The 144,179-nt window shown below is 41.8% G+C and overlaps 1 protein-coding gene and 4 pseudogenes across 1 annotated transcript; all 5 read left to right on the top strand.

Annotated features, from left to right (window-relative positions):
- Positions 1–24,336: 24,336 nt before the first annotated feature.
- LOC147447540 (uncharacterized) lies at positions 24,337–29,612 on the top strand (annotated as a pseudogene).
- A 31,313-nt stretch (positions 29,613–60,925) lies between these two features.
- On the top strand, positions 60,926–61,404 carry LOC147447539 (uncharacterized; annotated as a pseudogene).
- Positions 61,405–62,032: 628 nt separating this feature from the next.
- LOC147447538 (uncharacterized) lies at positions 62,033–108,625 on the top strand (annotated as a pseudogene).
- Positions 108,626–110,810: 2,185 nt separating this feature from the next.
- On the top strand, positions 110,811–114,293 carry LOC147447537 (pentatricopeptide repeat-containing protein At3g09040, mitochondrial-like). Its single transcript, XM_086523285.1, has one exon. It carries the CDS (start codon positions 111,370–111,372, stop codon positions 113,740–113,742), a length of 2,373 nt encoding a protein of 790 aa, XP_086379411.1. The 5' UTR covers positions 110,811–111,369; the 3' UTR covers positions 113,743–114,293.
- Positions 114,294–125,196: 10,903 nt separating this feature from the next.
- LOC147447536 (uncharacterized) lies at positions 125,197–125,776 on the top strand (annotated as a pseudogene).
- Positions 125,777–144,179: the final 18,403 nt, after the last annotated feature.

Genomic DNA, 144,179 nt, shown 5'->3' with positions numbered 1-144,179 from the left:
AGATATCCTATCGGATCATAACCCTCCTAGGTATTACATTCCTCAAAGCCTTTGTCGGTGTAATGGATACCTAATTTTGAGCATCTCTCCCCTCTATTAAGAATCTTTAATAATTCTAAATATCTGAAACTGAGAAAAGTTTGTGAGTTCTTCTAATAGAGGATTTTTGAGAGGTTTGGATTCATCAATGATCTCCCCTCTATTAAGAATCTTTTATAACTCTAAATATCTATCATCAAGAAACTCAAAAAAAATTGTAAATTCTTCTAGTAGAGGATTTTTGAGAGGTATGGATTCATCAATGATTGCAACACATGCATCCTTTTTTCTATTGTACTTTGTTATCTATATTATTTTATCTTATATTATTATTGTTATAAAAGGGGAAGGATTTGTGAACCCTCCCCTCGACACTTGGCATTCTTGGATGCATCCGGCAAGAGAAGAAGAAAAAGAATGATGAGAATTTTTACGTCGTAGAAAACTATCCAACGAGGGAGCTAATCAAGTGAGACGTGGCCTTAAGATTTATTTTGCACGAGTAGGAGCTACCATCGTTTTAATTCAAAAGGAAGGTGAATCAAATGAGATGCTTAAGAGAGTGGAAGAGAAGGGCGACGGTGCGCCAAACTGGACTCTCTCTCTCTCTCTCTCTCTCTCTCTCTCTCTCTCTCTCTCTCTCTCTCTCTCTCTCTCTCTCTCTCTCTCTCTCTCTCTCTCTCTCTCTCTCTCTCTCTCTCTCTCATTCATGCATGGCGACAGTACACCCAACGAGATGGAAAGGGAAGTCCTTTCTCGTATGCAAAAGGGAGAGGAGGACCCTCTCTCTCTCTCTCTCTCTCTCTCTCTCTCTCTCTCTCTCTCTCTCTCTCTCTCTCTCTCTCTCTCTCTCTCTCTCTCTCTCTCTCTCTCTCTCTCTCTGTGTGTGTGTGTGTGTGTGTGTGTGTGTGTGTGTGTGTGCGCGCGCGTGTGTGTGAGCGCGCGCACGCGTGCATGTTTGCACGTGGTGCACCACGTAGGGAGAGGAGGCTCTCTATGGTCTCTTTTGCTATCTGTAAACTTCTCCATAGCCATCGTGTAGGAGATGTACGGGGAGAAGATGGAGAGGGCCAGCAAGGTGGAGATTAGGAGAGCGTAGAAGGAAGATGGGGGAGCGTTGTGCAGGTTAGGGGGCACATAATGGTGTGGGAGAAGGAATCTTATGATAATTTGATTTGTTTTAAAGTTGAACCAGTAGGAGTAGTAATTACTGACGAGTAGTGCTTCATAGGGGGGGGAGAGAAACAAAGGGGGAGAGAGAGAGCTCCTGTGAGCTCTGCGACTTCCACCATAGAGGTTTTCTGCAAATCTCACATTGTCATCCTATGTGTTTGTAATGTCGAGTTGAGGGGGAGTGGCAAGACCTCTTTGGAGGTTGTACAAGTATACAGGCTGCGAATCAAGAGGATCCATGGCTAGGATGAAGAAAGTCAAGAGGTGCTCATGCAGCACGTAGCCATAGCAGTGAGGAAGCTTCTCAATTGTTGTGAGTCTAGATCTTCCGCCAAGCTGTGTCCTTACCTTTATGCTTTGGAGGCCTTGCGAGTCTAGTGGGCTGCTATTGCTGTTGTTGCTGGCGTGCAGTAGTGCAAGGAGTTTGCTTGTTGCTACCGGTGCACAATATTTCAATCGGGTTGATGTTGGTGCCAAGACATGCAATATGAATGCAAGTGGGCTACTCGCTGATACTGCTTGTGCGCAGTACCAGACCTTCAGCGTCTACAGTAGACCCAACGAGAGGTCCAACATATAACTCCTTTGCATTGTGCAAGTTTCTCGAATAGCAAATGGCGCTTATCTAGCTGGTGAAGAGTACATCCACAAGGAACTTTAAATCAATTCCTACATAGGGAAAACCTATGTAGGTTGTAAAATGTATCTATTCTACTAGTTATACCAAGTTGGATTTCCTATATATCTAGGAAAAGAAATGTCTACATAACACGATGATTCTATATAGGAAAACAAGTGGATTATCTAGGTAACATGCTGTTCAATATAAGAGAATGCTTGTACCTTCTATTTCTTATATAGGAAAACCATAGTTAACAAGCACACTTCTATTAGACAATATTCTCTATATAGGAAATGTAAACACGTATTTAACTACAATGTAGTTGATGTCAAAACTTTTATTATCTATAAAAAAAATTCACAGGAGTTGTTTAGCAATGGAAAAAACGCACCATCTATACTACTTGTTTATAGAGCTTAAGAAATTCTTGAGTTGTGAGCGTTCCCACGTGTCACGAATGTGTGTGCAATCCTAGAGAGAGAGAGAGAGACAGAGAGAGAGAGAGAAGACAGAACGGGATGTGGATTTCTAACGCGAGGGATTTGCTTAGCGTTTTAGACGATGCTTTTGTGAGAGGTTGAGGGATCCTTGGGCTTTGTTCTCCCACCAGGGCTCAGGTCGTGTATTCTACTCAGACTCAGAATCGGACCTTCTCCTGCTGGCACTCACTTCAGTTGTCTTATCTCAGGTCCTCGTTTGACCTCTTTGCGCCATGGCTCTACCAACGGTGTTTTTTCTGAATCCTAAGGAAGCATCCATGCCACTTGTAAGGGCTGACAAAGGCACGCTCTTTGAAGTTGAACTAACCAATTGCCTAACTGAGGCATTAACCTCCGAACCTCAAGTTAAAGAAAATCATACAGTTTGCATCCCTACCATAAAAGCCATGTCTCAGGTCTCAGCTTTTAAGAGTCGTGCTATAGTGGTGTATTTCACAGGCAAACTTCGGGTCCTAAATGAGATAGCAGGTTATCTGGACCAGGGCTTTAAGAAAGCTGTAGTCGACAAGGTTTTCTACAATGGGTCAAGACAGTATGAAGTTTTGTTTTTTTCTGTAGAGGATCAGAAAGCCTTTCATAATTATCTTATGTGGGCAAGTGTTCATGTTCTTCCCTGGCAGCCAGTCAAGCAAATTAAGGAGGAATTGTTGTCTAAATGCCCAGTATGGATTCATTTTGTGGACATACTTGCTTTTTTGTGGCCTTGTATCAAGGATATGGCTACCTCCCTAGGCAAAGTTCTATTTTCCCCTTCTATCAACTGTCCCAATACAAACAGAGCTTGTGTTATGTGTGGAACACAAATAAGAAGATGCCTAACAATGTGAAAGTTAGTTATGGATACCCCTCGATAATTCTCCTCATCAAAGTTGCATCCTTCAATGTTAAGGGTGTCAGCCACCCCTCTAGGCTGCTTGTATTTCAAAATTGGTTGCTGACCTCTGATTTGGATATCTGTCTAGTTCAAGGGCATAACTTGCATGATAAAGTTGGGGATGTATTCACTTTAAAGGATACAATCTGTTTTTTGGTGGGAAAAAAGGAGAGTACTCAGGTACTTTGACATATATCAGAAAGTCCCTTAAGCCTCAATGGATCCTTGACCATAAATCAGGGAGATGCTCTGTCTTCCAAGTGGAATCCCAATGGGGACCAATGCAAATTAAATAAGTAATGTTTATGCTACTAATGATGTTGCATCTAGAATAGAGTTGTGGAGATGGCTTGCTCATCTAAATTGGTCACAAGGTATGCTTGGAAGAGACTTTAACAAGGTCTAAAGATGGCAACAAATAAGGCTCTTCAAAGTATCAAACCCTTCGACAGGTTTCATGACTACAAGAGTAGCTATTAAATCTATGTTTCCAGGTATGGATCCATGCTACGGCCTATTGACTCATGAAATTGACCAGTAGACCTATAAGGAGTGATGAAATTTTCACTCAATGCAATAATTTGGTTCTATAATGTATCTTCACATGCCTCTCATGATTTAAAGTCTTTCCTTTCGACTAAATCATTCCCCACATCATTAGTATCATGCTCTATGCCTGACATGCATACACACGAGGAGGATTAATGTACTCAAGTGTATGTCAACTATGATAAAAGGGGAGGAATATTTGGAAGAGAGAGAGAGGACACTATCTATGGCGGCCCGCCGGGGCTGGAGTGTGACAGAGATACCAAAGGCACCTACCAGGCCGGATGATGCAGCGCGACAGAGTAGGAGAGAGAGAATATGGGCGGGGCTGGGAAGTAGAGAGAGAGAGAGAGAGAGAGAGAGAGAGAGAGAGAGAGAGAGAGAGAGAGAGAGAGAGAGAGAGAGAGAGAGGGATCATCTTTTGGTGATAATGGAGGGGTGTGGCCAAACTGGCGGCGCCCCACTGGTGGTTAACCTTGCGGGGGGGTATGGTGAATGGTAAAGGGCTCTTTTTGTTTGTTTTGTTTTCCTTTTGGTAACAAACCTTTCCTTCCTTAGGGTGTGGTTCTCACGGCACGGTTTCGAAAGCCGGCTATTATTAGCCCTCCCATCTGGCTAGAGGCATTCATGCTTCTAGCCCTTCCTCTGTATCTTTAGCTGTGGAGTTAGAGGGTTCTCCTTCTTCTGGAATGTCTAGCATGAAATCTAGATCAAACCTAAGAAAATACTTTTTCAGTCTCCATCCATTGACCCTAGTCTTGTGAATTCTCCCATCTGTTTCCATTAACTTATAGCTGCCATTGTCATAGCGTTTCTTGATGACGAATGGTCCTTCCCATCTGGGTTGAAATTTCTTGTCCTTCCTGGTGTCGAATCTATTGTCGTATCTCAGCACTAACATACCTTTTTCCAGTCCCTTTTCTTTTCGCCCTTGATTGAAAGTGAGACGGCGTCGTTCTGCCTGTGTTGCATAGTGATTGATTGCTTCTTCCCTATCTAGTTGGAGTCTCTCCAGATCTAGGATATGGTTTCTGAGATTTACAATTGGACGTTGTATCTGGCTAGCCAAAACTCGTAAGCTGGCTATCTATACCTCAATGGATAGAATTGCCTCCTGCCCATAAAATAGATGGAAAGGGGTGAAACCTAGTGTCGGAACGTCGTTCGGTAGGCCCAAAGAGCTGACATGAGATGTTTATCCTAGTCCCCTGTGCGATTGTTCACCTACTTTGTGATGATTTTACAAGTCATTCCATTTACCTTCTCTACCAGACCATTGCATTGTGGATAGTATGGTGTGGAATGTCGACGCGTGATGCCTAAATTCTGCATCAGTTCTCCTACCAGATTGCCTCTGAAACCTGGTCCTCTATCTGATATTATCTCAAGAGGAGTGCGGAAACATCAATAGATATGCTAAAAAATGAACTTTGTTACCTCTTGGGCTGTAATGCGGGTGGTGGCTGTTGCTTTCTGTCCATCGAGTCATGTAGTCTACACCCACTATGATGTACAATTTACCTGATTGGGCCCTTGGTAAAGCACCGATTGCATCTATTCCCCATTTCTCAAATGGACCGTATGAGATGATAGGAGTTTGTGGCTCATAGGTTAATGTGCGATCACTGGCCACTTGAGAAGCCTTACATGTTTTACACTAATGGTGTACATCCCTATTCAAACTAGGCCAAGAGTATCCTGCCTATAGAATCTTGCTACTGGTGATATCTAGAGCAAAATGACCGCCACAAACGCCATCATGGCAACTTGAAATTACCTCTTTGATCTCACTGGAGGTTGGCACCCGCCTGAGAATCCGATCTTTGCCCTTACAGTACAAGTGGTCGTTTACAAGGCAGTATCTGGTAGCCTTCCTTACCAGTCATTGCTTTTGGCCTTTGGTGTATCCTTCCGGACATTCTCCGGTATCTAGAAAGCTGACGATACCTGGCATAGCATCACTACCTTGAAAGAGGGGTAGCTTCAGTTTGATGGCTCCTACGGGAACGTCTTGTATTCTTTCTTTGGCTAGAGCATCTGCGTCCTTATTTTCTGGTCTGGGGACATGAAATAGTCTCACTGCTTCAAACCTCCTTAGAAGATCCTTAACTTGGTGTAGTTGACCTAGTAAAACCTGATTCTTACAAACCCAAGTGCCATTTACCTGCCTTATCAAAAGCAAAGCATCGCCAAACACATTTAGGCGTTGAATTCGTTGTGAATACATTTCTCCAACCCAAGAACTAGGGCTGCATATTCTGCTTCATTGTTGGAGTGGGAGTGTAATAACTGCCCGATGGAGAATACTCTTTCTTGTTGCTCGTTGAAAATGACTATGCCAACTGCAGACTGGTCCACCGCTCATTTGTATGCTCCGTCAAAGAAAAGAGAGTGAGCTCTTTCTAGCCTAGGACTCTCTACCATTGGTGTTTCTTCCTTTGCTTCCGTGTTGACCTTCAACTTCTTCTCATAGTGGCGATGAGTGAAAATTCCTGCTAAACTATCCCTGGTGGATTTTTCTACTAGCATAGTGTAGTCAAAATCTTGTAATGTAATTAACCACTTAGAGATCCTAGATGAGACATCCATGTGTCGCATTACAAATGGGAGAACCTCTTCCATTGTCAGGATTACAAAGGGTCTAGGCAGGAGATAGGAGCAGAACTTTGTGCTAGCAAACATTAGTGCCAGAACCATGTGTTCTACTTCGGTAAATCCCTTTTCTGACGGGGTCATGACATGACTAGCGAAGTAAATAGGACGCATGAAAGAAGTTTGGGGTCCTTTTGCATTAGCACGGCTCCGAGTGTATCACTTCCTATACTAGGGTTCACAGAAAATGGCTCGTCCCACTTAGGAGGTAAAATGGTGGGAAGCTTAGCTAGGATTTGCTTTACCTCAGTAAATTGCTGCTCATTCTCTTCACTCCATGAGAAGACATCCCTCTCGGTGAGTTGTTGTAGGGGAAGGACCACTTGAGATAGCAAGTGAATGAACCTGCTTAAGTATCTTACCTTCTGAAGGAAAGAAACCAGCTACTTAACGGTGGTGGGTGATGACAAAGATACCAGGGCCTCGATCTTGCTAGGGTCAGCCTCAATCCCTTTTGTTGAAATTACATGGACAAGGAGAGTGACTTTGATTTCACCAATGGGACACTTATCCACGTTGAGTTGGCCACCCAAGGTTTGCAGCCTGGTTAAGCCATCATAGACTTTTCTTAAATGAAGGACTCGTGAACTATAGATGCAAAAATCATCTATGAAAACCCGTATTGATGTTCCAAAGTAGGGTTGGAAAACAAAGGTCACATAGCGCTGAAATGTGGTCGGGGCATTAGTGAGGCCAAAAGGCATTACCCTGTAAGCAAAGCATCCCCAAGGTGTTATGAAGTTCTGATCTTATTCCGCAATGCTAATCTGGAAGTATCCTAAGTAGCCATTGCACATTGTGTATCGTTCATGACCCTCCACTTCATTGAGAATTTCATCTTGGAATGGGAGGGGAAAGTGATCCCTCTTTGTGGCTGCATTGAGAGATTTATAGTCGACACAGACTCTCCACTTACCTTTTTTTTTTGGTGTGACTACCACTGGGGAGACCCATTCTGAGTCTTCGACAGGGTAGATGAAACCTGCTTGTAGCAAACTTCTCACTTCTTTAAGTAGTGTGCACCTCTTGTTGGATTACTCCAAGTCTTTTGCGCTTCTGCACTACCGGTTTACTGCCTTCCTTGAGTTTTATGTGGTGTTGCACTACTGTAATTCCTGTGATCTTATCATAGCCATCAATGAACAAACTAGTGAAGTTTCCTAGCATGGAGACATATTCCTTCCTTTCTTCATCAATTAACTCATTTGAGAGCATTTTTTTGTAATTTACCTGCATCCTCCAAGGACTGCATACCTGATGATTCCTCTTGGTTTGTCGGGTGTGTTTCAAATTGTGTCAATCTTTTTGGGTCTTTAAGAATGACCCCCATCACTTCGATGCTACTGTCACTTCCATTGGTGGTGGTCGTCTCTTCTCCTGAGGTAGACGATTAGTTGTTGGTGGACTTATCTTCTGAAGCCTCCAAGATCATGTTCCGTTGCTTCCCAGTCCTCATGTCGTAGAATATGGACTTCCCTTTAGCATCCTTCATATGAATCATTCCGGTGCTCTAGTCTTGTTTATCCTCCATAGCCATAAGCCAAGGCCTCCCAAGAATGATGGGGTAGCCCTCCCCTTTGTGTGGCATGACAAAGATGTCTATCTCCACTTCTGTATTGAATGCTCTTACTTTGACCACATTCACAATGCCTACGCATTTTACTCTTACATTGTTTGCCATTTTGGCTCGGCAGGGTGCCAGCCTAATTACCTCTAGACCTAGATGGTGCATCATCTTTTCACTCATGACGCATATTTGTGCACCACCATCTATGTAGACGTTTGAGATTCATTGCCCCTTGATGTGGGCATCCATGGTTGGTAGGATGTCGTCAAGATCCCTTCCAGAGATAGCCCCAGCTATCTTGGCTCTTGATTTCTTGGTACTCACCATTTTTGTCCATTGCCTCCTCATTCTTGGTGAAAGGTCGAGTAATTGGGGCCAAGTTATCTTCGTGCCCTGCGTTAACACATCCTCAACTAAGTCATAGGGTTTTGCATACTCACCTAGTGATAAGTCCACGATGTCTATCTTCCGTCGCGGTTTAGCTGTTTGCTTGCTAGAATCGGCCTTCATTTTCATCTTCTCTTCGCTTTGAGAGGCCTCTGCGTGTCTGGCACACTTCACTCCCATAGCATCCACTTCTTCTACCTTTGTTTTTCCTTTGTGCTTCTCTTGAACTGATTCTTATAACTTTGCCTTCCCTTTAGCCTCCAAGATAATAACACTCACCACTTGGTTCATAGCTAGTGGTGGGGGTAGTGGTGGAATGCGAGGTTCGGGTGGTGGTTGTTATTGTACAGGTGGTTGAAGGATCTGGACCGGTGGGATCAGCCCTGGTTGCCTAGGTGGTGATGGTCTTGCCCTTCACAGAGAGATTTCATTCTGTCTCCCCCCTCTATTGAAATTGTGCCTCCTTGGATGTGGGCAGTAGGACATACCATGGCCATCTTCCCCGCAGTTGTAGAAGTGGTACTCTTGGTTCTGCCTTCGTTGTCCTATTGCTTGTTCTAGATTCCTGATAGGTCCATGCCCTTGCTGCATTAGATGCACGGATAAACTCTCTAGTTGGGTGGTGATGCGACTTAGCAAGTCTTGCTGCTCTTCTCATGCCTCTTGCGGTTGGGCTCTATGACTCGCTGTTGCAGTCAATGGGGTTGGTCAGCCTGCGCTTGTTTCCTCTAACTTGTTTACTCTTGCTTGCATGTGCAGCTTCTTGTCTTTCAGGCGGGCTACTTCGACTACCAACTCATATGTTGCAGGAAACCTTCCCTTCACCTTCTCTCTAAGCGGCGACCATAGACCAGCAATGAAACGGTCCTTCTTTAGAAAATTAGGCACTCCTTCACCTTCGTCCAGTGAGGTACCCCATCTCTCCCATAAGTCCACAAATTTGGACTCGTAGGTGGCATACTCTAGTAGACCTCCTTGCTTCAATTCCGTCAGTAGCTGCCATAGCTTCTCCGAGGTTGTGCCTTCACAAAACCTCTTTACAAAAGCAGCCCTTAGCACATCCCATGCATTCTTGGCAGCCTGGGGCAATGCATTATACCAGGACTTGGCCTCTACTTTCATCAGTAGAGGAAAAATTTGAAGTCGTGAAGCGTCGTCATCTTTGTTGGAGATGACTGTCGAAATCATCCAAAAAGTCCATGGTGAGATCTTCTCCCTTCTTTCCACTGAACCTGGGGAAAGTGGAGAGGTTAAAACAAGATAAAGATAGAAACATTAAAGGAATGATGGTAATCCAATATGGGGAGAATGATAGGGTTTGGGGAATTAAGGATTTCTCCTAGTACGGCCACACCAAATAGGTACACGATCTTCTATTGGTAGAAGAGTTTTCTATCTACATAGATATTCACATGCATATGCTGCAAGAATCTGAATGGGAATGTTGTCAGCCCGTTTTCCATCATGCACAGAGGGTGGAGTACTTATTTATACTCTTACCGTGCCAGTGTTGATGAGTCGGCACATCCACAGGAGGTCGTCACCTTTCATGGGCTCTACCTTTTCTTCGTCGCTCAACACGTACGCGATGATGGCGATGCATCTGACCACTCCCAACCTCTTGGCTAGTAGTAACTGCAAATAATTTCCGTAGTCGGCGTTTTGCATGAATTCTACTCCATTCAGCTGCATCTCGTCTCCAACCGACTCGGTTTCACCCGTGGTGGAGAGCTTCTTCAGGATAAATTGCACAGGGAGAGGAGGAAGATCCTCTACCCGTCTCCCAAAACAGCGAGAGCAGTAGCCGAACCACTCTTCCCTAGGACATGGGAATCTTCTTACCACTTCTTCAGGATTGTCGAAGTGGACTGGTAGCACTCGCATGTGTCGTGCAAATTGGTAGGCGACCTTCCGTCGCTTAGCTTCGGATGACTTTCTCTTTGGCAAGCTGGGAACAACCCAGATCTCTGAGCTTGATGCACTTGCTTGGCCAGATGTTTCTCCCTTCAGGGTCATATGTTTTCAAATTGGCTTATCTTTTCCTTACCTTTGGCTCGAGCAGCCCCCTTAGGCCACCTTGGAGTAAAGGTTATAACTTTGAATGTAGTTTCTTCAGGGAAGAGAGGCCTCACCATTTTCTTTCCTCCTTTGATGTGGATGACTTCTTCACGATGAATGTCGATGTAGACGAATTCAGTCCCTTCGATGCCTTCGTTTCTGGCACTCATTGACAGTGTGTCTTTGTTGACAACAGTGATGGCACTTCACCGACCTCCTACCTGGTGCTCTCAATTTGTGGTTAGAACGAGCAACAAGAGATAGGGAATTTACCTCTTGAATATTGACTACACTACAGCCTGGTAGTAGTACTTCAATGAAGGCGGATAGTGCCTTCATCTCCTCTTATTCCATCCTCCAGTTAGAGAATTCCTCCAGCCATTTGTCCATGATTGATGGTGTGCATCACTTTCAGCATTGTAAACTGAAGGTATTAGAATCCCTCTTCAGTGGGGGAACCAAATGACGGGAGCTAAGCGAACCCCGAACCCCGACGGCCTCTAAAACGCCGGGGGCGAGTGGCACGCCTCGAGCCTGCCACAATAAAGCAAACAGGGGGCACCACCTAGCTTTGAGAGGCTAGGATGCAGACCATGATGATATGAACACCACAAACTTACACACACACACACACACACAGATTGACAAATGATAAAAACCCTCGAGGGTGTGAGGGAGAATTATTCTGCAGTATTTACAATGACCTTCCTTCCATCGAGGCGGCACACTCTGGTGATAGAGAGGTAGGGATAGAGAATGGTGAAAACTACTTGGTGCATTCTCTAAGACGACTCAATGATTGTGAAGCTTGCTATCAAGAGCGTGTATATGTGTGTGTATCGACCATTGGAGTCGAGAGGTGCACGTGGCTCCCTTCACAAGGTGCAATTCCTAAGCCAAACCAACACACAATCCCCCTTCCCCATGATGCCAATAGTGTCACTTCTTCCCACTAAAATCTATCAAGTGTTGACCTCTCGTGAATTGCCCCCCCCCCCGATAGTGACCTCTCAATGCCCTTTTATAGGTGTTGGCTGCTTGGATTATGGTAATCCTGGTGTGATTAGGGTAAGCTAATCGGGGACACAAAGCAAGCGGTGGGCCCAGTGTGGTTGACTCTTGCTTTGTCTTGAGAATTATTTAAAATGAGAATCTCTAGGTGGGCCTTTGTGACCATCCCCGAGAGAGAGGGAATTTACAAATTGGGAATTTTACAAGGCTTGGGTGAGAACTGAAGAAATGATGGACATAACCTACAAATTACTGAAAATGGCATCGTGGTTGCGTGATGCCAGCAAATGGTGTGCTGCCGGTGCATTGGTTTAGCGCGTACGTCTTTTCGGAGTCGGCCGGGGCATCCCTTCGGCACATTTCTCTTTTTTGTTGTTGGCGGCGCATGCTTTGGGCTCCTTCTTTTTTATCGATAACGATGGCGGTTTCTCCTTTTTTTTATTTTTTTAAAGTGCGTGCGTATATGTATGGGTGTGTGTGTATGTATGTATGGGTGCGTGTATACGTGGATATAGGTGTGTGTATATGTAAGTGAATGTGTGTGTAGGAGCGTGCGTGCGAACGGGGGGGTGTGGTGTGTATATATATATATTTTTTTTTTCTTTTTTTTGTCTAATTTTTGGTTTTTGGCAGTGCAGTGGGCGACGCAGAGACGGGGGGGTGAGGATGGTGAATGGGGGGGCGTGTGTGTGTGCGTGCAGTGTGTGTGTGTGTGTGTGTGTGTGTGTGTGTGTGTGTGTGTGTGTGTGTGTGTGTGTGTGTGTGTGTGTGTGTGTGTGTGTGTGTGTGTGTGTGTGTGTGTGGATAGCGCGCAGCCGGCGGAGAGCGCAAGCGGCGGCAGTGTGGAGCCGGGCAGTAAGCGGGCGAGATAGAGCGCCAGACGGAGAGCATGAGGATGGGGGAGATGGTGAGGGACGGGAGAGGGGATGGGGTTGGGGGGGGGGGGGAGTGTATAGCAAAAAGCACGCGCGGCAAGGAGGGGATGAGCGCTGTCATGCAGTGGCACGTACATAGTGTGAAATAAAAACATTCACCTCACTTTTGACACTTCTTGATGCATAGACAGAAAAACAATCATGTACATACCGTGATATATGCTAAAACAGCTACTGCGGTCGCTATCATGTACATACCTATTCGGGGAGTCGTGGCCCTGGATGTGGCTCATTTGCGTGCTTTTCACTAGATAAGATGCCTAATTTGGTTTGACAATGTACATAGTCCAAGTGTTTCATGGTGGCACACTCATCTCGCCTACAAAGACTGATGCGGGCAAAAACTGCCAAAAATAGCAACTAACAGGCGCCGTTGCAAAATTGCATGGAAAGTGACCCAAAATGGTATATTAATAAAAAATGATTCTTATCTATGCTTTTTATGCTTATGCGAGTGATCCCACAAATTTAGGGATTTTCCTGACTCCGTTTGGGATTTTTCGCATAAAAAATGACATTTTTTGGGTCAAAAATGAGCTGAAAATGGCCTAGTTTTGGTCCAAAGTGGCAAAATGGCCCAAAAATTGACACATCAGCTCATAATTCCGTGGGGGAAGAGAGAGAGAGGGCTTTTTACAGAAAAAAATATGCAATTTATCACTATTGTGTAATGTCTTCCATGGTTGCTCAATCTATGTGTAGGGCAGTCCCGCCTCTTCGAAATCTTGTATCTGAGCTAGTAAGGGAGTGAATTAGGGTTTCCCCTTATCAAAATGGTTTGTGGGCTTCACTTTAAAAGCTCTTAAATCTTTGCAAACTCAGCAAATGGTCGCCATGAAGGTGGAAGCTTGTGTATTCGTTTCAACTGTTTGATGCTACGACTATGTAATTGGGGGCGAGGCTACATGATACCACCAAAAAGGTTTGGGTTTTGATTGAGAATTGTTCTTGTATGAGCATCAAGGTTTCATGGCTGAAACATAAGTGTTTTTCAATGGTCTTTCCAAGTGAAATTGAATGTGATTTGATGATCCTCTCATCGTACTCTCGACTACGAAAACAAGCAATTTTAAAGCACGATAGGAAAGAGGGTTTGTGACTTTGCTGTCACGAACACTCTTAGATTCTCAGACACCCTTAGAAAGAGGGTTGGTGATTTTCCACAAACGCTTTATCGCAAAGGGTTTGTGACTCTCATCACGAACTCTCACAGCTAGAGGTTCTGCACCTTCCCAGCTAGACCGCACACTTTCCGACATTTCTGGTGAACCCGACGCGAAGTTGCTAGGGTGGGAGTTTGTGAATTGATCTACACACTTTGTTTAGAGCTTCTCAGAGAGTTTGACGACCATATGCTCAACTATCACAAACTGAACAAGCTTCCTTGGATAGGGAGAAGGTAGAACTTTTCCTACAAGCAGCGGGCAAAGAAATTAAAGAAAAGTTATAACTTCTCTTGGAAGACAAAGATACAGAGCAAGGTTTGAAGACAAGGTGGAATGATGTACAAGATGCAGTCTCCCTATTAGCAAAAAGACAACGCAAAAGAGACAAAATGGTGGTGAACAATGGTTCTCTAGTCCCTTCTATTATTGAGAAGCAGCCAAAACCTTCTATTGTAGCTTCTAAGGATGATGGGTCTATGCTTGAAGAACTTGTGAAGGGCATACATGAGCTGAAATTAAATCTAGCAAGGCTTGAAGAAAAGGGGAAAACATCTAGACAGTCATCAAGTCAAAGACCTCAGAACAGAGAGGGATTTGTAAATAGGTGCATCTGGTGTGATATCCCAGACCATTCAAGAAGGGACTGTGAAAGCTTCAAAGATGCCTTGGGTAAAGATCTTGTCTTCTTCAAAGAAGGGAAGATACATCTTAGTGAAACAGGGAAGCCCTTGGCGACCAACGTTAGCAAAGCAGGGATGAAAAATCTAGTTGAGGACATGGAAACTACTCATGCTATCTCAATGGTTAAAGCAGCAGCATTTGGCTTAAAGGCTGGTCAAGTCATGCTCAAAGGGTCAAAATCTATTGAAGACGTGAGTGAGGATGGTGAAGATGTCTGGCCATCTGTGATGGAGTTAGCTATGAAGGGAAAGTTGACTAAAGAAGTTTTACATGAATCAGGAGATTGTATCCGTCTTGAGAGTGGGTGGAATGAACCTGTAGATGCCTTGTCAGTGCATGCCTACATTGCAAAGTGTCAAGGAAACAAGGCACTTGTTGAAGAAAAACGCGGGAGAGAAAATGGGGATGAAGGCCCCTCCAAGAGGGCTACTAGAGGTGGAGGGAGAAAGGATCCGAGTCCCTCTCAAAAGACCATGGCAAGGGAGCCTCCATCACAAGAAGTACTAGTGAGGGATGATGCACCAAAGGAGAAGCAAGATAAAGAAAAGATCAAGGGAAAAAGCCCATCATACAACCTACAATCAGATATTGAAGCTACCACAGATTTAAAGAAAGTTTTAGAGGAAAGGATCTTAAATAGCAAGGTGGAGTTTACATTGGGAGAAGTCCTTGGCATTGCAAAAAGAGAGTTCCACGAGGAAATCATTGATATCATAAGAAGGAAGCGACAAGCTTTAACGGAGTCTATCCAATCAGAGGTTGAAGAGAGTGCTTCGAAGACACATGTGATACAAGTACATCAAATAGATGAACGGAAAGTGGCCAATTGATACTGACCATGGGTGGATGATTAGGGCTGCAAACAACTCATCCGGGGATCTCTATGGTGCTTGTCCAAATGTTAATGTAACCATAGGAGATGTGAAAGGTGAGCAAATTTTTTTGTTCAAGAGATGTCAAGCTATCCTCTAATCCTTGGACAACCATACATCACCGCAATGCTAATGGAGACAAAAGTTTTGGATGATAGATCTGCCTATGCCAGGGTCAAAATCAAAGATGGAAAATGAGCTTTTCAATTCTTGATAGTTTGCGTTGACCATGAGCGAAATCGTGACAGCTTAAGGGACCATTCTCTACCAAAACCAACCAAGGAGTTTCGAGATCAAAGGGAGATGAGGGGTTTTGGCCGAGTACCATTCTAAAGCGAGAGTGCAGTGGTACAGAAAGAAAAAGGTTCTCGCCTGATCCGAAGGGAGACAAAGCTTTTTCTACAGGTGCCCTAGTAGCAAAGGATGGATCAGTATCTTTCACAATGCTTGGAGATTTAAAGAAAGGACAAAAACAATATGTAAATAGTGTATAGAGAAAATACAAAAACCATAATTTGTTAGATGAAGACGAGTACATTTCAGGTGTTTTTGAGGAAATTTCTTTTGTAGATGCTTTGGGTGATCTCAATGCTATAGCAAGTTCTAGTTTTCAACAAGGAAATGACCTGGTAAAGTAGCTTCTATGGACATGTATAGAATCATTGAGTCTTTCAAAGATGAAAAGTTCTTCAGTGCAAAAAGATCTAGAAGTGCGAGTGGAGACAAAATACAAAACTATAGCAAAGAAGGTGAAACCAGTGGCATTGCCTTTGCCTATAGATTTCAAGGAAACGATGAATCAGGCTTCTTTGCAACCTAGTCTCCGAGATCCAAAAAGAATTGGACACAAGTTTATGCAAGAGTCATTGAAGATGTTAAAAGCTGGAGGCAATGACTCCTTGACAGATATTGAAAGAAAATTCTTTGAACAGACACTCTCCAAACATGGAAAAGCTTTTGCATTTGAGCCGCATGAGATAGGGTGTGTGGATCCATCTATAGTCGAACCAATGGTAATATTCACTACATCTCATGTGCCTTGGAATCTACGACCAATTCCAATTCCAAAAGCACTCTTGCCAAAGCTTATAGATTTACTCAATGAAAAGTTAAAGATGGGGATTTTGGAACCTTCATGTGCCCCCTACTCAAGGAGATGGTTCACAGTACCAAGGAAAATGGATCTCTACGCCTTATTCAAGACATGCATCCTGTCAACAAAGTCACAATCAAGAATATGGGTATAGTGCCAATTGTAGATGAGTTTGCGGTAGAATTTTTAGGAAGCGCAATATATTCTATGGGGGATTTGTACTCAGGGTATGATCAATTCCAACTAGCAATGGAAAGCAGGGACTTGACTACCATGAGAACACCCTTGGGTTTGGTAAGGATGTTCACCTTACCAGAGGGAGAAACCAACTCGGTTGCGCACATGATGAATGGTATGAACAAAGTCCTTCGTGACTTCATACCTCAACTTACAATGCGTTTTCTTGATGACGTTCCAATCAAAGAATGCGACTTAGCTAAAAAAGATGAGGCTCTGGATTCGAGGGGGTGCCGTAAATATGTAGCAAACCACATCAATGATTGTGATAGAATTTTAACAAGGGTGGAAGAAGTGAACCTTACATTATCTGGGCAAAATTCAGTGTTTGGGGTTGAAGAAATATTGATAGTGGGACATCTTTGTAATCCTCATGGCCGCCGACCTTGTCCAACTAAAGTGGATGAATACAGAGGATGAAGGAAGTATGCATAAATATCACGGAGGTGAGAAGGTTTCTAGGTGCATGTGTCTTCTATCTCATATGGATTCCACATTATGCACATGTTATTGATCCTCTTTATCAATTGCTAAGGAAGAATCAAAGGTTTCAATGGAATGATGTACATGTAAAAGCTATGAGGAAGTTGAAGCAATTGTTGCTGTCTTCACCAACTTTGAGGAAGATTGATTATGAGTGTGGAAGACCGGTGATTGTGAGTGGACACTAGTCCAACGGGGATTGGATGGGCAGTAGGACAAGACGATGAAGAGAAACATAGGTATGTGGTGAGGTTTGGGGCCAAGGTTCTAAGATCTCGCCAAAGAGCATATCCACAAGTAAAAAGGGAGTTATGGGGGGTGGTTACAGCATTAAAGTGTAACAAAGAGTACTTCATTGGAGCATCGGTAGTTGTGGAGACGGATTGCTTACCACTTCTAGGGATGATTGCAAGCTGCTCTACTCCTGATACTGCTATGCTTAGGTGGGTTGCTTATATAAAGTCCTTGAACCCAGAATTGGATCACAATGCAAGAAAAGATAATGCAATGGCAGATATGCTTTCAAGGGCAAGGTATGAAGATGAGGATGATATGATTGATGACGAAGAAGATGTGGGTACAAAATTCTACACAATTTCTCATGCAAAGTGTGATGATATATGCATTGTATCTTCACTTGAATCCTTTTCAGAGGAGTTCTATGAGAATGAATGGTTGGTCATAGGTCGCTACCTGAGTACTTTACAAAAGCAAGATGATTGGAGTGAGTCAAAATTCAAAAGGATCAGAAAGAAAGCATATGGATTCTTCTTGAGGGATGGTTACTTATGGAAACATCCTAAAAGAAGAGATAGGACTGCATTACGAGTAGTATGTGATAAGCCTGCTCAGCTCAAAGTTATCAAAGAGCTTTATGAAAGCCTATATGCTGGACATCGAGGTGTATGGGCTACTTTTTTCAAAGTGAAAGAGAGATATTGGTGGAAAGGCATGTATAAGGATGTAGAGAATTTTGTGGAGTCTTATGTCACGTGCCAAATGTATTCCAATGTACGTCACCATGATGGATTGCATCCTACATACCCATTAGCCATGCACTATAAATGGGTTGTTGATCTAGTTACGATGCCTTTAGGGCTTTGGCAAATGAGATACTTGGTACTTTCACGAGAAGACTTGACGAACCAAGTGGAAGGGCGTGCATTGAGGACAAAAACTACAGAAGCTCTTTGTAAATTTTTGCTTGAAGATGTAATTTGTCGCTATGGCTGTGTGGGAAAAATAGTTGCTGATAGAGGTGAGTTAGACGCAGATGAAGCAAGGGATTTGTTTACAAGAATTGGTATCAAGCTAGCCCTGACTTGTACTTATAATCCAGAGGGAAATGGGAAAAGTGAAAGAGGACATCCTCCTATTGTCAAAGCTTTGGCTAAGGCATGCAAAGGTAGAATGCGTGAGTGGCCAAGGTTGCTATCATATGCTTTGTGGGCTGATCGTACAACTCATACCTCAGTGACTGGTTACATGCCTACCGAATTGATGTATGGTCAGAAGCCAGTCATGCCAATTGAGGATGTAGTTCCTACTTGGAACATGTTACCTTGCGAAGATGGTGTAAGTAGGGAAAATCTACTTGCTTTGCGCATAAGGAAATTGGAAAGAAGACAGGAAGACATAGACATTGCTAAATCTCGATTGAAGGATGCAAGACTAAAGAATAAAGATAGGTTTGATAAAAGACATAGGCTTCGACCAAAGCCTATTGAAGAGGGTGACTGGGTCCTAATGTACGACAGTAGCCTTGACAACCAACACACCACATAAAGAAAACTTGAAAAAAGGTGGTTTGGTCCCTATGTTGCCAACATGTGTATGGAAATGCTACACATACTTTGAGGGAGCTCGATGGAACAAAGCTTAAAATTCCCATAGCGGGCAAAAGAATCAAGATGTTCAAGAGGAGACATGATAATGATCCTTTTGATTCACAAAATGACAATGAAGAACCTAATGACATTGCTACAGATGAGGATGAAGAATCAATGGATGATTTTCCAAAATTTTCAGAAGATGAAAATGATAACGAAATACTTGTGGATCTTAATGAAGATTAAACTTATACAGGAAAAATGTAGGCACATGCCGGAGGAGGTGCAGGTTCAGAGGGGGTGGATGTCATGCTATGGCAAGTACATAGTGTGAAATAAAAACATTCACCTCACTTTTGACACTTCTTGATGCATAGAAAGAAAAACAATAATGTACATACCGGGATATATGCTAAAGCAGCTACAGCGGTCTCTATCATGTACATACCTATTCGGGGAGTCGTGGCCTTGGATGTGGCTCATTTGCGTGCTTTTTCAATTGATAAGATTCCTAATTTGGTTTGACAATGTACATAGTCCAATTGTTTCATGGTGGCACACTCATCTCGCCTACAAAGACTGATGCGGGCAAAAACTGCCAAAAATAGCAACTAACAAGCGCCGTTGCGGAATTGCATGGAAAGTGACCCAAAATGGTATATTGATAAAAAATGATGCTTATATATGCTTTTTATGCTTATGCGAGTGATCCCACAAATTTAGGGATTTTCCTAACTCCGTTTGGGAATTTATGCATAAAAAATGACATTTTTTGGATAAAAAATGAGCTGAAAATGGCCTAGTTTTGGTCCAAAGTGGCAAAATGGCCCAAAAATTGACACAACAGCTCATACTGCCGTGGGGAAAGAGAGAAAAAGGGTCTTTTTACATTAAAAAATCTGTAATTTATCACTACTGTGTAATGGCTTCCATGGTTGCTCAATCTATGTGTAGGGCAGTCCCGCCTCTTTGAAATCTTGTATCTGAGCTAGTGAGGGAGTGAATTAGGGTTTCCCCTTATCAAAATGGTGTGTGGGCTTCACTTTAGAAGCTCCTAAACCTATGAAAACGCAACAAGTGGTCGCCGTGAAGGTGGAAGCTTGTGTATTCGTTTCAACTGTTTGATTCTACGACTATGTAATTGGGGGCCGGCGAGGCTACATGATACCACCAAAGAGGTTTGGGTTTTGATTGAGAATTGTGCTTGTATGAGCATCAAGGTTTCATGGCTGAAACATTAGTGGTTTTCAATGGTCTTTTTAAGTGAAATTGAATGTGATTTGATGATCCTCTCATCATACTCTCGACCACAAAAACAAGCAATTTCCAAGCACGATAGGAAAGAGGATTTGTGACTTTACTGTCATGAACGCTCTTAGATTCTCTGTCACCCTTAGAAAGAGGGTTGGTGATTTTCCACAAACGCTTTCTCGAAAAGGGTTTGTGACTCTCACCACGAACTCACAGCCAGAGGTTTTGCACCTTCCTAGCTAGACCGCACACTTTCCGCCGACAGCGCGAGGCCCGAGAGGGGGGGGGTAGTCGACAGCAGGCGCGACAAGGCAGGGTGGGTGTGCTTAGTCAATGAGAGAGAGAGAGAGAGAGAGAGAGAGAGAGAGAGAGAGAGAGAGAGAGAGAGAGAGAGAGAGAGAGAGAGAAGGAGTAAGTGGCTTAGGGGTGGCTCCCACCAAGCGAAGAGAGGGAGAGAGGGGGAGATAGGGGTAGTGAGGGGGATAGGGGTAGAGAGGATATGGTGGGGGGGTTTAGATGATAGAGGAGAAGAGGGTGAGAGAGATAGAGGGAGGGAGAGATGGTGCTTGCCCTAAGGCCCTCCGTGGCTACTTCCGAGAGAGAGAGAGAGAGAGAGAGAGAGAGAGAGAGAGAGAGAGAGAGAGAGAGAGAGAGAGAGAGCTAGGTGTAGATGAGGGGGGGGTGTTTTAGGCCAGTGATCTGCCAGGGTGGGGGGGGGATGAAGAAAACAAGGGGAGGGTGCTTAAGGCTGAAGGGAGTGTGGAGGAGGGGGGTGGGGGTGCGACCCGCCTGGGCTGGTGTGTGGACAAGCAGAGAGAGAGAGAGAGAGAGAGAGAGAGAGAGAGAGAGAGAGAGGGGAGGAATATTTGGAAGAGAGAGAGAGGACACTATCTATGGCGGCCCGCCAGGGCTGGAGTGTGACAGAGATACCAAAGGCACCTACCAGGACGGATGATGCGGTGACAGAGTAGGAGAGAGAGAATATGGGCGGGGCTGGGCAGTGAGAGAGAGAGATCGTCTTGTGGTGATAATAGAGGGGTGTGGCCAAACTGGCGACGCCCCACTGGTGTGGTTGTGAATGGCAAAGGGCTCTTTTTGTTTGTTTTTTTTTTCCTTTTGGTAACAAACCTTTCCTTTCTTAGGGTGTGGTTCTCACGGGCACGGTTTCGAAAGCTAGCTATCAATGTTAAAGATACCTCCAAGAGTTTTTTTCTGAAACTAAAAGCAAAACACAGCAAGGATGCCATCTCTCTCTCTCTCTCTCTCTCTCTCTCTATGTCACACACACACACACACATTGAGAGAGTGACGATGATGATTATTCTCGATTTTAATTTACTTCCCTATACATTTAATTCTATTTTTGTACCTATACATTGTGTCAGATCCACCAAGATCGCAATTGTTCTCTCTCATATGTCATTTTGGAATTTTGCAGACGTTCAATATAACATTTCATCTCTCTCTCTCTCTCTCTCTCTCTCTCTCTCTCTCTCTCTCACACACACACACACACAGGCGAGCATGCGCAAACGCAAGTGAGCTCGCATACGCACAAAAACCCATGCATAATAGATGAGTTAGTGTTATTGTACCTCTGACTTGGGACACACACGCACGCACAGGCAAGCATGCACAAACACACGTGAGCTCGCCATGCGCAAATGCGCGTGAGCTCGCACGAGCACAAACACCCATGCATAATAGGATGAGTTAGTGTTAGTGTACCTCTGACTTGGAAAATAATACAATTTGTCGGAGATTTGTGAAAATTTTGTAGCACCTCACCTTGGAACGATTTCAATGGTTAGGAGTGACTCTCAGCATTTGCTAGGCGGGACTAAATGAACCCTGGCTGTGGAGTGATTATAGTTCATACCTAGGAGCCTTGCATTTGGCGCACAAACTGAGGGTTTTGGTGAAATCGAGCTTCTATATTCAAAATCGGCAATGGCTGCAGCTCTCCAAGCCCAGCTCGAGCATCTTGACGCTGCATCTATATGTGCTATCTTCTTCAGCTGTGCTTGTCTGTATCTTTTCACTTGCCTGCAGCCATATTGTGCCTCCTCCACTGCCTGCAGCAAGATGCCCATCGGGAGTGAAGCTTGCGCTGGAGGCGGTGATCACAACAGCCGGCCTAGCTGCTAGCTGTTATTGTCGAAGGTGCGAAGCCAGCTGCTGCAGCTACTGCGCGCGGTCTTGATTGAAGTCGCTCAGAAGGTGAAGCTCAGCCGGCGCGCCCATAAACCTGTACAAAGCGCATGCCGCTTGATCTGACCTACAAGCAGAACAGCAGTACACTGCTCGATCGTAGAATTAATTAGGTGCTCTGTCTGCAGTGCAGAGAATTGGCTGGCGCAGCACCTTCGCGTGCGGGATTAATTAGCGTTGATCATGAGCTACTGATAATTGTTTCAATCGATCAGTTGTGCAGTATAATATATGCAAACTCCACACCGAAATTATTAAAGTACAGCAGTGCGCGAGTACAGCTTTCGCCCTTCTGCCAAGAATTGAATTCAGATGGTCTAGAAGCTCCAGCACATCAGATCGTTCTGAGCGAGCTTAGCAAGTATATCCACACAGATTTGGTAATTTGCCCAATTAACATTTCTTTTATATCTTAGTACTGCTTTCATTTGGTTTTATTGCAATGTGTTAATTTTTATGCTACTATGTGAAGGCTGGCATCCAATATGTTCTCATTGCAGTTCAATTTTTTGCACACAGGGAATCGACCTACTGCAGCGTACATGCGTTTTTCAAATTGAGAGAAACGACGACGATTCTAGTGGTTCAACCGTGATCAGCGGGTTGTTTCATAGGCCAAGACAAGATTCTCTGCGTCGTTTTTTTTTGTCAAGTAGCTACATTTTAACTATCTACTTTGATCCACGGCTATCTCCTTTGCACTCACGCACATAGTTTGCACATCGATCGCACATAGTTTGCACAACTATCTCACTTTAACAAAAAGTATATAAACGCAAACGTTTTATTAAAAAAACGACTAACCAAAAAATCATATCGATGTGCAAAATCATTTTAATTTATCATATCATGCTCTCTTATATATACAGTAAAGCAATTCTACTTTTGTATTGTAAGCATATTTGGTGCTAGGTTGTTGTGAATCACGAAGTATGTGTACGCATGTATAAAACTACAAATGCAAAACAAATATGTTCATTTTTTAAAATTTGAACGATTCTTTCTTTCCTTGAGAACAACGTCTAGCCCTGGCATAGATATCACGCATATTGACACACAGTTTATTAATAAAATAGTTTTGAATGCACGGTGCTCATTCTTGCAAACATGCATATGTAGGTTATGGCTCGACAGGAAGTAGTAGAAGAACTAGTTGTTGAGTTAGCCTGTCATCTTGAAGGAATGATTGTTTGGCCAGAGAAACACTTTTATGTCTTTGGGAGAGAAAGGCCAATGATACACATTTCAAGAATAGTTATAGATGACACTAGGTGGTGGCCCGAGAATATGGCTTTAGTGCTTTTGAAAGAAACCTTAAATCCACTTGATTATTACAAACTAGTTTTCCATGATGAAAATTGTTTATCTCCAAGGATTTTAAGTGATTGGCTTGCTGTGATTAAAATCCTTATTTCGAGCAAGAAATTGCGTCTTGCGTGAATGTATCCATCAGCTATGTTAAAAGATCCAACAAGCGTGTTCACATCAATCTTTTATTGCATGTGACTACAATTTTCTCCAAGGATTTTAAGTGAATGGCTTGCTGTGATTAAAAGCCTTATTCCGAGCAAGAAATTGCGTCTTGCGTGAATGTATCCATCACCTATGTTAAAAGATCCAACAAGCGTGTGTGTTCACATCAATCTTTTATTGTATGTGACTACAATTTTCTCCAAGGATTTTAAGTGAATGGCTTGCTGTGATTAAAAGCCTTATTCCGAGCAAGAAATTGCGTCTTGCGTGAATGTATCCATCACCTATGTTAAAAGATCCAACAAGCGTGTTCACATCAATCTTTTATTGTATGTGATTCTCCAATTATTGAAGTTGCACAATGCTGCAAAGTTGTATCTGATTTGTATCTACGACTTATAGTACTTGGTACTACAACCTTTGACACTAGCGTCATGTACATGCAGTCCATTGCTCTAATTTTCTTGCAAAGTATTACTCTGGCAGACATACAGTCCTTTTGCCACCTTTGAGTAGGTCATTTGCATATTGACACACACATGTTATTAATAAAGTAGTTTTTGAATGCACGGTACTAGAACCTTTGCCACTAGCATCATGTGCAAAAGTGTTTTTTTGGGTCACTATAGTCCGTGTAACCATGGCTCATGACACTTAGGTGATACATGCATACATGGCTTCCACCTCCAAGACTTTCAAGTGTGCATGCACGTATAAATGTGCATTTACACTGAAAGGATATCAAATGCTGAGCAGAAGCACCTTTTTTCAACATAGAAAACAGGAGGCACTCCATAAAGTTCACCTAGATGTCCATTACAACATAAATTTTGGAGCCCTTCAGGGTCAATCACCTAATGTGAATGAGCTTGATAGTACACCACCTCTCCAGAGCACATCTGACAATGACACCACACGAAGAATGTGGTGTACATGTTCTGCATTTTGCCAGGGTGGAAAATATGTTGAAAAAATGACATTTTTTAGGCATGAAAAACTAAGGTGTTCCAGGCAGTCTAGCAGGTGAGCTTGGGTTTGTAAATCGAGATGATGTGGAGGTAAGACACTTTGATGACAATATACCAGACTTGGAACCATCATATGCTTCTTTGAATGTGGAAGAGGGCTTTGAAGAGGGCATAGAGGTGAGATCGGCAAGTACAACTGGAGCAGGTGAAGACTGCCAACAACCTTCTTGTCCAGATCATGCACCACTTGGAATTGCAATTTTATCAAAGATCATTCAATTCCAGATAGTATGGGATGAATATCAGGTTCTCATTAGGGGTCAAGACAAAATGCTTCATCTACTATCTGGTGACATGGGTGGGACAAAAATAGGCAAGCATGACTCCACTAGGGAGGATCCAAGCCTAAGAAAAATCTTGGTTCGACTTGAACATGATTGGGATGGTTTTTTGTTTGATAACTATAGGGTGCCTGCTTGCTAGGAGCAATTGCAATCGCTATTTCAAGGGCTTGGTATGGTACAACCTCTTTGATATAGAGTCTGCATGGGTGAAGAAGGGAATCTCCATGAGCCAGAGCTCCTACGCCCAAGCAAGGAGGACAACTATGAAGGATGTAGTGTGGAAATTTGTGCATGCATCACTAATAGTAGAAAAAGGAAAGTGAAGCGTGATTTCTTGGCATGTTGTGAAAGGTGCCCAAGTTGTCAAAAGCCTCGCAAGGAGACACTAGCCTTTGATTATCTCCCAATTGGAAGACAGATTGAGCTTATGTTGAAGAGTAAGTCTTTGTGTCATGGCATGCTCTCCATGTGGAGAAACCAAGACAAGTGGTTGGGAAAGCCACCTGAACTACAACCAGATTTTATCCATGATTTTCAGGATGGTGTAAAATGTCGTATAGTCCAACACTTTTGGGACCCACATCAAACATTTGAGCTTCTCGTTATCTATACAACCCCGGGGTGTAAAAAGGTGTACACAATGTTTCCTCCTTCATCCCGTCCACCGCAGGAGATTCAACATGGGTGGAATGAGCAGACTCAAGAATATATTTTCGTGTGTAGAGATTGTCACAAATGTGTAGTCTCTGATAAGAGATTGATTGAGGTATGGTTTTAGAAATATTGGCATGCTATTTTTATTTACTTTTTTGTTTATTTTTTGAGTATTTTCATATGGCATAATCGTTTTCCAGTGAGATCCCCATAACCTGGCACTTCTATTGCATTGGTATGGGTTCCAATCCTCTCGCACCACACAAAAAGACAGTGGGGTTGTAGAGATAAAAATTTTGAACATGGGCAAGTCTTCCAATGTTAGTGTACTCCCAGTACTGTTCCTCCCATTTAGCTCCAAGAAAGTAGCCCGAAACAATAGTGGTCTATTTGGTGCTTTTCTACGTCCTCTTATGGAGGAATTGCAAGACTTGTTCATGTCAAGAATAAAAGTACACTACAACTATGATGTCAACAAAATATTTGGCATGGGAATTGAACGGCAATAGACATGCATATTACGCGGGATGCTTATGATGGTCAGTGGAGACCATCCTGCCCAGTGCAAAATAGGATTCTTCAAGGACGGTGGCAAGGAGGGTTGTCAAAGAGACAATCCCAAAGCAACGCTTGATGCTAGTAATCCAATGTATAGAGGGCGATATGTTTATGATGATAATAGACAACAAGCGAGATATCCACCAACAAAATGCTCCATTTTGGAAATTTCCAATGCAGTAACTCAGGCCAGAAGAGCAACCTCTCAAACTCAAAGAGAGACTAATCTTGCACATGCAGGACTATCTGGAGAGTCAGTGTTATGGAAGTTCTTTGACTTATATGGCTTTGACTTGTCATGTGACTTCGTGTATGATACAATGCATGTTCTTCCATTGAATTTGTTTAGTAAATATACATCAAATGTCATGCAAGGATTTCAAAATGAATCGAAAAAGAAGGTGAATGAATGTTGCAAGCTTGCACCACCATCAATTTGCAATGGCAGGTGCCACAAACTCCTAACAAGTACTTTGAAGGTTTTAAGGCAGAGGAAAATCAAAAATTTGTTCAGTGGTGTCTACCATATGTATTGAGTGTCATCCACTAGGTATCAAGACCCATGTATGAGCTTGGTCTTCTCCTAATAGACATTGCCCACGCATTTTACAATTTTAGTCGTAAGAAGGGTTGGACAAAGGAGAGTATCAAGATAATGCAATCATACTTCTCATCTTGGCGAGTAAGGAGCGAGGAATTCTTTGGTCCAAACTCTTCACCATTGGAGCATGTTGCTGGGAATGGGGAATTGCTTGATGACATTATCAGGCATGGATCTCATGATGTAATTGGTGTTACATTTTGAAAGGATGGTCTCCATATAAATGGGAATAAAGACAAATAAAAATAATAATGAGATAACTTATGTCCACTTTTACAAGCGTGTTTTGTTTACATGGGTTACTTGCATGCTTCAAGAGGAGAAGGATGGATTCATGCCACACGAGAGGAATTTTCATTCTTACACCAAAGGTTGATACTCCCAGATGATTTCACTCTACTGCATCCTATGAGTCCACAATGCTTTATCTTCCATGAAGAAGGGCTCTTGGAACTCTCATCTCTAACAGAGCCAGGGAGCTATGGCATAAGATTTTGGCAGATTATGAACCGGCTTACTGCCACAACATGATTAGAGAAAAAGGTATCGGTATAACCAAGAAGAAACGCACAAAGAGATACCTTTCAAATGAGGAGAAAAGGTACTTTTAGCAACTATGGGTGATGACAGTTAGTGAAGGTGAAAATACTCTTGTCACAACCTACCAAAAGATACTTTACCAGGGTGAGGCTTTTAAAGTTGGTGATCATGTGACTGTAAAGCAAGACAATGGTGATACTGATGCTCTTCCTGTAGGGCATTGGAAGGCCAAAATAAAAACATTGTTCTCTATCGAGCACAATGGTCAATATCATTTGTATTTTGGGGCAGAGTATTATAGACAATGCATATCCTCACACAATGGCGTTGACGAACTAATAGTTCATCATGCAATTGGAATGAGCATTGTACAACAACAAACTATGCCGTGCACTTGGGATTGTGTAAGACCAATCTCATCTTTGATGCAAAAGTTCATACCTCTTCCGTTGGCAGGTAGCAGGCTTGTAGCATATGAGGTGAAGTATTTGATTCAAAGAAAGTGGCTTACAACTCTCGGAGAGGTCGGACATGCACTCCCTTGGTTAGAGGTTGATGATATCATTCTAGCAACCAAAAGTGATGGTGAAGATGATCTTGTACACGCAGTTGTTAGAGAGATTGACCACCGGGGCACAAAATGCAAATTAGCTTGGCTAGTACACGATAGTTTTGATAATTGTACATGGAGGATACAAAGCCAGCAGTACGAAGAGAGAGATTGGAACTCATGTAAAGTAGTGATACATGACTTTATTGTAGTTAGTAGGAGGTGCATGTCTTCAAGAAGTGGTGCACAATTAAATTTTCCATAGTTTGGAGATGCACAAGTGCTTAGCCTTTGATGTATCTAACATTAAAATACCTTAATTGATTGGAAAATATATTTTGTTGTGGTTTTTAAGTTTTGTTTACACTTTATATAATTTAAGGTATAACTTGTGACATTATAGCTATTATATGGCTATTATATGGCTTCTCCATCTGAAACAATGTCTCTCAAAGAGACGATAGCAATGCTAGAGAAAAGGGCAAAAGAGCTAGAATCAAGTGGTGGAGAGTCCTCTAAGGCTGATCATAAGAATAGTATGGCAGTTGGAAGATTGTCTCGAAAAGATAGCAAGGCTATACAAGTTGCAAAGGAAGACACATTTGAAAAACCAGTTCCGACATATGAGCAACTCTTTCGCTTCCCACTCAAGAAAAGTGATAGAGATCCAACACTCTTGTATGGAAAAGAGTTCCTTGCAAAGTATTACGCTGACAGTGTACATGCAATCCATTGCTTCAATCTAAGAACTGTTAGAGGTTGGATGCAAGCATTTGATTCCAAGCTACGGCACAATCTAGAGGGGAAGGATGAACTTGTGAGCTTCATTCAAGAGCACCATGATGAAATTGAGGAGATGAAGTTCTTTGGTGCAGAATACCATTGGAAAGTGGAGGATATCTACACATTTTTCTTGCTTCACAAGCAAGCAAAGCGAAACAATGAAAAGAAAAAATCAACACTAGTCAATACCACAAATTTAATATCTGTAAGCCACATTATCATTATTTTTTCATAGTTTTTAGCTATCATAATAAGATTGATTATGTGAATTTGTGCATTGTAGGGAACCGACTTAGTGAATGCAAAGGCGAAAGACAAAGAAAAACAGCTTGTGGGCCCGTTTCTACATCTTTTATTATTTTTGTTTATTTTTAATTAAAGTTATTTAGAAATTTTATACAATTGTACATTGAGGAAAATCATTTACAACCTATCAATGAGGATGTGTATCATCCTCATATTGACTTTGAGAAAGACTAGAACTATTCAGAGGCAATTTTCACTAGCGTGCATGATGAAGCCCTTTTAGACGTATGTTTTCTCAACTTATACTATGTCAAATTATTTTTTACACTTTCTTTAATCTAGTTATTTACTATTAGGATGTAGAAGAAGAGGATGAGGCTTTAGCTTCAAATGGTTCTTTCTTGGCTCGTATTGAAGATGTCACAAAGGTATGCCATATGTTATTGTCCTTTACAATAATTAAACTAGCTATGTATTTAATGTGTTTTATTCTGACAACATGCAAAGGTTGATCTCATTAAAGAACAAATGGATTTTGAGAGCTCTCATGAGGAAAATCAAGTAGATGTCCAGAAGCTGATACACTCAAGATGTGAACCACCCTTTAACCAGCAAAATAAACTCTCAGTGTCTCTAGACTCTCTTGTGATGCACACATGCAACATTCATGAAGGGCTTTCGATGAAAAAGGGCATGCCAGCTTAGCAAGGCCTACCACGTCCCTACAGGCAAAGAAACAGATAGCCACCATTGCTACCGCAATGGAACCCCCCTACTTCATCACGTTCACCAAATTTTCCCTGTGTTCACATGGCTGGAGCTAGCCTGAATCACTTGCAAGTCTGCAAAAGCTGCTACACACTAATGTGGAGCTCGTTGGTTCCTACCTGCTCTGCACCTTGAACATCAGCAATACGCCAGCTGCAATGAATGATGGTTGAAGATCCTCATGTGTGGAAAGTGACCAACAACAGGGTGCATTCATTTTGCCATCAGACGCACTGATTGTCTCATGTACGCTGTGTGTGTCTGTAGAAACCCGTTGTGTTGCATGCTCCAATGGGAGGCCTAGATTTTGATTGCATCAAAGTTGGTGATTCCTATTGAATGCGTTTTTTACTCATTAAACACTCCCTGTATCACAAGGAAAGTTTTAAAAAAATCATTTTCTTCCATACATACAAAAGTTCTTTCCTTTAATTCCCAAGAGGAAATTTTAGAAAATTATGTATTTTTTTTGGGGGTTTTGCACCATTTTTCTCTATTTCAGAGTGAGATTTCATCTCTCTCTCTCCCCCCCCCCCCCGCTCTCAACCAACATTTTTGAAATTGAAAACGGGACGATATTAAGGTGGGACACATTTTTCCCAAACACTGATCGGAAGTCTCATATATGAGAGAGTAAAAGAAGATCTTTGTGCTCCATAACAATCTTGAGAGAGAAAGAGACGGAGAGAGAGAGAGAGAGAGAGAGAGAGGGGGGGGGGGGGGGGGGGAGAAGGGGGGGAAGGGGGTGTGCGTGCAAAATGCAACGTATGTATGTTGCGAGAGAGTTGGGAGGCGAGAATGAGCAAGGATTGAGGGTTTAAACAAGTGAAGAAGGAAGGTGCCTAATTCTGTACAGAGAATGTATACTTGAGTTGGAGAAGAAGGAGTCTATAGTGGGGTGGAGATTGGCAGGGGAAGTGATAAAGAGAACGATTGATGAGTAGAACGAAGGAAATGGAAAACTTTAAGTTAACATGAGAGAGAGCGAGAGAGAGAGAGAGAGAGAGAGAGAGAGAGAGAGAGAGAGAGAGAGAGAAAGAGAGAGAGAGAGAGGTGGCTGCCATTATTGTCTTTATTTTCCCTCCCCCCATGTCAAGAAAATTATCTTCTTATGAGGGTGACCTAGGCTTGCATCCAATAAAACACAGAGCGAGCTCACGTTTAAAAACTAGGAGGAGGAGAAATTGAGGCATTGTTCTACAGGTCCATAATCAATAGAGAAGAAGGCGAATAAAGTGGAAAAGAGAACCTTAGATGCATTGTATTGAGTCGATGCGGGGCTCTATCAATGTTGAGATCAAATCTTGAAAAAAAACAAGGTTTAATATAATCCCACCTAGAAATTTTGAGATTTATCTCTAAGTTTTAAATTTGAAGGTGAGAAAACGTACATCATGGAGAGAAATTTAGTGTACAAACCATCAACTTTTATCTATATCTATAGGATATATAAAAAGGGGAAGGGATTCTCTCCACCACCCCCATCCCCACCTACCACGTGTTGAAAGCTACTTGCTCCTGCAGCTAGTGAGCTTTGTAGCCCGACGACATTGGGACACACACGTCACGCGAGAGAGAGAGAGAGAGAGAGAGAGAGAGAGAGAGAGAGAGAGAGAGAGAGAGAGAGAGAGAGAGAGAGAGAGAGAGAGAGAGAGAGGGAGGGAGAGAGAGGTGCATGCCAGTGGCACGTTGGTTCCCTTCCCCCCATGTGGTGAAAACAATCTATTGGCAGGAGTGACCTGGGACTTGGAGACATGAAAACACAAAGCAAAATTGGCTTTATAAACTAGGAGGAGAATGAGGAGTCAAGGCATCATTACGTAGGTTAATCATCAATAGAGCAATGGGTGAATAAGGAAGGGGGAAAGAGAAGTTCATATGCGTTGCTCCACATTGATGCGGAGCTTTTTGTATGGTGAAAGTCCACATAGCATCATCAGACACATGCAGTCAAAGCCCATAGTGAAAGTTAGCTAGCCTAGGCACATGGGCTTTATGACAACCATGTCTTTCATGGCGGCTTCTTTGGCTTGCCTAAAGGAATCACATGTAGATAGTGTTGGCATGTCCAAGCTAAGAAAATCGACATAGCACCTTCGGACATGATGCCACCATTGTGCTTGGAATTGTCTTGGTCAACATGTATGCCAAAAGTGCTTCACTTCATAAATCACAAAAAGTGCTTCACTTCATAAATCACAAAAAGTGCTTCACTTCATAAAGCACAAAAAGTGCTTGAGAAGCTTCCTATCTGAGATGTCGTTTCTAGGAATGCATTGATTGCAAGATATGCCTAATCAAGGACTTATATGTTGCTAATAAGTTTCATCAAGGACTTATTTGCTCATAAGTTACGTCAGCTTATTACTTTTATGGAACGTGTGATTACTCGTTTAGCATACTCGAGATGAAGGATGCAATTGAGGAAAACATCAGTGTTCTTATGAAGATATCACCAATTTTGTTTTCAAGGACAAAAACGCTTCTCCAAGGGGGCAATAATGTAATGCCAAGGGCAAACTCAAGGGAGGTCAAGGACGGGGCCAAGGGCAGTCAGCTACCAATGGAGACGGGATCCTAGGGGCAAGGCCTATAACTGGAGGTTAGCCAGAGACTCAAGGCATGGTAGTTCCCTCAGTCTCACAGGTTCATGGTAGAAGCACTCCCAAGAGACCTCTTAGCAAACGATGAAGGTTCTATACCCTGAGACGTTTGTGAGGCAAGAGCTGGACACGGTGATGGAGCCTCAGGGGTTCACTGTTGAGGAAACTCATATACAACACGTGTTCACAAGGTATTAAAAGAATCCCTCTCTTAACATATCTAAATGAATAAAATGACCCCTTCTTTTAGGATTTTTTTTCGAAATTGAATATAAAAACCACTTATTTTAATGTTTCTCTCTTAAATTGCCTAAAACTATTGCATTTTAAAACCCCTCCTTTTAAACTCATGTTATACATTAACAAGATCACATAGTGCACCCCCCGAGAATGGAGCATGGGGGCTAGTGGGTGAAATGGAAGGAATGGGGACAATACGAGGGGAATGGGGAGAGATGGAGGAGAGCCATGCGCAAAAAGAGAGAGAGAGAGATTTGATGCAAGTTTATGATTTTAGCTTGTGTATGCTAGTGTCCATTCCCGCATATCGCTTGCTTCAAAGTGAATACCTCTGAAGGGTTGCTTGTAGCAAGCATGGAGGCTTGAAGATGAGAGAGAGAGAGAGAGAGAGAGAGAGAGAGAGAGAGAGAGAGAGAGAGATAGAGAGAATATCCATGCCTCCACGTCTTCTGCATGCTTCCCCTCTCTCTTGAGATTCAATACTAGTGTAAGAGATGATGAATTGGCACATGCACTTCTCCACACAACCTTCCTATATATCGACCCTTGGCCAATTATATATTAAGCTCTTAATTGTATGTGAGTCCTAGCCCTTGGCCTGACATGAGGCGAGCAAGGGGGAGGTGGTCGATAGCTATAGAGAAAATCTAGAAAGGAGATTCTTCTAAGAGTCAATCTCGCAATTGCAGTAAGAGCAAAGTCACCCCCTAGACAATGGGTGGAACTGATTCTACTTAATAAGCACATCCAAAAAGCTTTCTTGGAATGTAGAATCCCTCTTAGACTTGCGTTAATACCTTCAAACCTAAAGGTATTAAGCTATGTTTTGGGACACCATCCTTTCTCTTTTTTTATAGAAGACCTTTAGAGAATTCAAAGAAGTTAGTTATTATCCTTCTTATTCTCCTCTCACTAATCTTCAACTAGGTTGCATGATTTGTTATTCGACATTCGTTTTATTCGTAAATAATGGCCGATTAATACATTCTAAAGATTTATTCATGCATATTATTCGCTACCACGTCAGCTTTTCTCAAAAAAAAAATTATTGCTTACATATCGATCAATAGACTATCGATCAATATTTAATCGATCGATATGTTAAATCGATCTATATGGTAGTAGTATGTAAAGGCCAAATTTGCGTGTTTTAGCTACAATTCCCTTCACCAAAGCGTCAGGTTAGCTCCGACATAGAAAGGTTGAGTTGTCAACTTTAAAAATCTTTGATTTTTTAAGAAAATTTTATTTTTAATGTTTTATACATTAAAAATAAAATAATTATATAGATTTGAATCATTTTTAATTCTTAACAATAGAAGTTATTTTTTAACTCTATTGCTAAGTTCAAATAAATTAATTTAAACAATAGAGACTATACTTTAACTCTACTTGTTTAAGAATAGATAAATAAATAATTGTACGCATTAGAGGCTACTTTTCTAGCTATAGTGAAAATGTACAATTCTGAACATCAGAATATATACTCTTAGTTCTATTTGTCTTAGAATAGATACTAAAAGTGATATTTGATGGTTAAAATCTATCATAGCTAAAATATGTGCACAAATAATAGTGTTAGTTCATACATTTTGGAGCATATACACATACATGTAAGGTCTTTTGGTTGTGATGAACAAATGTCCTTACCTCCATATAGACATAGAATAGGTCCACTTAGTGCCTCTTGGTTGTTATGAGATGATTCTCTTACTTCCAAGTGAGGTTTAAGGTATGAAGTAGAATTCACTTGTTTGCATAGAATAGGTCCACTTAGTGCCTCTTGGTTGTTATGAGATGATTCTCTTACTTCCTAGTGAGGTGTAAGGTATGAAGTAGGATTCACTTGGTTGTTACCGAGCTCATGCTCTTATCCCTAAGTGAATATGGTGGATTACCTATAGAATTCCCTAGGATGTTATTGAGCTCCTACCTCCAAGAGACATAGATAGTGCAATGTGAGATGAGTCTATCGCTCATTTAGGTTGTCTTGAGCAAATGCTCTTTACCACCTAGTAGCCAAGAAGGATATATCCATTGGTGATCTTCCCTAAAATATTATCTTAACACTATTCATTCATCATTTTAATTTAGCAAATCATATCTATAACTTTTTATCTTTCGTAGTGCGCTATTAAGGTGAAAAATTATAATCATAGTGTATCTATTGATTGTAGGATATATTTTGTTGAAGTCAGAAAGCATGGTGCGAGAAAAAGAGTGGTTGTATGTGGAGGAAAAAGAGAGAGGCAAGACAGTTTCATTTTTGGAATGAAAACATTGTGGGCATAACGTTCCATGAAATGCAACTCGCATCAAAAAACATTTATTCGGCACTAATCCCAATGTGAAAGAATGTGGAGCACCACCTAAGGACATATGGGTCCATTTTGCAGGGTATGTAAAGAAATGCAAACAGGCGGGACTTCTTCCTAAGAGACAGCAGGGTATGACAGGTGCGTCATCTATCATACATAGAAGAAGTGAGTGTAGATCAAGAAGATTGTGGACCTTCAATGTGATAGATGGAGAAATGTAAACATCTTTTCATGATAATGTATCTCATTTTTTCTCACTGTAGCTCCCTATTGAGCTACATATCTCACTTTTTTTATTTAGTAGCAACAAAGTCAAGTATTGAAGAGAATTTGCATAAACATAAGGATTGAGGAAATTGCTTGGCAATCAAATAAAAAGACATTGCTTGACTCTCAACAAAGTCATCAATTAGCAACTCCAAAACAAATTCATTGCCATAAACGTAGAGAGAATACAATGCATCTCAAAAAAGGACGGGATAAATTTCCATTAAAATTTTCAACTACAGTCTACAATGTCTTTAAGAAAGTGTGATATCCACCGCTTCTTCAAGATCTGCGTTCAATGCTGCCTCAAGTATATATCCACCGTTTCTTGAATATCTACCTCGTGACTTGGTCCTGCCTCCTCAGGCAAGGGAGAGAGAGGACCGTACCGCGCTTCATATCTCACAAGTTTTTTCTTTAAAACACCTACTTCTTCTTCTTTGGCTGCTAACTTCTCTTGTAGAGAGAAAATGATCTCTCCTTGGCTGGCTAGTGTAGCCCCTTGAGACACAATAGTAACAATTTGTTAATGCTCACCTGGCAGGAGCACAACTGGCCTCTTTCGTGCAGGATTTTTTGATATACATTCGAGAGCCACCCACCAATATCTCTTGCTCCAGGCTTCCCTTGACTGATGGATGAAAACGACTCTCCTTGGTCTTTAGATCCAACACAATCTGTCCTCCATTCTCTCGATCCGGCAAGGTAAACACCCCTGTCTCCCAATCTTGCTTGGCTCCTATTGCCAACAACCATGGCCTCCCCAATATAATTGAATAAGCGTTTTCTCCTGCTTTCATGACAAAAACATTGATTAAGCATTCAACTCCCATAACCTTTACCTTCACATCCTGTGCCACTCCTAAACACCGAGCTTTGGCATGGTTGGCCATCCTCATTTGCACATTGGACCTGACAACAGCTTTAATGCCAATATCCCTCATGGCAGATTTAGTAATCACGCAGACTTGGGCACCACCATCAATGTAGCGGGCTCGAACATGCTTCTTCTTCTCAAGTAAAACAGCCACCACTAGAAGCACATCGGTCGGACTCCCCACCCTTAAGGCTAGATTCTATATCGCATGCACATTTCCTCCCACTTGAGGAAGCCTCGTACTGACACTGGTTGACCACTGCCTTCTTAACTTAGGGTTTAATGCAAGCAGATGCCCAAAAGTGATGTTAGCCTTTTTATTTTGAACATCTCTTACCAGATCATATCCGGATTACCGCGTCCCAACTGAAAATCCTTTTGAGTAATATTTGTCATCGCCTTCTTCTGCTTGGCTCTTGCTACTCTCTACCTTCATTCACCTTTTGTTTCCCCTTCTTTGCTCTAGTTTGATGTTCTGTCTCGGTCTCTCTTTCACCTAGTGCTCTTTTATTGGCCATAATGTCAACCTCTTTCCTATCAACACCAATAATGTTAACCCTTTGTACTTCATCATTACCTGATGGAGCCGCATGTGCTTGGTTTTCAACTGCTTGCTGCTCCCTTTGGCCATTGAACGGTGCCTGACCCTTGCCTTGACCAAACAGAGGATACATGCCGCCCCTTTCCCTTGGTGGGTGAGGGAAATCTGGAGCATAGTGACCTTCCTCTACACAATTGTAACACCTACTAGGCAATTGCCTAGCCTTGGCTCTTTCTGTCCTTGCTTGATCTCTGTCCATAACACTTAAACGCAACTCTTGCATTTTCTCAGACAAATCTTGAATTGTACGTACACATTGTTGAGGAACGGTTGCTACCCCTCAATTGGGCTGATTCTCCATTTGAACTTCTCCTCTCGGACTGAAAGTTGGATTGGGAACCATCGCTTCATACCCCAATGCACCTTGATCAATCTTCTTCTTTATTTTCCGGCTCTTAGACCGTGCAATAGCAACAGCCCCATTGTAATTCTCCGGGCCCTCGAAATCCACCTTTTCACAATTTTTTGGATGCAAACAAGCCATAAACTTTTTCAATTTAAAGTACTCACCACCATTGACCAACTACATGGCCACTGCAAAGTCCCTCCAGTACTCTTCGAAGCGGGCGAGGAAGACACCAAATTCCTTGTTTACGTCCTGCTTCAAATTTTTCAACCTTGCATCAAAATCAACAGGAGATACCTCTTTTGGAAAATCTTGTAGAAAACGGGCCCGCAACACCGGCCATATAAGTCTTGGCTCTCCCTCCAAAGCATAGAACCATGTCTTTGCTTTTCCCCGCATCAGCAACGGAATCGTTTGCATTTTGCTATCTTGATTTGGCATATGCAGTGATAGCATATACAACTCGAAATCGGCCATCCACTCTTCCAGATCTTCTTCTCCAATGCAAACTATTCCATAACTATGTGATGCCATCTATCCTTGATGGAAACAACCGTCTTTGATCAACACCGACGAGCAATCAACTGCTCCTCAGTGGGGGCACCAGAAGATGGACAAAGGGAATAGGGAACACACCCAGTACACCAAGTGTTTGCCTCTCTATAGCTCAGGGATTCCACAACACCCCTAACCTCTCAAATAACACCTTCAAATTGGCTAATTTTCACTAAGGATCCCACTTTACCATACTGAACCACCACCTCGCACCTTGCAAGAAACACTCTTCAACATAAACACACCCACACTGCTCAACTCACCCTTTCTGACTCACGAAACACCCCAATTCTACCCTCTTAGCGACACCCTTCAAGTTGCAGGCAAACCCTCTGCAAACATCGGCAATTACACAAAGAGCAAGAGAAAAGGAGGGGGGATGGGGAGAAGCAACACAAGATGTAGGGGCTAATACTTGGTATTATTGCATAGGGGGGTAGTACAGTAGAGTATACAACTCCAATGGCAAGCTTTGCACTACACAGGCTTGAAAACCTTCAATCACTCCCTCTGGCAAAAAAGCCCTTTAAAAATCACTCATTTGTCCTTTATAAGGCTTGGCTAAGGCTAAAAATGAAAAAACATGAGCCATCTAGCTCGTACAACTTAACGGGAGCTTCTTTTAGAAATTTCCATTGCATGGCTACCACTTAGCATTTTCTTGGTGTTTCGCATCTGCATGGTGCTTACTTACTCAATTTGGTTGCTCGGCTCACCTTTGGGCTCTATCCTTCTTTTTTTTTCCTCTCTTACTCTTTCTCGACACATTTGTGGTGGGCTCCCATTTTTTATTTGCACCTTGAAGCTTTCAAGTTCTCCCTTGCTACCTTATGGTTGGATTCCTCCCCTTGACTGGTCTTACACTTGCTACTCTTATTCTCTCTCTCTGATGTGGGACACAACCCTTATTATGCACCGGGGAGGAGGAGGCAATAGCGAGGTCGCTATTGCTCTCTCCCTCTAAATTCAAAAATCGGGGCCTCGTAAGGCCACAGGCACGGCCCCCCAATTGGGCGGCCTACCATGTCATCACCTGGTGGCACAGCAGCACGCGCCATTGGTGCCATCACATTGCCCAAAACCACCACAGGCGCGCCCACGGGCCGCCTCAAACCACCCGAGAAGCGCCCCCTCGGGGGTCTGCCATAGTTCACACCACACGGGAGTTCCTCCCCTCCTTCATGCCCTTTGAATGGCCATGTGCCATCCCATATACCCCAGACCTCAGTAGCCGGCGCCCACATGTGGGTCTTTTCTGCAGGGCCACGTGGCAGCACCATTTCATTCCAGCCTTTTAAGGCTTTTTGAAAAACAATGAAATTCATTTTTAAACCAAAACCTTCTTCCCTCCAGTTTGCAAGGCCTGCCATTTATGGCTCCAATGTCGGGCTGCCAGGCTGCAAAGCCCGGGCATGACTCCACGTTGTCGAGTGCAAACCCATCCAAATTCATTGTTTTTGTAGTTCTCTAACCCCTCGAATCGAGGCCGCAAACAGTTGATCAAATCATCTGCACTCCAATCCAGATAAGTGCATCTTATCTTTCGACTCCAGTATCTCCCCCCTCTGGACTCATTTTGACATGCAGTCACTTCCTGTTAGCGTCATATGCTGCATACTATGTACCAAACACCTGGCAAGCTCATGAAAACACTAGATGCTGCATTTCCCAATGCGGGTAAGTGGGCTAAGAACTGGCCCCCGAAAAAACTTCAATTGACTATATCTTGCTAGCCCCAGCTCCGATTTGTAATCCGAGAAGACAAGTATGCTCCATACCTCGAGCATTACACATATAACCTTTCACACATGCCCGGTCCACTTGTCCATAGCTGCCCTGTCCGGGACGAAAATCTGCAACATCCAGAATCTTCATCTTTCAATAACTTGGGCTCCGTAGCTCAGTTTGATGAGCTGTTTGGACCTTCTCTTTCTGCACTTCAAGCTCTACATTACTGAGCCAAAAAAATTCACTTTGCATCTCCTTTATTTACTTCCCCAATTAGCCCTTCATGGAGACTTCCTTGGCCTATATACCACATCAGGCATACATTCCTACTGCTGCTTGTCAACCCATGATCTTCCGAGCTGCTCCTTCCTTTTGTCAAGCTTCTGCTAGCCTGCACATATCTGTCCATACCACCTTCTAGAGTCAACACACTTTGGCGGTACCAACGCCAAAGACAAGAAAGAAGTTGGCACCTCTAGCCTACTTCAAATGAAAAAACCAAAGCGAAGCTTTGCATGCTCATAGGACATAATGGAAGAAGGAAAGGAGTTAATAGATGCATTTGACTTTGATGAACATCTGGAGAAAATCATCATATCTCGAATGTCAAAGAGCACTCCATAAGCTATGAGGAATAGAGCTCGAAGATACCATGGAAGAGGTAGATAAAGCACTTAAAGTCAGCGAAAAGTTACAATAGAAGATTGAAGATTTACAAGGTAACCAACAAGAGCTTCAAGCTAAGCTAAAAAAGGAGCAATAAAATGTTGCTCATTTCTACCAAGAAGAAGCTCAAGCCTTTAACACTAGAATGGTAACAGGACACTTTTATGTCCTTGGACACTTTTGTGTCCTGTTAAGTGACCATTTTGCTTGAATTATTTGAAGAGTTTGAAAATGAATTTCTAGGTGCTATATATCCACAAAGTTGCCTTATGAGCTGCAAAAAACTTAGCATTTTGTTTTGAGTATCGATCTCACCATTAACCTTACTCTTGCACAACATTTTTGAACCTAAACTGTGTGAAAAAACGGGTCCTGTTTTTTGCTTTTTTTCAATTTTTGGCAACTATACCACTCTAAACTTCATGTTTGTGAGGTTTAGATGGCTAGAGGTTAGGCTTTCATAGTTCTCAACATGTTTTGATGCTTGTAGGGAGAGCTAAGTGTTAAAATTGAAAGTTATTACCAATTTACAAGAATTGCATAATCCTGTTTTTTGGCCAAAATTAGCACTTTTATGATTTTTTTGGTGGCTTTCTTGAAAATCCAAATTCAATTTTGATTGTGTAAGTGTAATTTATAACATAAAGCTAATATTCCTTGAGTTTTGGGGGACCTAATATGCTATATAGCATAGTATATGATGATGGTTGAGTTTTTTGATTACTGAAGAATACGATACATTTTAGAGTAGCAAGTATAACTTTCTCAATATTGCTAGTTTCCTAGGCCAATTGTGTGTATTTTGTACGTAGTGACCATATCTAATCATAGACTACAAACTTGGCTAGATATTGAGTAGTTTCTATGGGTTTCTAGAGGTCATAATGCTAAACCCAGTTTTTTCATATATGTTTGCTGTATTTAGCACTTTATCATTGCCCCCAAGGTTCCAATTGTAAGAGATCCATTATCCTTTTGACATGCTCCATGGATCCTTTTGAATCCAGAGGCCCAAAGGGAACTAAGAAAACATGTATATAGTATCTGTATTGAGCGTGACTATAGAAACTTTGATGCTAGGTCCGCAGAATGGCAAAAATGCAACATTTTTGTACCTATTTTATTTGCCCAAAAAAAATTTAGTGAGGTAAATGTGAGAACCCTAGGAGCTAGAGACCTGGATCCACCTCCCAACCGCCCATACTTATAGGCTCTTAGCCCTAGGATCCCCTGTCCACACTACTAGCTGGCCCGTGGCCGGGGTCCGTGACCCCCCTTAGGGTAGGGCCCTGCCCTTAGGACCCGTGTCCTGACATTACTCCCCCCTTTGGAAGAGTTTTCGTCCTCGAAAACAAAAGTGGTGGTATCTGCCTAAGAACACTAATGTTTTCCACCGTGGCATCCCTCATGGATCCAACGGTTTGTTGAACCAGAACCCGGTTCATTGGGAGGTTCAATGAAATCAAGAATAACATCTTGATTTTCCACATTGTTGTCCCTGTACAATCGTCTTGGTTAACCGACCCATAATCAAAAGAGCGTGAAGGCTCCATTTAGAACTCACTTGAGAATGCTTATCACAATGTCGAGGTGTTTAAATGCATACCCAGGTTTCAGACTTCTGAAGGTACTGGAATGTGCAATATAACCTCGGCTCATCTTTCCATGAAAGTACTATGCTGACATACTCATCAGCAGCAACCAAGTCCTTGACTTGCGGTGGTTTCTTGCCAATAGTCAGCCTCATCCATACTAATGATTAAGGTTGATAACTTGAGAATAACAGGCAGAGACTAGAACTAGCCGTAACATGCCTTTCATCATATGAAGCAAACTCCAAACCAGAAAGGTAACCGATCTAGTTGTTTCACTTCTTGCTAACGTATGCACTTAGCATATCCTTTAGCGTACTTTACTAACGTATGCACTTTGCATATCCTTTAGCGTACTTTACTAACGTATGCACTTTGCATATCCTTTAGTACTAAATAGAATGCTTGTAAGCTGCCCATCCTACACGGATGAGTAGCAGCAGTAAGAGTGAGGTGCTTGCCCCCAACCACTTACAGACAGTCGCCCACGACTGACGACAAACTATAACTCAATCATTCAGTATCCAGCCATATACTTGATATGGAATGGAGACAACGAACTAGGTTGAAAGCAGATTGGAGTTTCAAGCATCCAATCACAAACACCCTTACGTAGCCATCACCTTGTATGGCACGGTGTAAACTCATACAAAATCTGCAAGAGAAATTGCACTGACATTGCAAAAAATTGTAGAAACAATAAAGTCCATGAATTTTCATGCCGCTCCGAATAAATTTGTGTTAAACACTAGGGCCCATAACACCTAGTGTGCATGCATTTAACACAAAGATATCCGAACCGCAATTCCATGACGAGACTTTCCACTATACTTACGTGAAAATCTTGCAACAAAAGTTGGACCATAATAGAATGTGACAACCCGGTCACACCTAGGAACCAACCATGAGACCTTCTCATGAACGTAGCATACTTTGCAGCAAAAGTTGGACCATAATAGAATGTGACAACCCGGTCACACCTAGGTACCAACCATGAGACATTCTCATGAACGTAGCAGACTTTGCTATATGTAGAAACAACCCTCCGTTAAGGTGGTTTCACAGCACTTGTAATCACAACAAGTCTATACTTAGTACCCGACAATTTCTGGCCACTGAAATTGTACCTCATACTATGTGCTTCGATTGGTCTAATGAACGGATATGACCAACACCTAGGGACTTTGTCGCGACACATCATTAAGAATTGGGCGCCAGTGTCAGTCCCAGAGACTCATATCCTCCACATGTGGAATATGTCTCATGTAAGAATGTCTAAAAAAGAACATTCGTCAAGTACAAGATGTACTTGTGTGTGGAGGTAACTACAAACACTCTGCAACGCGAGTGAGAGGGACCCTCTTTATCATGCTCCACACTGGCTAAATCGAACTCCTGGAGTTCCTAGACCATGTTGTATCCCATGTGACAACATGTGCCAAATTGAACCCTACAAGTAGGTTCGTAACAGCATAAGGCAGAAAAATAGATTGGACACTTGGCCCAAAATACTTTGTGCCGACATGCCCTTGGCATGGCTCTGTAACATTCAAGCGTACTGATACGTCTTGAAAAAACAAGTAAAGCATACTGAAAAAGGAATAACACCAAATCAATAGATGCGTACCTGGAGATTTGAACGCAATGTTCACCTACCCGTATTCAAACGGAGAGGAGCACGTCTCCTACCTGGAAAAAAAAATAGTATTGCACTGGGAACCGTAGGTGTAGCCTTCGCAATCCAACCCCTTTGGTTAAAAACTACGTAGTCAAACCTCTTGGTAAGGCTCTTTGTAGAAACAGCTCAACTAGCAGGTAATGGTAACCAACATAGTTAACCGTGTACATAATGATTGGAATCAACTTGAAAAGTTGAGTTTGTACGCTATAGGGAGCCTTGCTCCTGGAATGTAGCTGATGGTAAACAATTACTTGAAATGATAATTATCGGTCGGCCTTGCCAAATACCGTAATCGGATAGGTCACAGGCCCTGCCTGAGTTGCCTTTGTATCAACAATCAACCTTCGATGAACGTGTGTTGTCGAAGTATTGTGTACTCAAGCCGTGTTTGATGTTGATCCCTCAACCAAACAATGGTTCGTGGGAAACAAAACAGTCAACAAAAGTTGAATGCGTACGGAATTGTCACAAGCCGTGCACATAGCATGTGTGAAAACGTGATCAAACCAAAACAAAAGCTACTGTATACCTGGTTGATCCTACAATTCGACCTATCAGCTAGTGTGTCCAAGGACCTCAAAGCGCAGCCGAGCTTACGGAGAAGCTTTTCAGCACCTGTCGATCGGTTACAGCTCGCCCTTGACGACACCCTTGCTGAGTCTGCAGCCATGCTCGAGTGCCGAGAACCATAGCTGATAGATCTCTTGCATGCGGCAAACATATCCGCCACTCGTTCAAAAATATTGTCTTTGCCTAGGAGCTTTGCCCCTTTGCCAAGCCGAACAACAAGCCTTGCCTGACGAGCATGTTTCGTCAAGTTACTCTGTCACATGCCCCTCAACAATTTTGCCTTGCAATGCATGTAGTCCAGGGTCATCATGCATGATTGCGCAAGACTCAAGCGCTGCCTATTTGCTGAGATTGCAGAAATTCTGCACCTTGACTGTCCTGGCAACACACAGAAGGAGAGGAAAGGGGCCGACTGTGGGCACCCCTCCTTAACCCTTTTAATCAAGGGCCTTGCCCTACCGTGGGCGGCCAAGGTGAGAACACCAAAAAAAAAAAAAGTTGAAAACTTATTGCATAGCAATGGCAACAGACACAGGCTGCGCAGAGGGAAAAAATGATGGCGCCGTCCCAATGACACCCTTACAGGGTTCGGGCCTGTGACAAGAAGTAATTCTCATGCCGGGGCGCACCCTTTTGGTGCCAGGCCTGCCCGAATTGGTGCAGGTCGATCTCCCTCTCCCCGCAAGCGACCCTTCCCGCCTGACGCTTCTCGACCAGCCATATCTATACAGAGCCGATTCCTGCGGCCATGGTGGTGTCGAAAGCTCCAATCAAGAGAAAGATATCGAGAGAGAGAGAGAGAGAGAGAGAGAGAGAGAGAGAGAGAGAGCGAGAGAGAGAGAGAGAGAGAGAGAGAGAGAGAGAGAGAACGAGAGAGAAGGCCCTGCCTCCCTCCTCCATGGCTGCCCCCCTGCTTCTTTCTCTCCACCTTGCTCTGATACCAATGTGAGAACCCTAGGAGCTAGAGACCTGGATCCACCTCCCAACCGCCCATACTTATAGGCTCTTAGCCCTAGGATCCTCTGTCCACACTACTAGCTGGCCCGTGGCCGGGGTCCGTGACCCCCCTTAGGGTAGGGCCCTGCCCGTAGGACCCGTGTCCTAATAGTAAAAGCAACCATATGTTTTGGTCACCAACCCATTGAAGTTAACGAGGCTTTTTATCTCATGTCCTACAAAAATCTCCACTTTTATTTATATGCAATCAACCGTAAGAAATTGCTGTTTTGGGCAAAATGCACTGGTCCATCAACTTTGGAGGCTTGTAGTGACCAAGGGATCAGAAAAATTACAAGTTTCTCATTTTTTCCATAGGTAGTAGTTATTGAACTATAAGCTCATGAAAGGATTTTTCAAAATGAGTGGATCTACTATGGTTTTGGATTTTTTTCCCAAAACCCTGAAAGGACACTTTTATGTCCTGTTAGGTTACCATTCTAGTGTTAATGAGGCTAGTAGAAATTTAAAGGTCGAGAAACAATACCTAGAAGAAGACCTAGAAAGAGAAAGGAAAAAGAACAAAAAACTAGGGAAATTGTATGGGGTTGTCAGCAAAACACTTGCACAAGTTTTGACTTCAGTAACACTTACTACATCATTCCAAGAGTAAAAAGATCTCAAGGTGGACCTAGCTTAGGAACATATGATAGGTAAGTCATGAGAGCAAGGCATAACACCATTGAAAATCAAAAAGAAGATGAGATAGCACTTCTATAGGAAGAGTTGGCAAAATCAAGAAAAGAGCTGGCTACCCAAAGCACCGAACATGTTGTGGCTTTACAACAAAAAGATGTATCCATAAGTACCATGAAATCCTAGCCAGCCATAGTAGGAGTTCGTCAGACAACCGGATAGGAACAAAGTACCATGAATCTTCTTTAGAAAACCGGATAGGAACAAAGTACCATGGATCCTCCTCCTATAGAACTACCTGGCACTTCTATAGAAGCAGGACTACATGACTTTGTAGATACATATAATAAAGAAGATTAAACAGATGCTTGAGAGAAAATTTACCAATGGATTGGAAAAGCGTGTGGTCCCTCTCACAAAGAATATGTGCAGTATGAATGCAAGGTAATGAAGTCAGCCGCACTTTTGATGATTACACCTGACAAAGTAGTCAAGAACCATGGGCACAATATGATTGCATTGTTGTTAATGAGACAAAGGCCCTCTTATGGAAAAGGAAAATGCTGCCTAGTTGTTGCAAGCCCAACCACAAAGGGAATAATAGGGATGTCCCTATAACTACAACACGAGTCCAAATAATACTCAACAACCAACCCTTCTAGAGAAGAAAATGGTTTGAAAACTGCCTAACCAATGAGACATATTACATAAATTCACCTCAACATCTTAGGATTGATCCAACTTACTTCCCAATCAATAAAAGGTAGACCTGGGATAGCTTTTACAACTGGCAAAGTAAAAGACCAGCAATACTGAACTACCCAACTCTTAGAAAGCCTGTAGGAAACTTTTGACCAAGTGAGAAATACATGGTCCAGTGTAGTTGAGGAGCAGAAGGAAGCAGCTTGCAGGAGGGAGAAGGGGGGCGCTATCAAAGCATGAGCAAGGAGGTGGGGGCAACTACAAGTAAGCGAGGACACCACTGGAAGTGAAAGGGAAGGGTAATCTGAGGTTGTTGAGAACCTAGTCTTTGAGTTCTATAATGATCAAGGCCATCCCGGGGCGGTCACTTTCTAGAATGTGTATGCTATCACATGAGTTAACCGGAGAGGATTATTAAAAGATCAAAATGTATACATACAGAGGGGGGTGGGGGTTTTTTAAATAGGCATGTAGTGTAAATATAGTATGTATATTGAGGTATTATTAATAACCTCTTGAGCGCGCGTGATATAGGAAGCTTTTGATAAGTGACCGCCTCGGGAAGGCCATAAGCTACAAGTATTGGGGAGTGCTACCATTGAAAATAGGGCACTACCTTCTAGGTTTTAGGCAAGGATAAAAGGTAAGAAACGAGGGTGCTACTGATGCAAGAGGTGTTGTGATAAGAGCAACAAAAAAAGCCATGATAAGTTGAGAGGGAGCACTAGTTGAAGGTAGTGCATGAAAAGGGGAGATACGGGGGACTGGCTGAGGTACCACAATTGCACATGGCTACAGACCAAGAGGATCCAGGGCTGGAAACGGGGATGTTGCTAGATAGTGCAGGAGATTATCAAGAGCTATAGAGGGGACACTATCCTTGGGGGTTTGAAGGCAAGATTACTTGATACATTAAGTTAAAGGTGCAAGAGATTGAAGGCTCAACAAGAGCACTAGCTGGGGCTTTCCACAAGGGAGTTTGGGTGGCCATGACCAAGGATTTTAAAAATCTACCTCAAAGGGCACTACAAGGCATTGCACATGAACAAAAAGGAGGGCATTTGCGAGGTTGATCTCACCCCTAAGGGTTGCATCATCATCTAATGTACATGCGAGATCAAATTAAAGCCGATCAACATCATCATTAACTCCCTAATCTCACTATTGAAGTGAATTTTTTCATTCTCTCTCCCTCAAGGCATCATATATTTTGCTCATGCTTAGGAGACCATAGCCATATCTAATATCCCTTATGCTAAAATATCTATCATGTTATCTCTCTCTCGCTTCGCTGTCATTAAAAAGCTTACATAGCCATATTTGTAATACAACTCTTCATGCAAAAGGGTGATAAACAAAACTTTTTGTTAAGGACTTGAATATAAATAGTGTACGGATTTGTTTCTTGGGATATTGGTGCTTCTATTGGCCGCTCTCTTCTACACGTGTGCACATCACCTTTTGTTACTCTCTCCTTTGATTACATGATCTTGACCATACATGCTCGCATAGACAGGCACCCCGTGTGTTATCAAATACACAAAATCCACTCCGACATATTCTTGGTGAACCCAATGCGAAGCAGCCATGGTGAGAGATTGGAGGGATGAAAAATGTGGTGCAACGACTCTATGAAGATAAGAAAACAAAGAAATTTTGGATCTTTTGGATGATGCACTCGAGGAATGTTGAGTCTCTTATTTCTAGAGAAGTCTACAAATTGATCCAGCACATGATGCAAATGAAGAAGAGTTGATGTAGATGACTGATGAGGCTCTAGAGGGTTTTGTGAATGTTTCAAATGGCATTCAAGTAGTTATCCAATATGAAAACAGGGTTATGAATGTGAGAGCATCAAATGTGCTACTTTCAGATGCTCTGACCTCTTCAACTAGAGAGTGTGATGCTGAACTGTTGATATCTACATCATTGATAGTGATGATTATCTCTATGATGCGGTCCTTTGACCTAAGTGCAAAGTGTATTACCTATGCATGTATGCAATTATGTGGGTACTTGATACAAATGTTATATAGGTGGTTGGTACCATTTGATCCAGGAGGCTATCATGGTGCACCTTCTTTAAGTCGGTTGATATATATGCCTTGGGACCATGTAGGATACTGAAGTGCAAATCAAGGTTTCAAGGGAATGCAGTTGTATTTATAGCAGTGAGGGTTGTTTTTCAAATTTTGCTCCACCTCTCTCTTGGTATGCACTTGATGCATGAAAATCACAAAGAAACCTATGTATTTATTTTGTACAGAGCTATGGTTTTGACACATTTGGATCTTGGAATAAGAAGAGGTAGGAACAAACCCTATGAAAAGAAAAAAATCACTAAATGCTGATTCTACCCGATGGTCACTACAGGAGAAGAGTAAAAGTCAATAGTCAAAGGGAAAAGAATCTGATGCATTATGGAGCTGGAGTAAACAAAATATTATCAAATTCAAGCATAATTCACTTGTGGACACAAGGATTGCACATGACGTCAAGAGGGGACCACCTGAAATATTTTTGGAACAAATTTTGCTCCATCTCTCTCTTGGTATGCACTTGATGCATGAAAATAAAAAAAAAACTATGTATTTTCTTGTATATAGCTATGGTTTTGACATATTTGGATCTCAAAATAAGGAGAGGTAGGAACAAACCCTATCAAAAGAAAAACATCACTGGATGTTGATTCTACCCGACAATCACTATAGGCAAAGAGTAAAAGTCAATAGGGAAAGGGAGGACAATCTTATGCATTATGGAGTTGGAGTCAACAAAATATTATCAAATTCAAGCATAATTCACTTATGGACACAAGGATTGCACTTGAAGTTAAAATTTGACCACTTGGAAGACTTTTGGAAGGGAAAAGACGGAGACATATTTTTGTGGGATTTTTCTATATTTTTTCCATTCCGAATTGGAAAACGTTTTCAACATCAAAGTTGTAGGCATTGAGCTGATCTTTTGGCCCATATTTTTTTAAAATAATGTTTGGAGCTACGGTTTGGGAGGGCCCACCAAAATGGTGGAGCCTATCTATCCACATGGGAAGAAGTCATGATTATTCAACTCCACACACACAATTTCTTATAGGTTTCCCACCATTATTGCTCTATTTTCTCTTATTTTATCAAGATTCTCTCAAATATTATAAGAATCTCTTGGACTCAAGCTATGGAAGGTGGCATGGAGAAAAATCTCTCCATGATGAAGGCGATTAGGAGGAAATTGGTTAATAAACAGGGCAGACGGAGCTCTCTCATTGGGGGAATGCCTCTAATTGAGGTTACTCTGTGATAACTCCTCTTGCTCATAATCTCTTCCCTAATCAATATCTTTGTCTATAAAAGGAGGCCTTCTCTTTTGTAAACAAAGACACACTACACACACACACACACACACTACCCCATATGACCACTATCCCATACCCACATACACACCCTTGTGCTACATGCTAGTAGAATGGACCCTAATTACATAATCACAACATCATCACCATCACCATACACAAAATGAGCACCATATCTCCACACACTTGTAATGAAGGATTGAAGACACGATTTCAAGAAGAAGAATGATGTCTACACTCATGATATTCCTGGCCATCAACCTCTCATCCCTCCATTATGCTTCCTACGGTCTTGTTCCCTCATCGTCTTCTTTCTCTATGCTACCTATTGTATTCATCTTTTGCAAGCAATCAACACACTCCATCTTGGTGCCATACCTTCTGTCATTTGGGATACACTTCTTTGTGAGTATGATTTATGCTTGTTCTTTCCGTTTCGCTTATGTTAAGGTGTGCGGATTCACCACCATACACACACTCTCTTTCCCTCTCATATTCCTATCATCTTGCTACTTGCATCTTAAGGTTTGTGGATTCTCCACCTCTGGTATGAGAAGTGAGCATACTTGCATTTCTCTCTTACCTCATTATCTTCCTTACTACATGCACAAGAATTAAGCCCATTCTCAGTCACTCACCATTCCTCTCATCTTGTTTTCTGACCACCCCATCCCACACTTGGGCGTGCATCTTGAAATTTTTTTCCATGGCATGTTTGATTGTGCTCCCATGATGAGGCCATTGTGTATAGTCTTGGTGTAGAGGCCACCAGGCCTATTTTGCACTTCCACCTCTCAGTAGCTGAGATATCTTCACATATTTCGAATTGATATCATAAGAGAGGACTTGACAACCATTCTATGTGCAAGACATGCTAGAGCATACTTGAGCTTGAGAGAGCGTTCATAATCAAGCTTGATGGTCAAGACACATGCACAATTAGTTGGAGCATACTAGAGTTTGACGGGGTTCATGATATACGACTTCAATCTACTGGGTGTGCTGGATATGCAATGGAATATGAAATGATGATTTGATTAAGTGCAGTTGACAGATACTAGAGCCTCTGCAGGTTTAGAGGGGGTGGATGTCGTGTCGCTCTGCTTCCACGGTAGGAAATGGATCCAAAACATGAAGATCAAGCCGATTTGCAGAATATGCTTGATAGGTAATTAGATTAAGATTAGGAATGTGTGATTGACAATGCTAACCAACATAAATTCCTAAAATGGTGGTCTTACAAAAATCTTGATGGGATTTACATGCAAAATATCATCACTTATGATGCCTTGATTATGGTATATACTAGCTTTGAAGGGAAGGGATTTCTCCAAAAGCTGCCATCTATGTTTACATCTTGGAGGCAAGTGGCCGTACAAAGTTGATGGAATACATGGAAGGATTTTTTAAAGCATCGGCTGGCAATCAGAGCATAAACTTGGTGAAAGGTCGTGTTGCTATTAGTTGGCATTAGAAGCCACTATTGACTAGCTGCATGTAGCGGAATACAAGAGGGAGAACGGTGGCACTTTTTGATTGCATGGGGGGTTGCCATGCACAGGTAGAGTTATTAAGCCAGAGGAAGGGAGCACTTGAATGGGGGGCGAGGGGGGGACTAGTAGATAGAGAAAAAAACGAGCTCCGAGTGCAACGAGAAGAAGAAGGTGGCGGTTTATACGAGGGCCAAGGGGGCTGCTACTGGTATATGAGCAAGGAGGTGGGGGTAGCTACATGGGAGAGAGGGCACCACTAGAAGTGAAAGAAGAGGTCCGTCCAAGGTCTCTTCAAAACCTAGCCTTTGAGTGCTATAATGAGCAGGGCGGTAATACATGCACACCATAGTTCAATACCATGTGATGTGTCATTGGGTAATGCAAGCAAGGCCTGTCGAAGGTAGGTTGCGTGTGCTAGTACCACTAATGTACTTAGACTTGGGTTGCACACATTTGGAGATAGGGGGAGTGCAAGGAAGAAACACCATCAAAAGTTTTGAAGAGCTGCATTGCATTTATGCGATTGAATAATGTAATTTATATCGAATAACTCGTATTATTCGTGTATTATCGTAAAATACGAGGTACGTTCAAATAAATTGTAATCTATCGAGCGATTGACACTCTATCGATTGATACTTTATCGATCAATAGAGTATCAATCGATATGCTAGATTTATATTAAAAAAACGTGCATCGTACTTCGATATGTTTTTGATCCATACCAACTTTTGAGCTTTCTAGTTGCCTACAGCTCACACTCTCTACCTCATACTCTCAAGCAGGTTAGCTTCACGTATTGGTAAGCAGCTTTTATCTTCAAATTTGTTTTTCTATACATGAATAATTTAAATTTTACTTTCAGGTGATTATATTACTGTATGTGTCTCTGATACGCCTTCGGGTCCTCTTGGTCACATAACAGTTTAAAATTTAGGATATAGAAATTACTATGGCTTGTGTGATTTTATATGTTACTTCCATAGTAGTCAATTTTTTTTAAAGAAAATATTGACTCTTGTTCTGATATGCTTTGCAGCACTCTTACTTGAGTCAATGTTTTAGGAATTTAGATAACACCGTACATTGTTTTGATATGCTTTTCGGCACTCATACTTTGTACAGCGTTTTAGGAGACCATTAGATAGCATGTGCATTTGTTTGATATGTCTCACGGCACTCTTACTTTGTACGATGCTTTAGGTAAAATAAGTTCCAATGAAATGTGAGCTTACAAAGAACATACTTCTTCCTGCGTCTGAGCCTTGGTTCTTACAATGGAAGAAGATACTCCTAGACACGGTATGTGAAGAATTTTTTATCTAGGGAGTCTTTAAGCTATGCACTTTTCAATATCGGTAGTCATGGACCACATGATTCGTAGATCTACATTGTAGATCTGTATAATGAGAAGTGTAATCTTTAAACTACTCCCTGCGTCACGATCTTCGGTTCTTACAACGGGAGGAGTTTATCTCAGACACAATTTGTGGAAAAAAAACCATTATCTGATGAGCTATTGATTTTTATAGTGTAATCATTCTCGATGTCTGGATCGAATGTTTATCTTTTTACAACGGGAATAAAACCCTTGCGTCTGGTGCTTAGGACTTGCTTAGATCCTGATACACACGTTGTGAGCGGGATGGAAACACACAGAATGCCTCTATAACAACCCGATACACACTCTTGGGAAGATACACACACACACTATGGGGCACCACTCGGCTTACACAATCCTCCTGGCCGAGACAAGGAACACACCAATGGAGTGAGAGGAGAGAGACTTTCCACTTGCCCACTCAACACAGAGACACACACACCCAAAAAACTCAGCTCAAAAGAGGAGAATTTCTGATGTTTGGATACAATAGAGCTTGGTCCAACACCAATGGGGCAAATCGTTTAAACAGTTTTCAAGAAATACATCAGATACAACCACAAAGTTAAGCAGAGGCTTCACTCACTAGAGAAGATTACACAAAAAAACAGAAGAAAAAGAGTGAGTAATTTGGCAAAATGGACAGCGCCATCGCATCTGGAATGGCCCAACACCCCAGTCTACAATGTCAATGTACTCAAATCCGACCTCGGATGAGCACTTTACGGCCAAAACAGGCTCCAAAATGAGCAAAAACACAGTTGCGGTTGTTCCTCCTCTCTTATCCACGTTTTTTTTGGTCTTCTCTCGGTTTTTTTAGTTTCCACACTTAGCTTTATTACTTGGGCACCCTTGGCATTTTAGATGACCTCAAACGGACCCCCGAACAGGCCAAAAACTGACCTCGCAGTGCATAGTTGTCACCTTTTTGCATCATCTGCACACCTAACACTCATTTCTTTTCAATAATGCATTCTGCCACCACATGAAGTGGCCCTAAAAATTGGTCCTCATGATGACCTTTCTGCATAATTATCACAAGGAAACACCCACATTGTGTTCGTACTTCTCTATGTGCAAATATTGACCCCATTCGGCCTCCTGACGCCACTAGATGCCATCTGACGCACCTGCTTACCTCATGTCGTCGGCCCGTGGATAGCTTCCTCGAGAAGTTTTACGCGCTACTAACTCCTCATTATTGTAGAAAAAACACACTGCTACTGGTAACGATGAAAATCGATGCACTATGTACATGGTGTCCTACCTGTACACATGTGGGCCCCACATAACCACCTGGCTAAGGAAAATGGGCAATCCTTTATTCAATGCACCATGCATGTGTATGTACATATGCGCAATCCCTTGCTCCAAAAACTCCTGACATAATTTGCCCATCCCGTAGCCTGCTAGATCATTCATGATCAGCAGCAGCAAAAAGCGATATGAGACTCGCAGCGTCACAAGTCTCCTCATCCTTCACCAACACTGCTTGATCCACAGACAGCCCATCTTGCTCCACCATCATTAACCTGGCATGATACAATTTAAGACGCAATCCATTTACCCTTGACTTATGTAGAACCCCATCTAGGTTAGCCAACTGATATGTAACATTCGAAAAACACTCCACTACCTTGAAAGGGCCTTCCCACTTAATTTGAAACTTCTTTTGGAAGATGTTGTCCAGCTTACTGTTGTAACGCAAAACCAAGTCATGCTTCTTCATACCCTTACTTTTGACCTTTTCATTTATCTTTGCCAAAGCCTTATCCTGCATCTGTCCATAATGCTCCAATACGCTCATCCTATCCAACTGAACTTCTTGTAACTGCAAGAGCCTCTCTTTGAATGCATCACTAGGTAGCCCAAGCACCTTCTCTAACATCTTGACCGCAGGAAACTCTACCTCCACAGGCAATAATGCTTCCTTTCCATACACCAAATGAAATGGAGTAAACCCTGTACCTAACTTCACCGAAGTACGGTAAGCCCATAATGCACTAGGAAATTCCAAATCCCAATTCTTTCCTTGGTTCTCTGTCACTTTCGAAAGAATCTGTACCAACTCACCATTGAATCTTTCATTTAAGACATTACAGTGCAGATAATAAGGAGTGGTATGCTGGTGCCTAATCTTCATCTTCGCGCATAAAAAGTCTAGCAGTTTAGCTCTAAATCCTGGCCCCTTATCCGAAAGTAGCTCTAATGGCACCCCAAAATTGCAACATATTTCATCGTACACAAATTTTGCTATAGTGATCTGTTTTACTGCTATAGCCTCTGCCCATCTAGAGAGATAGTCCACTGCAGTCAAAATATAGCTTTTGCCCTTGCTTGTGATAGGTAATGGGCCTATTGCATCAATCCCCCACTTTTCAAACACATACGTCATAATGGTTTTTTGTAGCTCTGGCTTCAACACTCTCTTCCCAAATGCTTGACACCTATTGCAAGACCTACACCAATGGTGAACATCCTTGTGCAAATTGGGCCATACATAGCCCTCTTGCAAGATCTTATGCAAGGTGATCTTTACAGCAAAATGGCCGCCACATGCGCCTTCATGATTCTCTTCCAACACTCTGTAAAGCTCCTCCCTCCAAGGTACACGTCTCAACACGAGATCAGTCCCTTTCATGTATAAGACATCACCAATCAATTTGTATCGGTATGCTCTACGCACAAAACCATACTTCTTAGACTTCTGAATCTCCTTTGGAATGATTCCTGTTAGCAAAAACTCCTCTTCTTGAGCCAAACTTTCCCAGCCATGATAAAGAGGTAAAGTGGTCCTCGAAAAAAATAGCTCCCCAATCATGCTTTGAGCTGCTTCATGTGCCTCTCCATTTAGAGCACGTTCAATGTGTCTGATGCTCCGCACCTCAAAATATTTTAACAGGCCTTTAATTCTGAAGCACATTTCCTTCAATGAGGTGTTCTTGCTCTTCCACACACCCAGCACTTGCTTCACAACTAACAAGGCATCACCTTTTATGCTCAACCTTCTAATCCCATTCTTCAAACAAATGTGTAATCCAGCTTCCAAAGTAGCATATTCAGCCTCATTGTTACTATGCGCATCCAATTTGAACCCTCTCTTGCATACTAGCTTCCCCTCTGGATCATAAAGTGCTATACCCCCTGAAGCTGCATCATGGCTCTTCCTATATGAGTCATCAAAGAACAAAACATGTGCATTGCTGATCTGTGGCACTTCTTCAACTACCTTTCTCACCGCCTCTTCCTTAACAAGAAGGGGATTCTCCTTGTAAGTCAACAAATCGGCTAGGGTAGCCCTTGTACTGTCTTCCACTAAAAAAGAGAACTCAAACTCTTGCAACTCAATTACCCATTTCTTCACCACATTTGACATGTTAGTGCCATTAATTAACTGTGGCAAAAAGGCATAACTCGTCAAGAAAACAAAAGGTCGTGGTAGCAAGCAATGAAGAAATCGTTGACAAGCAAATATTACACTAGCCATCACTAGCTCTACTTCCGAGAATTTTCTCTCCGCTACCAACTTCACTTGGCTTGCACAATACACTGGCCTCATATAATGGCTGCCCTTCCCCTTTTGCAATAGCATGGCTCCAATGGCATCATCCCCTACTGATGGATTTACATAAAACACTTTCTCCCAATCAGGAGCCTGCATGGCTGACAACCCCCCTAACACCTCTTTCACCTCTTGAAACACTTCTTCACACTTGTCATCCCATTGAAATGGATCATGCTTTGACACTTGGTGTAATGGATAAAGGATCTGTGAAGACAATGGAATAAACCGTGCCATGTACTTCACTTTTTGTATAAAGGTTGCCAATTGCTTCGTACTCGTAGGTGATGGAAGAAGAATAATAGACTTAACCTTGTCTAGATCAGCCTCAATGCCATTTTCTGACACCATGTGGCCCAATAACTTCACTCTTGGCTGTGCTAGATGAAATTTCTTTGGATTTAGTTGTCCTCCACATTCATCATATCGAGCCAATACCATCTGCAACTTCTCATGGTGTTCAGCCCTACTGCTGTAGACACAGAAGTCGTCCGTAAAAGCTTTAACACAACTACCAATGAATGGTTCCAATACCCAATTTGCTCTCTCTCGATAGAAAGATGGTCCATTTGACAACCCAAATGGCAATACCGTGTAGCAATAGCAGCCCCATGGCGTAATAAAAGTTGTCTTTGTGTGGTCTTTAAGAGCAATCTTCAATTGAAAATAGCCTGAAAAACCATCACACACACTGTACCTCTCATAACCTGCCATTGAATCCAACATCTGATCAATGAATGGAAGAGGATATGGGTTCTTCTTAGTGGCTGCATTTAAGGGTTTGAAATCTACACGTATCCTCCAATTCCCATCCTTCTTTGGACTGACTACTACTGGACTCACCCATTCTGTGGTCTCCACAGGGACTATGAACCCTGCCTTCAATAACTTGTCCACCTCTTCTCGCAAGGCTTCCATTTGCTCTTGACCCATCCTTCTTAGCCTTTGCTGCACTGGTTTAGCACCTTCTTTCAGCTCTATATGCATCTCTTCACCCTTGAACCCTCTGATCTCTTCATATGAAGTAATGAACAAATCAGGTAAAACTAGCTAGCATGTGCAAATATATCTCCTTCTCCATAGCTGAGAGGTCTCCACTGATCATTTGTGTCATCAATTCCTGCTTCTTTGACAACTCAACCTTGGTTTGCATCAGCCCTTCAATCACTTCATAAGGCCCTTCACTTTCATCTTGAACCTCATTTGCAAATGCAACTAAACCAGACTCCTGGATTTCTTTGTCCATCAAAACAAATGCAACATCAACATCCTCATCACTGCTAGTAGTGCTATCACTGTCCTCATCTGTCACCGTGGAGTAGTCTTCATCACTAGACTCATCCTCATCTTCATAAAGCTCCTCCAATCGTTTCCTTGTGTCTATATTATAAAGCTTCTTGGTACCTGTCTTTCCATAGAGGCTAATCGTACCATGTCGCCAATCTTGAACAACTCCCACTGCACGTAACCATGATACGATATGCTCCCAACCCCGCTGGCATCACATGAAAATCAACCACTGCCTTTGCATCATATGCTTCCACTTCTAAGCTCTTTACAACACCCAAACATTTTACTTTCTGATGGTTTGTCAATCTGATCCGGAAACCTGACACCCCAGACACTATAAGACCCATCTTCTCAACGCATGAGTGTCTTATGACGTATATTTGGGCTCCACCATCCACATAACCTTGTCCCAAATTTTTTCTTTTGTGCCATACATCTACTATTGGACAAATTTCTGGTAGCTCATCCATCGCCAACACCTTCACTGAACCTCTCTCTGGCTCTTTCTTCATTGGGTTAACCATCCTTTTTCACTGTCGCTTTAGCTTAGGCACCATCTCTATAAGCTGCCCAAAAGTAACATCGGCTTTCCTGCTTGTCAGATCCTCCTTCAAGTCATAGCTTAATTGCCCATCCCCTAGTGGAAAATCTGAAACATGAAACTTGCGACGAGCCCTCCTTTTTCTCTTGGCCTTGACATCCTCACCTTCATGGCTCTTTCCCTTCTTCTTGCTAGGACCTGGGGCACTTTTTGTTTCCACTCTTTGTTCCTTGCTACCACTAGTGAATCTTCATATGTCCTAGGCTTCTTTAGCTCCACTCTCCGACGTACATTCTCCCAAAGACCAGCCAAAAACCTGTCCTTGTTCATCATGTCATGCGGGGGTACTTGTGGTGCTAAGGCCTTGCACATTCGCTCCGATGCCAATGAAAACTTTCGTATGTACGCATCTACTGGCTCACCTTCCTTTTGCACTAAAGACTGTACTTCTTGCCACACTTTGTCAGGATCTTCTGTCTTCACAAACTCCACTTCCAATCCATGCCTTAGATTGTCCCAACTCAATCTTACAGGTGGATCAGCCACACGCAACTCCTCTTCAAATGCTTTGGACCAAACTCGTGCATCACTCTTCAAACAAATTTGGAGAAGGCGTAACATCTGCGCCGGGTCATGAATTTGGTTGCTAATGCAGGCAACCTCCATCTTTTCTAAAAAGTCTTCCACATCTTCACCACTTCTTCCATGAAACTCCGGATAAGAGAAAGCCATGGCTACCCAAGTTACTATGCCTTGAGAACCCCTTCAAACACACGTGCAAGAACCCAAAACTTTTCACTAACTCAACCTCTAGAAACTTCAATGGAGATTGACTTTAGATAAGGACAAACACATGCACATCAAATGAGTTTTCATAGTTGATCATTGGAATTACAACAAGCAAAGGACATTCCAGGATCTCTCTTAATCTTCTTGGCCCGAACATAAAGACTATGCACTGCTGGAAAAAAATCTTCCTGGACACATGAACATTTATCTGGATTCTCTGAGTTAAATGAAAAGGAGTGAATTGAGGGCCATTTTGATCATCCATTAAAGTCAACCATGAAGCTCCCAAGAAGGAACACCTGTCTTATGCTCTGATTTTGCCAAAATTTCAGCAGCATAACAACATAAATGGCTCAAAAGACCAAAAAACTAGCCATCATAACTTGGAAAAATTTTGGCAGAGTTTCCCCAGAAGTAGAGCAGTGTGAACCCAAAATATAGACTGTCTATGTATGCATAAACTGCCAACAATAGAACCCGAGCATCAATTAGGAATCACTAGTACAAAGCCTATGGCGAGGTCACGAAAAGGGTGCTCCAGCTACCTGTATCACCGAAAGGATCTCCACATTTGAGAATCCCCCAGCTCAATAAAACCTCACGCTATCGACCCTCACACGAAGGCTAATGCAAATCGCGTATAGTCAAGTCTCAGAAATGACTATCTTCCAGACCAAGTCTCAGAAATGGTTGGGACTACCAAATAAAACCAAGTATGGCTCCACAAAGGCGTACAATGGCAGTTTCCACAAGTAACGTACAATCCAACAGACAATGCGCTCAAACAGGCGCCAAGTGATGGATACCCACAACAACTGCAAGTGACACCACTGCTAGTATATCACTGTACTCCAGCTACCTGTACCTGTGCGAATCACTTGTACCTGTACCTGTCCCTATAACCTGTAACCTGTAGTCTGCAACCTGTAATCCAGAATCTTGAAGCTTGAAGCTCCAAGCTCGAAACAGAAGGTACTCGAAGAAGATCCTCCTAAGGGGCGCCAAAAGAATGTGAGCGGGATGGAAACACACAGAACGCCTCTATAACAACCCGACACACTCTTGGGAAGATACACATACACGCTATGGGGCACCACTCGGCTTACACAATCCCCCTGGCCGAGACAGGGAACACACCAATGGAGTGAGAGGAGAGAAACTTCCCACTTGCCCACTCAACACAGAGACACACACACCCAAAAAACTCAGCTCAAAAGAGAATAATTTCTGATGTTTAGATACAATAGAGCTTGGTCCAACACCAATGGGGCAAATAGTTTACACAGTTTTCAAGAAATACACCAGATACAACCACAAAGTTAAGCAGAGGCTTCACTCACTAGAGAAGATTACACAGAAAAACAGCAGAAAAAGAGTGAGGAATTTGGCAAAATGGACTGCTCCATCGCGTTTGGAACGGCCCAAAACCCTAGTCTACAATGTCAAAGTGCTCAAATCCGACCTCGGATGAGCAGTTTACGGACAAAACAGGCTCCAAAATGAGCAAAAACACAGTTGCGGTTGTTCCTCCTCTCTTATCCACGTTTTTTATGGTCTTCTCTCTATTTTTTTAGTTCCCACACTTAGCTTTATTACTTGGGCACCCTTGGCCTTTTAGATGACCTCAAACGGACCCCGAACAAGCCAAAAGGTGACCTCGCAGTGCATAGTTGACACCTTTTTGCATCATCTGCACACCTGACACTCATTTATTTGCAATAATGCATTCCGCCACCACGTGAAGTGGCCCCAAAAATTAGTCCTCATGATGACCTTTCTGCATAATTATCACAAGGAAACACCCAGGTCGTGTCCGTACTTCTCTACGTTCAAATATTGACCTCATGTCGTCGGCCCGTGGATAGCTTCCTCGAGAAGTTTTACGCGCTACCAACTCCTCATTATTGTAGAAAAAACACACTGGTACTGGTAACGATGAAAATCGATGCACTATGTACATGGTGTCCTACCTGTACACATGTGGGCCTCACGTAACCACCTGGCTAAGGTAAATGGGCAATCCTTTATTCGATGCACCATGCATGTGTATGTACATATGCGCAATCCCTTGCTCCAAAAACTCCTGACAACGTGACACCATATTTTACATTAATCTTTGTAATTTGTAAAATAATGCGTATTTCTATGACTTCGTCACATTCCTATTGGTAATGTCTCATACACACGAGGTTTTTGATTCAAAAAATCATAACATATTTATTTATGATATGAAAAATCATAATTAATATCATGCATAATCGTGTGTATGTTCGTGTATATATTAATCATAAATTACATTCATGTAAACGTGTGGTTTAGGGTTTAGGGTGATTGCCCAATGGTTGTGTTGTAAAGAATGACTAGAATGTATTGTATTAAATGTCACTTATACTGCTGAGAAGTTTTTGTTTTTTGTTTTTTGTTTTTTGTTTTTTGTTTTTTTGTTTTAGCTTCTACGCACATCATGGGTACTACAGGCAAGATAACAAAAGTTGAGCGCAAATATGTCGAAGAATTTGTATGCATTCATCTTTATGGAGTACGAAGTGATCGCCTCCCCAGGAAGTCTTGCAAGAGTCCTCATACAAGTCATTTTTGGATGAGTTATGTAGTGCTACATATGTAACACTAGTTGCAAAACTTTGTGGTGCTTCAGGTGGGATTGAAGTCCTTACAGGTGGTCAGTTGGGCCATGACATGATTCGAATCATAGGGCAAGTTTGCAGAGTTGCAGAAACCCTTGACAAGCATATTAAAGGGAAGTCTGGCTTCATGGACCATATGAAGGAAGTAGAGATCCTCTACAGAAGCATGAAGCAACAGGGAAAGAGACCAAGGATCGAAGAAGATCCCAAGGATATACCCGAAGCGCCTGTCACTTTGGAAGTACCAATCTCTAGCAATGATCCAATGCCTCCCAGCATGGGAAGTTTAGACCCATGAAACCTCATCATCATGCGAATGGCTTTCATTGAGTTTCCACAAATGGCAAGCATTGGAGAAGGTAGATACGGCATGGTCACAAAGGTGAAATTCAACCATCAAACCTTCACATATGAATTTTACGCTAGCAAGCTAATCAAGGGTGATGGCTAGAAGAGTGCCAATGACATAGCGTTGCATGAAGCCACAATTATGAATATCACTCATAGTGGAATCATTGCGGCTCTGGGATTGGCGAGACACACCACGCGAGCGCCCACCCTCATCTTCAAGATGTGGAATGGTGGAAACCTCGACCCTGGCTAGAGAGACTCCAAAAGGAGGGGAATAATGTGGCCATGAGCAAGGGTTTCAGAGACACCGAGGGGACTGTTTAAGGCATCAAGAAGAATATATGGCCTATCATTAATGGATTGCTCCGAACCTTCATCTTTTTGCATGCAAATAACATCACTCACAATGATGTTCATGGGAGTAATATCTTGCTGCATTTTGGATGGGCTGGAGTATATGTAGGCATATGTGATTGGGGTAGTGCAACCTTGTTCCCCACAGAGAACACATTTCCAAAGTTGCCAGATCTTCTCCCATCATTTTTTTTCAAAAAGCCTTAAAAGGCTGGAGTGAAATGGTGCTACCACGTGGCCCTGCCAAAAAAAACCACATGTGGGCGTTGGCTACCGAGGTCTGGGGTATATGGGATGGCCCGTGGCCATTCAAAGCGCATGAAGCAGGGGAGGAACTCCTATGTGGTGTGAGCTATGACGGACCCCCGAGGGGGCGCTGCTCGGGCGGTTCGAGGCGGCCCGTGGGCACGCCTGTGGTGGTTTTGGGCAATGTAATGGCTTCAGTGGCGCGCGCTGCTGTGTCGCCAGGTGATGATGTGGCAGGCCACCCTATTGGGGGCCCGTGCCCGCGGACTTACAAGGCCCCGATTTTTGAATTTAAAGGAAGAGAGCAATAGCGACTCGCTATTGCCTCCCCCTCCGCGGTGCATAATAAGGGTTGTGTCCCACAGCACACAGAGAGAGAGAGAGAGAGAGAGAGAGAGAGAGAGAGAGACAGAGAGAGAGAGAGAGAGAGAGAGAGAGAGAGAGAGAGAGAGAGAGAGAGAGAGAGAGAGAGAGAGAAGAAGGGTGGAAAGTGTAAGACCAGTCAAGGGGAGGAATCCCACCAAAAGGTAGCAAGGGAGAACTTGAAACCTTCAAGGTGCAAATCAAAAAATGGGAGCCCACCACAAATGTGTCGAGAAAGAGTAAGAGAGGAAAAAAACAAAAGGATATAGCCCAAAGGTGAGCCGAGAAACCAAAGGGAGTAAGTATGCACCATGCAGATGTCAAAAACCAAGAAAATACCAAGTGGTAGCCATGCAATGGAAATTTCTAAAAGAAGCTCCAGTTAAGTTGTACGAGCTAGATGGATCATGTTTTTTCATCTTTAGCCTTAGCCAAGCCTTATAAAAGGACAAACGAGTGATTCTTAAAGGGCTTTTTTGCTAGAGGGAGTGATTGAAGGTTTTCAAGCCTGTGTAGTGAAAACCTTGCCATTGGATTTGTATACTCTATTGTACTACCCCCCTATGCAATAATACCAAGTATTAGCCCCTACATCTTGTGTTGCTTCTCCCCATCCCCCCTCCTTTTCTCTTGCTCTTTGTGTACTTGCCGGTGTTTGCAGAGGGTTTGCCTGCAACTTGAAGGGTGTCACTAAGAGGGTAGATTGGGATGTTTTGTGAGTCGAAAAGGGTGAGTTGAGCAATGTGGGGGTGTTTATGCTGAAGGGTGTTTCTTGCAAGGTGCGAGGCGGTGGTTTGGTATGCTAAAGTTGGATCCTTAGTGCAAATTAGTCAATTTGAAGGTGTTATTTGAGAGTTTAGGGGTGTTGTGGAATCCCCGAGCTATAGAGAGGCAAACACTTGGTGTGATGGGTGTGTTCCCTATTCCCCCTTTTCAGCGTCTTCTTCTTTTTCCTTATCATTTTTTCCTTAAGGTGCCCATGGAGCTTTCCTTGTCTCTTGGAATTAGTTTCATCCGTCTTTTGAGTTGTAGATGGTGTTGGCAACACTTGGTTGGTTGTTTCCTTTGGAAATTCTATTGTCTTCTCTCTGTCAACTATTTGGTTAGTTGATTCTTGAATAGGAGGAGGCGTTGTTGGTTGATTTGATGTGGATGGTATATTTTCGGTGTGAATCATTGATCCACACTACCCCCCTCCTCTCATATTTTTTTCTCTTCATTATGAGTCCTGTTAGCCTCCTTGGACATGGTAGATTTGTCAAATGATTTGAAATCATTGACACATTTTCGCTTGGACTCTTGTTGTTCCATTTTCTCAGATTTATGTTTGAGCTCCTCCTCCCTAATCCTTCACCTCATTCCTTCGACAACTTCTAAATTTTGTTTAGCTGCTTGTTGTTTGTATCGCTTGATTTTCTCTAGTCTATCTGCTTTTCTTTTCTCCATTGTCTTATCTTGATCATGTTTCCCTTTGTCATCCGCATCAGTTTCCCGCTCCCTCTTTTCTTCCATTCTCTTTTTGTGGAGGTCTATTGTGAGTTCTTCAGCTTCTTCCATCGACCTTCGTGCTTGAGAGATTAGAATGGGATCTCTTTTCTCAAATGTGTTTCTTGTTAGTCAAACCTTGCATATTGTATAATCTTCTTTTTCTTCCTCCTTTTCTTTGTCTTCTAATGATTTGTATCTGGAAGGTGTATCCTCGATGAGCTTACATCTGACTCAATTGCTTCGCTATCGGACTTCTTTCTCCTTAATCTTTGTCTAGTTGCTTTCTTGTTTGGAGGTGTTACTACAGAGAGACCTGCCACCACTAGTTTAACTACACTTTTGGACTTATGTATCAATTCCAATTGCATCTTTGTAGGTGTATCTCATTGATCATGGCTAACGCTAGATAGGGAATCCTTGTTCAACACTGAACTACCATTCATGTATGTCTTGTTCTTGTCACTATTCGTTAGGTTTTCAACCACTAGATTTTCTAGAATATAGGGGCCTATATCACACTTTAAGGTCCTTTGCTTGGATAACCCTATTGCCATTACCACTGCAATGTACAGGTTGGGCTCTGTGTATCTAAGCGTCTTCTATACTTTGAGGTGCTGAGACGTTAGCCGCAATGAAACCTTGTCACTATTACCACCGCAATGTGCAGGTTGGGCTCTGTGTATCTTGGCAATTTGTGTACTTTGAGGTGCTGAGAAATGAGCCACAATAGAAGCTCTATCTCTAAAAACACCAGGTCTTTATAGGTGAACTTATGCCCGTGCTGCTTCACAAAAGCTTTGTCATTATCAGTAGCCGGTCTTTAGGAGCAATTTATGGCTTCCTAGTGACAAGTGCAATGATTTGTACTTTGACTTTAGCTTCATCTTTGTTTGTTAGTATGGCTTGGCCATTGTACTGAATTGGGAACATCATCTCACGGGCCATATGGAAATTTGTTCCCCATTGTTGAATTGAAAAAAAGGTGTCCATCTGGAGTCATCTTGATCCCTTTGTCACTTCTTGTTCTCTCTGTAAATCTAGAGCTCCTTAGGAAATATGATTGTCTTTACTTTTGTTCTGTCAACATCTTCAAACCTTCCAACGAATATATTTGTTGAGGATTGGTGCCAGCTCTTCATGTGATACATGTGATTTTTCATTTGACGCAATCTTTATTCATGACCTAGTAGGATGGGGATTCCCACTGCTTCTTGGGGTGTTTGTGAGGCATGCTATGATCAAGCATTCCAAAAATTAGCTCCTGAATTTGTCCAACAAGTTGTCAAGAAAAGTAAAAAATAGGCAAACAGCGATCATAAACTGAAAAATGAGTATATCTTGCTCAAAACAAGCCGAATTTGGTCCAAACTTCACCACTGCATTTAGGCTAGCTATAGGCACTAGGGCAAGCTGCTACATCTCAAATCTGGTTGAGGGAGTCATGGATTTTGATTCATGATCAACAACATTTTGAAGATCTAGTGATACCATCTGATTGAGTGTGAGTTGGGGATGTTATGGTTCATGTCTTTTTGAATTTAGATCACTGGTTGGGATTTTATGCCAAATTTTGGATTTCTTCTCAAATTTATGATTTTTGGCAGTTTTTCAAGGATTTGAAATCCAAATGACTTGTATCTTTAGGGTTAGGTTATCCTTGATGTTTCAAATCGGGTGATGTGGTTTGTGTTAAGTCAACCTTTAGGGGGTCATGAATCGCGATCCATATTGGGCAGTATTTTGGGATGAAACTTTGGGTACTTGTTCATAGAGTCTATTTTAATACACTAGTGAAGTTCTTTTCAAATTTGGACAGGTTTATCTCTTGTTTTCCTAGTTTCCCAAGTTATGGTCTAATTTGGTCCGACTTTGCCATAAGTCTTTTTGGTTGACATTTTTGATCTCTGATTGTGATCAGAGATTGTGATTAGTCTTCCTGACATTTGACTTTGCTAATGACTTGGAGTTGAATATGTTCCAATCCCAGTCACTTGATTAGTTGTAACTTATTTGTACCTTGTTTGAGCACTGTGCGCTCTCCGATAAGTTGGAGTCCATTCTTAAGAATTTTAAAGCGTTTCTTTAGTAAAACAAGTTACCAGCTCTACTTTAGTCTTTCACTTGTTCAAAATCACAAATTTAATACTTTGCACTTTGATTTTGCTAATGTTGACATATAAAGCCCCTTGAGATGAGAACTCTGACACAAATTGATACATTTCACATTAAAAATCATTAATACAACCATGCACTTTCTTTATGGACAATTTGCTCTAGAGGGTGATGGATCACGATCCATGTTTAGACACTATTTGGGACAAAACTTATAGGTTTTCTTCTAGGCATCTTCCCTAAGCTATTGGTGTGCTTTTTATTGGATTTGGATCAAATTTTTCCAATCATGAGTGAAAAGGACCATTTGCACACTGAAAACCCCATGAAGGACACATTCCCCAAGGTAGGTTAAAAGTTTTTGTGTTGACAACTCCCAGTTTGGCCATGTTGGGGTCATGGATCCATATTTTGTAAAAAAAAATTCTCTATGATTGCAGCAGTGGGTCAGTGACTTCTCTAGCATGATTTTGCCCAACTTTTTTCTTCCAACTGGTAGTGGGGGTCATGGATCACGATCCATGTTCCACCCAAATTTCAAAGTGTGATTGCATGTCTTAGAGTTGCCTAGTGAGAGCATAATTTTGATGCACTTTGGATTTGGTTGGCCCCCCACAAAGACCTCTACCAGTTTGTGCAGTTCCTTCTTTGATTTGATTGACACTCTTATTCTAGTAGTTTTTGTACAGTTTTGACTATACAAGTGTTTTCATGGACTGATGGGGAGAATACCTATGAAATATGGTGTGGTGTGGATTCGTGGGGTGACTATAGCATGCAAAAATGTAGCAAGGCTCTAGGTCAAAAAAGCTCTCTCTCTCTCTCACTCTCTATATTGCAAGTTGCAATGAGGTCAATTTCTACCCAATTTGCCTATATTTGTCCGACTCACCCTGAATGCAATTTGCATACTGACCAAAATTGGTGAATTTTTCCATGCCATACCACCTACAACTTAGACAGCGCATTGTTTGGACTTCTCTCATCATTTGCCCTTGATTTTGCGATTATGGTCAGTTTGAAGTTAGCCCTAAATTTGATTGGTGTCAAATCACTTTCTATTCATCATGCTCAAAGCTCTTGCTTTGTAGGTTCGGTGTTTTCTTTCAGAACTTGATTCTCAATTTCATGGCTCAGGTTATTCATTTTTTATGTTTATTAGGTTAAAAAGGACATTAAATTATATAAAATTATTATTATTTGACCAAAAAATTGGCCAAAATTATTCCTCGCACTTGTATGAACACACCTTCACTCTAGATATCTAGCCCATCAAAATTTGTCGATATGGCTCAATACTTTGCCGAATACGAGTAAAACTCTGTTAGAAACTGTCAAAAAAATGAAAATTTTAAGCATTGAACACACCTTACACACTGTACACATAGTCTCCCATCATCTTCAACCTGTTATCTTATAATGTGTGGAATTGACAACTATAGCCACTATTCAGTGGCTTTTGCTACAAGGTTTCCTGCCTTTTACAGTGTCAAAACAATAGTAGTTGAAGATGAGCTGGCTGTTCCAAAATGGTTGGCATGATTGGATGTTTCTGTATGGACGTGCTCTCTACACGCTAAGTAGTTCATACTTTAGGTATCCACTTACGTTTTTGTTTTAGAGGTTGTGGCATGGTTTGCGTATTTGGTGGTTTTGGTCTCCATTCCTAGGTGACATTTTTTGACCTATTTTTCTTGTGAATCTTGTCTTTTTGAATCCATTTGTAATCTAGAAATCCATTTGTAGTGTTGATTGGTCAATTGAAGTGCTTCCGGCGATAACTTGAAGCTTTGGTTGCTCCATCACTGGGAGATTTGTCATACTTCGTATTGAAAGATTATTTAGCCAACATTGTTTTGGAAATCCTTATTTGTTTTGGTTTTGATTCCAAAACTAATTCTGTGATCCAAAATTTATGTACCTTTCCTTGGTATTTATTGACAATATTTGTTATAGAAGCAATCTATCTTGCTTTGGAGTCTGCAAGGGGGAATTGGGGAAGAAGGAGAAGATGCACATCATAGTGGGTTAGTGGAGAGGAAAGTGAATTTTCTCTCCCTATATTGATTAGGAAGAAAAGTGTAAGGGTGGTTTCCCACGGCTACCTGGCCTACATCCAAACAACCTCCCACTTGAAGGTCATGATGGCCAATAACGGCATCATTATAGTTATTCTATAAAAAGTTGATGAAGCATCTCCTAGAACTCATCCCATACCCATAAGTTCTATGCAATGTGTAAATTTCTTCAAGGCTAGGCTCTTCATCAGAGCATTTGCAGGGTTGTCATCAGTGTGAACCTTGACAATCTCAATGCATCTTGTATGACATGGTATGTGACCTGTCATAATAATCAATATCTAATTCTCCCAAATGATTTTCTCATATTAAACTGATCATTTAATGTGGGGAAGTGCCAGGGGAGAAAAAGCTAGAATATTGGTTAAGCAAGCAGACCGGCCACAGTAGGGATCCAAAGGAGGAAAAATAGGGATCCAAAGGGGGGGCCATCTGCAAAAGATCCATGTGCAACAATGGGCTAAAAAGACCCTAAGTTTCAGCCCATTAAGACTTCCAAAATGCTAAGGTTCCAAAATTCAAAGGTTGTGTCCAAAGGTCAACCCCAGGGAAATTGGATGCTTTGTGTGTGACCAAAAAAGTCTTTGAATATCCCTACACAGGAGGGGGCGAGCCTAGCAAGTAGGGGATGAGAGAGAAGGCCACACACACACACACACACAAGCTCCCTTTACACAAAGGGAATGAGGGACACATGTCAGCTCCCTAGGCCAGATGCTACAAGGTGTACCCAATTCCTATTGGATGACCCTTGAAGTGGACCAATGAGAATTAGGCTAGAGTAAATTTAGACTAATTAATTTTAAAACACTTAATAAAAATAAAAAATGAAAATTAAGTCTCCTAGATGATTATTGGACAGCCTGTGAAGAGGTCCAATAGGAATTGAGCAGCACAATGGGCTACTTAATTCCTATTGGTCAGAATGGGGAAAGGTCCAATGGGGATTTAATTCATTTAAATCAATTAAGTTTAATTGACTAACCTCTCACAAAAGAGGAAAGGGGGACACATGTCAGAAGGCTATCACTTATGCTGCTTAATAGCCATTGGCTTGACTGGGGGAGGTCCAATGGGGAGCCTGCAAGAGCAAATAGCAAGAGGGCTCGCCCAAGAGAGAAAGGGGGCTGATTTTTGCAAGGAATCATCACACGCACACTCACACAATCTCATGTGTGAAGAAAGAGAAGACTCTCTTCCCAAGCTTTAATGGAGAGCTCATCACCTACTCCAAGCTTGTGAGATAGAAGCCTACATCAACACACTCTTGGCATGTGGATGCAAATCCAACCAAGAGCCAAGCTTCAATGCATGCTCATCTCCTCTACCAAGATAATTACTAAGCTAAAGCTATGCTAATATGAGTGATTATGTGAGGAGATGTACATCTTTCTCGTAAGATACTCCTTCTTCCTCTCAATCTACTCTCATACCCTGCTAGCTCTCACCATCTTCGAAGGTGTGTGAGGTCTTGGGTTGAGACCGGGGATAATTAATGTTGTGTTTGCTAAGTGTTTTGCTTAGTGCATGAAGCTTTCATCTTCATTGCACTAGCTAGTCTTGAAGGAACACAAAGAATTGTATTGTACAATGTCTCTCTTCATGGGAGAAACCATAATACAAAGCCTTTTGGAGGGGGGACCGGCTCCATGCAAATCCGGTCCTCAACTATTGTCAATAGCTTAATTTCTCTCTCTTTTGAAAGTATTTTTTATGCTATCTAACTAGGTGTTATGTTTTTTGTTGCTCTCTCCACCCAAGCACTCTTGTAATTCTCATTAGGAATCTATTCTAATGAAATGCCCACTATGTTCATGCTAATTTCTGCTACACATAAGTTTTTAGACCATTAAATGTTACATGACCTCTATGTGTTTGGACTTTGAGTGAAACACAGCATTATTTTCCAAAGCAATGGCACTATGACTATCACAATGCAGTAGTGGAACCTCCTGAATGCCCAAATCTCCCACTAGATGAGCTAACCATATGGCTTCCTTGCTTGTGTCAGATGCAGCAATATATTTTTCCTCAGTGGTAGATGAAGACGTGCAGTGGAAACACGACCTCCAAGGGATAGTTGCTCCTACAAACATAAACACATAGCCAGATGTGGATCTTCTAGATCCATGCAACCCGCATAATCTGCATCTGTGTAACCTACATTAGATGTATCACTATTTTTGAAGCGTAAATACTTGCTAGCTGCACCCTTCAAGTATCTGAGGATTTTCTTCACTGCTTCCCAATGCTTCTTGCCAGGGTTTGCCATGTACCTACTAACCACTCCCACTACATGTGCAATGCCTGGTCTTGTGGCTACCATAGCATACATTAAACTTCCAACTGTTGATGAATATGGAACTTTTGTCATTTCCTCTTTCTCAACAACTGTCTTGGGGGAATTTTCCTTGCTAAGTTTGGAGTATGCTTGCATTGGGGTACTCAGTGACTTCCCCCCCTGCATACTAAAATGTTGCAAGACTTTTTGGATGTACTTTCCTTGAGATAATTCAAGAATTCCACGTTGCCTGTCTCTCTTGATTTGCATACCAAGAAAGTGATTGGCATTTACCAAATATTTCATAGAAAATTTGGTGCTTAGAATCTTTTTCACTTGATTGATTTCATGAATTGATTTACTTGTGATAAGCACATCATCTGCATACAAGATCAAGATTATTAAAGAACCATCGTTCAACCTCTTTGTGTATAAGCATTGATCCTCTTGACTTCTTATGTAAACCTAAGACTGCATGAATTTGTCCAATTTTTGATACCATTGCCTTGAACCTTGCTTGAGGCCATAGTGTCTTTTTCAATCTACAAACTAATTCTGCCCTGGTTGGCTTTTGGGTTTCACATACAAAACCCTTAGGTTGTTTCATGTAGACATCTTCATCTAGACCCCCGTTAAGAAATGTTGTGTTCATGTCCATTTGGACAAGTTCCATGTCTTGCATAGCAACCAAGCCAAGCACAATGCAAAGTGTAGTCATCTTCACTATTGGAGAGAAAATCTCATCATAATCCAAACCTTTTTGCTTCTGAAACCCTTGGCAACTAGACGAGCCTTGTACCTAGGCTCGGGATCTTCCACTCTATACTTCTTGTTGTGTACCCACTTGCAAGGTAAAGCATTTTTTCCTTTTGGTAATTCAACCAAATCCCATGTCTCATTAGCCACAATCGAATTGTATTCTGATTGCATAGACTGCTCCCACTTTCATCCATTTGTATAGCTTCTTTGTCACACGTTGGCTCTCCACTGTCAGTGACCAAAATGTGGTGTATACCCGGATCAAACCGCTCGGGCGCACGTGATATTCTTTGAGAGTGTCTCAGTGTCTTATTGCTAAACTCTGCTCTCTTCGAAGCAATAGTAGTATCTTGCACTTGAGGATTAGGTGCAACACTACTGAAATGAGTTGGTTCGGAGGCTACATCCTCAAAACGAACGCGTCTGCACTCAACTTCCTCAATGTGCTTCTTGTGAATTTTTGATTCATTGAAAATCACATGTGAACTACAAATGACTTTGTGCAATTCTTGGTGCAAGAGACAATAGCCCATCTCTCCATTTGCACCATAGCCGATAAAAATATATTTTTGTCACCTAGGATCTAACTTGCGAAACAAAGTTCTTTGGGCCCATGTGCATATACCTCACATCGAAATACACGTAAATGCTCATAGCTTGGCATCTTGCCAGTCCATAATTCCCCTGGAATTTTGAAATTTAAAGGAGAACTAGGTGACCTGTTGATGATGTGCGCTCATGTCAGAACAGCTTCCCCCAAAACTCTCTAGTAAGTTTGTCATAGACATCATAGAGATAACTCGCTCTTGAATCATGCGATTCATTCTTTTAGCTATCACATTTTTTGCAAGTGTGTATGGAGCAATAAACTGATAACGAATGCCTTGATTACAAAAATCCTTGAACTCTGTGGAGACGTTCTCAAGAAGTGCGCAGTGCGACTAGGAAAGCGTCGAGCCTTTGACTACCAGTATTCATAGAAAATTCAGCAAGGCGTAGATGATTTGAATCCAAAAACACACTAAAAAAAAACAAAACTCTAGCCATGAAAGCTCCACTTTGAAAATGAACCAAGATCAACTCAAAATTCTTGTGTGTGTGAAGATAAGGTGTAGCCTCACTCCCAAGGCACAGATGCAGTGCTCATTCGACCTGTTAAAGACCCTAAATATACGATTCAGTTCTTCACCGTGACCATTTCATGGAAGCTTCAGTACTTCATTGGAGAAGCCCAAGTAGTTATTTGAGGAGGGAAAACCCTAATTGAAGGCCTCACAGCCTCAACCATGTAGTGGAAGCAACAAGGGACTGCACTACCACCCTCTAAAGAAATGGTTGTATCTCCTTTCTCATGTGCCCAAAGGAGCTCATTCTTGGCTCTAAAATTTGCCACACAACTTAGGCAACAAGGGAACCATGTTGATGTGGAATTTTGAGCTATTTTTAGGTTATTTTTAACCGTTGTAAGGCCATTTTTGGCCCAAAAATATCCCTTTTTGTCCATAGAAAGCCCAAACGAGCTGGGAAAAATCCCATTGGGCTGAAATTTCATGTTGAACCTCATTTTTCCACTTGGTAATCACTTTGGACACGTCTTTTATGACGTGCATGAAACCTGTTATTTTCGGCCACATTGAACTTTCTAGGCAAAACAAGCGTGCCACTTCAAAACACTTGACATTTGTACATTTCTAAATCAAATTAGGCATGTTGTAATGTGTTAAAACATGCAACGATGCCACGTCCCCAGCCTCACCTACCTGGCAAAGTATGTATACGCCTGCAACTAGGGCAACCGTTTTTCCATATATCACACTATGTACATCAGAGCATTTGGTCCCACATAACAAAAGCATTGAGAGTGAGGTAGATATTTTAATTTCACATTATGGACGTGCCATGGCACGACATCCACTCCCTCTAAACATGCACATCCTCCGGCATGTACCACACACATCTTTTGCAGGTTCAGTCTTCATTTAAGTCAACATACTTATCAATTTTGTCATCACTTGCAACGAAATCTAACGCATCATCCTCTCATTCTTCATCCACATCCATAACATTTTCATCAGATCCTTCATTTTGACTTTCCTGCGAAGCAAAGGGATCTGTATCACCTCTTCTTTTGACTACTTGATTCTTTTCCCTGCGATGAGAATCTTCATTTTTGTCCCATCTAGTTCATGAAAGGTGTATGTCGCATTCCCATGTACATGTTGAACCACATAATGACCAAACCATCTCTTTGAAAGCTTTCTTATTGTTGAATGTTGGTTGTCAAGACTACTGTCATACACCACACCCAATCATCTTCCTCAATAGCTTTGGGTCTGAGCCTATGCCTCTTATCAAATCTGTCTTTATTCTTTAACCTTGCATCTTTCAATCATGCTACTACATTCTCAATATCTTGAGGCCTTCTTTCTAACTGTTGTATGCACAAAGCAAGAAGGTCTTCCCTACTCATTCCATCTTCCCAGGGTAATACATTCCATGTGGGAAGTACATCTTCAATTGGCATTATAATTATAGGTTTTTGACCATACATCAACTCAAAAGGCATATAACCAGTAATTGAGCTATGAGTTGTATGATCAGCCCATAAAGCATAAGGCAATAAGCTAGGCCACTCTCCCATTTTACCTTTGCATGACTTAGCCAAATCTTTAATGATAGGAGGATGTCCACGCTCCAATTTACCATTTCCCTCAGGATTATATGCAGTAGTGAGAGAAAGTTTAATGCCCAACCTAGAGAAAAACTCCCTTGATTTGTCAGCATCCAACTCACCCCTGTCCGCTGTTATTTTTCCAACACAACCATAATAGCTAATTACATCATCCAAGAGGAACTTACATACCCCTTCTGTGCTTTTTGTTCTTAGAGCACGAACTTCAACTTGATTGGTTAAGTCTTCTCGTGAAAGCACTATGTATCTCACTTGCCATAAGCCCACTGGCATTGTAACTAGATCTACTACCCACTTATAATGCATGGCCAATGGGTAAGTAGGGTGCAACCCATCACGATGACATACATTTAAATATATTTGACAGGTTTCACAGGACTCCACAAAGTGAGGTACATCTTTATTCATACCTTTCCACCAATACCTCTCTTTTATTTTAGTAAAGGTGGCCCATACACCTCTATGTCCATCATAAAGACTCTCATGAAACTTGTTGATAAGCTCATTTTGAGCATCTTTATCATTCACGACTCTCATCGGCATTCCATTTCTTTGTTTTGGACGCTTCCATAAGTACCCATCTTTCAAAAAGTTTCCATAGTCCTTTCTCCGTATTCTTTTGAAATCTTGGTTAGTCCACCCTTCTTGCCTTGTCAAAGCTCAGATAGTTTCCAATGAGCAACCAATCACCTTGATATAGGTCCTATGTAAATGATTCAAGTGCACTTGATAGACAAACATGATCGCCCTTTGCATGAGAGATACTATAGAACTGTGTGCCTACATCATCGCCCTCGACAACCATGTCTTCTTTATTTTCATACCTTGCTCTTGAAAGCATATCCACAACTGGATGATCTTTCCCTGCAATATGCTTAAATTTTGGCACTACAAGAGGTTGTGTGCTCTTGTGACGCTGTTAGCGACGGAAATACATTGGGTTTTTATAACCCCCGGCGTCGCTAAAACCGTCGCTACGAGCGTCGCTACGAGAGCGTCGCTATAGGCGTCGCTATATGCGTCTCTATCAGCGTCGCTATATAGCGACGCATATAGCGACGCCTATAGCGACGGTCTCATAGAAGACTATAGCGACGCTACAGAGCCATAAATAGCGACGCTTATAGCGACGCCCGAGAGAATATTTTTTTGGTGGCAGGGCATTGAATGCCCTGCCACCCATCAACCATATTGTACTTGATTCACTTTTTTAAAAAAAAGTGCAAAGGTAAATAAGAGACCCAAAATAGTCACCCACAAGACGCATTGTTTGCAAAATTGACAATTGTACACATCATAAGCAAAATGAATTGATTGGCAAATGTAATAATGACAATTGTACAACATCATAGGCATAAAGAATTTATTGGCAAAAGGAACTGCGGTGACAAATGTAATAATATACATGGTTCAAAAAGACGTATAAAATCCGTCTCATGATACATAAGCTATGAGAAACCCTAAACTAATGCTATCTAGCTACGGCTAAACTGACGTCGTCTAGTCAGACGTCTCATCGCGTCCAAGCGGCATATCTGTCGGATTCTGCAAAAAAAGACAATAAGACAGTTTTCAGTAAATATAAACATATAACGACATTTATAAAACAATACAAAAAATAAAAAAGAGTAAACCCTAATACTAACCATGCCGCCGCGAGAACTGAGAATGTCCATCAGGGCGTTTAAGCCCTTCCTGCCTGCGTACTCGCGCTCGTACGGTGTGGGATCACGTCCTGTCATCGACCACTGTCAAAACATACAAAGATTTCATTATGTTAGAACTAAAAAACTCATAAACCCTAAACTATCGAACATGCATAAAGAGCAATGTGAAAAGACTTACAAAATCGGCCTCAAATGATGCCCATCCACCGCTCCCCAAGTGGTGCGAGCTCCCTGCCTCTACTCGCGCTCTGGCTGCATCCTTTTGTTGCTTCCACTTGTCGGGATTCTCGCGCGCTACTTTCTTCGCATTCTTCCAATCTTCTTTGGCCAGCCAATCTGGCCTGTTCCACCCATTCTTGATTGCTTTTTGCACTTCGGAACGCTTGTGTTTGCAGTATTCGCGCATTCGAATCTTCATCAGGTCTTCATTGAAGCGCTGATCCCGTGTTGGAACGGGAAACTCATCATGAAGTATGCTGATGACTCTGTTTTTTAAATCACTTGGTACTTCACTCCATTTGTTTAGTATATAGTGTCTAAACAGCTGAGAGCAAAGACCACGCATGCGCGAGATCACCTTCTTGCCGTCATCATCCATGATGATGCCGCCGCTGATGTCGACGGAGTAAGGCAAGCCCTCTGGCCGGTGACGCGTGAACCTGGGTGTCCCGGCAGGGGTCTCTAGCGGTGTGTCGATGGGGGTACGGACGTCAGGTGTCTCCACCGGCGTCTGGGCCCCGAAGCGAGGAGTGTCGAGTGGGGTGGCTCCTGGCGGAGTAGGTAGAGGTGTGTAGCTTCTAGGAACGGTCAGCCGTGCAAAACCTGGCGTAGACGGCGATGCTGTGGCTGGTGTGGGGGCGGGCAAAGAAGGGGAGGGTAAAGAGCCTCGTCGAACACGAGGCGGTGTGGAGGCATCGGTGGCGGAATCCCCACAACAACCGCCACCGCCACCACTAGAGCGCCGGTGTCTAGACGAGTGTGACGCTGGTCTCGTCGACGCCGAAGCTTCGGAGCGCGCCGAATGCTCCGAAAGAGAGGGAGATGCGGATGGTGTAGGAATGCGCGATGATGCGCCAGAGCGATGACGCTCCACGTACCACTGTCTCTGCTGCGGTGACAAAGAAGAAAGAAACTCCTCATCATCCATACCTGCATTAAACACACGAATATTTAAACTTAATATTGAATGAATAGAGTAGACAATGACGCAAAGACCATTAAATACAATGACGTAATGACGCATATAAATACAATGACGCAATGAATCGAGTGATAGAAGAGGCAAGTCGAAAACAGAGCTTTTACAGCACGGAGCAAAATTGTTCAAATACAATATTTGTGGCTTTAAGAGATCTCTCTCTCATCCTCGCATAACTCAGCATAACTTCCTATATCTATATAGAGCTCTCCGTTTAAACACATATCCTCTGTTTCATTTTGTAGCTCCTCTGCATGCACCCCATATAGAGTAGTAGCATCTTGATGCTCGTCTGGCACCACCGCAGCGGCTTCTGATTGAGCATCTTCTCTAATCTCCTCCATTGATGTCGTTGTGATTGGCACATGGTAGCCTTCATACGTCCTTGCACTACGAGGGGCTACCTCTATGACGTACCACCAGTTTGATGTAGACTTTGTAGGATGAAATACTACCTGCCAGAGCCACATAACTTACATGAGAGCTTTCAAGCACATAACTTGTAAAAGGGGGATGTTAACTATTTATATACTTACTTGTTCACAATGCTCGGGTAGTACGAAAGTGTCTCTTAGGTCAGTCCATTTCTTAGTAGAATCCACCTCAAGAAAACCAGACTCTCCTCTACGCACAGTAGCGTTGCGACCCTCCATGATTATCTTGAACCATTGCACGTCGAATAAGTCGACAAAAAATCCTCTGTAATCGATCCTCAAAATCTCTTGCAGCGTGCCGAAGTAAGTGAGTTCCGCCACCACAGGATCTGCATCAGAGGAACGTCGTCGACTAGACTGTTCAAATTTTGCCATGATTCCACAATCTTGAGTAAAACGCTTTTTGTCGATTCGTTCCACCCTAAAATGTCGACCTTTACACCATGCTGCTGTGTATGACTTATACTACAACGAACAAAGATTATGAGTGGCCGTTCAAACGTTTATAAATAAAGTCACTTGCTAGTCGTACATTGCAAACTTACCTTGGTCGCGCAACCCCAAGAGTACTCCCACTCTTCTTCAGTCACTTCGTCACCGAATTGTTGTGCGCTTTTCAATTGGTTGTGCAACCATCTTAAGCTCATGAAGGTTGGTAGGCTCTCCAGAACCGCTGGATAGTGCATCGGTGGTCGTCTTCCCCGTCTCCACTCGATTCGTGCCCTTTGTCGCTCTTGCTTTGCATCCTCATATTGTGAAATCCACTTTTGCATCACTGGATTGTGAAGCATGCAAAATCGGTTGATTTTAGCCTCTAGATCTTCCGTCATCTTCTTCTCAACACCGAGATTGCACATGACAATCCCAGATATGCGCTCATCATCTATGGTTCGCCATAGCGTGTCCCGGGATTTATCAAATCCGTCTAGCCACTCTCCAATGTACACTAGGGACTCTGATACCAACCAACCTTCTGCCATGCTACCCTCCGGACGTGCCTTTTGACGCACATATCCCTTAAGCGTTTTCATGAAACGCTCTAAGAAGAACATCCATCTCGAATGAACTGTGCCAGCTATTTCCACCTCATCAACTATGTGAACAAGAAGATGCACCTGAATGGTTAGCATTGTAGTAGGAAAATGTTTCTCAAACATGCACACAAGCTCCGCAGCATTTAGTTTGGCGAATGGTATGGAGTCTACGTCGATCTCCTTTTGTGAGATCCATTGCACCAGCTTTTCAAGTTTGTAGATTGTGTTACGGATGTCAAGAGACAAATATCCCTCAATGGCAACCGGTAAGATAAACTGTAAAGTATGTGTAGCAATGATATTAAAGTCCACATTTTATGCAATGATATTAAAGTCCACTATGAACGTACCTGACACATTTTATGCCAATCGTGTGACTTCAAACCGGTAAGCTTTCCTTCTTTAGTAAAACACGTTCGGAGCGAGTGCATTACGCCAGTGGGGGTCCGCAAAGATCGAATGGCCTCTTTTACTTTGCGTTCTTGGGCTCCTGTGAAAATCCATGGTGATTTAGGGAGTTTTATCGATCCATCAGACGCTGTTTGCAGCCAATATTGCTCCATACGATCCACATTTCTAAGGTCAACTCTGGCTCCCAAAGTATCTTTCTTGCCGGTCAAATGGTCCCATAGTAGATTACCCACATTCTTGAATATGTGCATTGGATCGAGCAAGTGATTGATCACGAGTAGGGGCCAGTATGGTAACTCGTACCATAGAGATAGTCTCTTCATCCCTGGAGGCAATCCGTCATCGCACATCTCCTTCTGCTCTAACCATGCTTGTGCAGACATCCTTGGTGGCTCTCTTCCCAAAAAGCCGTCGCGTAACACATGATTCTCTGGAAGATACGCTTGATGACCTTCGTAGATTTGCTTCTTCAGTGAGGGTGCCCTACGTGCATTCAGTCTAGGTCCACATGTGACACATGCTCTGTATCCGCTTGTTTGAATCCCTGCATGTATACACATGATAATAGATCAACTATGGGAAAAAACAAGATTTACAGTGTCTGAGTGAGGAGTGTCAATAGATCACCTGAGCATTCTGTTAGCCCGGGATAGTCATGCATGGTCCACATTAGAATACCTCTGATGAAAGCATTCCGTCGTCCTGTGTGTCGGCTCATATCCACCACCTCTATGCCAATCCACAATTGTTGTAGCTCTTCCAATAGTGGACGAAGATACACATCCATATTCCCCACTTTATATCGCCCTGGCACAATCAAGCTTAGCCATAGGTGCCCCTTCTTCGTAGTCAACCACGGGGGAATATTGTAGTTGACGATGACAACGGGCCATACACTGTAAGATGTTGATCTTTGACCAAATGGATTTACGCCATCCATAGCCAGGCCTAAGCGCAAATTTTGAGCTTCCCTGGCAAAATCCGACCATGTTCCATCTATATGTTTCCAGGCTGCGCAATCTGCAGGAATTCGTAGCACACCATCCGAAGATTTATTCTCCTCATGCCATGATGCTAGGGCGGCCATGGACTTACATTCGAAGAAATGCTTGATGCGAGGAAGCAAAGGAAAATGTCGCAAAACCTTTTGTGGAATTTTTGTCCCGTGGAGATCTACTCGATATCTTTTGGAATCACATTTCGGACACTTCTCCATGTCTGTGTATTCCCCTCTGAAAAGAATGCAGTCATTAGGACAAGCGTGGATAGAATTGTAATCCATCCCCAAGTTTTGCAAAATCTTTCTTGCTTCATCTCGGGAATCTGGCATCACATTGTCAGCTGGTAGTATGTGATCTTTCAGCAATCTACACAATATAAAAATATGATACAGTCGTGTAAAAATCTATCAGATCATTATACATTTAGAGTTCTATTAAAGTAAACTAATTGTAATAGATCACCTGAAAAGCGCTGTGACGCTAGTGTCACTCCATCCAAACTTTGCCTGCATGTTGAGAAGAACCAGGAGTGCTTTCAATCTAGACATACGTGCTCCATTATACAATGACGTATCGGCTTCACTTTTCATATCATCATAGATAAGCCTTTCTGAATCCATGATCGTCTCGATCATTTCATCAATCTCGGGCTCAGACATTGCCTCGTTGGGAATGTGCTCTGCATGATCATCCCCCGAGCTGTCAGAGGCTACATCTTGTGGCCTCACATATGCTGCTTGACCAAAGCGCCTGCGAACACGTCTATTGGGTTGCAAGATTGCTGCTTGTTGGCCAGCGTCAGAGTCCGACGAGTTATAATTGGCAACAACTCGATCTATAATAGATGGATCGAACTCGCCAAATTCGCGAACGTGCTGCAAAGAAACACGTCTTCTCCGTCGCACAGCATGCTTGCATTGATTACAAGGACATAAGACCCTCGTTGAGAGATAGGTGTTTCGATTGGATGGTCCCACATCCTCGTCGCTACTCATAATGAGGATAAAAAACTTATAACCTGGACAACAAATTTAATATTCTATTGGCATTCTTCGTCTTATCTCTCTCTCTCTCTCTCTCTCTCTCTCTCTCTCTCTCTCTCTCTCTCTCTCTCTCTCTCTCTCTTTATCTCACATTCTCTAGTCATGTCCAATCCCCGCACACCTCGGTCTAGAGGTGCACGGAGATCAGAACCACCGGGTTATCATCTCGTCTTTATTGGTCAATACCTATATTTGTGGGTACAAGAAATCTACACACCCACGTCTACATGATACTGCATGTAGTGGACAAAATCCCTTTGCCTCTTCTCTAGCTGTAGCACTTCACTTCATCTTAACATCTTTTCACAGTAGATCTTTTCACTGTTCGTCTAACTCTAAACCCTAAACCGTAAGTAATTCTTGCGTGGACTCAATCTAACGTAAATAAGCGTAAATCTAAATAAACGTAAATCTAACTAAAAATAAAGCTAAATCTAATTTAACGTAAGTCTAATGACTAGAGGTTGTCTAGATGGTCATTGTGTCGGGGATGTAGTGACTCTTGCCGCCCTGAAGATCCACCTTCTTCCCTATCTTCTGAAGACATTTCACCAGTACTTTTGGATCGACGGAGCCCACCATGAGTGAAGACAGCAATACCCTATATTCCATTGAGGGCTTTCTTCACCCGCTTCATGTAGGCATCGCAGTCTATGGAGACCTAAATCTAATCTAATATAACGTAAATCTAAATCTAGCTTAAATAAACGTAAATCTAGTTAAAAATAAACCTAAATCTAATTTAATGTAAGTCTACATATAACCTAATCTTTAACGTCTTTTAAGATAGTTTCCTACGACGTTATAACTCTCTTCTTCTTGTGTGTGTACGCGTGTGTGGATGTGTGTGCCAATAAAAAGAGATAAACGGTATAACCTTTCTATCACCCATGCCAAGTATGATAGATTGATTATGCCATTTCTCTCTTGAATAATAGGTCTTCAGTTCAACTCCTCGTCGGTTAGATCTTTAGGTCTTTTAATTTTAATTAGTTTCCTACGACGTTAAATTAGTTTCTCTCTCTTTCTCTTTCAATGTGTGTGCGTTTTTTTGGATCGTATGCATGTTTTCTCTCTCTTTTCCTCTCTCAATGTGTGCGTTTTTTGTTTATGCATGTTCTCTCTCTCTTTTCCTCTCTCAATGCGTGCGTTTTTTGTTTATGCATGCTCTCTCTCTCTTTTTCTCTCTCAATGTGTGTGCATTCTTTGTTTATGTATGTGTGTGTGCGTTTTTGTTTTTGTTTGTACTCTCTCTCTCTCTCTCTCTCTCTCTCTCTCTCTCTCTCTCTCTCTCTCTCTCACAAAACACTGTGTGTGTGTATGTGTGTGTGTGAGAGAGAAAGAGAGGGAGAGAGAAAGAGGGGAAGGGAACATGAGAATGAGGAGAGGGAAGGAGCATACCTGGCTCTCCTTCCTCTCCTCGTGTGTGTGTGTGTGTGTGTGTGTGTGGAGAAGAAAAAGAGAGAGAAAGAGAGAGAGTGAGGGAGAGCGTTACCTGCTCTTTGCTTGAGGGCGTCGAAAAACTCAGATCTGAGATCTGAGTTTTTGGGCGCGCTCGGTTATTTTTTTTACCCCAGCCGGCGTCGCTATGAGCGTCGCTATAAGCGTCGCTGTGTGAGCGTCGCTAATATGAAGAACCTCTTGTAGTGTGGATTCAAGGACTTTATGTAGGCAATCCCTCTCAACATAGCAATGTCGGGAATTGAGCAACTTGTGATCATTTCAAGAAGGGGTAGAAAATCAGTCTCCACTATTACATTTGCTCCTACCAAACACTCTTTGTCACATTTCAAATCTGTGACTACTCCCCATAGCTCTCTTTTTACCTGTGCATAGTTGCGTTGATGAGCACTTAGTACTTTTGCTTCAAATCTCACTACATATCGCTTACCATCATCATCATTATCTTGCCCAATCGCCCATCCAATTCCTATCGGGCTAGTATCCACTGTCACAATTACATATCTTCCACATTCATAGTTTGTTTTTCTCAAAGTTGAAGACATAAGCAACAACTTCTTTAATTTCCTCATGGCATGTGTATCCATTCCTTCCCATTGAAACTTTTGGTTCTTTCTCAAAAGTTGATACAAAGGTTCTGCCACATGCGCATAATGTGGAATTCAGATAACATAGAACACACATGCATCCAAGAACCTTTGAACCTCATTTACATTAATACATGTCTCTTTCATTCTTTGAATTACATCAATCTTTGTAGGACAAGTTCTTCTACCATATGGCCCGCACATATGTCCCACAATAAGAACTTCGCTCACACCAAACACTGACTTTTGCCCAGACAAGGTAAGGTTCACTTCTTCCAATATTAACAAGATCTCATCACAATCATTGATATGGTTTGCCACATACTTGCGGCACCCCCTTGAGTCTACAGCCACATCTATATCACTTACATCACATCCTTTGATTGGCACATCATCAAGGAAAGGCATTGTAGTTTGTGGTATGAATTCACGTAGGATTTTGTTCATACCTTTCATCATATGTGCAACTGAATTAGTTGCCCCGTGAGGTAAGGTGCACATGCTTACTAAATCCAAGGGTGTCCTCATGGTAGTTAGGTCCCTGCTTTCCATTGCTAGTTGGAGTTGATCATACCCTGAGTACACATCTCCCATATAATGTATTGCCCTTCCTGCAAATGCCTCTGCAAACTCATCGACAATTGGCCCTATATCCACATTTCTGATTGTCACCTTATTTACAGGTTGCATATCCTGAATAAATCGTAAAGAACCATTTTTATTCGGAACTGTGAACCACCTGTTTGAATATGGAGCACAAGAAGCCTCCAAAATACCCATCTTGATCTTTTCATTCAGCAATTCAATGAGTTTTGGAAAATGAGAGTTTGGAACAGGAATAGGCCTCAAGTTCCAAGGTACATGAGGGATAGTGAGATCACCATAGGAGCAACAATGGATGGATCAACACACCCTATCTCATAAGGCTCAAATGCAAAAGCTTTTTCGTGTTTGGCAAGCATGTCTTCAAAGCATATCTTTTTAGCTTTTGTCAAACTGTCCTCGCAACCAACCTTTAACTCCTTCAAAGAATCTTGTGTGAACTTGTGTCCAATCTTGCTTGGGCCACGAAGGATAGGTTGCAAAAAAACAGCTTGTTCCATCTTATTTGTGAAATATTTTGGTAGAGGTAATGCTGTTGGTTTCACTTTCTTTGCCACGAACTTATACTTATCCTCCACTCGTACATCAACTCCTTGAGCATTTTTGAAATCCTCAATGACCTTGTACATTTCTATTGAGCATACTTTCACCACCTCACTTCCCATACGCAAATTGAAATCCACTAAAGACTCTAGATCTTGCATAGTATCCACAAACGAACACTCATCGAACACACCTGCAATGTATTCATCATCTTCTAGCAAACCATTCATCTTCAAACCTCTTTGTACACTATGATGTATCAACGCAATGTATGGCTCTTCTAAGTCTCCCACTTTTACCAGGGTCTCAGTAATTGCTCTTGCCCATTGACTCTTCAAGTAGTAGCTCTTGTGAGTGGTCTCCACTTCATCTTCATCATCCAAGAAGAAAACATGTTTTAATCCTCTCCTAGACTTGTAGCATCCAACAACAATTTCTTCACCTTGCTCGCCATAGACCTATACACCCTATGCATTTAAAGTCTCTTCTTCACCCTATACATGGATAGATTCAGTAAGAGACTATCGCTTCCTCTTTATGATATCAATTATTTCTTCATGGAATTCCCGCTTTGCCAGAAGGACCTCACCCAAGGTAAATTCCACCTTACTATTTAGAATTCTCTCTTCCAAAACCTTTTTGAGATCCATTGCTGCCTCTATATCGTATCGGAGTTTGTAGGCCGGAACCTTTGCTTTGGGTTTTGTTGCATTTTTCTTCTTTTCTTTACAAGCTTCTTGCATAGGCACTTCGGGGATAGGCATCTATTGCGGGGAAGGTGATCTAGGAGGCACTGTGTCATTTCTACCCCCACTCCTCGTGGCCTGCTTTGAAGGCCCTTCATCCCCATTCTCGCGCCTACGTTTCTCTTCAACAATGGCATCATTTGCTTGAAATTTGGCAATGTATGCATGCACTAACAAAGAGTCCACAGGGTCATTCCAACCTGTTTCAAGCCGAATGCAATCTCCAGCTTCATGTAAAACCTCTGTAGTCATTTTACCCTTCATAGCAGACTCTATAGCTCATTTCCATAGGTCTCCAATACCATTAGATTCCTCTTATCCAACTTTGACTAATCCTTTTTTTCTTAATAGGATCCACCTTCAACCCATAGGCGGATGCCTCAACCATTGAGATGGCATGGCTAGTAGCCATGTCCTCAACTAGTTTCTTCATCCCACCTTTTCCAAACTTCGTCCCCAAGAGCTTACCTGTTTCAATTAAGTGGATTTTCCCATCTTTAAAGAAAACAAGATCCTTTGTCAAAGCGTCTTTAAAACTTTCACAGTCCCTCCTTCCATGGTTAGTACTATCACACCATATGCATCTATTTACAAAACCTTCTCTGTTTTGAGTTCTTTGCCCTGTAGATTGTTTTGATGGTTGCCCCTTTTCTTCTATCCTTTCTAGCTTTAACTTGACCTCTTGCATTCCCTTGAAAATTGTATCTAGAATGTACTTGCCACTCTTTGGGACTCTTAGGAACACTTCGGACTTGAGTAGGGTTGACTATCATCCTGTCTCTTCATCGTTGTCGCTTAGTTAGCAGTGAAATGGTGTCTTCAACTTCATTCCAATTAGCCTTTAAGCCTTGTTCCGCATCCTTATCCTCAAGTAGTAGCTCTAACTTCTCTTGAATCTCTTTACTGCGGCTTGCAAAAAGAGCTCTGTCTTCTCTAAGTTTAAGGGAGCCTTCTCAGTCCTTGAAAGTTGATAATAGCGGTGTTCAAATTCCCTTAGTAGTTTGGTAGGCGAAAGTCCCCCTTTTGGACGAACTACCCACTCTATAAAAGTCCTCTTTGTTACCCTTTCGGAGTCCTCCATGAAATACTCTTCCTTCAAGGATAATTTGAATGCTTCCCAAGTTGCCCAAGCTCATTTCTAATTCCTCTTACATGCTCTCTGATCTCGGGAATCACAGCAAGTTCAAAACTTTGCACCATCTCTGCTTCGGGCACTCGATGAAGCTCCATCTCCTTTACATATCCACAAAGATACTTTGTTACATATTTACCTTTAAATTGGTCCATTTTCTTCACCACACATTGAAGTGCTTTGGTTGAGGAAAGCTCCCTTTTTTCTGTGGCCTACTGCTCCATAAACACTGCAAAGGCTTGAAACATTTGCATTGTGACCGAATCAAACTGAAGCCCCTATTGCTCTTGTTGCTCCATAGATTTAAAACTTTTTTTAAGACCTTCAATGAAGCTTTTAAACCCTCACCCTAGCCTACTTTGCGTCGGGTTCATCAAAAATGTGTCAAGAAGTGCGCAGTGCGACTAGGAAAGAGCTAGGCCTCTAACTATGAGGATTCGTAGCAAAATCAAGCAAGGCGTAGATGATTTGAAGCCAAAAACACACTATAAAAAAAAAAAGTCCAGCCATGAAAGCTCCACTTTGAGAATGAACCAAGATCAACTCAAAATTCTTGACTGTGTGTGAAGATTAGGTGTAGCCTCGCTCTCAATTGCACATATGCAGTGCTCATTCGACCTGTTAAAAACCCTAAATATATGCTTTGATTATTCGTTGCGACCATTTCATGGAATCTTTAGTACTTAATTGGAGAATCGCAAGTAGCTATTTATAGAGGGAAAACCCTAATTGGAGGCCTCACAGCCTCAACCATGTAGTGGAAGCAGCACGGGACTGCACTGGCACCCTGTAAAGAAACGGCTATATCTGCTTTATCATGTGCCCAAATAAGCTCAATCTTGGCTCTAACATTTCCCACACAACTTAGGCAACGACAGAACTATCGTTGATGTGGCATTTTGAGCTATTTTTAGGCTATTTGTAACCATTTTAAGGTCATTCTTTGTCCAAAAATACCCCCTTTTGTTTGTAAAAAGCCCAGACGAGCTAGGAAAAATCCCTAAATTTGTGGAAAAATACAATTGGGCTCAAATTTCATGTTGAACCTCATTTGTTCACTTGGTAATCACTTTAGACACGTCTTTTATGCCGCGCACAAAGCCTGCTATTTTTGGTCGAGATTGCCCGCATTAAACTTTCTAGGCAAAACGAGTGTGCCACTTCGAACACTTGACATTTGTACATTCCTAAAGAAAATTAGGCATTCTTTAATGTTTTAAAACATGCAACGGTGCCACGTCCCCGACCTTGCCTGCCCAGCACAGTATGTATACGCCTGCAACTATGGGAACCGTTTTCCCATATATCACACTATATACATCATAACATTTGTTCCCACATAACAAAAGCATTGAAAGTGAGGTAGATATTTTGATTTCACATTATGAATGTGCCATGGCACGACAACGTACTCTCCACATTTTTCCGTTCGAAAAGATTTGTTTTTTTCTTGATTGGTTCTCAACCATGGCAAGGAATATTTGGAGCATAGATCGAAAAGACTCAGAAAAGACCTCTTCCTTCCCCCCCCCCTAGAGTTTTATGTGGCATTGGAGCACACAAATCACTGTGCACTAAGTCTAGGGGTTTGCCTAGTTTCTTTGTTCAATGGCGAAGATGTAAGTCTAGTCTGTTTGTTGTATAGACAATGCTCACGCAATGGAAATTCCGTGTAATCTAACACAGGTAAGTAGCCAAAACACTAAAGTTTTTTCATTCCCTTTTGGCTAATATTCCCTAGCCGGCTATTCCACAACTCAGTAGAGACGGCAGCTCTACAACATAGATAGAGTGTTCATCAACACTCAAAACAAACATAGAGTACAGGGATCCGCTTTTATGACCTTTCATCATGACAAGGTTGTTCTTGTGGATCAACCAAGAATGATTACCAAAAAGTGTAGTGTAGCCAAGATCATCCAATTGCCCTATAGAAAGAAAGCTCTTTGTAAGCTTGGGCACATTTTTGACATTCTATAACATAAAAGTAGTGCCATTATGCATTTGAGGTTTCACATCACCAATGCCAATATAATGCCAAGCTCGTAGGAATCACCAAGCTTGACTATGCCATGCATGGATGCATAAGAGGAAAACTACTATTTATGTGGTGTGACATGAAAACTTGCACCAAAATCAAGAATCAATTTTGCACGTAACTCTCTACCTGTGCAACCAAAGAATCTATAGTGAGATTTGAAGTGAAAATGAGAACATCTGAGGGATCTCTGCATGAATCTTTATTGGTATAATGGAGGGTGATCATCCTCTACTGCAGTGGTAGGTATGGGAGACTCAACCACATTCAGCTCCTCAATCTTTACTATAATTTTACATTTGTTCTGGTCTCTTAGGAAATTGTGACAATCCTTTTTTGTAATGGCCCTTCTTGTGGAAATAGTAACACTCAACATTTTTGGTACTATGGTCTTTACTTGAGTTCCTGTGTCTGCTAGGACTATGAGGATTGCCTATCTACTTTTACTTTTGTATTTTTTCCTGTCATGGCCTCTTGCCTTCGTTGAGCTCCCAGCCATATATGCATCTCCATGACTAGCATCGTTGAGAGATTTATGTCAAATTTCTTCAGTGAGCAATGCATATGTGATAGCATTGAACAGTAACTTGCCATTCGGAGGCCGAATTGCCAATGGTTGTGCAAAAGATGTCCCATGAACTGTGTAGAGAGCATAACAAGAATATATACTTGAGTTCGTCGTCAAACTCCTTAAAGCCGTGAAATGTCAACTGATTGAACAAGGAGTTGAACTCATTTAAGTGACCAGAAACTGTGCTACCTTCTTTCATGTTGATCTTCATAAGATTTTTCATGAGAAAAACTTTGTTGTGGATGTACTTTTGCTCTCCCAGGCTGAACATAAGCTATCCCAAGTTCCTTGGTTTTTGTCTTCCCTATGATAGTGAAGAATACTGTCTCAGCTAGATGTAGACGTATCGTAGCCATGGCTCTCACATCCAAAAGCTCCCACTGAGCTTGCGTATAGTCATCATCCTCTACATACTCTTTCAACAGTTATGATAGGCCTTTTTTTGTGAAAACATCTTTCATGTTCTCTTTCCACATGGTGAAGTTGCTGCTACTATGCGGTGTGACATGAAAACCTGCACCAGAATCAGGAATCCAATTCTATGCATAACCCTCATCCTGTGCAACCAAAGCATCTGGAGTGAGATCTGAAGTGAAAATGAGAACATCTGAGTGATCTGCTATCACCTCTACATGAATATTTGTTGGCATAATGATCATCATTGGAGGAGGAGCATCCTCTACTCCAGTGGTAGGTATGGGAGACTCAACCACATTGAGCTTCTCAATCTTTACCGTACTTTTTCCTTTGCCAGAATTATCATTTTGCATGTTTTTTGATCTCTTAGGAAACTACGACAATCCTTTTTGTAATGGCCCTTCTTGTATCCATGTGTAACCACTTAGTGAAAATATCATGCCCTAAGTAGTGAATCTCCCCCTTGAGGGAATCACACTTTGATTATTTGGCATATAGTGTATGCTCTCCTAACAATTCAAACACCTGCTGTAGATGTTATAGATTCTCTTCTTCAAAATCATTGTACACGAGAATGTCGTCAAGGAGAAAAATAACAAACATGCTCAGATATGGTCTCAAGAAACTATCCATAAGTGTCATGGAAGTAGCTAGCGCATTGGGCAATCCGAAGGGCATAACCAAAAATTCATAATGTCCATGCCGTGTCCAGAATCTAGTCTTCGGTATAGCTGCAAGGCTTGTGCGTACTTGATAATATCCTAATAGTAAGTCTATCTTTGTAAAGATACAGGAGTGAGTGAGCTTATCAAATAGTTGTGGACTATGACCTTTGGTTCAAAGTCTGGATAATTTTCCTCAGAATCCAGAGGAACCAAACTACCTAGCTTGCTTCTCCATCTCCTATAGCCATAGCCCAAAACTAATGACTGACGACATAGTTGGTATGAGATAGACATAGAGTTTGGGCTTACTCTACAATTGATATTATCACCAATATGGAAAGTTTCTTTGGTACCCCAACCTTCTCCAAGTACAATATCCAGGTATCATAGAAAGTCTTCTATTAAGACACAACATCCTTGTCCTCTGCAAATCCATTGTTTTGAAACATGCCACAAACACATATATAAGCAAGAACCATTGAACTTTAATCCTTCTTAAAATCCTACCCAAAGACATAGATTTAACACTAGAATGGTAACAGGACACTTTTATGTCCTTGGACACTTTTGTGTCCTGTTAAGTGACCATTTTGCTTGAATTATTTGAAGAGTATGAAAATGAATTTCTAGGTGCTATATATCCACAAAGTTGCCTTATGAGCTGAAAAAAACTTAGCATTGTTTTTTGAGTATCGATCTCACCATTAACCTTACTCTTGCACAACATTTTTGAACCTAAACTGTGAGAAAAAATGGGTCCTGTTTTTGGCCTTTTTTCAATTTTTGGCAACTATACTACTCTAAACTTCATGTTTGTGAGGTCTAGATGGCTAGAGGTTAGGCCTTCATAGTTCTCAACATGTTTTGATGCTTGTATGGAGAGCTAAGTGTTAAAATTGAAAGTTATGACCAATTTATAAGAAATGCATAATCTTGTTTTTTGGCCAAAATTAGCACTTTTATGATTTTTTTGGTGGCTTTCTTGATATCCAAAGTCAATTTTGATTGTGTAAGTGTAATGTATAACATAAAGCTAATCTTCCTTGAGTTTTGGGGGACCTAATATGCTATATAGCATAGTATATGATGATGGTTGATTTTTTTGATTGTTGAAGAATACGATACATTTTAGAGTAGCAAGTATAACTTTCTCAATATTGCTAGTTTCTTAGGCCAATTGTGTGTATTTTGTAGTTAGTAACCATATCTAATCATAGACTACAAACTTGGCTCGATATTGAGTAGTTTTTATGGGTTTCTAGAGGTCATAATGCTAAACCCAGTTTTTTCATGTTTGCTGTATTTAGCACTTTATCATTGCCCCCAAGGTTCCAATTGTAAGAGATCCATTATCCTTTTGACACGCTCCATGGATCCTTTTGAATCTAAAGGCCCAAATGAAACTAAGAAAACATGTATATAGTATCTGTATTGAGCGTGACTATAGAAACTTTGATGATAGGTCCGCAGAATGGCAAAAATGCAACTTTTTTGTACCTTTTTTTTTTTACCAAAAACAAATGAGGTAAAAGCAACCATATGTTTTGGTCACCAACCCATTGAAGTTAACGAGGCATTTTATCTCATGTCCTACAAAAATCCCCAGTCTTACTTATATGCAATCAACCGTAAGAAATTGTTGTTTTGGGAAAAATGTACTGGCCCATCAACTTTGGAGGCTTGTAGTGACCAAGGGATGAGAAAAATTACAAGTTTCTCTTTTTTTCCATATGTATTAGTTATTGAACTATAAGCTCATGAAAGGATTTCTCAAAATGAGTGGATCTACTATGGTTTTGGAATTTTTTCCCAAAACCTTGAAAGGACACTTTTATGTCCTGTTAGGTTACCATTCTAGTGTTAAGGATGTCTGCTTTGATCTTGGATTTGAAGCTTGATATGGTACATGCATCAGGGGCTTCCCAATCAACTAATCTTTTGGTGGGAGCGCGTGACTCATGTGATTCTCCATATGCACCTTCTCTTGATAGAACCCTGTATTCTACAAAATAGACAAACATTTCCGTTTTTTTGTCAAAGGAAGGTGTCTTGTCAGCATACATAACATCTGCAATCCCCTTATGAATTAATTTTCATGTCCCACTTAGGCTCTCCACAGTCTGCCACTCCACAACTGTTGAAGGAAGATAACTAAAATAGAATAAAAAAACGAGAGAGAACAATGGGAGAATATTGAATTCATCGTATCAAATAGATAAGATTTTGTATTCCTTACAGTAAGAATGAAGCATGGGATGTTTATCCTAGTTTAACACCATATCCTTGACCATGTACACATGTTGAACTTTAGCTAGCCAGCCATTATCGGTCACATTGAAGGCAAGAACACGACCTTTCCAATGGGTTTTTATTTTATCTCGCTTGGTTCTCTTCACCTTGTGTACACATTTTCATGAACGAAGCATGCTTACCCACCAGTCATCCACACGAAAAGACATTGGTTTCCAAAGATCGTCCTCTCTAACGTTATCAAAGTCACAAGAAGTTATGTTATGAGAAGGGCGATGTGTAGAAGACGCCATGGAAACTTAGAGATTATAGAAAAAAATGAAAATACATTGACGAAAAGAAGAAAAGGTCTCACAAAATGGATGGAAGGTGAAAAAAGTAGGTGATTTGTCATTAATAACCTTGTTTTTAGAGCCTTCAAACAAAGATTTCGTATCTTTTTGTGAAATATAAAATAGAACAAAAGGTCAGACTTCAATACTTTGAGCTGCAAATTTAATGGGCTTAATCATCGAAAAACCTAAATATAGCAATTTTGGCCAATAGATCAAGAAATTTAGTCGTTCTCAACCAAAATAGGACCATCAAGACCCAAGATAGAGGAGACAAGAGTGCCATACTTTTGTAATACGTGTCAAATGACTACTGAATGCAACCCGAACACAATGCGAGAATATCAATAAACATGTTTCACATAATATCAAAAAAAGTACAAAAAAATTACGCCCTCATAGACTCCATCATTAAGCTGGTCCTCTTAATCCCCTACCTTACTAAATACATCAATCATATGAAGTAAAAGAGGAGATTCCACATACACTATCAAAAGGGAAGTCTTTCTCTGCTCCTACACAAAGAATAAATAATAACCACCATTATGCAGATAGAGTATCACATAAAACAAAAAAGTGTTTATCCCACATCACACACACACAGAACCATGATAGATAGATAGCGGTGGGAGAAGGCCACTGTGTTAAGACATAGTCGAAGGGTTCAAAGAAGGTGGGTTCAATACCCCTTGACTACTCGAAGACATGTTCTAGCCCTTAGGGGCATTTCCCATGTGATTTGGTCAACCTTATGGGACCAGGATGAATCCACCTTAAGGGTTGGACTACCTCCACCATACAGGGGTTGGGTGTGTGCATTGAAATTTCAAGTTGTAGGTATCTCTCCAAAAATAAGGTAGTAGTCTTTGTAGAAGTACCCAGTACAAGAGTTTCTTCTCTGATTGTACATCACTTCTGTATGTACATTATATCAAGATTATGTACAATGAGTGTACAATAAAGTGTTACTTATGTATGTACATTAGATGTAACCCTATGTTCAATAAAGTGTGGCTTCCATATGTACATTATATGCAACGATATGGTCAATAAAAATGTTTGTTTGTATACACAAGCTCAAAACAAGAGTGAGAGTACAATGAAGTGATTCATAGACAACAAGAACATGCAACAATTTATAGACAACAGAATTCTTCAATGAAACCCTCCCTACCATAGAGTACCATACATAGAAAATGTGATATGAATTAGATTTAACAATGCCTATGGGGGGGGGGGGGGGGGGGGGGGGGGGGAGAGAGAGAGAAAGAGAGAGAGAGAGAGAACAACCTGTAGGCTACAATGATGAAGTCCTCCCAAGCATGCATGCATGTGTGTGTGTGTGTGTGTGTACATATACATATGCAAACATGTAGATATATATGCATATACTATACACTAACATATATATCTATATATATCTATATATATCTATACGGATATATCTCTAAGAGAGAGAGACAGAGAGAGAGAGAGAGAGAGAGAGAGAGAGAGAGAGAGAGAGAAACAACCATGATAGATAGATAGCGGTGGGAGAAGGGCACGAGATAAGCATAGCGTAAGGTTTCAAAGGTAGTGGGTTCAATAACCCCTTGACTGTTGAAAGACATGTTCTTGCCCTTAGGGCATTTCCCATGTTGTTTGGCCAACCTTATCCGATTGGGACGACTCCACCTTAAGGGTTGGACTACCTCAACGATATGGGGGTTGGGTGTGTGCGACGTAATTTCAAGTTGTAGGTATCTCTCCAAAAAAAAGATAGTAGTCTTTGTAGAAGTACCCAATACAAGAGTTTCTTCTTTGATTGTATAACACTTTCGTATGCACATTGTATCAAGACTATGTACAATAAAGTATTACTTCTGTACGTACATTAGATGTAACCCTATGTTGAATAAAGTGTTACTTCCATATGTACATTTTATGCATCCCTATGTTCAATAATGTGTTTCTCTGTATACGCAAAATCAAAAGAAGAGTGAAAGTACAAAGAAGTGATTTACAGACAACAAGAACATGCAACAATTTATATATAGACAACTAAATTCTTCAATGAAACCCTCCTTACCATAGAGTGCTATACATAGAAAATATGATCCGAATCAGATTTAGCAATGCCTATTGGAGAGAGAGAGAGAGAGAGAGAGAGAGAGAGAGAGAGAGAGAGAGAGAGAGAGAGAGAACAACCTGTAGGCTGCAGTGATGAAGTCCTCCCAAGCATGCATATATATATATTTATATTTATTTATTTATTTATTTATATAAAAATGTATGTGTGTGTGTATACATATGTGTGTATACATATGTGTGTATACATATACATACATATAGATAGATGTGTACATAGTATACATTGTAACCTATACAATACACACCTCCACCATACGGGCCTTGGGTGTGTGCATTGTAAATTCACTATGGGCTACATAAGGCTATTGACAAGAATTTCCTAATAAAAAGCTTCTTTGAGAAAAATAGAAAGTGACTATTATTTTCAAACATGCAGTGTCACAATACAATATTATGTTTTGCTTTCTAAAAGAAACCTTAGTGTTCTGTTGGGTTAGGGAGACTTTCATTGCTTTCAGTGCATGATGGAGACTTACTTTAAATATTTATTTCACTTTCATTTCATATCGTGACATGTCTTGACTTCTTTTGCATTCTATTGTTTTAGAATATTAAAGTGAAACTTCACTTGCATAATTCTAGTAAATTCTATGGATACACACACACATATATATATTAATGAGTTTTTTTAATTTCACATTTCATTTCACAGCCTCACATGGCTTGACTTTTCTTACATTCTATAACTTAATTCTAGTCAATATTCGGAAAGTCTCTTTTATTAAGCGATCGTCGACTGAGTTTCCTTCCCACAAAGAAGCGAACTAGAAATACTAGCATAAATTAAAAATTTGCAGGAGTTTTGAATTATTTTCTCACATATTTCACAAGTTTTTCTTCCCTTTACCATGGTTTGCAACCAGGTAGTCTCCATTATTTTTGAATTATATTCTCACATATTTCACCAGTGTTTCTTCCTAGTCTCCATTTTCAACTGGCTCAAGGCTAAGCTGAGGCAATCCTTTCTTGAACACTGATTCTACTTAAACTCAACCTAATGATTTTATCACATTCTAATTATTTTAGAAAGCCATCATGATTCTTTCACTTGTTTTGAAAAAAGTGTAACAATGAACTGTTTACAATACATTATATTCCAAAGGCATCAAAAATAATGTTTGACACAAAACTCAATGCCCCTCTTTAAAGATAGAAGTACACAAATATCAACATCCTCTCACAACCGCCTAAAAAAATAATTTAAAATTATCATTAGCTTGTCGTGTGGCATTAATGGACAAGCTTTTTTCAATGGTCCAAATTTGCATCCAAAAATCCACCCTTCACTAAGGACTCCTTATGTAGTCCAAAAAGAGGGTAGCATTCTTTGTAGAAATACCCAATACAAGAGTTTCTTCTCTGATTGTACATTACTTCTGTGTCTACATTATATCAAGACTATACACAATGAGTGTACAATAAAGTGTTACTTATGTATGTACATTAGATGTAACCCCATGTTCAACCCTTTGTTCAATAATGTTTCTAGGTATATGCAAATTCAAAAGCCGAGTGAAAGTATAGAGAAGTGATTTATAGACAACAGAATTCTTCAATGAAACCCTCCCAACCATTGAGTATTATACACAAAAAATACGATCCAAATCAGATTTAGCAACGCCTAAGAGTGAGTGTGTGTGTGTGTGTGTGTGTGTGTGTGTGTGTGTGTGTGTGTGTGTGTGTGTGTGTGTGTGTGTGAGAGAGAGAGAGAGAGAGAGAGAGAGAGAGAGAGAGAGAGAGAGAGAACAACATGTAGGCTATACTGATGAAGTCCTCTTGTCATAATAATCAATATCTAATTCTCCTAAATGATTTTGTGATGTTAAACTGATCATTTAATATGGGGAAGTGCCAGGGGAGAAAAAGCTAGAATATTGGTAAAGCTAGCAGACCGGCCACAGTAGGGATCCAAAGGAGGGAAAATAGGGATCCAAAGGGGAGGGCCATCTGCAAAAGAGAAATGTGCAACAATGGGCTTAAAAGACCCTAAGGTTCAACCCATTAAGACTTCCAAAATGCTAAGATTCCAAAATTCAAAGGTTGTGACCAAAGGTCAAAAGCCTAGGGAAATTGGATGCTTTGTGTGTGTCTTAAAAGTCTTTCTCAAGCCCTACAAAGGAGGGGGTGATCCATGCCACTAAAGGGCACGGGTAGAAAGAGATGGGATCGGCGGCGCAGGTCGAAAGGGGGAATCTCGAGGGGGACTGAGGGTGGAAAAAAATGGGCGCCCATCGCGGCCATGGAGACTCGAACCCTCGTCACCACCATGAGAGCCCAATGCACTAACTGCTATGCCCGCGACGGGGAAGTTGACATATGGGCAAACCGGCAAATGATAATTAAACTTGGACAACCCCCCCTACTTGTCCAAGTTTACTTTTTGGTGTCCTAGTTTTCCCCGACATCCTACGGTTGTGCGCGTCTTGATTTCCGTGTCCGAACTTCGCTGCCGTGGATCCCACCGCTTGGGCTTCATTAAAGTGCCCGTGCCCTTTAGTGCTGGGGGGGGGTGAGCCCAAGAAGTAGGGGATGAGAGATAAACTCACACAGACACACACAAGCTTCCTTTGTACACAAGGGGAAAGAGGGACACATGTCAGCTCCCTAGCCCAGATGCCCACAAGGTGTACTCAAATCCTATTGGATGGCCTTGGAGGTGGACCAATGAGAATTAGGCTAGAGTAAGTCTAGTTTAATTAATTTAAAAACACTTAATAAAAGAACTAATCAGAATTAAGCTCTCTAGAAGACTATTGGACAGTCTCCCTACGGGTCCAATGAGCATTCAATAGCCCCATGGCTTGCCTGGAAAGGGGGACACATGTCAGAAGGCTATCACTTATGCTACTTAATTTCCATTGGCTGAGCCTGGGGAGGTCCAATAGGGAGAGAGCATGAGCAAATAGCAAGGGGAGTCGACCAAGAGAGAGAGGGGGCTGATTTTTCCAAGGCATTATTCACTTACACACTCACACAATCTATGTGTAGAGTAAGAAGACTCTCTCTCTCTCTTCTCAAGCTTTAATCGAAAGCTTATCATCTACTCCAAGCTTGTGAGAAGGGAGGCCTACACCAACAACTCTTGGCTTTGTGATGCAAATCCAACCAAGAGCCAAGCTTCAATGCATGCTCATCTCCTCTACCATGCTAATTACTAAGCTAAGCTATGCTAATATGAGTGATTATGTGAGGAGATGTACATCTTTCTCGTAAGACTACTCCTTCTTCCTCTCAATCTATTCTCATACCCCGCTAGCTCTCACCATCTTCGAAGGTGTGTGAGGTCTTGGGTCTGAGACTGTGAGGGAATTGATGTTGTGTTTGATAAGTGTTTTGTCTAGTGCTTGAAGTTTCCATCTTCATTGCACTAGCTAGTATTGAAGGAACACAAAGAATTGTATTGTAAAATGTCTCTCTTGATGGGAGAAACCATAATACAAAGCCTTTTGGAGGAGGGACCGGCTCCATGCAAATAAGGTCCTCAACTATTGTCAATTGCTTAATTTGTCTCTCTTTTGAAGTATTGTTCATGCTATCTAACTAGGTGTTATGCTTTTGTTGCTCTCTCCACCCAAGCACTCTTGTTATTCTCATTAGGAATCTATTCTAATGAAATGCTCAATATGTACATGCTATTTTCCGCTACATACAAGTTACTAGACCATTAAATGTTACACCTCTCAAGCATGTATATATATATGTGTGTGTGTGTGTGTGTGTGTACATAACATTCACATAGATATAGAAAGATATATATATGTACAATGTACATAGATATAGATATACATGTCACGGTGTATACTATATACATATCTATCTATATATATGTTTTTGTATAAAAAGATACCTTTTTTTGCCTAGCACCCAAGGACCAAGGTCATTCAAATTTGCTTGTTTGACAAGTGTCCCTATGGAACTTGAAAGGGACTTAAAAGTCTTGTGAGTGAATAGAAAGAAATCCTAGCCTTTTGAATGCTACGAGTACAGCCGGTTGCCGAAGGTGGCCTCTCTCTCTCTCTCTCTCTCTCTCTCTCTCTCTCTCTCTCTCTCTCTCGTACATGTGAGCTTTTCTCACTTTTGGCATTTATCATTTAGCTCGCAGACGTTGACACGTGTAAAGTGTACTCTCTCTGCCGTTATAGAATACATATAGATTATGGAAAAGTTCAAAGGTGCATTCTTTTTTTGGCACACTTGATAAAGGCTTTTAGAGAACAAATGAGTACACACTATATGAGAGTTTGATCCCATGATATGAGATATTGGTAAAGGGTCCTTTCATTTAAGGATTTAAAGAAAATAAGAATTTATTAAATTGTTTTATTCTTTTCTACTAATTTGATAAAAAAACATAAAAATATTTTCTTGTTTTGATTTTGTTCCAATAAATTTATTGAAAAGACTAACAAAAAATTATAGAGTATCTTTGTTTTTGTCAAACTCACAATTGTGAGTAGATGTATTGTATTAAACATCAAAAAATGTACAATAGCCTCAAGCTTGTATTGAGCCTTGAGGGGCCGTTTGAGACATCAAAAGGCTTACATAATGCCAAGTAACGGTGAGAAATGACCCACACATCCTTACTTATTGCAAGAGGTCATGATTGTTAGGAAATAAGACGTAGCTAAATAGATAACTGAGTAGATTACTTAATGGAGAGAGATAGATTTCACACACAAGAGATTATAGAGTAGAGAGAGAGAGAGAGAGAGAGAGAGAGAGAGAGTACACACGATATACGTGGTTCACCCAATGTGGGCTACGTCCACGAAAAAGCAGCCACTCAATGGCTTTAGCACTTCAAAAGAAGAAGTAGTTTACAAAGGGATTAAACCCTTGATAGAGCTCCCGCCTTGCTTCACTCTCACCACCTCACACTCACCTTGTTGCATCAACTTCACACTATGAAATGTGTGTAGAAATGGCCTCCTTTTATAGGCCAAAAGGGCTGCCCTCTCTTATGAGAGACAGCCATGTGTAGCCGCCCTTGTGCGAATAAGTCCAAATCGGACCCTCCAATCCGCCCATGTGTGGCCGCCCTTGAGAAGACAAGTCCGCTTTTGAATTCGGCCACCGGCCATTGACTTCCGACCACCGGCCATCGGCCATTGACTACCGGCCACCGGCCAACCGACTGGTTGTTTTCCGACCACTTTCCGGCCGCCGTCCGGCCATAATATTCCGGCGAAAAAGAATATTCTTGCGAAAAAAAAAGTCTCGAGGCCTCCGCCCCCGAGGCCTTTAAAGTTGCCCCTGATTCTTGTATGTGAAAATTTTGGTTTCCGGTGAGTGATTTTCCTTCACGCACGATGGCTTCTCCTCATAATGGGAACCTTACAAATGTGCGCTTTTACCACAGAAAATTACAAGGGTAAATCAGGCTCCATACTTAACAATGATCGCTAGAAATGCATGGCTCCACTGGTCCGAATTTTTCTTTTTCTCCATGGTAATAATCAATTCATTGCTTTCGTGAAAAATGTACTTGAAGCTAGCTACCATGGTGTCATTCTAAAACAATTGACGGTTCTTGGCTTTCCACAGGTAGCAGAATCTAGTAGTTTGGGTGCATATGAGCAACGCATGGCTTTCAGTTACAAGTGAGAGGTTGAAGTTTTACCTTTTTGGCCTGCCCAAAGGGCAAGGGCTATAGAGATGCCTTCTCTTTTTGCTCACTAAAATAGAAAAAAATTAAGTTATATTTTAAAGCATTTTTGATAGGCAAAAAATGATGATTGGTTGAAATAGGATAGTGGGCACTCATTTTAAATGAAGAGTGTGTAACTCTAATGATGGACTGTCAGGACAATGGTAGGACCAGTTCGGGCCAAGGGCCAGGACGGACATGCAGTCAAGGGGGTCCCTATATTTAGAAAGCCAAGGGCGTATATAGGGCATGGATGGGTGGTGATGAGCATGCTCAGTTCCCCTGTCCTTTCACTGGTATCAGAGCTTAAGGAGGGAGCAGCCATGGAGGAGGGGAAGAAGCATGGCCTTCTCTCCCTTTCTCTCTCTCTCTCGATCTCACTCGTGAAGCATGCAACGAAGAAGCATGGCCTCTCTCTTGCTTGGGAGTCTTTTGTCTCTCTCCCTCATTTTCAGCAAGGACATGCATGTGAGTGAACACCGGGGGTGCATAGACTCTTGGCAAAGGGCTGGATCCCGGCCGTGTGCAGGCGCCCTTGGGGGCGGGAGGAGGGTGACAATTGATATGCCCGTGTGCAGGCGCCCTTGGGGCGGGAGGCGGTCGACAGTCAATATGCGCCAAAAGGAGGATTTTGAGTCTCGTTGAGCTTGCGCTACTGTCAGGTTCAACATTCGTTTCTATGGCGACGCAAGATAAGGCCGCTGACTACATCATCTCGCCCCTCCCGTCGACGGCAGAACCTGCGTAGCCTGTGGCGATTACAGTTTCAAACCAAGGCACCCAATTAGGGCACCTTGGACAACCTAATTTTTTTTTTAAGGACGGGTGCCCACATGTCACCATCTGCTCGCAACAATAAACTCGAGCTTGCGGACACCACCAACAGTTTCGGAGATAAACTAGGTAGGCGTGAGGTCAATAGGGTCACACCTCGGAGTTCACAAACAACAAGGGCTTGGAATCGAGGACCCACACTCGAGGTCAATTGTTTTGAAGGCAGTAGACGCACTCATGCCTTTCCCACATTACTCCGCAAGAGGCAAGAAACATGCAAGGCGTGCAAAGTACATCGATCAGGAAAGCGACCAATTTGTCATAGGATCGGAAGATTCGTCCAAATTCCACTGCATAAATTTGACATGCAAGGGAGGTACGCATCTCAAAATGGTTTATAATTTTTGTATTTGACTAAAGTTTTAGGCAAAACATGCACGAATCGTTAACGGTTGCGAGGTTGCTACCAATTGGTACTGTCATCCAATTGCATTCAGGAAACTACAGGCCATGCCTGCAATTGGTACGGTACAGATGTTGGCATGGCCGACTAATTTTTTTATTTTTTTATTCACGCTTTGTTTGTGCCATTACGGTAAAGGTTTCTAAGCCTTTATGGCATTTTTCTCGATAAAGCCACAAATTGGTGGGACTTCCTTTTGGTATACCATCGTCATATGCTACCCGATGGTGTTTCCATCATTCACAACGGAACAAGGCAAACTTACCTAACAAGTAAGGGCAAGATATGCATGGCCTTCTCTCTTGTAAGCCTCCTCGACAACTCCTCTGGCGTTGATGCAAACTGGTCCCCAATTCTTGTTGTTCGTTTTGGCCATGCAATGAGGAGAAGCACGGATCCATGCACTTATGGGCCATCGATATGGTTACCTAACATCTCTTGATATGTCTTGGAGGGGGGAAGCAAAGGATTCCAGAAGGAGGGCTCCATATCTACATATAGGTCCAGGACAAGTAATCCAGCCAAGCAGGTACACAGTAATTACTTTGCAAGTTTTTCTGCTTTTCAGCACATGGGGCCAATTCGACAAGGTCTAATTTCTTTTGCTTTGTAAATTGGCAAGAATATATGTTCGCTATGAGAATAGAAGTATTTATGTGATGCACGGCTTTCATAATTGCTCAATTTTGTATTGAGACTTCGCATGTTTGGCATATGCTATGAGAATTACCAACTTGAAAGGGATTTAACACTATGCTTGCATGATATTTCATTGCATTCCAGATGGGTGTGCATGCCATATGAGAGTGTATATGATACATGTGACAACCCTCTTTTGCTCGTTTGAATTGGCTATGAGTCGGATTCGACCTTCACAAGTTAACGACATCTTAACTTTGCCAGTTACACGTGAAGTAAGGCCACTGCAAGCATTGGAATATCTCCTCATAACTTCCCTACCAGTACCGACGGTGCAAGGCACTTATGATTTTGGCTTTTATGTTTGAGTCGTCACCATATCCAAGGGCTTACAATTCTGCATGCAAGGCATGCTAGCGAGGTGGACTCAATTCTACCGCTTCATGCATTACGGTTTCACTATCACACTAGTAACTCTATCACAAACAAGAGGCAAGGTGCCACTGCAAGCATTCTCATACAATCACGACCCTTGCAAGGAAGGTAGGTCAGGATGTATATGTGTTTTTTTTTTCTGTTGCCTCTCTCGATGAGAGCGTCATATAGACAGACTGTTGTATGCTTATAGGTAAGCTGCAAATTAGGCATAAGATGCCTAAGACCACATCTAGGCACACACTCTAGAAATTTAAAGGAAAGTTCCTCAGCCCAGCATGCTCTTCTTCTCTCTCTTTTTATTTCTATCACGAATGATGAAAACTTTCTAAGAAGCTTTTGACACATGTTTTATTGGGGAGTCAGCACGAGCCAAGGTGCTCTAACTCTCAGCTAGAAATTGGCCAAGATGTCATTCACATTAGTTTTCATCACTTTCTGGATTGAAAACTAATTGCTATACGAGCTAGGAGCCACATACAGGCTGGCTAAGATCCATTGTCCGATTTTGGGTAGGACCCAACTATTGACATTTCTTGGGTGATTGTCTTAGGCTCGAACAGATCTGCCCAATGGAGTATACATCGAATACATCGATGTTCATGGGCGAGCAAGAGTCTTGTCATTACGGATGTCTAGGGTGTATGTTTGCACTACATGTTTTCAGTGCGACACTCAAGTTGAGTTTTTGATAATCTCAACTCACAGCAGCTCATCCCTACAAGGAAGTATAGATGCAACAATCAATTGAGACAGCATGGCTGTCCATACAAGCTAGGCTTTACACGCATGTGCATTGAGGATCACAATTTGATCTATTCCCATTATACTTTCAAGGAAATAATTCCGCAATCTACCACGCGGTAGCGAAAAAATTCAACTTTTCAAGTTGACTCTCATCATTCTGTCCACGGTTAACTAGGTTGGTTACCGTCATCTGCTAGTCGTGCAGTTTCTACAAAGGGTCTTACCAAAGGGTTTGCCTACGTAGATTCTAATCAAAGGGTTTGGATTACAAAGGCAACACCCAGGGTTTTCAGTGCAATGTTGCTTGTTTTTTCACACGTGGATGACATGTTCCTCTGTTTTTGAATACGGGTAAGTGAACATTCAGTTCAATCTCCAAGTACACATCTATTGATTTGGTGTTCTTCCAGTTTTTAGTATGCATTGCTTGTTTTTTGTTGGAATTAGGGTTGCAGAGAAATACACACAGCTTGGAGAAGACGAAGGAAGCTCAAGGCACACGATAGAGAGTGTATTACTTAGTGTGCAATGGAAAGATAGATAGCCCTAGAGTGATGGGCGTATATACAATGCATGGGGGAAAAAACCTCCCAAAGAGGGAAAAAATGCCCCGGCAGTCCTAGTGTGTTCACACACATCACTACCACATGTATATGGTAACAAATCCCCCCTAGAGTGATGCGGTGAACGAGAGCTGGCACATGAGTAAAGGGAAGTGCCATGCCCTAAGGACATGATCAGTCCACAAAGGGGAGTAAGCCCAAAGCTTTGCGGAAAGCTTCAAGATTCTCACGAGACAATGCCTTTGTGAAAAGATCTGCAAGGTTGTCCTGTGTTGGCACATAAGCCAAGTTGATCTCTCCTGCTGAGAGCCTCTCCCTGACATAGTGGTAATGCACCTCAATGTGCTTTGTGCGAGCATGAAAAACTGGGTTCCTCGCAACTGCCAATGCGCTCTGACTGTCAGTGTAGATAGTGTTGGCAGTGTCTGTCCAACACCCAAATCAGCCATAAGGCGTCTGAGCCATACATACTCAATCGTAGCTGTGAAGACTAACCTATACTCAACCTCACAACTCGAAGTGGCCACAGTAGGTTGCTTCTTGCTCAACCATGATATACATGAACTTCCAAGCATGAAACAAAAACCTGATGTGGACACTCGCGTGTCAAAACAACCAGCCCAATCTGAGTCCGAAAAAGCATGTAAGTCTGGCGGCAATGATCCCCCCTTGGGATAAAACAAGCGAAGATGTAAAGTGCCACTAAGGTAGCGGAAAATCCTCTTGACAGCCTGCCAATGCTTAGACCCTGGGCTATGCATAAATCTGCTGACATGTGAGACTACAAACTGAATATCTGGCCTCGTGTTGCATACATAAATGAGGAATCCAACAGCAATTTGGTAAAGAGTGACATCAGCAGGATCGCCAACATCATGTAGACTCAATTTCAAACTTGTTTCCATGGGAGTGGCAATAGGTTTGCAATCCTCAAGTCCAAACTTACATAGCAATGTCTCTATGTAACTTTTTTGACACAAGGCAATACCACCATCACACTGCTTAAACTGTATACCCAAGTAATGATGCAACAACCCTAAATATTTCATCTTGAAAGTAGCATTCAAATCAGCTTTAAATTCAGCAATATGTCTCTCATTTGGTCCAGTGATCAGCAAATCATCAACATAAAGAACCACAATGAGAAGTACATCACCCTCACGCTTTACATACAATGTGCTTTCTGTTGGACTGTTACGAAAGCCTTGTTTGACCAAATGAGTGTCAGCTTTCTCATACCAAGCATGAGAAGATTGCTTCAACCCATACAAAGCCTTCTTACATATGCACACTTTGTCCTCTTGTCCTTTTATGACAAAACCGCGAGGTTGCGTTACATAAACTTCCTTAAATATGTCACCATTCAAGAAAGCAGTAACAATGTCTGATTGATGTACATCCCAACCAAAATGAGCTTCCAATCACATAGAAAACGTACAGTGGTCATACGACAACTGGGAGCAAAAGTCTCTTCATAATCTATGCCTTTTTGCTGTGCATAACCTTTTGCAACAAGTGGAGCCTTATGGCGATCGATCTCACCATCCGGCTTGCGTTTCAACTTGTAAACCCACTTCGTACCAATGGCCTTTTTGCCAAGAGTCAAATCACATAAAGTCCATGTGTCATTTTCTATAAGTGCATCATATTCTGATTGCATGGCAGCCATCCAAATTTCTGAATTCTGTGCTTCATCAAAAGACAGAGGCTCCTCAACATCATGTAAGCTAGACACAGCCAAAGCATAATAATCTGATGCATAAGACAAAGGTGCATCCAATTTACTGTCACGCAAAGTGTGCACTAGAAATTTTGGCATACCTCTAGCCTGCTCATTTTCAGCCCTTTCCTCATCAAGTACATCATGTACATCTGCATCAGTAATAGGCTGATCTAAAACATTTTTAGAAACCCCCATAGGCTGTACATTTTCCTCATTGGAACTTACATTCGTATTTCCACAACTGAAAAGAGGCAACAAAGTGTCATAAATGTCCTGTGAGCTTACATTACTATCTCTAGTACATGACAGCAAGGGTTGAACAGAATCTTTCACAAACACTACATCCCGTGAAACCAGAATACGTTTTGTTTGTGGATGATACAACCTGTATCCTTTGCTTTCAGCACTATAACCAACAAAAATACATTTGACAGCCTTATCATCCAATTTTCTGCGCTGCACTTGTGGCACCAAAGTATATGCCAAACAGCCAAAAACACGCATGTGCTCAATAGAAGGCTTTCTATCATGCCATGCTTCATATGGAGTAATAGACTGCAAAGATTTCGTAGGACACCTGTTAAGTACATAAGTGGCACACATGATGGCATCAAGCCAAAAAGAATGTGGCAAAGCTTGACTTTTGACCATACATCGTGCCATTTTCGTCAGTGACCTATTTTTCCTCTCAGCAACACCATTTTGCTGAGGTGTATAAGGCACTGTACATTGGTGTTTTATCCCACGACTAGCCAAAAATGCATTAAATTCATGAGACATATACTCCCCTGCTCGATCGGAACGGAGGGTGCCCATAGTACATTTCGAGACATTTTCAGCCATAGCCAGAAATTGTTTGAAGCACATAAAAACTTTGGACTTCGCTTTAAGCGGAAATACCCATGCATGCCTGGAGTAATCATCAATGAAAGTCACGAAGTACAGGTAATTGCCCAAGGACAAAGTTTGCATGGGACCACAAACATCACTATGCACAAGCTGCAACCTGCATGTGGCCCAAACTGAACCATCCTTTGGAAATTTAGAACACTGCATCTTACCCAAAATACAGCCTTCACAAACATGTTTGACAAGTGCTTCAAGAGGCGGCAAAGAAGCAACCATATCAGATTTCTGCAAACGCAGCAAACTGGCAAAATTCAGATGACCAAAACGTGCATGCCAAAGTTTTGCATCTGAAATAGCCCTTGAATCCGCAATAGCATTTGAAAAACTTTGTCCACACTTGTCATACAAAGTGAGCTTATACAGCCCACGGCACAAAAGCCCAGATGCAACAATTTCATCACCAAAACCGAGATCATGAACTGTACATCTACCATCCACAAATTTGACAACAAGTCCAAGTCTAGCAAGTGCGAATACAAACAAGAGATTCTTCTTGATCCCGGGTACATAAAGTGCATCAACAAGTGTGAAGGAACTGCCATTAGCAACAGTGAGCACAATCTTTCCAACTCCCTGAACTGGATAAGCGGCATCCTTTCATGGACATGTCTTGAGTTTTTAAATATTAAGGATTTTGGGTTGCCTCTAATGAAAAATACGTGGGTTTAGTTTTGAGCTTTTTGGGGGTTGTTGAAGGATCCAATGTTGTATGTCAGATGTCTTATCAATTTTAAAAAAAGGCAAGGTTGAGACATCTTTTGAGATCTTCCCTTCAGGGAGAATGTCTCTCTCTCTCTCTCTGTGTGTGCACGCGCGCACGCGCGCGCGAGGCCAAGCTCTCTCCCTTTCTTGTTGTTCCAGAACCATCTCGTTCCCCTTCATTGATCTGCTCCGCATGATATCCAGAAAGCTCTCCTTGTCGCTCACCGCCTTCTCTCTCTCTCTCTCTCTCTGGTGGAGGATATGCAGTCTTTCACCATAAACAGAGGCTGGCGCCCTTCTCCAACCACTTCTGGTCCAAGAACACGCATGGCGATGGCAAACAATATGAGCATTGCGCATCGCTCGAGCTGGTGCATGACTTCGTGCACACCATCGTGGGCGGCTTGGGCGGGCATCTAGCTTACCCAATAATTTCTGCCTTCAACCCCATTTTCTTCATCCACCATGCAAATGTGGACCGCCTCCTAGCTCTGTGGCAGTACTACTATCCCCAAGCCTGGATTTCACAAAAGCCGCTAGAGCTCAACAACGAGGACACATATACAGACGTGACAGATAGCAAGGCCAATCCTAGTACACCGCTCATGCCCTTCCGCCTCTCTTCACGGGCGGACAAGTTCATCAACTCGAACCGTCCACCTTGTGGATGCTGGCTGCGGATATTCGTATCCGGAGATCCTCCAGGCCAGGAAGGAAGGCTGGACGCCGGTGCAGATGCTTGCCTAGGTGCTGAAGCTATACGAGCCACCGGAGAACTTCCTACACAGGTGGATGCTGGTGGTGGACAGGATTATTAAGAGGGTATTCAATGGGCCGTTCATCATAAGGGTGTTTATATAGAAGGCGAACGCAATTGCGGCCACGTTGCTGAGCATACCCAACTTTGCAGGGCAGATGGAGGTCTTTGCAAGGGGTCAGGCACAGAGGTGTGCGAATTGTGAGGCGAGGAAGGGTATGAGGGTGTCGCTGGATTTGACGAAGATGATGGTGAGACTAGGATTGGTGATGGCACCAGTGCTGAGCGGGGATCTATTTGGCGACACGTCCACGCCCTCCAATCCGTTCAAGAAGGCAGGGTCGCTCACGCTGGTGTTCATGGACCTTCGGATCCCTTCTTCGCCCTGGGAAGCTGGGAGGGTCCCAAGGTATCGCTCTATTTCTAGCAGGGCATTCCCCGAGAGAACATCATTCAGTATACGGTGTTGGCCGATAACATCAACATCGTGGCCAACACCAGGCACGCCTTCGAGCTTGTCTCCCCACAACTCACTATTTCAAGAGCCATCCAAGACACCATCTCATTAATCAATCTGTTGCACTGATCAATCCTATTGAACATATAGAGGTCGATCTCAGTGAGATAAGTAAGACGGCGGCACAAATCAGAAGGGAGAGGGTCGGAGAAGAAGTTGGAGGGGAGATCTAGATCTTTACAGCTGGAGTTGCATTTGGAGAGGCCCGATGGGAAAGGGCCCCTTGCAAGTCCTGAATTTGGCAAGCGGAGGCTTCATTGGTGCCAGAATTGCACGCCCATGCAGAGAGCCATGCAGGGTTAAGGAGTAGACCCTAGTGGGCCAGAGGTGATGTGAGTGAAAGCTTCCATGCACTTGTTGTTGTGGCATGGTTTGTGCTTTTCGATCTGTGCAACTTTGTTCTCTTTGCTGATAGGCTTCAGTGTGCTATTGTTCGCACTGGCGTAGTGTTTTATTTTGTGCTACGGCCTAGAAGGTGAGGAAAAGCAATATTAGCATTAGCTTTTTATTTTTTGATTTGTGCATGATGTCACTGTTATGTTTTGTGCTCTACTTGTTGGATCCGCATGTCCCTTTGCTAACAGATTTGGGCACTATGTTGCATTCCTATTTGTGTGTGCAGCTAGGAGGGAGAGCTCACATGCGGTGCCAGGCTTCTCCTTCGGCACACCCAAACATCTCTACTATGCATCTCTACGGCCCAATTTTCTTCCCACCCTTGGTTTATCTAGCGATGATTCTCTTTCAATTTTCTATGTCTCCTTAGATCTCATAAGTAGACAACCTAGGAAGTTAGGTTTTTTTAAAACGATCATTCTCTCCTCTCTAAATATCTGTCCCTGCTCTTGCATTATCTCTCAGAAGCATATTTCCAAAATTCCTTTTATGATATGGTTTATTCGCCATTTATTCTTCATCAAGTAGCCAACCTACGAAATTAGGTTATCCCCCAAAAGAATGTTTTTGAAACTCCTTTTATGATATGGTGTATTTGCTATTCTCTCTCTCATAAGTAGCCAACCAACAAAATTAGTTTTTTTTATAAAAATGATCACTACAAAATCAGTTTTTTTTAATAAAAATGACCTCTCTCTCTCTCTCTCTCTCTCTCTCTCTCTCTTAGTAGTAGTAGTAGTAGTAGTAGTATTTTTGTTCTAGTTCTTTTGTACCCAGACAAGGTATCAGATTCACTATTTTGTAACAAATTAGTCTCATAGGTCGTTTTGGCCTTTTGAAGACGTTAATATAAAATTTCATTTCATTTCATCTCTCTCTCTCTCTCTCTCTCTCTCTCTCTCCCCTCTTGTTGCCTTCTATCTCCCAAAAGCGTATTTCTAAAAATCCTCTTATGATAAATCTTTTTGCCATTTAATGGTTATTTAATGTGAATTTTCTTATTAGATGTCGGAAGTACCATATATATATATATATATAATGGGGATATCAACTTATGAAATAATGCCTTTTCAAAATGATTTTTCTTCTCTCTACTTTCTCTCTCACATTCTCTCCCTCAGATTTTCTTCTAGTCTACCCAAAAAATGTATCGCTTAGATGTCCTATGATATGGTCAACTTTCCATTTAATACCTAATTATAGTTGAAATATGATGACTTGTGGTGTCTCTTATTAGGTGGTGAAGTATCATCTATTTATATACATAGGCCAATAGGCTCCATTATTCCATCTTTTCTTGCTTGCATCGGCAAATCCTAGTAGTCATCCATCCTTACCAACACCAAGCACGAGCAAATTCATTTTTAACTCTCCCTCTGTTTAGAAAGAAACATGTGACCTGATGTTCATCAGCAACAACATATTTTAGGATATTTGTTTGTCATCCCATCCTCCTCTCACCTCAATGTCTTTTTCGTGTTGCAAGTTAACACTAGAGAGTTTTTTTGTTGTTAAGTATGCTGAATCCAAGAAATTGGCTCTGTTTGGTCCTTAATAGATCTATCAATGAATGGTTAGCTAAATTTTTTTAATCTTGTCTTCTTGATTTTAAGTTTCTTGTATCCTAACACCTACAGTTTTGCTATGATGTAGATAGTGATACAGAGGTGAAAGATGACCTCTCTAATGCATGCAAATCCAACAAGAGCCTGGGGGAGACACTTCCTTATTTTGTTTTGTTCTGAGTCGTTATGGAGTTGTGTAGTTAATTACCAACAATCGATTGTGTTATTTTGTGTTTCCTTAAAGTTGGAAAAAATCTATGTTGCTCTATCCCAAGTGAAAAAGCTATGTAGGACTTTGTGAAAGAAGAGCCCTTGATTGAATATTGAAGCTTTCACCTTACTTTAGTAAAGGCCTTGGGCTTCTTATTTTTTAGATCTTTGAGACTATGCACTCTTGTTTTGCTTTAAAGGGAAAAGTCTTGGTTAAGTATGGGACTTAGAACTACACTCATAAATTTAACAAATAGATATCCACAATTCAACTCCACGACATTTGGGTGAGAAAAAAAGATCGAATTCCATGAGCGCCATAAAATTTTTCTTTTGGTGTGATCACTCATCAACATACCCCCAAACACACACACACACGAGACACATACACAGACACACACACAAAAGACGTGCATCCAATCCTCCATCCCCACCATCAATAACCCTACTTATCTCGAAATGTACAAAATAAAAATTTATCAATTTTTTTCTCTTCATTCAACTCTTGTAACTCTCTTTTGAATGCAATGACAATTACATGACACATTCCCTATCTCCATTTCATTCCCGCCTTCCTATTCTTCTCTTGTGGATTCCAAATATATTTCTATGAGCCGGCCTTGTGATTTTGTCACTTGTTAAAATAGATTTTTAACTCTCATGACCCGCCCGAGTGAAGACACACATATATATCACACACGACACGAGAGACTGAGCGCGAGAGCGCGTGAGCGAGAGCTGGCCTCGCTCAATTCTTCCAACTGTGGCAACCTGTTTCAATGAAAATGACACATTCCTCTCCGGGAGGATACATTTGTTCCTTTTATTCACAGCTTCTTGCGATGGCTGGTAGCGAGGAGCTGCGGTGGGCAGCGTTTTGTGCTGTGCTCTACAGGTGCTTCTTCAAGAAATGCGTGGTCTATCACATCAACCCTCTCTCCCTCCCACTTCACCCACAGACCTTCTGTAGGCTTCAATCCTTGCTGGGTTGGATAAGACTAAGAAAATGGGAGGATAGCACTCAGAAGAGTAAAAGCAGTTGAAGGCACTTCATTATACACCACAAAAACGGAAACTCTCCATCACCAGCAACGGCTACTCTCCTTGCCTCGTTGAAATCGTGTGGTAAGCAAAAGGACTTACATGGGGGCAGCATTTTACATGTTGATATTGTGCGAAGAGGCCTTCTTGAAAAGGATGTTTTCCTTGGAAGTGCCCTGGTCAGCATGTATGCAAAATGTGGGGCACTTGATAAAGCACAAGAAGTGTTTGATGACCTTCCAGTTAGAAATGCTATCTCTTGGAATTCACTATTAACAGCCTATACTCAGGATGGACAAGGCGAGGAGGCACTAAGGTTTTTTGAACAGATGAAACTTGGAGGCTTTTCGCCTGATGCATATACCTTTGCCTGCATTTTAAAAGCATGTGGCATAGTGGGTGCTTTGAACGTAGGCCAAGAAGTACATGTACAGATTGCCAGAGAGCATTCGCTGAGAAAAGACCTTGTGATAGGAAATGCGTTGGTTGATATGTATACCAAGTGCGGAGCTCTTCACAAGGCACAAGAAGTCTTTGATAGGATTTTAACTCGGGATGTGGTTACCTGGAATGGGCTGATTGGAGGTTATGCTGAGCATGGATATGGTGAGAGAGCACTGAGCTGTTTTGAAGAGATGCAAGCAGGGGGACTTGCCCCAAATGCTGTCACCTTCACTGCTGCTCTCAAAGCATGCAGCAGCATAGGAGCTTTAGTTGAGGGTGAAGATATACATGACCAATTGCTGAGAGCTTGCATGCTTAGGAAAAATATCATGGTTACAAATGCGCTTATAGTTATGTATGCCAAGTGCAATGCACTTGACCGAGCAAGGGAGGTCTTTGATGCAATGCCAGCTCGGAATGTGGTGTCCTGGACTGCTTTAATCACAGGATATTCAGAATATGGGAGTATTCAAGAAGCACTTAGCTGTTTTGAGCAGATGCAAGTAGCAGGCTTCTCTCCTGACATGGTTACCTTTTGTTGTGTCTTGAAAGCTTGTGGCACTATCGGCGCTTTAGAAAAGGGTCGAGAGATACATGGTCAAATTGTGAGAGAACACGTGTTGGAAAAACACACCCTTGTTGCCAATGCATTGATAGATATGTATGCCAAGTGTGGTGCTCTTCAGAATGCTCAAGAAGTCTTTAATTCCCTTCGATTCCTAGATCTAGTCTCGTGGAATACATTGTTTGCAGGGTTTGCTCAACAGGAATGTGGAGAGGATGTATTGTTACTTTTCGAACTTATGCTACTGCAGGCGTTCTCTCCAAATGAATTTTCTCTCTCGTGCATCTTGAAGGTATGTGGCAATACAGGTGCCTTGAATAAGGGCCTAATGATACATGCTCAGGTCACTGGGGGGTGCTTGGAGGACAAATGCATAGTAATAGGGACTGCCCTGGTGGACATGTACGCTAAATGTGGTGATTTGAACGAAGCTCTAAAAGTGTTCATGGAGCTTCCAGTCCGGGATGTAGTCTCCTGGAATGCTTTGATATCTGGATATGCGTACAATGAGCATGACATAGAAGTACTGGAATCTCTTGAAATAATGGAGTGCGAAGGCATCTCTCCAGATGCAATTACTCTTGTGTGCATTTTGAGAGCTTGCAGTAGTACTGCTGCCATAAACAAGGGCCAAAAATTGCATGTGAAGATTGTGAAACATGGGTTGTTGGAAGAGTATGTGGCTTTAGGCAATGCGCTGATAGATATGTATGCCAATTGTTGTATGCTCTCCGAAGCCCAAGATGTGTTTGACAAGCTACGGAATCGAGACGTTGTCTCCTGGAATGTGCTTATAGCATGCTACACCGACCATGAGTACATTCAAAAAGCATTAAGTTGTTACCATTCCATGCACGTTCAAGGCTTCTCTCCTGATGCAATCACATTGTCTTGTGTGGCAAAAGCTTGTTCAGTCATTGGGTTTTTATGTAAAGGCCAATGTACGCATGCTGAGGCTGTTAAGTATGGTTTCCTTGGGACAGGAGTATCTATTGACAGTGGACTATTAGTCATGTATGCAAGCTGTGGCATGCTTGAAGAGGCTCAAGTCGTGTTCGATAACTTGCTAATTCATGATGTAGTGTCATGGACGGCACTGATGGCAGGGTATGCTCAATATGGTCGAGATGAAACTGTTTTCCTGTTATTCAATAACATGATCAGCAAAGGTAGAGAACCAGATTTTGTAGTGTGGACAATTCTTCTTTACACCTGCAGTCATGGAGGTCTGTTAGATCAAGGGCTTCAGTGGTTCGAGTGTATAAACAAGGAACTGATAGCAACCGCAGATCACCATGCATGTATTATTGATCTTTTTTGTCGAACTGGCCGTTTGGACAAGGCTGTTGCACTCATTGAAAACGCTCCTTTCTTGATTGATGTCACCATTTGGCGAACTTTGCTGGGTGCTTGTTATAAATGGATGGATAAGCAACTTGGAAGGTGGGCCTTTGACCATGCTGTACAATTGAACAAAGAAGATGGCTCTGCATATGTCTGTCTGAGCAATATATATGCAGGTGCTGGTATGAATGCCATAGAAATGTGACATGAAAACAATAGGGAAAGACGGTGCACACAGAAAGAACTTGGTGTCCTCTTTCTTTCCATTATAGATGTGATTATTCCTCTTTTTATTTTAAAGCAGAACGATCTTCCCTTGCTTAAAGATAGAACAAGACAACAGATCAACTTTTATGCTAGCTTAAAAACTAGGTGGAGGAAATGTCAGTAGAACTCTTCTGAGAGGAGTTATGTTTTCCACAAATATCTGCCCAATGAGCTACTTCCCCCATATCAAGAGGGTACACTACCAAAGAAAGGAGATTCTCCCTTGGTGAACAATAGATGTACAAGGGTGCCATGCTGTGGCACATAGGCCACACCCAATGTGAAATAAAAACATTGACTTCACTTTTTAAACTTTCTGATGCATAGGAATGAAGGAAACAATATACATATAGTGATATATGCGAAGGCCGTTACTGTAGTTACTATCGTGTATATACCTCTTAAGGGACTCATGGCCTTTGATGTCGTGTCAGCGCTTGTTTTCTCACTTGATATCTTGTCTAATAATGTACATATGTCATTTAATTTCCCTCTCTCCCTTAACTCTCTCTCATTACTTGCATTTTTTCTCTCTCTTTTTCTATTCTACTCTTTCTTTTTTTTATTTACAATTTTTATTGTTACTCTTTTATTTTCTACTTAACATTTCTTTGGTTTTTTTTTTTTTCTACACATGCTCTTTATTTAATCTCTTTTCAAGTTTCAAGTTAGGTTATTGAGGAAATGTTTCAAGCAAGCTTAATCTCTAAGATCTACAAAAAAAAATCGGTATCTTCTACGATGATTGCCTTAATAAGCTTATTCTATTCTACCAATCGATTTACAAGAAAAAATCCTAAATTTTAATTTTAATCTACTACAAGCAAATGGACGAAGTATGTGTGTCTCTACTTTTTCTTTTTTAGTAGTATAATACAATAGGAAAAATGGGGGAGGGGGATTATCTGTTTACCCTGACTTGTAGGTTAAGTTGTCGATTAAGTTGAGCGTCTTATGTTGTTCGTGGTAAGCTCTTCTCCATGAAACCTCTTTCAAATGCAATTCGGAATAGTCTTTGTGTGTGTATGTGTGTGTGAGAGAGAGAGAGAGGGAGATTGGAGAGAGATAGAATGGGGGAGAAGCTTGAGGGCACACATGTGCGATGTCGGGGAAAGCTTGAGAGCAGAGTATACTGTAAAAATACGGCATACTCTGCTATCTCTCTTTTTATTGGGAGATAGTTATTACCACACTTATACTTTTTCAACGGTTGGAGGTAGCAGGAAGGTACAAACCACCTCCTTCTACCCGTAGATTGTAACTTAGATACAATCTCTTCAACTTCTTTATAAATCTTTTTTTATAAAAATTGATACTTTAGTTACTTTTCTACCACTCACTATTGAAAAATAGCCCCTCTACTTTATAAACTATTCTAAATATAGAGCACATGTTTTTTTTCCAAATTTTAGAGAATTTTTTAAAACATCTTTATTAAAAATTTTATATCATAGGAATGTTTACAGTAGTTCTAATTGTAGTTTTTAATTCATTGTAGTGTTTTGAATTAATCTTAACGGACTTTCACGCGTCTACAGGACGATTGGAATGATCGTGGTCCTCGAATGGTCCCGAAAGTGATCGATGGCTCAAGGACAATCTGTGTAGTCCTTGCATCAAGTACAAACAGACAATTCCTTGTTTTGGAGCATGTGGGAAACGAAGGGCTTTGGCGTTCTTAACAAAAGCGCTCAAGTAGAGGAGAGAGCATCCCCCCCTCGCTTGAGGATGCCCCCCATTAGTTAGTGTTCGGTGGTGGTGCTCTGGTACGCAAGGCCGAAAGACAAAGACAAGAGTGATTGGGCAAAGACATGCACGTGGTGATCCTTCCACTAGATTTACTTTGAGAGCTCCTCCACACACGTCTCAGGGACACTTCGAGCTTGAGAATGGGCACATGTTTAACATGATTGTTGAAATATTGGTTCATGAAGGTAACATGTGGGAGGAGGATTGTAGACCATGTACTTAAGAATAGGCAACAACGGAGAACAAATTGTTGTTGAGTGTCTGAACACCTCTTTATGATGGTGCACAATAATCGGTGCTCCGGGCATCGTTGGAAGTCCTTAACCTATAAGCAAGTTTTGATTGGAGCAATGCAAGTGTAAATGCACTCTTTGCATAAGTTATATATATGATTTTTTATACATGAAACTCTATTTTTGGTGTGGGCTTGCATTTGTATTAATACTTTCTTTTGGGTATTTTGATGAAAAAAATGCTTCGCATGCTACAAGATCGGAGTGCGCAAGATGCACCTACCCTGCACGGTATTGAAACATTTTTCACTAATCCTTCCCATTCAACCCATTTTTAAAAGCACGTCTATGGTGGAGCTTCTCACATGGCACACCAACCACCACTCAAATGGTGGAATGATACGTGTCCGTGTCGATTCACCTGCATAGAGACACATAGAAACTTTGTGGCCAAAGTTTTTCCTAGAGCCTCGATACTTGAGACTTGATTTGGCAAGCAATGGTGTCAATACCTTTGCAACCAAGTCCACTTCATGGAGCACTTGGCCTATAGTAATTATCAACTACAAGATTCCACATGGGAGATAACCAAGGAGGGAAATATAGTTATTTCTTTGCATGTGTCAGGGAATTACAAGGTCACAAATATTGATGTCTACCTTGATCCCGTCATCAAGGAGTTGGAGGAGTTATAGAGAGGCATCCCAGTTGTAGATGTCTCGCTTTCAAAGGAGAGGAGAGAGGCCATTGTGAGGGAAATCCTTATGTGGACTATGCATGACTATCTTGGGCTTGCAGAGATTTTTGGTATGTTATGCTCATTCTTCTTTCTTGTTACCATTTGGACTTTGAAGCTTTTCTCTAACGATGTGATATGAGTGCAAGGTTGTCCACATCGAGCCATAATGTATGTTTTATTTGTAGGCTATCATTGGTGACCGAGAGGCGAAATGACCTGTGCAAGGTAATCTATCCAAACAACCATTGTTTCTTGCCCCTTGAAGTCATAGCAAATACAAGGCTCCAACAAATGGGAAGACGCCACTAAAGCGCACAATGACACATTGGGCAAAATTATTTGCGAAGAGCTTCGGGGGGTTCACTTGTGTTAAACTACCATAGCACGTGCATTCAAGACATGGTTGTAAAACCCCTGATCTGTGATTTTTTTATAGAAATAGTGTACCCTTTTCTTTTAAAATCTGTAAGTTTTTTTCAAATTTGAAAAAAAAGTATCCTTTGGTATTTAAATTTATGTAAATTTCAAGCACTTTAAATACCCTTTTGTTGAACTCACATGATCGGTTACATTATTCTTAGGTGATCGTCTCGAGCACTATAACAATGATCCAACCCCAACTACCCCACCAATAGGTATGTCAAGGTATTCCATATTTTTAAGGCTTCCATATTGGAAGGATTTAAAAATGCAACACCTCGCTCTTGGATCCCATGCACATATTCAAGAATGTAGCTCACACTCTGTGAGACTACATTATTGGCAAAAAAGACTCTTTGGGGACGAGGAAGAATTTGTGGACCTTGAAACGTCTCCTCGCCTCCGCCACTCCCCGTCAAGCCTCTTACTTATTTTTGATACATATTGTATGATCAAACACAACGTTTTAAAGTGAAAATGGTTATCAATATGTATTAGCCTAATCTTACACAAATTTTTTGAAGCCTTTAGATTATGGTTATGGTTTGTTCGAACCAGTGTGAGCATGTCGGTGCACCCTGAAATTGTATTTTAATATGTTGCCTTTTATTGTCCAGTACCAAAATGATGCCCAAGAAAAAGAAAATCATTGTGAGTGTATACTGGCAATATCTTCATGTGTAGATGGCCCCATATAGCAAATAAATCAAAGTAATGTCTTCATTAAAGATCTCATAAGCACTATTTGGGAGAACACAGAGCGCAGATTGCATGCCAAAGGCCAATACGAGTTGCTGGTTCCTACAGGGCTAAGAGAATTTGACCCCCCATCTCCTCCCCTCCCCACAAGATTAGGACGATGCTTGATTGGCAATATGAAAGTATATTATAGGGACTTGAAAGAAGATCTCCCTCTCACTTGAGATATGGCAAAAATAGAGCTCTGGTATTAAAAATGGGAAGAGAAAAAGATAAAGATGCAGCGGGTTAAAGCTCAAGACCAACCCACCTTACCCACGCGACTGAAGATGGCGCAAGATGCACAAGGATCCATAGGTGGTTGATCAGATGCCAATGGTACCAGTACAATGATGCACACAACATTGAATGCTAAGTGAGTACATCTAATCCACATTCCCCACAAAGCCTTGGTAGAAGGTGCGAGGATTGGAGAAGGCTCTTTTTGTGTATTCACATTATACACTATTAAAAACATTTCTTTCTTTCCAAAGTACATCATATATGTAGAAAAATGCTACAAGGGAAGGGCTGAAGCAAAATTTGACAGTTTCCAGATAGAGCAAGCATGCAAACACTTCACCTCTCCATTGTAAGCTGCATTGGCTTTACCATTGAGGCCCCTTGGATCACAATCTCCCCATAATACAATATGGATACCCTGAGAGACATGATGTGCCATTTGGCGTTTGCCCAAGGAGCGTTCAGATGCTGCATGCACATGCTACAATATGGCTTGAGAAATTTATCACCAGCAAATCAACAATTATCACAGATAGAGACTATACGATTTAGAGCAGTGATTGAGCAAATGCCAACAATTTTACATGCTCTTATTGATGGCGTTGCCTCTACTCACTCTGCCAATATAGTGCACGATGACTTACATCCCTACAATATAATGCTAGATTTTACTCATGCAAATAAACCACGCATTGACATTATTGATTGTGCATGATTCTTAGAACCCTAGCCAAGGGCACATCAAACAATTTTGTTCACCTTGCAACTCAATCCCACTTTGCAAGTTTGGAGGCAAAGGATGCATGGGAATGGGAGCTCCCAAAGAGGTCGTGGATTGCTCCAAAAATCGTGAGTTGTGATATTGTTGCTCACTTCATTTCAAGTATATTTGGACTAATTATCTTAAGTCAATTGTGATATTGTCGTTCACATCACTTGATGTATATTTGGATCGATTGTCTTTAGCCAATTGTGATATTGTTATTCACATCATTCGAAGCATATTTGAATCAATTGTTTTTTGTCAATTGTTCTATTTTTGAGAGGACGGAATCGAAGAGCAAATGTTTATAAAAAATATTTAATATTTGTCTATGTATCCATTGCAGTTCTAAGATACCATGGCTCATGAAGAGTTGAAGGAAGAGCAATCACGTGGTACACAAACAATGCCAACATAGCAATAACAATTCGCCATTATCACTTTTCAATGCATGAAATCTCTAGCGCATGGTATGTCGGCACAAGAAAAAACGCGCATAGATCGTTGAGTATCGAGATGGGAAAATCCAAACCACATGCAATGGAAAGAGATCAACAAAGAAGTGACGAAGGATATGATTAAAATAATATGGCCATGTGAATATGCAAAGATAAAAAAAGGACGGTGAAAAGTTTTGAAGTGCTTGCACCAAGAAATCAAAGATAACACTTAGAGAATCTACTTGGATATTTTTGGCCATCCATTACACAATGCAGATTGTACACTATATGTTGTGAAAATGTTACATGTACATTTTGTAGTACAACAACAACTTGGGGGGTCACCAAAGAATTTTGTGACTACCACGTGTATGCAGCAGAAGGGGTTGTTAAATTTTATTTTTTCATACATTTTCACATTTAGAAGGGTATCGTAAAATAAAATTGGAATACAAAATTATAGATTGAATAGGAAAAGGGTGTATTTTATTTGTCAAAAATTCAATAATAAGGAATTTAAAAAATAGTCCTCAAACGCACGCAATATAAACAATTTCTACATAGTGATCCCCTCCCCCCCCCCCTTGAGAACAAAATTAGACTTTTCCTCAAAGGATACAACTATGGCTACCCATGATATAAGAGAGAGTTACGTCACATTCATACGAGAATCGTCTCACGATGACCCGCTAGCATTGGCACTGTTTGCCAGGGACAATGATCCTTAGGTGGTGAATGATCGAGCGATATATTTTACTTAGAAACTTTGATTTTGATTTCCACTATATTTACACTTTAGTAGTCAAGAAATTAAACACGGGGTAGAGTCTAATTCTCAAGAGATAAGAGGGTTGTGGGTGGGATAGCCAAAAGCATTTCATTCTCCAATTTCCTCATTACTTTCAGAGTGTTATACCCTTTTTTCATGTCAACTTCAATTTGTACTATTTTGTCTGTTTTACTTTCATGTTTCATTTCAGTACTTAGGAGTAGGGTAAGTAGGCATAACCAAACCACAAAGAGTGAATCTAGAAATCTCCATGCAGATTGTGCAGGAACATGGATCGTGATCAATGACCCCCTGATACATTTTTGGCAAGAACTGATACCACTTGGTCCAGAATGATTTCAAAGCTCCAACTATACACTTTTGGTGGAGAAAATTGACACAAGAACTCAACCAAATCCAAGAAATTGGGCAAAAACACAAAAAATCTTGGAAATTGACTGAAATTGGATTTTTTGACTTTTTGGTGTCCAAATTGTAAAAGAAATGGTAATCTTACTTATACCTGGTCTGGATATATAATTGATATAATTTCAAATCCAGATGCAGTGGAACGTGGATCGCAATTGATTACCCATTATGACATTTGACACTGAGAATTGACCAGTGAATACCAGGGATTTAATAATCACGTGATCACATGACATTTTTTGTGATTACATGTGTTTTTATCATATTCACATAATTACTCTTTATGTGATCACATTTAAGCCGATGAATGATGAATTGATAACCCACCAATAGCCTATTGGGCTATTAACTTTTCTTGACGTGCCCGCTGGGATATGACAAAACCCACCAGTAGGCCCACTAAGATGGAAAAACAAGGAAAAACTACCAGTTTGGGTGGTTTTTGTAGGTCAATAATAATTTCATGCTAATATTTAATGTGATCACTCAATGTCATTAACATGTTCGTGTGTTTGTGATCACGTTACTAAAATCCCTGGTGAACACCATTTGGAATTACTGTTGACCAAAACACCGAAAAACAAGCTGTAACTCAAAAAATACAAGCAAAGACAAAACTTGACCTTGTCAAGACAAAAGGGCTTCAAATCCAAAAACAAGTGGATAGGTGAACCCCATATACTTCAATTAATCCTCTCACCAAGTTTTGGGTCTAGACATGGAGGAACATGGATCAGGATCCATGACCCTCTACTAGATTTTGGGATTGTACCTGCATCACAGATTTATAGCAATGACCAAAATAAACATTTTCTCCAAAACAAGCATAACAAAAAACACCTAAAGGAGGCTCAAAACAAGCTAGAGACAATAAGACCAAAATCCATAAAATAGATTGACCAAGAGACTTTTGGGGGAGCTAAAATTTCTCAAATCATTCAAAGTCACCTAGCAATTTTCAAGATATTGTGGAAACCTTGTGTATCAAAACCCAAACAAATCTATCCTGGGGTACATGGATCGCGATGCATGACCTCCTCACACAAAAAGTTCTCAGATTGATACCAGAGCTAGCCCTAACCTTGGTAATCACAAAGGTCATTACAAAATTCAGTTGGGAATTGTAATGTGAAAATTGCAAGCAAAATAGAAGTGTCAAAAGATCAACAAAATTTTAAATTTTGTAGATTTTGACTAACTCAGCGATTGTAAGGTTATAGCCACCAAGGGAATTTTGAACAAGTTCAGTGGTCCAAGTTGTGTGGAGTTGTCTTTGGTTGAAGGGCTAAATGCACCATACAAGGTAAAAGGTTAGGGTTTTGTAAGCTTTGCTTTCTTGATGTATTTGCGGTCAGGAAAATTGTATTAGAATAGAAGCCCTAGCAATAGAGACCAAGCGAGCCATATTGCCACTGAGGGTAGTGTCAACAAAGGGACCAGACCCACCTTAGATCCATTCTCAAAAGAGAGTCTTTCTTACACTTTATCAAAAGGATGATATCACTATATGGCTAAAGGAACCAAAACAGTGAGTTTTAAAGAAGATATCAAAATGGGGGCGGGATCATCTAATCACATGCCAACCCAAAAAAAATTGCACTTACAATATCAATTCAAGAATGAGCAAGGAGCTCAGATCTATGAAGACGGTATGGATCCATACTGTGTGAGAATTGAAGAGAGGCCAAGTTCGTAGTGGATGTTGATTACAATGGTGATTGATACTTTGATGAAGTGGGAAACATGTATATTGTTGTGTTCAATCCTTTTATTGTGGACAAATGGGGATTAACATGCATCAAAAAGAAAGTTGACACAAAGCCTGAAGAGAAGGCGCCAACACTAGTATTCCTAATGCCAAGCTTAGGCGAGTAAACGTGGCTACACGTGTCAACACCGATAACACCCACGTGGGCTTATACAAGTATGATAATAGAGAGCAAATGCTCTACTATAAATGTGGTCCAATGTGAGGGAGTTAACTGAGCAAAAATGCTAGTACGTGTTTACATTTGAAATTGAGAGGGAAACAAAACATATTATGCTGGACAAGTATGGCCGGAAGTATTCTTCAAGGGATTGTAACGAGCTTGGACCACTGATTTAATAATACTTCGCCCCTAGCTTGCACAGACCTACTGTTTCAAAAATAGAAAACCAAAAATTACGAGAGTGAGTCCCTTGAAATCTCATGTGGAAGACTCATTCAGCTAACCTCATCTGTTTGCACTTAAACCGATGGGTTCCTATGTCAACACATCAAGGTAGTGCCATTGCAGACACTATCTTAAGTACAATAATGCCACATATCAGAGAGGAAGTTTCAGACATAAGACTTGAGGAAAGGGCACCCGAGCGAATCCCTTCCAGAGCACCTGTGAGTGGTTATGAAATGAGAAATTCTATCCATGGGTAGAGAACCTAGAGTGATGAGGATGGTTGCAAAAAAACAAAGAATGTGACCTTCCCAAGTGGCTAAATGTGTACCAAAGAAGTATAGTGGATCAAGAGGTCCTTACGCGTATGTTTCCATATTTAAGCAAGTTTATAACCATAAATACGTGAGGGAAAGGGCGTATGGACCACCGGAGTGCAACATTTGCCGCAGAATTCGAGATACCAGATGAAACATTACAACGCGATGCGGGGGGGGGGGGGGGGGGGGGGGGGGGGAGAGGGTGACCAAGTGCAACCAATATTGGGGTAGCATCCACCTTAACCACATGATAACCGAGCCATTGTGCGTTATGCTCAGCCTACAGAGTCATTTGTCATTTGTATCTTAACCGATGATGCCACCAAATATCTATTATAAAGATCCAATCAAAAGTCATGTGAGAGAGACGGAGGGAGTAGCTTATGCTCCTGTAGAAAGACCATATTGGGTTGGTGCTGAGGAAATTTTGAACCATTGTATGTGACTCAAACATCTAGAAACAAGTTCATGATGGATGAAAACACACTCATGTTCATAGAAAATCAAAACTACAAGCGTAGGGATTATCTGCCTAGAGCAGGCTAGCTAACCAGAGCTCCACTAGTAGCTTGGTGACGAGGGAGGAAGACTGAGATGAGAGAGAGAGAGAGAGAGAGAGAGAGAGAGAGAGAGAGAGAGAGAGAGAGAGAGAGAGAGACGACTCCACAATTGCAAGCCCCAAAGTATGTGGAGATCACACACTGAGTAAAAATATATAATGGAGACTCCTAGCTATATATAGCATAAGTGTGGGCTCTCTATATAGCTGGAACACTCCTGCTCAAATAGGAGTCACAAAATGTGGATGAAAAAATCCTTGGGGGTACAAGGAAAAAACCCACAACACTATATAGATGCACTGTTGTATTAATAAACTTTCAAATTTACAAAAATATTAAGTATGCTATTGACATGTGTTCACACTGTTTATTATCTGTTGGTCCTACTTTGGGCACCAGATGCCTAACAACATGCACATCCTCTTGTTTCCTATCACTCACCTTCATCATACTAAATCAACGTACAAATTCAGACCACACCATGTTTGGAAATATACATCAACATGGCACAAGAATATGATGCATAGTTTTTTGGCGGCCAAATACCAACCTTCACTAATATCTGCATCCTAAGAGAACTATGGCATCTAAAGAAAGACCTTCACTTGGCATATGTTGAGAGCAGCCTAGAGATTGCCTGCCACAACCATGTTGGGCTATGAATGTGCCTTAGTATATGACATTGTGGCCATATTTACCATACATGGTGAATAAAGCACAACTAGCAATACATGTTTTTTCAATAGCCCTTGTATAGTCTAGTGGGCCTTGAAGGTGCAAGCATGGTTTGTTGCATCTGGAAAGAGGCCTTCACATAGAATTTTTGAAAATAGACTAGAATTTCCTTGCCACAGCCATGATGGGCATATCGTGCTCCAATTGAATCAAGAGGCACTTTTATCCCATTCAAGAGCTGATTATAGCATGGTAATTGGGTGGAATTTCAGAGGATTGCACATTTACTTACCCTCAGCAAGTGCAGATATAAGCCTTAGAGATTGAAATGAAAACAGGCGGGTGAGCCTCTTGCCGTATAGATTATATTTAATTATTTGGGGGCCTAGGGTTGAAGACTCTAATTAACTTTTAGAAACTTCAAAAGAGGCTTTGAAAAATAACTGAAAAGATTAATGTTCGCATGCATGGAAAAGTCTGTTGAAAAAATTGGATGAAGTGAGATCAGTTGGGCCTTCCGGGGCTCCACGCCTGTGTAATCTTTGGTAATTAGACTCAACTCTAGATTGACGTGTGCAGGTTGTGATAAGATTAGCGCCTTGCAAAAATAGAAGGATGGTAGAACATAGTAATAATATTATTATTGCTGCAAGACTGATGATGATATGATGAGCTGAGATCAGTCGATTACAAGACTTATCACAACACAGTGCTGTGTGCGGGAGTCGCTGTCACTTATGGGTACTGCCTGCCATTGCTCTGATAATTAGCGGATTCTCAAAGTGGAGGACTTGCAAGTCTGCACCAAGTGGACACGTGATCATGTGGCGTGGTCATGTAGGGGATCCAAGATGCTTGCAAAGAGCACCATGAAAAAGCAGCGCGCAGGCTGCTCCTCAGTGTGCTCCCCTGGAGGACACATTTGCAAAGCGGCTCAGATTTGGCTAGCTGTCAAAAAGGGAAACATTATAGCGGAGTCATTACAGTCTTTCCAGCGGAGTCATTACAGTACTCTTTCCAGTGGCCAAGGGAAAAAGCAGCGCGCGCGTTGCTTTGGACTGAGTCCGTGATCCAGGTGCGTCCTCCCAAGCAAGGCCTGTCCCTACAGGCGATGCCAACTCGATTGACTTGGTTACAGTCGAAGCCAACACCACCATCATGGAAGCATTTCTTGCTTCACTGGAAGAGCGTTGCTCAGCAGTCGGCAATGGTGATGCAACCCTTGTCGGTGACCATGCTATCCTCCCTGACGCCTCAGAAGATGAAGGCATTGCTGCTGAGGACAATGACGTTGTGGCAAAAACCATGCGGAGGGCAGCCACCAAAGCACTAGAACCTACTGACATCTGGTGCTGCCATCCTTGCTATAGTGGATGATGATGATGCTATCCCAATAGTTGCCACAGATGGCGGTGTCCACATTTGTGCCCGACACCTCACAAGCAATGCTGGCGCCCTTCCTGCCAACTTGGCGGAGCGAGTGGTCCAACCACCCATGGCACGGAATGCAGCTGCAGATGCTGCACACTCACCTGCCCTTGTCATGCGGCTGAAATTAACGCCGCGGTTCAATTCAACCAAACTGAGCCAACTGAAGCCAAGGCCTCCAATGGCGAGCCCTTGCATGCTCACCTGCATGGCTCCTACGCTGCCATCTATATTGATGGCGCCGACGCCATTGACGACGTTGGTGCAACCCTCACAACAGCCGAACATGCCGCCAACCCTGTGGACATAAATAATGAAGCCAAAGCCGCTGTTGCCAAAGATGCTGCTACAATTCCCAAATCCCAATATTGATGGGTTTTGGTTATATTTCGGCCTGCTAGGCCTCGTGGCAAAGCAACGCATGCCAGTTGCCGGTCGAATGTAGTCGTTAGGCGTCCGTTGACCAAAAAGTCAATACGCGGAGATGACACGCAGTCTCGAACCCTCGACCTCGCATCCCAGAAGCATTGCCTTAACCACTGCACTATGTGCATGCATGTGCATAGGCTGTGGCGCATTCTGTAGATACCTTTAAAATGTTTGTTGTCCCCCTAAAAAGTGACGTGACCGGCTCGGCCAGTCACGCTCACCTACACGCGGCCTAGCAGGCCAATATTTAACCAGAGCCATATTGATGTTTCTTCCACACTTGCTCTCGAAAATGCTGCCCACCCTCAATTGCAGCAAACCTCCCTCAATTGCAGCTCTTACTCCATTGACTATGGCTATAATGGTATCCGTCTTTACTCTGGTTGCAACCTTTGCCGCTTTTGCCAAAGACGCCCACACAAAACCTGCTCAACACTGAAGACTCGCTTTGGCGGCGAGCCACCTCGCAAGCCTCCTTCATCGAGCTCTAAGCTGAGGCCAATCCCTAGGCCACAAATCCATTTGTCAAGTTGGATTTACTTGACGCTTACATGATTGTAACCCTCCCTCTTGAGCATCACTTCTACCCCTTACCAGGGGCAATTCTCTTTCACCCCACATTCCGATGAACATCGTGTGGCCGTGTAAACTACCATATGTATAGTATATAACTGCACCCTTGGTCATCAGTAATATAACGCTTTTTGCCTCTCCCTCTAGCTTAATAGCCTTCTTCTCTCTCTCTCTCTCTCTCTCTCTCTCTCTCTCTCTCTCTCTCTCTCTCTCTCACTCACCTTCTCTGTGAGATCTCCTCTTCTCTATAGAGGGGTCATGCAGCCACAACTGTAGGCAGAAAATGTCTCCGCCAGTGCTCCATTGATTGATTATGGCCATAGAGATACGTGCGTGAAGATGAATTAAGAAGAGATAAGCCCCCATAGGAAGCATGCAAAGCAGATGATGGGGTGGTGAGGAAGAGCCACATGAAGGTCGAGGAGGAGAGGCAGACATAATATGTGAAAAAGAAGGGAGCGAGGGTGGCGATAGCTCAAGTGGCTAGGCAAGAGATGGTAAGAGGGGCAAGCGGCAGTGTAGATCCTAGAGGTGGAGCAAGGAGGGCATGGCAAGATGATGGGTTGCACCGGCAAATAGGGATGCCGAGTAAGAAATGCGTGGGCTATGACATGGACAACTATAATTATGAAGTAGCATCAGCTCCGACGTCACCTTCCAGAGGTAGAGCAGATGTAGAAGGATCGCTAGAGACAAGGGAAATGACGGAGCATACAAGAACCACTAGGAGCTTGCCGTATGCCCGAGCTACCTTTGGCTGCGGTCCTTGCAGCTTCTCCTTTATGAATAAGTTGTAGCTTGGCTCGCTGTTCGTGTTGATGTGATGACGATCAATGTCCCACAAAGTGAGATCAGGTGCCAAGTAGCATGACATGGAGTGGTTATGGTACATGATTTGCTTGAAATGGCAATGGGTGACTGGTTGCAAATCGGGCGAGACGAGTAGCTGGTTGCTGACATGCAGATTTGCCGATGGAAGCTCAAAGAGAATGAAGGGGTCGATGTTGTGACCTGATGAACATGGTGATTTTCTGAAACCTTGGTATTGACCCCAGCCAAAGGAGGCTGACGTCGTGTAAGACACATAAGCTAACGACAGGTTTTCTGCAATGGAATAATCATACAACGCCGGCCCATTGTTAATTAATGTTGCGGCAGTAGTTTTCCAGGGCTCGGGAAACATTTTTTGTGGACTCGGCTTTGGAACCATTTCATACGCATATGAGTAGGCTTGCTCTAAATTTAAGAGGGATAATCACACTAACAATCTCTTATTATAACCAAAAAATCCATAATTTGAACCGGCTTGAAAACCTTCTTGCCCAAATTTGAACCTACCATTTTTCATTTTGAACATGTTTTGGATAAAGCGAACCTATCATTTCTCGAGCCCTGCGGCCAACACGGCATTCCTTACAAGACCAGCCTGTGGGTGATTCAACATGAAGCCCAATAATTACTATCCCTGCTGGGATAGGCCTACAGCCAGCTGCTATACAATGGCTCAACAGTGCAACCCTCTCAACCCTCCATATGATGAGACAGGACCCTCCATTGTGGCGGTTGTAGCAAACATGGATTGGCCTTTTGCCAACAGATATGTAGCATTTTCAAGCGTGACAAACACATAAAGAGAAGATAATTGAATACCTCAGGTAGATGGTGCAGGGGCTCATACATGAATTTTGTGAGAAGACAAGGCGCTGGCCAGATTGTGTAATTATGTTTCGAGATGGTGTAAGTGAAGGTCAGTTTCATTAATTTTTACAGAATGAGGTTAAAGGTAGGGGATCTTGATTATAAGCCATTGATTACATGGGCAGTGATCCAAAAACGGCATCACACGAGACTATTTCCTATTGATGATATCTACAAGGACAAGAACAATAATACCAGATGGTTATGAAACGCAGGCTTAGTGAATCTGGGTTGATGTGTGGGAGAAAATTGCCCGCTTTAAAGATTTACCTATCTTACTCTTGGATGAGGCCACTAATGCTCTCGATGCCGAATCGGAGGGTGTGATGCATGTTGCCCTCGATCAAGCATTGATGCATGACTCTCGTTGTTGCCCACTGCTTGTGGTCGTCCCATCACAGTCTTCCACAATTGCCAAGTCGCGAGGTCGAAAAACATGAGGAACTTTTGCAGAGGATGGGGACTATGCTACACTCACTCAAGCTACTACCGCAAATAATAATGCCCACATGGGACTGCAGCTATAGATATGTCCTACCCCCTCAACCATTGTCGGCACTAATCGGGGTGCTGGGTTGCCCTCTCAATTGCCAAGTGAGCAGTGTGCATGATAAAACACAAACTCTTCGGTTTGTCGGTTTGTACATGTCAATAAAAAGAGGCGTTCACTCCTCATGATACCTACGTCTATTTGACACTCCAAAATATTGAGAGAATTTCAAATTGGTCACTACTCCCACCTAGCCATGATAGTAGGAGTTGATGCTTGCATTGTCAAAAGAAAACACGACAATATGTGGTATATTTTCCAAATCAGCACAAGTGGTTAACAAACTTCATGTCCGAGATGTTATCTCTTGAAGTTGGACTTAGTGCAAGGTATGACTGAGGTGGCCAAGACTAAGGCCCGAGTTGTTTTCATCTGCTCCAAAGCAAGGGCCTATCTCCTTCATTGCAACAACAAAAGTCTTTCTAATAAAAGCAAGCTCTGAATTAAACCTCTCTCAAAAAAGGAATTAGGATAACTTGTAAATTCATGTGGTGTTGCCTTCTGGAATTTATATAGAGGGGATCAATTAGAGGAATAAAAAAAATTACCTGATATAATGATTGGTTATAATCAACAAAAGATTGATACATTTTTGGACCATCAAAGAGTGTTCCAAATATGAGTGCATAAAAATATGCTTGACCACTCATACATCCTCTCATTAACAACACCCTTTATGTCTTTGGCTCACCCATGGACATGCAAATTTCTTTTAAAGGACCACTTTAGTCACCAATCACTATAAAAGCATTAATCACTCTTATCCGGCTTTGGAAGGGGAGGAGAACAAACTCCCATCTTCTCATTTTTGATATTATTTTTTCAAGGACCCATTGAAATCTTTGTATGTGGGTTACATCCACCCCTACGAGGGCTCCCGGGTGTCTGAATACACTCCCTTTTGAAATAATCTCTTCTATCTAGACTGCAGGGTCAAAAGAGTCGTTCTCCAATAGGGAGATTAGTCTTGACTTCTTTATATTGCACTTGGATCCCGAGGCCATGGAAAATGTTTGCACAGTCTCTAGAGCTCTCCTCACAACTTGAGGGAATGCCTTCAAGAATAGGAGCAAATCATCTGCAAACATTTTGGCCAGTAGTTGGGGTAATGCCAGACCTTGAATCTATCCCCGCGTAGCACTAGCTTCGAGCATCATAATGAGAGGATGTGACCCGATGGCAAAACGCAAGGGGGCTAGGGGATATCCTTGCTTAATAGACCTTTTACCTCAAAAGAGCCCACAATTTTGTCATTACATAAAATCCTTAAATTGAGAATTTAAGCATATTGCAGGGAAAAATAATCTAATTGCAGATACGCTTTCAAGAACAAGGTATGAAAATGAAGAAGACATGGTTGTCAAGGGCAATGATGTAGGCACAAAGTCCTATAGTATCTTTCATGCAAAGGGTGATCATGTTTCCCTGTCAAATGCACTTGAGTCATTTATAGAGTACCTATATCAAGGTGACTGGTTGCTCATTGGACGCTACATGAGAACTTTGACAAGGCAAGAAGGGTGGATTGACCAAGAGTTCAAAAGAATATGGAGAAAGGCCTATGGATAATTTTTGAAAGATGAGGACTTATGGAAGCGTCCAAAACAAAGAAACGGAATGCCGTTGAGAGTCATGAATGATAAGAACGCTCAAAATGAGCTTATGAAAAAGTTTCATTAGAATATTTTTGCTCGACATAGAGGTGTATGGGTCACCTTTACTAAAATGAAAGAGAGGTATTGGTGGAAAGGTATGTATAAAGATGTATCTCACTTTGTGGAGTGTTGTGAAACCTGCCAAATGTATTCAAATGTATGTCATCGTGATGGGTTTCACCCTTACCCATTCTCCATGCACTATAAGTGGGTAGTAGATCTAGCTACACTGCCATTGGGCTTATGGAAAATGAGATATATAGTGCATGCAACTTATACCTTGCACGGTTAGATGGGACAAAAATGAAGATTCCCATCATAGAAAAAAGAATCAATTTATTCAAAAGAAGAGGTGATAAAGATCCCTTTAATTCACAAGAAAGTTAGAATGAAGGCTCTGATGAAAATTTTATGGATGTGGATGAAGAACGAGAGAATGAGGTTTGTTGGAAGCGATGATGAAATTGACATGTATGTGGATTTAAATGAAGACTGAACTTGTTGAAAAAAGATATGTGTGGTACATGCCGAAGGATGTGCAGGTTTAGAGGCGGTGGATATCGTGTCTTGACACGTGTATAATGTGAAAATAAAAATATCTACCTCACTCTGAATCTTTTTGATGTGTGGGACCAAATGCTACACTGTACATAGCATCATATATGCGAAAACGGATGCCATGGTTGTAGACATATACAGACCTTGTCGGGAAGGCGAGGCCAAGGACATGGAAACATTCAATGTTTTACCACATTAAAGCATGCCTAATTTGCTTTAGGAATGTACAAATACTAAGTGTTTCAAAGTGGCACGCTCGTTTTGCACATAGAAAGTTCATGCGGACGATCTTGGCCAAAAATAGCAAGTTTTGCGCACATACGTTGTGAGCGGGATGGAAACACACACAAAACCTCTATAATGACCCGACACACACTCTTGGGATGATACACACACACACTATGGGGCACCACTCGGCTTACACAACCCACCTGGCCGAGACAGGGAACACACCGATGGAGTGAGAGGAGAGAGACTACCCGTTTATCCACTCCACACACAGACACACACACACACACACACACACACACACCCAAAAATCAGCTCAAAAGAGGATAATTTTTGATATTTAGATACAATTGAGCTTGGGCCAACACCAATGGGGAAAACAACTCACACAATATGGGTAAAATATGCCAGATACAATCACAAATTGGAGAAGAAGCTTCGCTCATAGGAGAAACTTACACGGCCAAAAAGACAGAAAAACATGATAAATCTGGCAAAATGGACAGCACCATGGCGTCCGGATTGGCCCAAAACCCCAGTCTACAATGTCAAAGTGCTCAAATCCGACCTTGGATGAGCAGTTTACGGCCAGAACAGGCTCCAAAAACAGCAAAACCACAGTTGCGGCTGTCCCTCCTCTTCTATCCACTCTTTTCTTGGTCTTCACTCAGGTTTTTCATTTTCCACACTTAGCTTTATTACTTGGTCACCCTTGGCCTTTTAGTTGACCTCAAACGGACCCCGAACATGCCAAAAACTGACCCCGTAGTGAATAGTTGTCACCCTGTTGCATCCATCCGCACACCTGGCACTCAACTTTTCCCAATAATGCATCCCGCAACCACGTGAACCGGACCCAAAAGATGGTCCTCATGATGAACTTTTTGCATAATTATCATGATGACCTCCTGACGCTGACGAAGGAAATTTGGAATGGCGGCCTCTACACCAAAACAAACTCCATTGCGCCACAAGGGAAATGATATGAGGGCACCACCTAGTCTTGGAAGCGTGGACTAGGACCGCTACACAAAGAAAGAGAGAGAGAGAGAGAGAGAGAGAGAGAGAGAGAGAGCGAGAGAGAGAGAGAGAGAGAGAGAGAGAGAGAGAGAGAGAGAGAGAGAGAGAGATCACTATGAATGAAGCATTAACCGTAGTGTGTGTACAAGGAATGGATGACTTCAAACACTCCCAACACAAATAGCATATAGATTACCAAACAATCACTCAAGGATTAGCCAAGATCACATCAAGCATTCTCACACACGTATCAAACATTTCTCTTAATTAACATAAGTGAAAGGAGGAGAGGTTACTAGCATGAAACAATTTGCACTATAGGATGTGCAAGAATAGAGTGAATGAATGAGCTTATGGGCTCATGGTGAGTGATACAAAGGCTCAATGGGCTGAGGGAGGCTTGAAATTACAAAGGGGAAGGCCTCTTTATATAGGAAAGAGAGTGATTAGGAGTGAGGTTAAGATCCAAGTGTAATTTGTACAAATGAAGCTTGATTAGGGACATTCAACCAATGAAGAATTAAAGCTCCTTCCAAGTGATTTGTTGACCAATCAGCTCCATCATCACTTGTGTTGTCTTCACTCCTTCCTCCATAGCTTGAGTCCAAGAGCTTCCTTATTTTAAAATGTAAAGAATCTACATAAAATCAATACATATCTAGTAATAATAGGAAGGGGTTGAATGAGAACTTATGAATTGGTACAAGATTAAGCATGACTTGAGAGGTGATTAGAAGAGGAACTTTGATGGGTTTTTGAGCTTGAGAGAGAGAAGGAAGGAGAGGAGGGTGAGAAGACTAATGGCTGATTTTAGAGAAGGTCTCAATGTGGAAAAGGAAGGGGGTGTGTGTGTGTAAAGGTAGAGGGGGTGGTCTCCACCACAGTTGAAAAAACTGGCGTCCACCATTTTGGCCATATCTCCTAGACCGTAGATGCAAAAATTATAAAAAAATTATGGCCAGAATCTCCAGCTCATCAGCTACAACTTTGATGAAGACAACTTTTCTTGGATCGGAGTGGAAGTATTTTTTAAAAATTCAGCAAAATCATGTGTATGGTTTCTTCCTTTACCAAGTCTTCCACTTGGGTCCCATTTGTTTGAATCATCATATGGCTCCAAAGCCATGATGATATGAGCCACTCATGACCCTTGAATCATGGGTGCATGGCTCCACAACCACATCATATCTTTTCTTTTCACATTTACATATTTTCCCTTCCCTTTACCACTAGGTTCTCCCTCTACCTTTCACCTCCGGTGAACTAGTCAAGAAAAAATCATTTTTTTTAAAATTTTTCCAAGAGGTTGTTCTCACTCTTTCTTTTATTGTAAACCTCTAGAGGCAAGGAAAACCAACAAAATATGATAAACAAAAATTTGTGATAGGCTCGGATCATAGGCCCCCCAAACCTGGCTAGGGGTATTTATGCCTCTAGCCTACTTTCTTTGATCTTGAGCTGACCTTATCCTGATGTGATAAGGCTTTAAACGCCATCCATTTGTCCTGGTCTTGTGCACTTTACCATCAATGTCTTGAAGTCTGTAAGAGACATTTTTGAACTTTTTGGTGACCAAGAACGGGCCTTCCCATCGAAAAAGAAACTTTCCATGCTTACGAGTGTCGAAGCGATTGTCATATCGAAGCACCAGAGATCCCTTTTTGATGTCTTTGGATGCTAGCTTTTTGTTGAACTTTTCTCTGCGCTTCTCTGCTTCTTGAGAATAGTGGTTGATGGCTTCTTCACGATCCAATTGCAGCCTCTCTAGATCCATGATCCTTTGATGTACTTTCTCCTTTTGAGAGCCTACCTGGCTACCCAATATTCGAAGACTTGTTAACTTCACTTCAATGGGCAAAAGCGCCTCCTTTCCATAAACCAAATGAAAGGGTGTGTACCCTAATGTGGTTTTGAAGGAGGTTCTATAGGCCCATAGAGCTCCATTCAGGTGTTTGTCCCAATCTTGGCGCCTGACATGTACCTGTTTGGTGAGAATTTTGCAAATGATTCCATTTACTTTTTCCACCAAACCATTGCACTGAGGGTAGTAAGGAGTAGAGTGTTGATGCTGAATATTTGGCTTCTTCATGAGTTCTCCTACCAAGTCTGCTCTAAACCCTGGTCCTCTATCAGATAGTATTTCAAGAGGGGTGCCAAACCGGCAACAGATGTGGTCAAAGATGAACTGACTCACATCCTTAGCAGTAATTCTATTGGTCGGCATAGCCTCAGCCCATCTAGTCATATAGTCTACTCCCATGATGATGTACTCTTTACCTGACTGAGTGTGTGGTAGAGGCCCTATGGCATCAATTTCCCACTTCTCAAAGGGCCCATATACCTTTATTGGGTTCTGAGGTTCAGCTATGAGCCGTCGTGGTCCTGCTTTCTGACATTCGTCACATGTTTGACACCAGTATTTGACATCACGATGAAGACTTGGCCAAGTAAACCCAGCTTGTAGAACCTTTCGTCTAGTGACGTTGTGTGCAAAGTGTCCTCTGCATATATCATCGTGACAAGCTTTTAAAATTTCTTCAATTTCACTCTTCAAAGGCACTCTCCTAAGCATACCATCCTTACCTAGACAATACAAGTCATCATTTACTATGCGATATCTGGTAGCCTTCCTAGCTAACCATCGCCTTTCCCCTGCATTCAAGTGTTTAGGAGCCTCTCCTTGCTCCAGAATGTGCATAATATCTTCCAAGTCCTCCTTGCCTTGCTGAAGTGGAAGTTTGATGGCCACTGCTCCCACTATTGACTCATTTAACTTTGATGATGCTAGGTGGTCTGCATCCTTGTTCTGGTCTCTTGGCACATGATGTACTTGTGCCTCCCTAAATCTCCTCATAAGAGCTTTGGCTTCTCTCATTTTAGTAGAGAGACGAGCATTTTTGCAAGCCCATGTACCTTGCATTTGCCTTACGAAAAGCATGGAGTCACCAAAAGCGTTTAATATCTTAATTGAATTATCGAGGCACCAACAAAGGCCATGAATTAGAACATGATATTCTGCTTCATTGTTGGAGTGGACATCTTCTAGAGTGATCCCTTCACCATGGATCCTCTCTCCCAATGGAGATAAGACCACAATGCCTGCAGCTGCCTTATCCTTGGTTCTCTTGTATGCTCCGTCAAAGTAGAGGCTATAAGCATTGACCAAAGCCTCTGGAGCTGGAGGTGGTGGAAGTTCCTTTCTCTTCAAATGGAAAACTTTTTCATAGCACTTGTTTGTTAAAATGTTGGCTAAGCATGCTCGAGTTGTTCTTTCAACCTGTATTGTATAATCAAACTCTTGAAGTCGCACCACCCACTTTGCTATTTTGTCAGAGATTTCCATATGTTGTAGTGCATAGGGAAACATATCCTCCACAGTGATAATTACAAACCTCTTCGGTAGCAAGTATGGCCAAAATTTGGTTACCGCAAACATGAGAGCTAACACTAGCTGTTCCATCAGGGTATAGGCCTTCTCTGTGTTTTCCATGAGGCGGCTAGCAAAATACACGGGCCTCATAAAGGATATTTTTGGATCTTTTTGTAGGAGGGCAACACCAATGGCTTCTTCTCCCACACTAGGGTTTACAAAGAATGTTTCTTCCCAACAAGGTTGGAGGATTATAGGGAGTGACCCTAGCATTTTTTTAATCTCTCTAAAATGCCCTTCACTTTCTTCACTCCAAACAAGCGTCTCTTGACGAGTCAGCTGTTGTAGAGGAAATATCACTTGGGAGAGTAAGTGTATGAATCTACTCAAATATCTTAGCTTTTGCAAGAAGGAGATTAATTGTTTGATGGAAGTTGGGGAAGGTAGATTTAGCAATGTTTCTATCTTTTCAGGATCTACCTCGATTCCATCAATGGACACTACATGCCCTAATAGTGTAACCTTGCTTTCCCCAATGTGACATTTGCCCTTGTTTAGTTGTCCACCCAGCTTAGCTAAACGAGTAAATCCTTCATCAATCTTGCCGAGATGCATACTTTTGGAGCTGTAAATACAAAAGTCATCTATGAAAACCCTTATGGACTTACCAAAGTAAGGTTGGAAGACCATGTTCATGAATCGTTGAAAGGTGGCTAGAGCGTTGGTGAGACCAAAAGGCATGACTCGGAATGCAAAACATCCCCATGGTGTGATGAAAGTAGTCTTTTTCTGGTCCTCCTCTGCAATGCGTATTTGAAAGTAGCCAGAGTAGCCATCACACACTGTGTATCTCTCATGGCCTGCTACTTCATTTAGAATCTCATCTTGAAATGGGAGAGGGAAGTGGTCTCTCTTTGTTGCAGCATTTAGTGGCTTGTAATCCACGCACACTCGCCATACCATTCTTCTTTGGCCTCACCACTACTGGGGAGACCCATTCTGAATCTTCTACTGGGTATATGAATCCTGCTTCTAAGAGTCTCTTCACCTCAGAGAACAATGCATTTTGTTGCACAACTCCTAATCTTCTTAGTTTTTGTACTACTGGCTTGCTCCCTTCTTTTAGATGGATATGATGCTTCACTGCAGTGACACCTGTAATGTGAGTGTAATCAGAAATAAACAATGATGCATGCTTCTTGAGAACATTTACATAACCCTCCTTTTCTTCTTCCTTTATATCCTTGGATAACATCTCCTCTAGGCTGGCATCCCACACATTCTCCATTTGGATCCTTGGTTTGCCTTTTGATGAGGTAGTTTCCTTTATGGTGACGCCCATGACTTCAAGAGTGCTATCACTCTCTTCACTTGAACTCTCTTCCTCGTCCATAGATGAGGAGCATCCACTTGAGCTCCACTCATCAGCTGGCGTCTCTAGTTCAAGGTTCTCTTGTCGCCCATTCTTTAGGTTATAAACCACCTTCCGACTATGGCCACCCATGCGAGGCCTCAACTCCAAGTCTTCTGTTGCCCAATCTTGCCTAGCTCCTATACCCATGAGCCAAGGTCGTCCTAAAGTAAGGGGGTATCCTTCTCCCTTTACTGGCATCACATAAGCATCAACCTCTATAGTGATTCCAAAAACAGAAACTCTCAAAGCTTTCACTACACCCACACAAGTGACAGAGACATTATTGGCCATTTTTGCCCTAAAGTTTGATGATTCCATTACCTCTAAACCCAATTGATGCATTAGCTTTTCTGTCATGACACAAACCTCTGCTCCACTGTCAATGTAAGTTTTTGGAATCCGTTGTCCCTTGATTTGAGACTCCACCAAAGGCACTATATCCTTGAGACCATATGCTTTGATTACACTTACTAGCTTACTTCGCTTTGCCCTCGTGCTCACCATTTTTGACCATTGTCGTCGAAGCTTTGGGGAGATATGAAGTAGTTGTGGCCAAGTAATCTTTGGTCCTTGAGAACTCACATCAGCTGTCAAGTCATAAGGTTGTGTCCGAGATCCCATAGGGAAATCAGAGATGTCAATTTGAGACCTAGTACGGGTCTTTCTCTTCTTGGCTTCATCTTTAGCTGCCCGAGATGTACTTGCTTCATTGCTTGCATCCTTACTTGTTTCTTTACCTACTTCTTCTTGGACACGCACACGTTTGATAGGCATTGTAGCCACTTCATCTATATTTATCTTCCCTTTAGCTATTTCTTCCTTGTTGCTTCTGCCCTTGAGGACCTCCTCCATCCTTATGATGCTCACATTTGGTTGAGTAGCAGGGGCTTGAGCTTGAGCACGAGGTGGCTGCAAAATTTGAGGTTGCGGTTGCTGTTGTGCTTGAGCTCTAGCACGGGGTGGACTTACTTGTTGTCGAGGACCTCTGACATGGTAGTCATATCTTCTGGGATGAGGGCAATTATACATGCCGTGGCCAATTTCCCCACAATTGTAACACAACATTTCCCTTGCTTGACGTCGCATTGGTGGCCGATTCCCACCATTTCCCTCAATAGGCCTTCTTGCACCCTGCACAAGATTTACTCTCAACCCCTCTAGCTGGTTTGTGAGATTGTTTATTTGTTGGAGCATATCTTCTTGTTGACCTCTATTGAGGTCTGGTGCATTAGGCACATTTGGAGGTATGTGAGAAGCTTCCATAGTTGTGATATTGCCTCCCAAAGCTAGCTGGCCAGCTTGGGCTTGATAGAGAATCTTTCTATTGTTTTCCCTAGCAATTCTTAAGGCATCTTCAAAAGGATTTGGAAATTTTCTCTTTACCTTCTCCCTTAGCAAGGGGTACAAACCTGAGATAAATCGATCCTTTTGGAGGCAATTGGGAGCTCGCTCACCAGGGTTTAGTGAGTCTGACCATTGGCCCCAAAGTTTCAAAAAACCTTCCTCATAGGTTGCATAACCATGAGGGTCAACTTGATGAAGGGACAGAAGCCGTTGCCATAGTTCTTCTGCCGAATTGGCTTGAAATCTTCGTAGGAAAGCCACCTTCAATCCCTCCCAATCAATTCTTTGGGTTGGATCTAGAGCCTGGAACCATACCCTAGCTTCTTCTTTGAGCACCAAAGGAAAAGCTCTCAATTTCAATGCTTCGTCATCCCTCCCAGAGACAAGGAAAGCCATCTCCAAGTTATCCAAAAAATCCCCAGCATTTTTCCCACTACGCCCAAAAAAATTTGGGAAAGCCATCATAAAAGTGGGTTGCCTTCCTCTCAATACAGCACAAAGATGAAAACGTCTAGGCCCAAATCATATCTTATTAAGGGTAGAATAAATGAATTGATAGATGCATTAATCTCAGCTAGACGACGAGGGCCTAGTAAGTCCCTTATGATGTTTTGGAACCTAAGCTTTGTGCTAGCTATTATATGCACAGTTTGTCTAGCAAGAGGTTGGAAAGGTCCATATAAATCCCTATGATTCATGGAGTATGCTTAAAGCAAGATGAAGATGTGAACATCAAAAGATACATTATACTCCAAAATAGAAAATATTATAGGGTCAGGGGACAGCAATATCTCTCTCAACCTCTCAGCTCCAAAATAGAAGACCAATCTTTGTTGGAAAAAAATCTTTCTATCAATACGCACATTCACCCTAATATTCTGAACTGATTGAAAGTTGTAGAAAATGGGATTATTCATTGGTGCATTAATTACAAACTTCCATGAAGCACTTCATTGAAGTTGAGCTCTCTTGGATCCCACCATTTGAGAGATGCGAAGAATTTGCTCACCAGTGATTAGCCTAGCTTTGGTGTGACCATCTTCAGCTTTGTAGAGTTCATAGGGTTCGATGGCTACCCTCTCAACCACCTTGAGCCTTCTTGCTAGTAGTAGTTGGAGTGCATCACCATATGTAGCCTCTTGCCAATACCGCACCCCATTGATGTGTAGCTCCCCCTCCAAAAACTTGTTAATTCCTGAGTTTGAGAGTGCTTTCACCACCTGAAGTCGAGGCTTCAAAGGAAGTGTCTTCACACTAGCCACAAAGCACTCAACACAATTTTTTGACCTAGGGACTTGATGACTACAAGATTTTCCTTGAAGCAAAGAAGGGTGTGTGTAGTTAACTCTCTTTACCCGCATACGTGCCGTTTGTCGATAAAGACGCTTCTTTTCTCGAGCTTCTTGGGGAGACCATAGTAGAAGTCTCGGAGAATTTGATGGATCTTCCTTCATAGGATTGATAGAGCGCTGCTTGAGAACTCCTCCGTGGGGGCACCAATTTATGACGAAGGAAATTTGGAATGGCGGCCTCTACACCAAAACAAACTCCATTGCGCCACAAGGGAAATGAGATGAGTGCACCACCTAGTCTTGGAAGCGTGGACTAGGACCGCTACACAAAGAGAGAGAGAGAGAGAGAGAGAGAGAGAGAGAGAGAGAGAGAGAGAGAGAGAGAGAGAGAGAGATCACTATGAATGAAGCATTAACCGTAGTGTGTGTACAAGGAATGGATGACTTCAAACACTCCCAACACAAATAGCAAATAGATTACCAAACAATCACTCAAGGATTAGCCAAGATCACATCAAGCATTCTCACACACATATAAAACATTTCTCTTAATTAACATAAGTGAGAGGAGGAGAGGTTACTAGCATGAAACAATTTGCACTCTAGGATGTGCAAGAATAGAGTGAATGAATGAGCTTATGGGCTCATGGTGAGTGATACAAAGGCTCAATGGGCTGAGGGAGGCTTGAAATTACAAAGGGGAAGGCCTCTTTATATAGGAAAGAGAGTGATTAGGAGTGAGGTTAAGATCCAAGTGTAATTTGTACAAATGAAGCTTGATTAGGGACATTCAACCAAAGGCGTGATTCGACGTTCAAATCTTCGTCCTTTCATTTGTGCAATACGGTTTGGTGAATTCAAGGTGACTTGGGTATTTTGGGTTTTTATCGGTTGATCTTGATTTTAGAAAGTTTTTTAGTGTGTTTTTCATTGCCAATTTTTTGTCCATTGTAAGAGGGTATTGTGGTGAGAGGTCTCCCACACCCTAAGACAGTGTGTGTGTGTTTTGGCAATGTTTAGCAATCACTAAGCATTGAGTGAGTTTTGTACAAGTTCTACGATAGCATCATAACGAACCATCTCCATTTGCAAGTCACAAATAAGGTATTATGCAAGATCCTTTCCTCTCTCTCTTCCCTTTCCTCCAGCTCTCTCTGGTCCATTTTGTGTGTGTCTTGGTGTGAGGTTGCTTGTGTGTGTTGTGTGGTGCATCTTCTTGGTTGTGCCAAAATCTCTCCTGTGTCTTAGTTCGCATACCATAACTAGGTGGTGCCCCTATCTTGTTTGGGTTTGGCTGTGGGTTTGCTGTTTTGTTGTGCTTGTGGTTGCCTCAGCGCTAATTGAGCAGCACGGGAGCCTTGAGGGGTGTTTAGAGGTCGCCTGTCTTGTTGCCCGCCCCGGACCGCCTCAATTTTGGTGCCCCCACTGAGGAGCGATTGTGTACTTATTGTTGTTGTATTGCATGAATGCTTAAATTTCAGCATAATCAAGTAGATTATATGAATCATGGAAACATGTTTGACCGATTTTAATTTCAAGGAAACAAAAATTGATCTAGAATATGGTTCGGATTATGCATAACATAAGAAAGGAAAAAAACATTTTCACATAAGAATCTAGAATTCATGTTGAAAGACCTTTCAAAACTTTGTGTAGTTAGTTAATGAGATTGTTTGGAACTAATCTTTGTGTGGTTCTAGCATTGAGAGACTATGAAACGCTATACCTTTGATGATATCCCAATCTTCTTCGAAAATCCAGAAGAAGATGTTGATGATTTTCTTGCTGATTTTAGAATGGTTTGTCATATCCTTGGTAAAAGGGATGACACTGAAAAAGGGGATTTTCTATTGCTATGCCTTAGAAGCAACGCTGAGCAATGGTTTTGGAGTATGTCTTCTCAGATTGAAAATGGATATACCCAAATTTCCAAATCTTTGAAGGCCAGATTCTCTAAAGTTCCAACAATGGAGAAAGCATGGGCTTCACTACGGAGACTTCAACAACATGGTGAAGACTACTATGCTTATGAGGATATTTTTTCTCGTCAATGGGAAGGATGTGGATTTAGTTCTACATTTCCAGATTATGTAAAAATGGATCAATTTATTTCGGGTTTGTCTCCTTTCCTAAAGACTAAGGTTACTTGTAGTGGACCCTCTACCTTTGAAGAAGCGGTCACTATTGCTCGAAGGAAGTTTCACAAGTACTTCTACATCAAAAATGGTTTCCATCATGCTGGAAGAACCAACCATCATGAAAGTGTTTCTATCAAGGAGTCATCTCCTTTGCCATACTTGTCTCCTTCTACTCCGACAAATGTTGAAGAAGTTACTTACATGCTAGCTGATTATTCAAGTGCTAAAGTGTGTGGCCAAGATTCAAATGTGGAATCTCTTTCTTCTACCTTTATCACAAGCATGCGAAAATCGACACAAGATATCTCAAATGGCATTGATGATTCAATAATGGATATATCCAACCGTTTGGTGGAGGATCAATTTCTAGTCCGAGAAGACGAAGCTTTTGTGCAACATGACTCTATGGAGAATGAAGACCTTGAAGGTAACCTTGATCTTATGGAATTTTCTGAGAGTGTATCTTGTCTAAAAGAAGAGAGTGAAGAAGAAGATGAAATCATAGGTGGAGAGATCATAGACCACATTGATCATAAAGCGATGATTGTGTACATGGAAAGCCAACTCCAAAACAAAGTAGAAGAGTGTGAGTTGAATCCATGTGAGGATAATCTTGAAGAAGTGTTTGAGGATGTTGAAAAGCATTGGTATGACCCATGTATGTTAAGCATGGAGGAACCCATCATGCAAGAAGCCAAAGTTTTCACAAAATCAAGCAGTAATCCATCAACCTTTAAGGTGGTACAAAGTGAGGAGTTACAACCTTGCCAAAGGGGGGGCTTAGAAGGGGATGAAGAACAAAGGAGAGTAGTAAAAAATAAAATCATAAAAGGAAACTGTCAGAAGGGTATCATTCTCTCCAATGGTGTTTTAGTGGGTGGCTCTTCATTCATGGGACAATCTCTTATCAAGAAAATCCAAACTTTGGAAGCCCCAATCATCTTCACATTGGGTTTCACCTCTTCAAAGTCAACTTCTCCTCTCTTCACATATACCTTTCATCAAGGGCACCATACCTTCTTAAGTGGAGGAGGACATGAATACTTGGTGATGAACGGATGTTTCCAAACCTTCTTCATTTGGTTCTTTGGTGTATGGAGGTCACATATTGTTTTGCTTCTGGTCTTCATCATAGATGAAAAACTTGTTGATTTCTACATGTGGATATTTCATCAATCAGTATCAAAATCTATTCTCTTCCAATGTGTTGGAAGCAATAGAAACCTTCGTCTATTATCTACTTATGTGGTAAACTATTTGCAATACCTTCCAATAGCAGCTGGAAGCATGGATCAAGATTTCCTAAATCATGAAGGCCATATAATTTTTGACTTGGTGAGCCTACCCAGGTTGAATGAATTTTATGAGCTACAGTTCAGGAATTCGCTCATACAAGCTCTTGAAGATCATAGCAGATACATCAACTTTACACAGGAGGAAGAGCAACCAATCTTTTATATCACATTCATAGTGATAGATGCAATGATAGACAACAGTAAAATCTACAAGTTTCTTCAACCAAAATCAGTAAGTGATTCCATACCATACATCTCGCTTTGGGAAAGATATTTCAAGATCTTTGATCCTGGGGGGTGCTTATGGAAACTTTCTCAATGGAGGAGGTTTACTCCGTCACTTCATTTCATCTTGCTATTAGCTCGGAGAACCTTCCATATCACACAAGGTTTTTTAATCATACAACAAAGGTTCTTCAAAGATAAGAGCAGACAAAGACAGACGTTACATAATATACATGTTGTATGATCAGATAAATGGTACATGAATGTACCATTATCTAAGGGGGGGGCTAATGATAGCCGTTTTTCGGCTCTCCATAATTGCCATAGTAAGTTACTCCACCCTACCAAATTCACCCAAATGCTATGGCTATTCCTACCATTTCACTGTACATAGGCGTGTGTGAGTTAGGGGGCTTTTCCCATATCTTCTGAAAAACCTTCAGCTAGCTAGTCACTGGGCTAGTTGAGCCAAAAAAATAAAAAAAATAAAAAAATAAAAGTATATTATGGCCTCTTTGTGTGTAAATATTTCATTGTATATATGGCCTAAATATAGGGATTTTTTATAATTATTTTGGTATTTTATTTAAATATTTCTACTTAGGTGTGTGTTTTATTAAACCTATGTACACCTTCTTTCATCCTCTTACACCATAATTATATTTTTTGCCAATATGTACATACTTTAACCTCATATTTTTCCCTTATACAAATCACTCCCACATTTTCACCCTCGTGAAAACAAAAATTTGATTTCTACTCATTGGTTACGTTTATTATATTATTTACTTGCATACCTTTTCCTCTTTCACCCAAAATAATTCAAGGAGGGACCATATCATATGATTCCAATATCTTTCCATATCCATAACTCCTCCATATTTTTATTATTATTTTTACTCATTATTCTAACACCATGTGCTC

This window comes from Adiantum capillus-veneris, chromosome 11 (assembly GCF_014529385.1).
Source record: "Adiantum capillus-veneris isolate H3 chromosome 11, ASM1452938v2, whole genome shotgun sequence".
Taxonomy (NCBI): Eukaryota; Viridiplantae; Streptophyta; class Polypodiopsida; order Polypodiales; family Pteridaceae; genus Adiantum; species Adiantum capillus-veneris.
This window is presented reverse-complemented; position numbering and strand designations above follow the sequence as displayed.

Excerpts from the sequence above, each read along its gene's own strand:
- LOC147447537 (XM_086523285.1), top strand. The coding sequence starts at position 111,370 with ATGTATGCAAAATGTGGGGCACTTGATAAAGCACAAGAAGTGTTTGAT.